General features: G+C 41.1%; 2 protein-coding genes across 3 annotated transcripts; one reads left to right on the top strand and one right to left on the bottom strand.

Moving 5' to 3' along the window:
• Window positions 1-7,251: 7,251 nt before the first annotated feature.
• ano10a (anoctamin 10a) lies at window positions 7,252-39,196 on the bottom strand. Its single transcript, XM_080039447.1, has 14 exons — window positions 39,141-39,196; window positions 32,182-32,337; window positions 31,917-32,108; window positions 29,577-29,711; window positions 27,718-27,837; window positions 18,764-18,948; window positions 18,177-18,561; window positions 16,147-16,202; window positions 15,962-16,036; window positions 15,455-15,640; window positions 15,117-15,308; window positions 14,674-14,802; window positions 10,827-10,943; window positions 7,252-10,537 (listed from the first exon to the last, which is right to left on the bottom strand). The coding sequence occupies exons 2-14, from the start codon at window positions 32,315-32,317 to the stop codon at window positions 10,496-10,498; spliced, it is 1,950 nt and encodes a 649-aa protein (XP_079895573.1). The 5' UTR covers window positions 32,318-32,337; window positions 39,141-39,196; the 3' UTR covers window positions 7,252-10,495.
• Window positions 39,197-39,409: 213 nt separating this feature from the next.
• Window positions 39,410-103,661, top strand: abhd5a (abhydrolase domain containing 5, lysophosphatidic acid acyltransferase a). Of its 2 annotated transcripts, XM_080039489.1 has the most exons (8): window positions 39,410-39,455; window positions 43,167-43,247; window positions 44,047-44,132; window positions 44,622-44,997; window positions 47,703-47,857; window positions 86,228-86,339; window positions 86,523-86,709; window positions 101,834-103,661. In XM_080039489.1, the coding sequence occupies exons 1-8, from the start codon at window positions 39,424-39,426 to the stop codon at window positions 101,921-101,923; spliced, it is 1,119 nt and encodes a 372-aa protein (XP_079895615.1). In that variant the 5' UTR covers window positions 39,410-39,423; the 3' UTR covers window positions 101,924-103,661. The 2 variants fall into 2 exon arrangements, with proteins under 2 accessions (XP_079895615.1, XP_079895616.1); XM_080039490.1 differs by lacking the exon at window positions 43,167-43,247 and having other exon boundaries at window positions 39,418-39,455.
• Window positions 103,662-122,974: the final 19,313 nt, after the last annotated feature.

Genomic DNA, 122,974 nt, shown 5'->3' with positions numbered 1-122,974 from the left:
ATTCTGTGTTGTACTTTGAAGAAGAGGGTTTTAGTGAAGAGCATTCAAAAGGAGAGGAAACGGTACTATAGCAGGCAGCTGATAAGAGGAGAAAGAGCTGCCCATGTTAATACAAACCTCCCTTCTTCACCTCTGAATGCTAGCTAGCTGCTGACTTATAGAATATATAAAGCAGGTGTCTTTGACCACTTCCTTCAATGTTTTCATTTAGACTCCCGTGGAGACTCCATATTGCACTCAGACAATCGTTTTTTTTTGCAGCTTGTTCTCGACACATCGTCCGGGCCGAACTTTCTTCTCGCAGCTTGTCCGAGAACTATTGTGTGATTGGTCAGTCTGAAGTCAATGAGGAAAGCTAAGTGCCCGTTTTCAAGAAATAAGGAAGTTGTTGTGGAAAGTCAGCTGGCGCGAGTCAGTTACCATGGTTACAACAGTGGGCAGGGCCTAAGAGGAGTTCGGCACTTGAGTTCTTGTGAAGTATGAAATGTCAGACCAGAAAGAAGTTCTCTTAGCTCTGTCAGCGAGAAGTTTGTTCTCCTGGAGAATGTAACAGGCTTTATCCTAATGAATTGACAGCAAGAGAAGAACGCCTGGTGGTTTAACAAAGTGTGTGCTCTCCACTTTGGCAGCAAACAGGCCAAACATTATAATAGTATGTATCAATATGTAAGATTCATACTATAGAGAGATAATACTAGTTTGGTAATTACTAGTTTGGTTACTGCTGATAATATAATTGAAATGAGGTCAATCTTATTTTTGTATTCATATCGATGTGTCGTTATATTGCTGATTGAGAACATAAGTTGTTTCAGGCTCTGTGGAAACAAACATACTACCAATGTTCTGGTTTCTTGTAGTCCCACGTCACCCAATGCTTCCTGTACATGTGGTACAGACTAATGTCTGGAGTATGTATATACAGGATCTTGAAGACTAAAGTTTATTTAAAAAAGGAGCGATCTGCTGGTAGGATATGTGGACGGACAGGGGCCCTTAGTAAAGTCTCATTGGTTAGAGTGCTTGTGGGGGCACCAGCTCAATAGTGTAGGGGATTAAGCTCAGCTTTAAAGCAGCTGGCCAACAGATGAACAAATGGAAGATGGGGAGTAGAAATGGGCATATTCTTTAAGGGCATTGGCAATAAACTATACTTTGTGTTGCATCTATCTTGTACAGAAACCGTGTTAGTTTTACTTTTTAAATGTCAAACTTGTTCAGTCTGACAGCGGGGAAATCTGTTTTAATTTTATTTTATTTCTCTTGGGTTGTTTCCTTGTAAAAACCAAATGTATATAGAGTTGTAAATATGGTTCTCATTATCTAGAACAGCAGAGTGAAGACTTTGGTGCATAGCTATACAGTAGTCTAGCATTATGATATGAGTAATAATGTTTGGGTGTCTCAGCTAAAAACAAAGAGGTGAGAAAAAGCCCACCTTTCTATCCATGCTGTTGGTCTCTTGACTGTTGTCTTAATCAGCTGTATCCAGGTGCACGTGTTTCAGCCACAAAAATGTTACTGGACCAAAAAATCTGAAGGAAAAAAAAGTTGGAACTGACACAAATATTAAGCGTCCAATTCTGTAGGTGATACCTGTTGTCATAAGTTACATATATATATATGGTTATATCCCAAAAAATAAAATGTGGAATACCGTCTTGTGTCTTTCTCAAACTTGTGAGACGAATGATCCTCTTATTTACTTATTTGTTTGACAGGGACAATGCACGAGCTGTGCCTTGTTCCTCTTACCAGTACAGTACCAGAGTTGGCTTTAAGCTAAGTATGCCTCCGCGCCAGCGATAGCCAAAGGCCAGAGTAAAAAATCCCCCCAAACAGATGAAAGGATGCATGAATGATCTATTAATAAATAAATCTGGAGGAATTAAAGAGTTGGGCGCTACATTTCTGTATCTTATCTATGAAAAAAAAACTTTGACAATATAGGCCTACAGTCATCTGACACACTGGTGCTGTAGAAATATTGACAATAGCCTAAAACTAGCCTAAATGACAAAGATCCATTTGGCCTTGTGGGTTGGGGACATTAAAGTTGTTAATGCGTAAAGTATAAAGTGGTGATGAACATGACGCTGAGGATGCTCCATGCTTGGAGCAGCCGCAACACTCCAAGTCTTCCAGAAAGCCCCAGAGGAGATGGAACACTCCCACTTTATTCAGACAGTCCTTTTTTATGTTCTGTGAATGTGACCATTTAATTTACTCACACTGCAGAGCTTCAACCACTGACAGTGTCAAGAATGATTCAGTACAACTTCAGATGGGTACATAACGGGATGAAATACCTTGGCATTAAATTGTCTCAGGATATAGGGGAAATAGTAACGTTGAACTTTAACCCTTTACTCCAAAAGATCAAAACTAACTTTCAAAAGTGGGAGAAGATCAGACTCACATTATGGGGAAAAGTCAGTATAATAAAAATGGTGGTAGCCCCGCAGTTTAATTATGTTACTATGATGCTCCCAATTATAATACCATCTACTATATTTAGACAACTAGATGATATAGTAAAACACTTCCTATGGGAAGGGAAAAGGCCACGAATTAAACTGAGAAAATTATGTTCGCATAAAGAAAAATAAAGAGGGCTGGGTCTTCCTGACATGAGATTGTATTATTTATCTTTTGAAATGGCTAAAATTGCAAGATATTGGCATGTTACAGAAAATAATGCAGCTTGGATGGATATTGAAAGGGAGATATGCTCACCCTTCAATCCTATAGAGGTTATACACTCAACAAAAATATAAACGCAACACTTTTGTTTTTGCTCCCATTTTTCATGAGATGGACTTAAAGATCTAAAATTCATTCCAGATACACAATTGTACCATTTCTCTCAAACATTGTTGACAAATCTGTCTAAATGTGTGATAGTGAGCACTTCTGCTTTGCTGAGATAATCCATCCCACCTCACAGGTGTGCCACATCAAGATGCTGATCTGAAATCATGATTAGTGCACAGGTGTGCCTTAGACTGTCCACAATAAAAGGCCACTCTGAAATGTAATTTTTTTTGCTTTATTGGGGGTCTGGGGACTCAGAACCAGTCAGTATCTGGTGTGACCACCATTTGCCTCATGCAGTGCAACACATCTTCTTCGCATAGAGTTTATCAGATTGTCAATTGTGGCCTGTGGAATGTTGGTCCACTCCTCTTCAATGGCTGTGCGAAGTTGCTGGAGACGGCTTATGGTGGACAAATGAACATTCAATGCACGAGCAACAGATCTGGTTGACATTCCTGCTGTCAGCATGCCAATTGCACGCTCCCTCAATGCTTGTGGCATCTGTGGCATTTTGCTGTGAGACAAAACTGCACATTTCAGGGTGGCCTTTTATTGTGGACAGTCTAAGGCACACCTGTGCACTAATCATGATGTCAGATCAGCATCTTGATGTGGCACACCTGTGAGGTGGGATGGATTATCTCAGCAAAGCAGAAGTGCTCACTATCACACATTTAGACAGATTTGTGAACAATGTTTGAGAGAAATGGTACAATTGAGTATCTGGAATGAATTTTAGATCTTTAAGTCCATCTCATGAAAAATGGGAGCAAAAACAAAAGTGTTGCGTTTATATTTTTGTTGAGTGTATCTCAAAAAAGGTCTAATATCACAAACCCCGTACTTTTACATTCAAAGGATGTGTGGATTAAAGTCCATAAAATCTTTAAAGTTAAACATACTGTACAAAAATATTCATCATTATGGCATAACCCTGATGTCCGCATTGGAAAAACATCTGTGTACTGGAAACAGTGGCACTCCAGAGGTGTATGTACTATTAGCGATTTATTTGAGGACGGAGTGCTGTTATCATACAATGAACTTTTAGAGCGATTTAACCTGGTGGGAAAGGATCATTTTTGGAAATACTTGCAGATACGGAGCTGTATTAGTTCCAAGCCATACAGTGTGGCTGATAATAATGTCATGAACTATATGAAACTACCACCAGAAAAATGTAAAGCCTCCCAATTTTACAAGACTGCTAATGCTTCTATGTGTAATGATTCAAATATTATGAGATCGATTTGGCAGAGAGATATTGGTGGAGAAATTAAGTGTGACAACTGGGCAAATATTTTGGCTGATTGTGGTAAATATGTGAGAGAGGCGAGGGGAAAGCTCACACAATACAAGATTTAACATCGATACTATTATACGCCTTCTAAACTCCATATACCCAGGGGGCAAAGTGATTTTATGGACATGGAGCGTTGTAAAAGGTTGTTCACCAAACATGACATCTAGGACCTTCCACGATCACAACCTGGGTGGACAACCTTGTCAACAAGCTGCTGGAAAGCTACAGCGGGCCGACATAGCAAATCAGAACCACTGTTTAAGTGAATGGGGGTGAATGGGGATGGGCTAATGGGGAATTTTTTGAACTTATAGATATCATTATGAAACTTTGCCAGTTGATTGACATTAATACAAAAACTTTTTGTATTACAGTATTTTCCAAAATGTTTAAATAAATATGAAAAATCATCCATATCTTACTAATGATGCCTACATTTGCATATCTGCAAAGCCCCAAAATCTAGATGTTGGAAGAAAACAAAGTCAATTTGTTTTTAAATTTTGAAAACAAAACAAGTGTCCAACTGCCTGAAGCCTTTCCTAATCACAGTTCAAATTTGATCAATAACCCATAGAAAATAATTTTTTTACACAGTTATATTTCATGTGCTTTGGACCAAAAGTGTCCTTTTGGAGTCTCCAGCTGGTATTTTAGGAAACGGCTAGACATTCCCTTGGAAAAAACAGTGTAAAAAATTCATTTTCCATGGGTTATTGATCAAATTTGAACTGTGATTAGGAAAAGCTTCAGGCAGTTGGACACTTGTTTTGTTTTAAAAATTTTAAAACAAATTGACTCAGCTTTTGTCCAACATCTAGATTTTGGGGCTTTGCAGATATGCAAATGTACGCATCATTAGTAAGATATTGATGATTTTTCATATTTATTCAAACTTTTTGGAAAATACTGTAATACAAAAAGTTGTTGTTTTAATGTCAGTAATCAACTTGCAAAGTGTCATAATGATATTTATTTATTATTCTTTCGGACAATTCCACACAATACACAATTTTCTCTTGCAAATATTCATACATCATACTTTGTGTTGTCCGAAGGGAGACGGAAGAAGCCAAAGGCTTATCAGGTCCCGCCCCCATTTTCATCAAATTCGGATTCAGATACACAGATTACTGTTACAGAAAATAAAAATAAAACAAACAAAAAACATTTTTTTTTATATATATATAGCTATATATATATATATATATATATATATATATATATATATATATATATATATATATAAACACACATACACATACATATATATACATATATATATATATACATATATATACATACATACACATACATTTTTTTTTTTAAGAATCTGCAGTCCAATACACAGTCAATTTTAATCTAATTGCTTCAGCTTTTAAGATCAGTTCAGCACAGTTCAGTTTTTCTGTGACAATGCCAAATGTATAAAGTGTGAAGTGGCCTTGTATTTGGCCTGTTCCATTACTAAACTGGTAGTCTAAACAGTTCTGCAAAAGTATTCAAAAACAAGTCTGTCTGCTGGCCTGTATTATTTGTTACAATATTGATTATGAAAGTGACATTGACATTGTGCTCAGGTTATTAGTCTGTAATTTTCAATAATTTTTGAAACATAATTTGCTTTGAAATTGCGCAAACTGCAACTCCCTGTGACAACTTCATCAAGTCCATTCCACAGCTTAATACCATTTACAGAAATCGAAAAGGCTTTAAGTGTGGTCCGTATATTTTTCTCAGTGAATTTACCTTTTCTTCTTAAATCATGCGAAACTTCTCTGTCTTCAAACATTGCTTGTAAACTGTTAGGAAGGCTTTTTTTTTAAACCTTGTAAATAATTTGTACTGTGTGGTAATTTACCACATCACGTAATTTGAGAATTCTGCCTTCAATAAAAAAGTTATTAGTGTGTGCCCTGTAATTGGCTTGGTAAATAATTCGTATTGCTTTCTTTTGAAGAATCTCCAACGGGTGCAATGTACCTTTGTAAGTGTTTCCCCATATTTCAGCACAGTAATGCAGATGTGGGGAAACTAAACTCCAGTATAATACAAGCAAGGCCTTTTGATTGAAACAATGTTGTGCTTTCCAAAGTATAGAAATACTCCTGGCTATTTTGCCCCTGAGATGGCTAACTTGTGGTTTCCAGCTTAATTTATCGTCAATTATTACCCCTAGGACTTTATCTATATCTATAAGTTTAAAAAAATTCCCTATTAGCCCATCCCCATTCACTTAAACAGTGGTTCTGATTTGCTCTATGTCGGCCCCCTGTAGCTTTCCAGCAGCTAGTTGACCAGGTTGTCCACCCAGGTTGGGATCCTGGAAGGTCCTGGATATCATTTCTGGTGAACAACCTTTTACAACGCTCCATGTCTGTTTTTCCAAAAAAAAAGGGGTTTTGCCCCCTAGGTAATAGAATGAAACTAATGAATGATAACCTATGCTGGAAATGTAAAACTGAAATTGGTACTTTTCAGCTTGCCGTGTTATTTTAAGACACTGGAAGATACCAAAAGCCCCACAAGTTGAAGAATGGGCCAATGCAATGACTGAAACTGTATCTTATGAATGCATGTTGAACCGATTAAGTGACAATTGGGGGAAGGGGGTATCCTCTTGGGAAGGGTTTTGGGACCACATAAAGGTGGATAGTGACCCAAATTAATACAGCCATAACTGCAAAGGCAGCTAACATCACCGGTCCCATGGTAACAAATGTATTTAGTTTTTTGTCATTGGCCTGTTTTTGCTTGTGGGGTCTGACCATGGCACATTGAGGGGAGAAGAAAGGAGAATAAATATTGGCTCTTATCTCCACATGGGGGAAGTATCTATCAAAATGTTTCTTATTATTTTACTTTTTTCTTTCTCATTTATTATTATTATTATTATTATCATTATTATTATTATTTTTTTATGTCACCATGAAAACAATAATATGGAAGCCATGAAACATGAAATATGACTTTGTATTATGAATTTGTATTATGAATTTGTATCAGATGTCCCTGTATCTATGTGACCACCTGTGAACATTTAATAAATATGTGAATTACAAAAAAAAAGAATGCTTCAGGCATCCAGTGCTAAAATCTAAACTCACTACAAACATACAGATGGACACAAGTACTTAATATGTTTTATTAAGCAGCAGACAGCCTCTGAGGTTTCAATATATGTTAATGTATGTGAAGAGCATACAAAAACAAATATTCAGAAAGCATGGTATTTCAAGGCACTAGGGGTGTTCATATTTTTTACACTGAATTCACACACTGTTATTTGGTAGGAGATATAGTAAAAGACCCTGATCACGTTACATGCTAAGATAAGACAGGCTACAAACTCTACCCTACCAATCGTAATAAATTATCTGTGGAAGTCATCATTTGAGAGGAAAACAGAGGGATCCAAATGTTCAACATTAAAGTTGGATATTCTCTCAAAAAAATGTAATGTGCTCTGAGAAAAAGCTTAAGAAAAAGTGTATTTTATAGCTGACTTATACATCTCTCAATTTGAAAAGGTTTGCAACATCATGACATCATGAAACTACAGATGTATGCCTGCCACCTTGACATTGGATCACTGGAAATTCCTGATGTGCAAATGTTTCACTCCATCTTGCTGTGGTGTTTTCATCTGAGCCAGTTTATGACAAAGTCTACTGGAGGTAAAGAGTATTTTTATAGTCATTTAGCCAGCATACAGTCCCCTCCATAAGTATCGGAACAGTGAGGCCAATTCCTTTATTTTTGCTGTAGACTGGAAACATTTGGGTTTGACACCAAAAGATGAATATGAGACAATAGCTCAACATTTCAGCTTTCATTTCCAGGTATTCACATCTGGATCTGATACACAACTGAGAAGATATAATTTTTTGAAAAAGAACACAACATTTTTAGGCAAGCAAAAGTATTGGAACAGATAGACTTTAAATAAATTAAAGTGGATAAACCGTAATATTTTGTCGCAAATACTTTGCTTGCAATAACTGCATCAAGCCTGTGACCCATTGACATCACAAAACGTTTGCATTCTTCTTTTGTGGTGCTTTTCCAGGCTTTCACCGCAGCCTCATTCAGTTGCTGTTTGTTTTGGGGGGTTACTCCCTTCGGTCTCCTCTTTAGCAGGTAAAATGCATGCTCTATAGCGTTTAAGTCTGGAGATTGACTTGGCCAGTCTAAAACCTTCCATGTCTTGCCCCTGATTAACTCCTTTGTTGTTTTTGCAGTTTTTTTGGATCCTTATCTTGCTGCATGATGGAGCATCTTCAAATCAGTTTGGTTGCATCTTTCTTTAAATTGTCAGACCGAATGTTTCTGTAGACTTCTAAGTTCATTTTGCTGTTGCCATCATGTGTTACTGTGTTGTTGTCAAGATGAACCTTTACCAAAGTGATGGAAAGGCCAAAGTTTGGAGAAAGGAAGGATCTACTCAAGATCCCAAACATACAGGCTCATCTGTGAAACACGGGGGAGGCAATGTCATGGCTTGGGCTTGCATGGCTTCTTCTGGGACGGGCTCATTATTCTTCATTGATGATGTAACACATGATGGCAACAGCAAAATGAACTCAGAAGTTTACAGAAACATTTTGTCTGACAATTTAAGGAAAGATGCAACCAAACTGATTGGAAGATCCTTCATCATGCAGCAAGATAATGACCCAAAACACAACAAAGGAGTTAATCAGGGGCAAGAAGTGGAAGGTTTTAGACTGGCCAAGTCAATCTCCAGACTTAAACGCTATAGAGCATGCATTTTACCTGCTAAAGAGGAGACTTAAGAGAGTAACCCCCTAACACAAACAGCAACTGAATGAGGCTGCGGTGAAAGCCTGTAAAAGCATCACAAAAGAAGAATGCAAGAGTTTGGTGATGTCAATGGGTCACAGGCTTGATGCAGTTATTGCAAGCAAAGGTTTTGCGACAAAATAGTACGTTTTATTCACTTTAATTTATTTAAAGTCTATCTGTTCCAATACTTCTGCTCGCCTAAAAATGTGGTGTTCCTTTACAAATAATTATATCTTCTCAGTTGTGTATCGGATCCAGATGTGAACACCTGGAAATGAAAGCTGAAATGTTGATTTATTGTCTCATATTCATCTTTTGGTGTCAAACCCAAATGTTTCCAGTCTACAGCAAAAATAAGGGAATTGGCCTCACTGTTCCGATACTTATGGAGGGGACTGTACATAGACAGGCTGTGTCCATTAAGCAGCTAGATCCCAGGGAGCGCTGCGCATATTTTGAGTCAGTCACATTACCGGGTCACACTTGACGAATTAACAGATGAACTTTGGCCATGGAGCACACGTTGCTAAATAACAAGGGTCTGCTGTCCGAGGTAACCGCACAAGTAAAAACATGAAATCGCCCCAATATAACCAAAACAACACACACCAACATACCATCACTAAAACAATAAACTGACTTTAATATTAACAGTCCCACAATCCTTTGTGCTCAGCAGCGCATTTATTGATTGACAGCTCCCTCCGGTTGCTAAGATTTGGTCTAAAATCTGCAGGATTTCCTTATGGCTGAATCCAATGTGAAGTTATATTTTCAATAGGTCATCCATGGCAGGCATACTGCATGTCTGGAGTTTGATGAAGTTGATTAAACCTTTTATTTTTATTTTTTTCCAAAGAATATTTGTCGAAAAAATCCCTTTCCCCCGGCACCTTTTTTTCTCAGAGTTCTAAACCACGAGCGCCACGTTACTGAGCATGTTTAAATCAAAAATCAAAACATTTGTTGTACTGTAATTTACTTCTGTTTTTGGAGGTGTTAGTGAAGTGTGATTCCTGTCTGTACACCACCACCCTACAACTCATTAGTAATCAGAATTGTAGGTGAACACATTTTCAAACCTGCATAATCTCTAACCACAGAAGTGATTGAACCCAACCTAATGGCACCTCAATGGCTTAAGAACAGAACACATAACCTATATAACTACTTTCATCAAGTCAAGGATTTAAAAAAAAATCCATTATGCTACAGTATAGTGTCTTGTTAAAGCATTCTTTTGTGATTTAAATCCCATGTGTACGCCACCCCAAATGAAAACACTCATTGAATTTATTTTCATTAAATGAGCAATACAACAGATCTGGAGCACAACTTTTTCTAAAACAGTGGTCTGCTATTCAACCCCTGGAATAGTAAACACTGTTTTAACTATAAACTCAACTTCAATAAAGACACAGCAGATAAACAGCACACCCCTTTGTCAGTCACACAAACCTTTAAGTGATTATGTTAGTGTGTCTTAATGCATGAATATAAATGTGAGTCAGAGCGTTGGTGTAAACATGTGTGATCTGTTAAAGCTGTGTGAAGGCCCTTCTCTGGTCCTCACTGGATGCTCTTACTGAGCTCCGAAGCTTCAAGCATTTTCTGAAACACACAGACACATTCATATGGATTTGTTTCCACAGAAGGGCAGCACTTAGTACTATTGTTCATACTTATTATGATTATGATACTGATTTATCAAATTCAGTGAATATCTCCTCATAATCTGTTACCTGACCATACTGTGTGTGTGCTGGAAAAAAATCTAGTGTTACTACAGAGCCTAGGCTCTGTAAACTGGTATGTAAACAAAGGGTGATAAACAAAGTGGGCCCACTGTATTCCCTTTGTTTACATACCAAATACAAAGAGTAACTTTGCCAGTTTCTACCTTTTTCTTGAGGGCTTCAAGTGATTCAAACTCCAGACGTGCCAGGCTGATCTGGATGTGTTTGGGAACATCTGGGATGAGGAAAGTCAGGATGAACTTGAAGGCCAGCAGCCCATGCTGAAATCACAGAATAGCAAAGCGTTCACAGAGGGTTAAGTTGCACAAGGACAAGGATATCCTTACATTTTTGCATTCTCTCCCACTTCCCAAACTGAGCTTAACTCAGAAATACACTATGGGTCAGTTTCACAGACATAAATTAAACCTAGTCCAGGACTAAATGGAATTTTGAATGGAGATTGTCCATTGAAAGTACAATTTAGTCGAGGACTAGGCTTAATCCATGTCTGTGAAACCGACCCTATATTGGTTTGGATTATTGCATTAGGTCTTATATTTACGGGGCTGTGTCTTTGTATTTGTTGTATTTTCTGTTGTGGGATATTTCCTGTAGCGTTATTATTAATATACGCGGCATTCAGCGTTTATGCGCCCAATGTCTGGAACAGACTGCCATAGAGTCTGAGGTCCGCTGAGACTCTCAGCTCTTTTAAATCGGGTCTCAAAACGTTCTTGTTTCCCTTTTAACCTGTAATTTTCTTCTTTTTTTTTTTTGGTCAAATGTTTTAATTCTTTTATTTAAATGTTGTATTTTTATCCATGTTTTAAATTTGTTCCTTTTTTGTATTTGTATTCTTTATTTGATTTTAACCCTGTGAAGCACCTTGAGTGGCCCTGTGCCTGAAATGTGCTTTATAAATAAAATTGCCTTGCCTTGCCTTAATATTATTTTGGAAAGCTCGATTTTTCTTTAGTGATGTTTCTGTTTCTATGTACGTTTGGTTGATGTAGATGTATTGTGCTGTTAGATGATGCTAGGATGGCTGGAAGGTTTGGTTTAATGTTAGTTAATGTGTCTGAAGAATTCCATGTGGGATGAGCAGGCCTCCAGGACGAGCGCCTTCTTCAGCAGTCCAGCAGTGCTCAGTGGCCAAGCCTGGTATTGCAGTTGTTTTGGCCGGCTGTGGACGGACGGGTCAGTAAATTCATACGAGCCCAGAAGCAGATATCCCCGTTCACTCCAATACAAGCGGGAAACAGGAATCTGGCGTTTTATTAGGAGTTTTATTTCAATTTATTTATTTATTTTGCAGGACAAGGAGGGGTGGGCAGCTGAATGGAGTTGTAGTGAAACAAATGCTGTTTGGGCCGGGCCTCCGAGAGGGCCTAGTACATGGCTACGTATTTCATAACATTGCTAGTAGGCTTACCATTTCTGTTAACTTCTCGTGTCTGAGGTTATTCCTTTTACTTAACATGAATGTGTAGGGGGTCAAACCTATGGACAACTCTGTGCCGCCACCATGCGGCCAAAACACTGCAGTGCACCCTTACCTCTCCAGGTGGGCGTATCCAAACGCCAGCCTGAAACCCCACCCTGGATGAAAGCCGGGGGCTTTAAAAGGACGCTCGCGCTGCGTATTTCTTTGTCCTCTGGTGTTCGGCTTTTTAGCTGATCCATATAGAGACAACAAGTTTGTACAGATCTACAGGGCCCTCTTCAACCCCTGAACCAACCACCATGTGTTTTCCTAAAGCTTTCGCCTGCGGCCGCGGCGATCTCCTGAACAACAAAGTGAGTTGTAAACTGTTCCGTTGGAACGACCAGAAGAACTAGGACACAGGCGGTTTACCTAGAAACCAGCCTTTTGGACAGCGGACCGTAAGCCGATCGATTTGTCTCCGACCGCCATCCTCCGCACAGAATCAGCTGTGCCCCTTTGCCTCTTTCCTGCGATCTGAAGACCGCAGAGATTGACTCACCAGCTCCCCGACCGCCAAAGGTTCGGAGCCTGGATTTGGATCGCCGTCTTGCGAGCCCCGCCAGCCCCGGAAAAGATTGGCTGGCCTGCCCGCCTCAACGACGACGAGCAGTGGACACTAGGTGTCCCCCCAAGTGAGATTTTGGCTTTATATTACCTGGGCAGATGTTTAGTTATTATTACTTTTTAAAGTGTTGAACAATACTGTTTATTTTCGAATTTGTGTTTGCTATTTTGAACAAGCTGTGTGATTATCTCCGTTTGTCCTCCCCCACGGAGACCAGAACGGGGAAAGTTTGATCATTTCATTCAGCGCAAGTGACTGCAGTTTGGTTTAATTCTGCTGTGTGTTTTAAAACCTCACACTTTTCTTTTCCCCCCTCCCTGCGCTCAAGCGTGGTCTTTCCTCCTCTTCCTCTCCTGCACGCACACACACGTTAGATAACCCTAATTGTAGTCTTGATCAGATAGAATTGGTGTAAAGATCGGCGGTAGAATCCATTTAAAGAGCGAGTGGTTTTCGAAATCCCCCGCCTCCAAAACCCCTTCTTCATGTCCTTTGTTCTGAAGTAGACGCCATTTTGAGTACCCGGGGTAGTTACTTCCCCTATCGGGTGGAGGTAGAATAGCCTAGCCTAGCCTAGCCCGCCACCGTTTTGGGCCTTAATAGCCTAGCCCGCCGCCATTTTGGGCCTTTCGCCCCTCCCTGTACCTTTGGTAAGGGTTATTCTACACGCCCCCTAGTCTCACTGACCGACTCCCTAGCTCCCCCGTGCGGTCTGACTCACCCCTCGAGTCATAAGTCACGTGGGAACTCCCCCGTCCCTTTTCCTACTTCGCTTCGCACGCACGCACGCACGCACGCACGCACGCACGCACGCACGCACGCACGCACGCACGCACGCACGCACGCACGCACGCACGCACGCACGCACGCACGCACGCACGCACGCACGCACGCACGCACGCACGCACGCACGCACGCACGCACGCACGCACGCACGCACGCACGCACGCACACACACACACACACACACACACACACACACACACACACACACACACACACACACACACACACACACACACACACACACACACACGGCTGTACAGACAACAATGTTCTAGACGTTTTCTTTGATTAAGTTTGCTAAGTGTATTTGCTTTATGGACGGATAAAATGAAAACTTAAGGTAACGGATGTTACCTTAAGTTTCATTGTGGTTAAAATAAATGTTCTTATATTGTAACCAGAAGTGTTTGTGATGTATATGTGTGGATATTATTGGAGCGTCAACAATCAACAAGTGAAAGATTCTGTAGCTTCTTTAATTAAATTTATTAAAGTATTATTAATCTTCAGATTAATTTCTAATAGCTAAATTAATCTGAACCCCCTATAACCGCTACAAATGACATTGATGGTTGAAATAAGAAAGTTGCTCACTACCTAGCAGCACAATCTATCAAACAGCGCTAGCCCACTAGTTGGTTCAGTTTACATTAGCTAATAATTGTTGCTTAGATGGCAGGAGTAATCTTCGTTTAGAACTTGTTAACCACTATATTACATTACAACAACAATGTGTTAAGATCACATAAAGAGAATCATCGGGGGGTTAGTAACTTATACTTCCATGGTCGGTAAACAATACGACTTTACTCGCTTAGACCTCTTGCAACGCTTTGAGTACGAGAATATTTCTACATCCGAAACGTCATGAAACGTCGTGGTCTCTCTTAAAGGAACAAAATGGCCGGCACGACGAGGTCGAGGAATGGTTTGATGAGAATGAAAATCATGTGAATTATATGCTATGGCATTTCATTGACAAGTGAAACTAGCAAATCCTTGTTACAAAGTAGCGGAATATTACATTAGAATACCACGGATATACAGTAGCGCAAAATACAGCCCAGATGTTGTGTGACCAAACCACAATCATTCTATCATTCTAAGCAAAGATACACAGTATGAGATCATGCACATAGGACATATTTGTGTATACTCATTTATGAATTACCTCAATAGCCACTGTCCACAGTATGAGCTGTGTCGGTGAGTCGGGGAAGTAAGCCTTGACTTGTGGAGACATACTGATCAGCGCACAGTTGGTCACCACAGCTATGACGCTCATGGCCTCAAAGGCCAGCTGGACACAGAGACGGACAGACACAGTTTAGGCACAGTGCAGAGGAAGTCATCTCTTGTTATTAATCACGCATCATGTTAAAAATGAGACAAATAATATATTGTCCTCTGGGAGATGTAATATTCTAATGGACAGTTAACTAGGATAACGTTTAGATGGAGGTCTTCTATGGTAACAAGAGAGAATATGTGTGTCAGCTATTTCTCTTTTGCTGTTAAATAATATTTGAACCTTTGCTTTGGTCTGCACTTTGCAAAGGAAAATAAATCCATAAAAGATACTTCATACACAAGCTAATAATCTGTATTTCTCACCTGCCAAACTCCTATGTTTGCTGCTGGCTCAGAGAAGGGTCGTTTGAACACACAACACATCTTGAAGGCATCAGAGTAAACCTCTGTGATGTTGTTCAACACCACCAAGACAGCAGCCAGAGGGTAGACACAGGAGAAGAGACTGACGTAACCAAACAGCAGGAACAGCTCCAGGTAGTCATCAAATGTGCCCTGAGAGATGGAGAAGCCCAGACAGACATATGGATCTACACACACACACACACACACAGACTTGATACTCATTTGTCTACTCTATGAAAAACATTCTTTCATAGCAAGTGGTGAAATCAAGGAGGGAAAAGACTGTGTGCACCTACAAGGTACATGCTCATGTCTGCTTCCAGCCGGACCTGCTCAACCACAGGAAAGTCTTTGTCCTGGCTTCTTCTCTTCTGAACTCTGCGGATCAGCTTCTTGTTGCGTCTCCTCTGGAGCCAGTAGGGTAGGAAGGCTTCCATCAGCTGGTTCAAGATCTGACTAGTGATCAACAGAGTGGCTAGACTCTGGAGAACAAAGAGAACACCTTCAACCACAGCACAATAACTGACAAAAGGACAAGAATGAGAAGGAAATCAAAGTGGGGGAACAGGAAAAAATTTAAAGAAAGTGAAGGTAGGAATTAAAGAGAGAAAGACAGGAGGATGGGAGGGTAAATGAAGCACAGAGGGGGTAAATAACAAAGAAAAAGGAGGTATGAAAGAACACAGGGGGAAGCAGAAAAGAAAGCACGGAATAAACAAAAAGAAGAAAAATGGAGGGAATAAGAGAAGGACAGGAGAAAGATAAGGAACCAGACGGTGATACAAATGGAAAGGTAGGCCTACCTGTCTGAGCAACACCATATCCTGCACTACAAAGGCAATGTAGAACAGCGAGGCAAAACAGTTGAAGAAGTTGAACTATGAGAAAAAGTCAAGACAGCGATGATCAGTGGAGTGCTGACAAGAAAATATACACTCTGCTCACTGAAGGTTGTTATGGAAAACATCAATATAAAACTTATACTCACTACTAATACTTTGAGGACCAAGTGATTCTGGTATGAAGACTCCAGCCTGTGATTTTCTTTTTTTTTTTTAATATGGGGTAAACACAAAAATTACAGTGACACAATGAACTGCAAAGACCCTCAGCTCTTTCCATTTCACCAGCATCACATTTCCTCACTCATCCTACAGGAATACATTCAAGCTTGTTTCAGAGTGATGGAAAGGCCACACAGCACACAGGAGTGCAGGGAACTGTTTACAGCAGCCATGCCATGGAGCTCCACTGCAAGCTCCCAATTTGCAGCGCTTCCTTTCAGCATCTGGTCTATTTTTTTCTGCAAGCCAAGATTGAATTTGACATATACCTGATTTACAAAACTGGATTAACAAACCCGTTTTTAAAGGTTTAATATGTTAAATAAAGCAACAGGTAAAGAGCAAGGGCTATCCTCCTGTTTACAACTGGGAAACAGGAAGATAAAATACCTCTATCTAGAATGTCAAACCTAGGCGCCCCTGATGTGTACATGTACAGTTGTTAGGAACACATAACACATTATAAATTGATTAGGTTGTTGCTAACCCATGATAAAGATCAGCTCTAACATAGCAGACTGTCACAGAGAAGTTTGGTATAAACATCCAGGCAACAAGAAATAAAGTTTCCAGAGATCCAGGCGCCTTGATTTAGGTTTCCACTTCCATAAAGTTGTAGTACTTGGAAGAGACAGATGAGTCTCTAGCATTGAATGGAGTTCTAAAAATTGTATAATTTGCTGCTTTGCCCTGTTATACTATCGGAGGGGCTATGTCGTATGAAGGTGAAGACACACTGGGCCGATAATCGGGCGTCTGACATGGTGGGAGAGTCTGTAGGGGGCGGGGACATGAGTCTGTTTGGTGTGTTCGGTGACGTCGGCCGTCGTAGATGTCTTTGGGCTTCTTTTCAGCCGATTCAACATGTTCAATCGGCGTCGGGCAGTCTTTCTGCCGGAACAATCTGATTGGTGGAGGGCTCGCCTGTCTCTGCTCTGCCACGGCAGCGGAGCAGATATTAGTTTCAATTTGGTCAAACATGATTTAGGAAGCTATCGATAGAATCGGAGAATGTTCGGATTTTCATGTAGGCTAAACACAATGAGCACACAGCATTAAATTGTCCGTGCACAACGTTTTCAGAAACAGTCATGGTAGTTTGGGCATGGAGCGGCCACAGGTGTGTGTGTGTGTGTGTGTGTGTGTGTGTGTGTGTGTGTGTGTGTGTGTCTGTCTGTCTGTCTGTGTCCGTGTGTGTGTCTGCAGCATGCATTCTCTCCGTTATAATGACAGCCTACGTTATGATAACAACCTACTTAATGTCATCCCACGCAAGCAGAATGTATGGCCATTTAGTAGTCGGCTCGGTGTGTTCTTAGCACTTTTTTGACTGCGTCGGGCAGACTGGAGCTGAATGAATTGTCCGACTCCATTTTCCATGTTTTGCTTACAGGTAATGGAAAACTCCCTCCCACAGAATCTATCTATCTATCTATCTATCTATCTATCTATCTATCTATCTATCTATCTATCTATCGATTCAAGTTAATTAGAGTTGCCTCGCCCTAACATACAACCTAACAGGACAGTCAAGTGTGAGTCAATCAAGCAGTCTGTACAAACACATTCCTGAGAGAGTTCAAATTAGCCCCCAAAAAAACACCTTACTAAATGTGACCAGGAAAGTTTGTTCAAACAGATGTGTAGTAGTGTCTTTCAAATGAGATGATACTAATCTTATTGTAAGTAACTTTGAATGAAACTGTCTTCTCAATTCATGTAACGTAATGTAATAAAGTTGAAACATCACTTTGAACTATTGCTGCGTTTTTTATTATTATCAATTCATTTGTGGATATTTTTTTAAGTAATGGAATAATCGTTAATATAGAAAACTCCTGCCGCAACAAAAATGCTCATCTCTCCACCTTTGCGCAGATGAATAGGATTTGTTTCAGTTTAAATGTGTGTGTGTGTGGGTAGTGTACTGTACATAAAACACACTAGCACTCACCCCAATCTGTTAGGAATTCAGCAGCATATCTGTAGATGAGGTTCATCACCTCTATAACCACAGCATAAATAATACTGGGGATGAACAACAGTACTCCTGTCCAGAAGGTTGGCTCCTGATCATGGAGTGTCAGCGCCCATCCCTCCATCAGGAAGTAGAGCATCATGACATAGAGAGAGAGGTAGAGGCAGAGCAGGACGAAGGGCAGAGACACCAGATAGACACGCAGCTGCCTCTTGGTGTTGGGATAGACAGGCTCCTCGCGGCCCGTTACAGGGTTAAATCCTAGGACGCCATGGAAACCAGGCCGGGGTTCTTCAAAGGCTTTCTTCCTGCTCAGTGTGCCCCATCGGTAGGCCAGTGAGGCGCTGTAACGCTTCCATAGCTGATGGAGGAAAGATTCACCCAATCACTTTCTCAGCTAAAATGTTCATTCAACTTACTGTAAACTGTAAGATAAAGGAATGCATTATCACTTCAACATTCTTAAATAGTCAAGTTTCTTCTTAAGACTCTTCTTAACTACCCTGGATCATACTTGTATTGGCCCGGTGGCTGTAGTTTGTAAGTGCAATCAATGCCCCTACCTCCAGGATAACAGTGCACCAGACCAAGTTGAAAACAGCATAAACTACATATTTGTCGTAGTCCTCCCAGTCAAATAAATAGTAGGGCACTCCAATGAGAGCCATAGGCACCAAGGCAAACGTAAAGTACTCCAGAAAGCCAAAGTACAGGGCCTGCCCCTCTCCAAAGTAGTTTCTGATTTCATCTGGGGATAAAGTGGAGAAATCATTATAAACTGGATGGAAATCAAAAGAGTAATAAGACATTCTTAAAGGTTGAGCACAACTCTGAGATGGAAGACAATTGAGCAACATGTTAATCCCTGTAAAGACAGAGGTATTTATGGCGCTTTAACACTGCGTGGTATCAGATCAACTCGCCTCGACTCAACTCGCATTTTGTGGCGTTTTCCACCGCAAAATCATGGTACCTGGTACCTGCTTTTTTGGTATCGCCTCACTCTAGGTGAGCTGATCGATGCTAAAAGGTGACGTCGGCAGACTGCCGGCCACTGATTGGCCAGAGACTCCCGGCTTCATTCTGTTGTATATTCTCCCAAACTCTTCGGTACTTTTTGAGTGTATTTTATCTCGCCGCGTGCAGCCTTCTCTGCAGGGCCGGCGGTAGCCAGGGGCCAGGGTGGGCCGTGCCCACCCAATCAAAAAAAATATAGGGGAGAACGGGGGAATCTGAGGCATCGGGTAATGTGAGCCACCCCCTGTATCTAGGCAACGGAAAACATTTTTGGTCATGTGAGATATATGTTTTCAAGCCCCTCTCATTTCCCCATGGCCCTGAAAGAGAGGACCTCATGGTGCTGTGGTAAGCATGTTTTTTTTCACCAAAATAGGTATTTTGCATGTAAAAGTACATTTTCTTGCTGTCAACTTAATCAACTGTTGTGCCAAAGCAAATTTATTAATGTAGAAAAACTTCTATCATACGTGTTGATGAACTACCAACATATGAAACCATGTGATGCTGATAATTGAAGATTGGCCTGGAATGCTAAGAGAGGTAGTTTTTTCTCAAATTGTGGTGGTGGGGGAAAGTGAGCCAAATGCTGTGGGGGAAAGTGAGGCACTGTCTCACTTTCCCCCACCATGAGGCACAAGTTAAGTTTAGTCTTAAACATATTTTAATGTAATATTACATAACATATGTTTTATTTTAATGTCATACACATTGTAGAAAAGCCATCATGCCAAGGAAATACACTAGGAAGACGACCTGGGGCAACCACCCGGAAAGAGCACCTTCTCATCTTTCCCTGTAACCTTCAGGGCTGGAATGTAGAGTATGACAGGCTGATGTTATAATCCAGTTGGGTCTTCTCCTGTGTTCTGAGTCCCAGGCTGTTCTCGCTGGTTCTGATTTTCCTATGCTTTGACCCCCAGACACAAGCTGGCTCTAAGGGTCCTGTGTTCTGACCACCAGACTGTGTTCTAATCTAACTGGTTCTATCTTTCATTTGAATCTTATTAAAACCTTTTGAATTATAATATGTTGTATTTGATTTTGTTCAGAGTTACTTTCAAGTGTTTAGAAAATTTGCTTTGCTTAATTGACCAAACCCCATCATTCTTTTACTAGTCCGACATTAGTTCTGGAATGTGTGGCTAGCTTTCAGGATTCTAACTGTTACAATATATGGAGCGTAGCGTTAGTTCAGGCAGGGTACGGACGTCAAGCCGGCTGTCATCTGGGCTCCTCAGCTGACAGCCAGGTTACGCCCCTAGCACACCATTGACAAGAGGGTAATAAAAAAAAATAAAAAAAGTTGCCTATACGGCCTGGCAAATGCATATCTTGCTAATGAAATATTTGGATGCCATCTTCTGTACATTTTGAAGGATGCTAGGTCCAATCGATAAGTGTCGAGGCCAAAGCCGTTTCAAACAACGTATCCGCATACATCTTTATTGTAAATAAAAAGATGTAATTGATTCCCAGGATATGCAAATACATAATTGTAATGCATGCAGCTTGTGCGGGGACGACCATTCTAAATCTGCTGCCCGAGACAAGCCGCCTTACGGAATGGGAAATTAAATAAATGCATGTATCAAATATACAGTATTCAGGCTATAGCGTAAAAATAAGCCACTGACTCACGTCAATGTTCCTGAACTGGGGATGTGCTTGAAGCATCCCATTTGCTGTTTGGCAGTTTTGCTATTTGATCACAACCTGCCAACCTCACTTATTTTGCATACCTATAACCTGATGGGAATAAGGAGGGAACATCATTTTAACTGCTGAATCTAACTCTGTTTTCTGTCCTCTGTCCTATGAGTCGATATTGGTGAAGCCCACCTCAATCCAGCATCGTGAGCCTCCTCGTTATGGAGGAGAAACCTGTGCCCAGAGCTGGAGCCTGGTTGCCTCCCGCCCTCGCCTCCTCTGCCATACTGTGGGCTCCAGCCTGAGCGCTCCACTCCTCATGCTCTGTGCAGAGCAGCAGCATCGGTAGCTCCTGTGTCAATGCCCAAAGCTTTGGGCTGTGGGTCTTCGTCTGCCTATAAATATCACCTCCGGTCCGGGCCTCAAGTATAATCTACGCTCAAAGCATCCATGGGTGCCGTGTTATTGCTGACTCATTCAAATAATTAGGGCATATATGATTTGTCTTCGTGTGCCTAGATATTAGTCCACCCTGGTATTGGATAACTTATCAGCTTTTTGTATAGATTTAAGTAGCCTCTCTAAGGTATTTTAATCTATCTGGCTTCCGCTGAAGTACGATGGTCTGGTAGGACCATAGCGTTCGAGAGGTTTCCTCAAGCAGGTACTGCGATGGCATTTGATACTCTTATTTACTATCAAACATGTTAGCTAATTAATTATGTATTAAGCATATACATAGATTAAGTAGCATTTTCAAATGTATTTTAATTATCTGGCTTCCTACGATTGCTCAGTCAGTGTCTCGATATTAGTCCCCACCCTGTTATTCAATAACTATCATTTTGTATAGATTTAAATAGCCTCACTAAGGTATTTTATCTATCTAGCTTCCTACTGAGGGCTCAGTCAGCGCCTCCTGTCGCCACTCTTCGTTGTCATGGGGGGCAGGGGGCTGCTGTCCCTGACCCCGGCTCCGGGATGCTCATGTAAGCCGAGGGAACGTGCGTCCCCTCCAGAAGGCTCGGTTGTCCACAGAAGGCTCGTTTGTCCACAGAAGGCTTGCATGCGCACTCCCGGCGGGTCAGGGGAGTCGCACGGTTTAAGCAGGTTTTCAACATATTAACATTTCTCGCTTCCCACTGAGGGCTCAGTCAGCGCCTCCTGTCGCCACTCTACGTTGTCATGACTCATGGGGGGCAGGGGGCTGCTGTCCCTGACCCCGGCTCCGGGATGATCATGCAAGCAGAGGGGGCGTGCGTCCCCTCCAGAAGGCTCGTTGTCCACGGAAGGGCAGAGAGGTGTGCTCTCTCTGCTCTGTCTTGCATGCGCACTCCCGGCGGGTCAGGGGGGTTGCTCCTGTGTCCACGCTCAAGGCTATGGGCCGATGGTCATCATCTGCCTACGAACGCTACCTCCGGCCCGAGGCGCAAGACATCCTGAACGCCCAAAAAGAGTGCCCTAGAAAAATAAATAAATAAATAAATAAATAAATAAATAAATAAATAAATAAATTAATTAATAATTAATTAATTAATTAATTAATTAATTAAATTAATAAATAAATAAATAATAATAATATTAATAATGATAATGCATATATATATATATATATATATATAGATATATATATATATCTATATATATATCTATATTATATATATATAAAACATCATAAATAAATCATAAAAAAAAAAATCTATACACATAGTTGGCTTTAATAAATACATTTTGGCATCGATACTCTATTACTATTTAACATTAGGCATCCTCTGAGGGCTCAGTCAGCGTCTCTTGTCGCACTCTTATAGTACGGGGGCAGGGGGCTGCTGCCCCTGACCCCGGCTCCGGGATGATCATGTAAGCGAAGGAGGTGTGTGCTCCCTCCAGAAGGCTCGGTTGTCCACGGGTGTACTCCCGGAGGGTCAGGGGGTTTGCAGTTTAAACAGGTTTTAGTCTATTCGGCTTCCTCTGAGGGCTCAGTCAGCGCCTCCAGTTGCCACTCTACGTTGTCATGGGGGGCAGGGGGCTGCTGGCCCCGACCCCGGCTCTGGGATGCTCACGTAAGCGGAAGGGGCGTGCGCTCCCTCCAGAAGGCTCGGTTGTCCACAGAAGGCTCGGTTGTCCTCGGAAGGGCAGAGGGGTGTGCTCTCTCTGCTCTGGCTTGCATGCGCACTCTGGCGGGTCAGGGCGGTTGCACTGTTTAAACAGGAATTTTAGTCTATTAGCTTCGGCTTCCACTGAGGGCTCAGTCAGCGCCTTCTGTCGCCACTCTACGTTGTTGGGGGGCAGAGGGCTGCTGTCCCTGACCCCGGCTCCGGGATGCTCACGTAAGCGGAAGGGGCGTGCGCCCCTCCAGAAGGCTCGTTTGTCCACAGAAGGCTCGTCTGTCCACAGAAGGCTCGTTTGTCCACGGAAGGGCAGAGAGGTGCGCGCGCTCTCTCTGCTCTGGCTGCGTGCGCAATCCCGGCGGGTCAGGGTGGTCGCTGTACGGTCGGTTGGGGGGTCCTTGCTGCAGATCTCCTCACCTTTCGGTAATCCATGAAGCTCATGGAGGTCAGAGGGAGGGCTCTCTCTGTCTAAAAGCTTTCCACGCGTGCGCGTGGAGGGGGAGGAGATCTTGGATCAGAACCATACCGCCAAATATAATTACTGCAAAGTATTCTGCTAATTGAAATAAACTTCTACTTTTGACTAAAGTATTCCTGTCTGAAGTGTTGTTATGGTAGTTTCAGAGTGGAAAAAGTAAGTGGATAAGTTTACCCCCAGCTGGTTCACTTTACCCCCTTGATTTTTCTGGTCTGTCTCAGTTTACCCCACAGCTGGGGTAAAGTGAGCCACATGACAACTTTTTTTAAAACAATCATATTTTCACTGCCCTTTGTCTTGAAAAAATTCTGCCAATTTCTAGGAAACATCCTGAATTAATAGGAAATGTGTAAATTTGAGTGATAAATCATTTTAGCTTGCTTAGAGGGGAGCAAATGTAAAAAGTGGCTCAGATTACCCCGTTCTCCCCTATATATATATATTTTTTTTTAGGTGGAAGTCCAGACCCACTATCGGACGGACCAGTTCATTCGCTGTCCAAGAAAATGTCAAATCGAATTCAGACAATTGATTAATACTAAAGAATATACCATTACCATGCATTGCTTCTAATTGTATTATTGGGTGGGCAGGATAGCCTGCCTCCAAGTTACCCACCCGCTTATAGTGGTCACTGGTCAGCAGAGCCGGCCCGAGGCATAAGCGAAATGAGCGGTTGCTTAGGGTCCCGACTGCCAGAGGGGCCCCCCCAATTTTTTTTTAGTTTTTTTTTTAGTTTGTGTGTTTGATATCAACATCATATTATGCAAATGTAAATTATCATACAATAAAAGGAATACAATGTTTTGGTAGATAGTTAATAGCTTAATAATTGAATCAGTTCATCTGGGAGGTAATCCGAGGTTAACTGATCACGTCAAATTCAAGTCCATGGCATGCACAGTGTGTATTGAGTTTATTTAAAAATATTTGAAAATGGGGCTGCCCTCTGTTGCCCATGCACTGTGTATAGTCTATAGCCTATTTCAGCCTCGTCTGTGGAAAAAACTTAACTGGACAACAGAGTTCTTCTGCTTCGTTTCTCTCACTGCATTTAAATGAATTCATTATATTACAGAAAAATATGTCCCGTAAAAGAAAAAGAGCACCAAGCCCAACCCAGAGGACTCTGCCTAATATTTTATTTCAAATTTATATTTCTATGGAAAATCCATGTGTCTTTCTTCAATAGCTTCTAATTCATCCGACCCAGTGTCTCCAAATTATTTGTTCACACAAAATTCCTCAGATTTAGCCTCTTAATTTTCCTCTCAAAGTGCACCAGATTCATGCATTTCACTTTAAAAAGGTAAAAAAAAATCTCCCGGGGGGGCTGGCTACTACTTTCACCCAGCTGGACATCGGAGGCAATAGTGGAAAGACTATATACAGTATTTATATAGTGTGTATAGTATACAGGTGAAACTCGAAAAATTTGAATATCGTGCAAAAGTTCATTTATTTCAGTAATTCAACTTTATAGGTGAAAATAATATCTTATACAGACTCATTACATGCAAAGTGAGATATGTGAAGCCTTTATTTTTTATAATTGTGATTATTATGGCTTACAGTTTATAAAAACCCCAAATTCAAAATCTCAGAAAATTAGAATATTACATAAAATCAATAAAAAAAGGATTTCAAATACAGAAATGTCGGCCCTCTAGAAAGTATAATCATGCATATGTACTAAGTACTTGGTTTGGGCCCCTTTTGCATGAATTATTGCCTAAATGCGGCGTGGCATGGATGCTATCAGCCTGTGTCACTGCTGAGGTGTTATGGAAGCCCAGGTTGCTTTGATGTGGCCTTCAGCTCGTCTGTATTGTTGGGTCTGGTGTGTATCATCTTCCTCTTGACAATAGTCCATAGTTTCTCTATGGAGTTCAGGTCAGGAGAGTTGTCTGGCCATTCATGCACAGTAATACCATGGTCAGTCAACCAGTTACCAGTGGTTTATGGTACTGTGGGCAGGTGCCAAGTCTAGCTGGAAATGGAAATGGTCATCTCCATAAAGCTTGTCAACAGACAGAAGCATGAAGTGCTCTAAAATCTTCTGGTAGATGGCTGTGGTGACTTTGGACTTGATAACACAGTGGACCAACAGCAGCAGATGACACGATACCTCAAATCATCACTGATCCAAATAAAATGTTGCGTTTCATTTGGAAATCAAGGTTCCACAGTCTAGAGGAAGAGTGGAGGGGCACAAAATCCAAGGGGCTTGAAGACCACTGTCAAGTTTCAACAGTCAGTGATGATTTGAGGCACCATGTCATCTGATGGTGTTGGTCCACTGTGTTATCAAGTCCAAAGTCACCACAGCTGTCTACCAGGATATTTTAGAGCACTTCATATTTCCTGTCTGTTGACAAGCTTTATGGAGATGCTGAATTACTTTTTCCAGCAAGACTTGTCCACAGTGCCAAGTGCCACAGTGCCAAAACCAACTGGTTGACTGACCATGGTATTACTGTGTAGATTGGCCAGACAACTCTCCTGAACTGAACCCAATAGAGAAACTATGGACTATTGTCAAGAGGAAGATGATACACACCAGACCCAACAATACAGACGAGCTGAAGGCCACTATCAAAGCAACCTGGGCTTCCATAACACCTCAGCAGTGCCACAGACTGATAGCATCCATGACACACCGCATTTAGGCAATAATTTGTGCAAAAGGGGCCCAAACCAAGTACTTAGTACATATGCATGATTATACTTTCTAGAGGGCCGACATTTCTGTATTTAAAATCCTTTTTTTATTGATTTTATGTAATATTCTAATTTTCTGAGATTTTGAATTTGGGGTTTTCATAAGCTGTAAGCCATAATAATCACAATTATAACAAATAAAGGCTTGACATATCTCACTTTGAATGTAATGAGTCTATATAATATATTAGTTTCACCATTTAGGTTGAATTACTGAAATAAATGAACTTTTGCACGATATTCTAATTTTTCGAGTTTCACCTGTATAGCTCTGGACTACCACCATCCAGGTTGCCCAGTCCCAAAGCTTACTCTTCAATCAGCACAGGCTGCCTACAGCTAATACTGCGATTACAAAAATATATACATTATGTTGTATATAATGTATATTATATGTTATTCATAAACATTTGGGGAAAAAAATGCAAGAATCAAATCTCCCACACAGCAACACTCAAAGTTTATTTGCATATTGTGTTCTACACAATTCACAGTAAATGTGCCAAAAAGCAGACGCAGAGATCTTACAAGGGCAAAAGAATTCTGCTTGCTCGCTCTGCGCGCGCTCGCATCTTCAGTCTCTCTGCCCAGTGTGCCCACCTAAAATTTATACAGGCCCACCCTAATCTAACTGTCTAGAACCGGGCCTGTATGCATTTTAATCGCAAATGCGATTAAAACTGTAATGGCAGCATTTAACAGCTGACGGGAGGAAAAAGAAAAGAAATCATCTGACGAACGTGAGTAAACACTGCAGGGCTTTTGCTTTTCTTTCTGCTGCTCTCACCTTTTTATCTCTCTCCCTCTTTTATTAGCCCACACCTATAGGCCTACACATACGTTAAGTCTCACACATTTTATGTTCAAGTCCAAGTGATGGGCAATTATGGTGCCGACAAGTAAGGCAGCGGACGTTTAACCGACTAATACATCCCTAATAAATTCACGCCATGAACGCTGTCTGTGCGCCTGCTTGTGCGCGTGTCATCTCATTAGCAACTGTACCGTGCTCGGGCACACCTCTCCCAAGTGTTCTGTGGCCAAATAAGTGTTCCGTGTTGGAGTAGGCATGGCGTGCTCACACTAGCCAAACAATCTAGACATAAGGGGCAAACGTGCTCGGGCACGGAACAGATGACCTAGTGTGAGTGCGCCCTGAGTTCCCAATCCTCCCTTTTAATGGCCGGTAGCAATATTCTTTTACTTCTTTAAGCAAACAGATACAAGGGGGGTATATCTTAAACATGTTCCATCCGTAACTTCTGCTTTGCTACTTGGCTACGGAGTCGGCTTTCTGCCCCTTTGTATGACGACCGCGCCCACGTTCAGGAGGTACTATTTGCAGTGGAAAACGACCCATGTTGCTACCAAAACCGAGTTGAGCTGGGTCGAGTTGAGTCGAGTGTGTGGTGGAAAAGCACCATTAAATAGAACATACTGTACATCTTTAAACTTCTCTCTTCTTGTACATCAAAACAATTGTTCATCCTGGATCATGTGTGCCTATCTCACAAGGTTTCCAATAAGGTTTCACACTTACCAAGAGGCTGCAGGGATAACTTCACCTTTCTGTACCAAGAAAAAGACAGTCTCTTAATTTCCTCTTTTTCATGTAGGGGAAAGATTTGGATCAGGATCCCCTTAGACTGCAGTCTGCGAACTCAAATGGAAATAAAAATACAGCATGTTACCAGTGTGTTGGCATTTTTTGCCATCAGTTCACTTAGTTTCTAGCATCGTATCATGCTTATCTGCCACAATAAGGTAATTCATAAGATAAAAAGTTATTACTTTATTACTTATTTTAAGATGTTTTACTGGCTTTTGAGTGGCATGAAAACAGCTATGCTGCATTTTTTTGACCACAGCTTTGTTTGTCTGCACTCTCTTTCCCAAATAAATAAACACAAGGATTCCTTTTTTAAAACAATGCACTGTCTCTATAGCTATAAACTGTGCATTGTTCATTCATGATAGAAGTAATACAAGCTCATGAAAGCTTTATCCCTAAAGCTCTTAATTTAATTCTATTTTCATATCCATTGTTTCCATACTTCAGCCACAGAAGGAGTAAGAGTGACAGAGGCAGTAATGGAGGAGATCTGCTGTGTTAGGTCTGCTCCCAAGGCAAGAGAAAAGAAAAATGAAAACGTGTGACAATAGTTTCTAAAATAGTTTAATTCTGTCATATCCTGAAAATGAAGGAAATTGGTACTCTTGATAGACATCATTACACAGTAGCATTTACTTTGGATTCAGATGCTAAAGAAATGTATTTAGACCAGCAATGAACCATTAGTTTTATTCTCAATGAGTATGTTACTTACCAGTGACCAGGAGCCAGGTTGATGTCTTTAAAGCGGCAACGAGTAACTTTTAAATATCTTTTAAACAGCCTCATGTTTCCTCTCATAATCATAAATTACCTTTAACAGCAAACGAGACCATCAGTGCAAAGAAAGACGTTTTTATATAGTTTTTATTACTGCATTTGATCTGGTCGTACACCCAGTCCGATTTTCGGTTCACGCGTGCATGCTCTATGGTCACATATCCGTATTGGTCACAGATTTCAGTGTGGCGCAGTTACGCGATTTGAGAAGCCTATCCCTCCAGGTGAGGGAAGGGGAGCGGGAGCCTTGTTTGAGACAGTTGTTTGTCGTCATAATGACTGATAACGGGGCTGAACCATAAAAGAAAAAAAAGAAAATGCAATGAAGAAAAGCGAAAAGGGAGAGTGATAGTCGGGCGGGAGGGCGTTGCCAAGCAACGTATACACAATTTCACGCAGCGAACGTAGACTGCAGTGTTTACTCCTAAATGAATGAGCGGTAGCCTACTAAAACAAAGTTTACTTTGCCTCACCAGCATCATCAGATGACCATTATTCATCTGAAATAGTCATTATTTACAACATAAACACATTACCTCATCGTGATCCATTCTAACTAACTGCCATCTCTCGTTCATTCGCTTTGTGTGGGGACACGGACTCGTTCAGCTCCGTGAGAGGTGACAATGCATCAACTCATTGCAATCAGGTGTGTTTAGCACTTACTGGCATTAGTTGATGCTGTGTCACCCATAGACTCACGGAGCCGAAAAGAGTCCGGTGCCCTCACACTTTGCTTTCAACACACGGACACGCACCATATTGCTTCCTGATTATTTGAATCTGAACGCCCTGCACGAGTTAGAAAACAGCTTCACGACAGCTGGCGTCGTAATAATACTACCGCTTTTGTTCAAAGGTGTCGCCAACGTGCCGACTTACTCGTAGTGGCTTTAAATAGTTTGTTTTGTCAAAACAATTGCTGTATTGTTCTAGTATAGTCTGTGAGTTAAATAGCAGATGCATTAATAAAGCTATCAACCTATTTCAAGCTGACAAAAACTCACTGATAGATTTCCCCGGGTAGAGCTTGGCCTGGGTGTGTCCTGGGACATGAGTCTCATCTCTGGCTCGTAATGTGTCCAGCTCATGTTTAATGATGTACTGACACTCAGCCATGCTGAGGAAGCCATCCCCATCGCCTGGAGGGAGGGAGGGAGAGAGAGAGAGAGAGAGAGAGAGAGAGAGAGAGAGAGAGAGAGAGAGAGAGAGAGAGAGAGAGAGAGAGAGAGAGAGAGAGAGAGCACAAACACACAGCATCTGTCACACACAACAAAGGCAGTAACATTTCAACAGCTCAAAGGCTGTGATAGTGGGACCAGAGATTACATTCTGCAATCATCAGTGCATTACTGTGTGTCAGTTTGTCCTAAGGCTACAATTCAGTTTTCTTGCCCTTACTTGATTTTGATAGTGTGGAGTTGATTAGAAACATGCCACATGCTGAGCAGTGGTTAGAATGCAGCAGTTATCTGCCTAGGTAATATTAAACAGAAATGTGCTTAAAATATAAATTAACATTAATATTCATTTATATATTTGGAAATATAGCTATTATCATAAAAGCCTTGCAGTTGAAGCCTTTTTAAAAGCTCTATTAAAACCTTTTTAAGATATCTCTACTCTTTCTTTGAAGAGAAATGTGCTGACTAAGACCCCGTTTCCACCTGGCATTAACATGTGGTTTTTGTGATCCGATCACATGAATACAGCTCTAACTACAGGTGAGAACACTCTCAAGATGCATTGAGATCGGATCACAAAAACCACATTCGGAGGTGGTTTACGTCGCTTGTGTTGCTTGTATCCACATTCATTTTGTAGTGGAAACACCTATGTGGTTTTTGATCACATTAGGGACCGCCTACTCAACTGCTGCCCCCTGCCTGAGCGGAAACACGTTGAAAATGCATCACTGGCGTTCATGCAGCTTTTATAGAAGCCTCATGAACGTTAGTTGCATCCGCCAGTATTGTAAATGACAAGCTTTCTGTCTTCTGTTTTCATTTCACTGCGTAAATCTGAAAACACGGAAATCGCTGCTATTGACTGGAGAGCTGCAAGGCAACGACTTCCTGTTCTTATCTGCTTAAGAATAAAAGTCAACTCGCGTTTGGCTAGTAACAGGCTTTTAATGTGAAGGCGCACAGGAAATATTCTGTTCGCATACAGTATCTTAACTTCATACAGAAAGCCGCCCGTGTAGCCTACTGGTGCTGGTGACAAGAGTGTAGCAGACGTTAGAAAAGCCGCCCCGCAAACACACATCTTTCACCAGCCAAAGAGGCGTAATAACTTACTTGCCTAAGAGTTTTTACTTTTATATACTATCTATGATATTTCCCGCATTTGGCGAGAGCCCTCTAAGCAGTGTTGTGCATCGCGCCTCCTTGTCTAAATGAGACTGTAGCATATCTCGTCAACCTAGACTGGTAATTATCTTCGCATGTAATGCATTTTAATAGCAAATGCGATTAAAACTGTGGCACTGTACAGCCCTGTATGTTTACTTGTTTGAACCCCACCGGTTAAAAATGCATTATGCAAATGCAAACGGAAATGATGAACGTGTTGATTTAAATACAGCGCGGGTAAATGGAATCCGATCACAAGTAGACAGAGAAGTCACATTTGAAAATACAAGTGGGAACACACGGACTGAGAGCTGTCCACTTGTAACCAGATTGAAAAAGTCAGATGTTAATGCCAGGTGGAAACAGGGTCTAAAACCGTTACTGAAGTGTGTCAGCACGGGTATGAGGAAGGATCTCTTTTTTACAGTCTATGAGCTAGATACTACTGGCACAGCAGCTGCACACATGCACACACGTTCTGTTTCCCGTCCTGAGCGGAGCATTAAACGGTACAGAATTTGTTTAAATCTAAGATAACGGCTGTGGTGAAAAATGCTAAAGTTTACAAGCTGTTCTCTATCATATTGTAATGATAGGGCTAGCTTGGGCCGTTTGCATGTTGAGAAAAAGTAGGACATACATATAAAAGTAAGTATATAAATGAAACAATAATAGTTATAGTGATCCCTTTCACTTTGTCTTTAGTTTTGTTTTTACAGTTATTATAGAAATAGTGTGACCTGGGGGCGCCTTTAACTCAGTCGGTAAGGCGTCCCCCTCCCGGGCCGGGCCCAGCAGCAGACCCGGGTTCGATTCCCGCCCGCGGTCGTTCTCTCGCATGTCACTCCCCTCTCTGCCCCATTTCACCTCTGTCTCTCTGCACTATCAATAAAGCATGAAAATGCCCAAAAAATATCTTAAAAAAAAAAAAAAAAAAAAATAGTGTGACCTTATCTTAAATGAGAAATACACTTAAGACTGACTCTACATTACCTCTAAAGTCTTTGAAGTTTGCTTTGTTTGCACAGGTAAAGCCTCTCATGGTTCCATCATTAAACTCTTTGAAGAGGCCCCCCTCCTCAGCCCCAGAAAGCAGCCGCTGCAATGTAGCCCCCACCAGAAACATGTTGCAGTTTTCCTTTTCCTGGGCTCCAGGGCCCAGCTGCTCAACCAACAGCTCAGCACCTGGGAGAAATGACAGTATGAGTCACCCTTCATTTAAAGGCAAAGAGGAATATTCACTAATCTACAACCACACCTCCATGTTGTTGTTTGTCTCTTATTCTGCTCAGTAGCCATGCAATGGCTTCCTCCTTGGTATCTGAGGATAGCTCCAAAACCACCAGAGGGCTGAACCTGGAGCCAAGTTGATCTACTGTGTGCCCCTGCTGCATCTTCCCCTGTAACAGGGCACCTGCACCACACATGAGAGAGAAATGCATGCAAAGGGGGTTAAGTCCTGTGGTGCTACACTCCTACACTCCACAATGAATGGATTTTATATTTATATGATAATAAAATATGATTTGTTTGTCTCGTTTTTGATAATAAATCCAAAGTATAAAATAAAAATCATTCACAAGCTTGAAACACAAACTTTTCAAATTTCCTTCCCCTGGGAATGGAATCAGGATCCAGCTCATACAAGTCATTGGTGTTACCCACTGAGCTGACTGGAGGAAGGAAGTGCTCCATATTTTTCGGATCTTTTTTTTTCAGTGCCAGAGCTTCAAAACTAATCAACGTCAGAACACTCCCAATAATCATACGACCTGCAAGCCTGCAGATGTGTGTTCAATTCCCTGAAAAGTCAGTGCTGTAAACTCAGTTCTGAAATAAATACATCGCAATAGTGTGAACGCAGTATTCACTCAAAATGTTTTTCTCAACATATGTAGCTAGTGACACCTGTTTTTTCAGATCCCCATTTAGGGTGTTTTAAATTGTTTTTAATGCCTGGCAGGCTCTGTGGCGTCGGTGTTTCGCTGCCCATGCATTGGCTGTGTATTCTTTATTCTCTATTCCCTATTCTCTATCTATGGCCCCGGACCTCCTCGGGACTGGTGCTGCGCTGGGGCGTGCTCTCTGGGGGCGGGGTGCTGGGGGGCAGGCTCTGGGTCTTGGGGTCTGGCGCCGATTGAGTGTCGGCGGAGAATGGAAGAGTGTAACTCAATGTTAATTGTGTTCATACTGTTTAACAGTGTTTATAGCGTTATTAGTAATAGCCTGAGGGCCTGCCTCGGTCTCGGTTTGTCTGGGCCCGAGTACCACTGTCATGCCACTGCAAAATTGTCCTGCAGATGCAAAACGCATAACTGATAACTGTTTATAGAATATCTATTCATACTTTTCCCTAACATTTGTGCTCTTTTGTCTATCTTTCACGATTGGCTGAGCGATGCCCCGAGTGATCTCTCCCTCTGTCTACCAAGCACTCTCCATGCTACTTGACTGACTGAGTTCTGTGAGGAATCAGCCGTCCTAGGAATGGACGCTCCCCGGCTGCTATTGCCTCACATCAGCACTGATTCACCGTCCATCAGGATAGTACTCTTTCTACTCAAATGCCTGTTCAACCTTTAAGTTCATTTTTGCTTCGCTCATTGGTTGTCTGTTTGTCCTCTTCCAGTTTTCCCTGGTGGAGACGAGACGGTGTGGATCCGGTCCCCCCCTGGCAGCATATGCAGTCTTCCTGCATCCACACTATTCACACTTTACTTTAGTACTACTAGGGGTGTAACGGTACACGTATTTGTACCGTACCGTGACGGTACAGGCACGTATTTGGTGTTACAGAGGTGGACCGCGGTCCGTTCGTGGCGTACATAGCGTTATGGCGAATGTACAGGCTTGTTTTGCGGTGTGGAACTTAAAACTTGTGGTCGGAGTTCCCCCCGGACCATTTAGCCTGCGGCTCAGCTCGCACGTGCGCAGTAGCAGCCAGCGATAATGAGAGTCTCTTATCTCCATGGTGAGCATGAGGGTCAGGCAGTGTTAGCAACTTAGCCGCTATATTCAGCGACTTTTCAGACCGCTCTGGCGACTCTTTTTTTAAGAAAGCCACCAGCGACCAATCTAGCTACTTTTTCTGGTGTTATTGGTGTCTTTTGGAGACCCTGTGCTGTCGCTAAAGCATGTATCGCTCTTAACACTTCTAAACGAGCAGCGGCCAGCGGGTGCTCAACGGCCACTCCCCCCGGTCCCACAGCACTGACAGGCGGCCGAGTCCTCACGCAGCAGTCCCTCCCAGCTGCGGTCAGAGCAGGAGATACACACCTCTCCGCTCTAGTGTTCCGTTTGCATCACTATTAGCAGTAGCAGCGTCCCCCCCCCCCCCCCTCTTTTACTGTCTATGAGTAGTGCAAGTCAAAATGATACAGTGCTTTCGAACAGAGAGCGAACTGCATGGCTAAAGACAACAGGAAACCGGAGCGCGCAGGCGCCCCCCTGTCATTCAAATCCCGTTTGAGGGATAATTTCGGATTCCAGGTGAATTATGAAAACAGTGATAGACGTGTGGAACAATGTCGGCACACAGGTTATTGTTTCACCGCGATCGCTTATGTAGGAGGCAACACGTCGAACATGCATACGCATTTGAAAAGGCACCATCAGGTGTTTGGCTACTCTCACCATTACTGTGAAGAAAGACGAGCTGGGCAAAACCCAGACATTATTTTCTTTTTTATACTGAATACAAACAAGCTGTCATTTAATTAATGCTGCAGTAGCACTTTTATTTGATAATTTTTATATTTATAAGATCACTTTAGAGTTTAAGAGAGCTGCAGCAATATTTTATTTTTTTCAAAGAGACCCTTAAAGAAGACATACCCTTTGTTTACACCAGCTTACAGAGCCTGCTGAGCATTAACACTATATTTTTTCATTGCAATTTTAGTTTATGCTGCACCTACACTGGTATTTAATAAGTATTTTATTTATTGGAGAATTGCAGCAGTATTTTTATATTTGTTATGCATTTTATTTATATCAATCAATCAAACTTTATTTATATAGCACTTTTCATAGAATCAAATGTAACACAAAGTGCTTAATACAACTCCCCCCCCCTCCCCCCCACATCCCCCACCCAGAGATATGCATACATGCAAAAACATTCCCCCTCCCACCCATCCATACCCCAAAATAAGAAATTCATTAAAAACAGGAAGGAAACTGCGCTGAGGAAACGCCATCATCAGAGAGAAAACACTAGAGACTGTAAAACTAAAACAATTCAAAATAAATATATGTTACTGTCAGCTAGTTACTGACAGCTAAAGATGTTCATTCTCCGTTAACTATGAACCGTACCGTACTGTACCGTACCGTGACTTCAAAACCGAGGTACGTACCGAACCGTGACTTTAGTGTACCGTTACACCCCTAAGTACTACCATGTAAGAATCTGGTCAATGATCAAATTCCTTCGTGATTTTTCTATACTTATGACATCTATTGCAGCATGTCCGTCCTGGGAGAGGGATCCCTTACTCTCGACTCTCCCTGAGATTTCTAAAAAAAAAAAATCCCGGTAAAGGTTTTTTTTACTGGGAGTTTTTTCTCAGCCGAGCTAAGGGTGTAAGGGCAGGGTGTCATATTGTATCATATTGTATGGAATGTAAAGCCCACTGAGGCAAATGTCTATTTGTGATATTGGGCTATACAAATAAAACTGATTTGATTTGATTTACAAGGATTCAAAACCGGGAAACAAAATAATACACTAGAGAATAAAGCCAGATTTGAAACTTTGAAAATGTGTTGTTTGAATTTTGTTTTGTTTTAATTTGAAGAAGGAAAAATAAAATACAAAATCATGTTTGCAGAGATTTTAAATAAAACCAGGCTATACAATAACAAAATATTAGCTTTCAAACAGAGTTTCAAGCCTTTCAAACTTATTTTCTGTTTATGATTTGTCGTGTTCTGTGATTTGTAGTTGTGCCTTAAAAATAAGAAAAGCATTTTAGTGACTTAACACTTTGAGTACGAGTACGGTCATCTGTTACCACTGACAACTCAACGCGCAACTCAAGGCTCATTTATGCTCTACTTTACATACTAGGGGTGTAACGGTACACGTATTTGTACCGTACCGTGACGGTACAGGCACGTATTTGGTGTTACAGAGGTGGACCGCGGTCCGTTCGTGGCGTACATAGCGTTATGGCGAATGTACAGGCTTGTTTTGCGGTGTGGAACTTAAAACTTGTGGTCGGAGTTCCCCCCGGACCATTTAGCCTGCGGCTCAGCTCGCACGTGCGCAGTAGCAGCCAGCGATAATGAGAGTCTCTTATCTCCATGGTGAGCATGAGGGTCAGGCAGTGTTAGCAACTTAGCCGCTATATTCAGCGACTTTTCAGACCGCTCTGGCGACTCTTTTTTTAAGAAAGCCACCAGCGACCAATCTAGCTACTTTTTCTGGTGTTATTGGTGTCTTTTGGAGACCCTGTGCTGTCGCTAAAGCATGTATCGCTCTTAACACTTCTAAACGAGCAGCGGCCAGCGGGTGCTCAACGGCCACTCCCCCCGGTCCCACAGCACTGACAGGCGGCCGAGTCCTCACGCAGCAGTCCCTCCCAGCTGCGGTCAGAGCAGGAGATACACACCTCTCCGCTCTAGTGTTCCGTTTGCATCACTATTAGCAGTAGCAGCGTCCCCCCCCCCCCCCCTCTTTTACTGTCTATGAGTAGTGCAAGTCAAAATGATACAGTGCTTTCGAACAGAGAGCGAACTGCATGGCTAAAGACAACAGGAAACCGGAGCGCGCAGGCGCCCCCCTGTCATTCAAATCCCGTTTGAGGGATAATTTCGGATTCCAGGTGAATTATGAAAACAGTGATAGACGTGTGGAACAATGTCGGCACACAGGTTATTGTTTCACCGCGATCGCTTATGTAGGAGGCAACACGTCGAACATGCATACGCATTTGAAAAGGCACCATCAGGTGTTTGGCTACTCTCACCATTACTGTGAAGAAAGACGAGCTGGGCAAAACCCAGACATTATTTTCTTTTTTATACTGAATACAAACAAGCTGTCATTTAATTAATGCTGCAGTAGCACTTTTATTTGATAATTTTTATATTTATAAGATCACTTTAGAGTTTAAGAGAGCTGCAGCAATATTTTATTTTTTTCAAAGAGACCCTTAAAGAAGACATACCCTTTGTTTACACCAGCTTACAGAGCCTGCTGAGCATTAACACTATATTTTTTCATTGCAATTTTAGTTTATGCTGCACCTACACTGGTATTTAATAAGTATTTTATTTATTGGAGAATTGCAGCAGTATTTTTATATTTGTTATGCATTTTATTTATATCAATCAATCAAACTTTATTTATATAGCACTTTTCATAGAATCAAATGTAACACAAAGTGCTTAATACAACTCCCCCCCCCTCCCCCCCACATCCCCCACCCAGAGATATGCATACATGCAAAAACATTCCCCCTCCCACCCATCCATACCCCAAAATAAGAAATTCATTAAAAACAGGAAGGAAACTGCGCTGAGGAAACGCCATCATCAGAGAGAAAACACTAGAGACTGTAAAACTAAAACAATTCAAAATAAATATATGTTACTGTCAGCTAGTTACTGACAGCTAAAGATGTTCATTCTCCGTTAACTATGAACCGTACCGTACTGTACCGTACCGTGACTTCAAAACCGAGGTACGTACCGAACCGTGACTTTAGTGTACCGTTACACCCCTATTACATACGCATACGGATACGGACGGAGCGTTCTGTCCGTACTCTGCGTACATTACGTCCGTATTTCTGCACGTATCCTGCAAGCTTGCGGATGCGTACCAAACGGACAGAACGGAGCATTACTACCGGAGATCACGGGGGGCGCATAGCCAACAGTTCACTTTCACTTACTTGTTTACAAACATAAACGAAAGACATAATTCTTTAGAAAATGTCTTAACTTTTGAGGAGAGGTTTTTATGCGTTGGTACGAAATTACATACACATTTATCTATCTATGAAGTTACACGGCCGGAGCACAGAGACATACAACTACAACAGAGCAGCATGAGCGGGGATCGCACGGGGAAGAATGTCAGCTAGACGGCAGGATGACGGCAGCAATAGAGAAGTGCCGGAGGTCCGTGCGAGACTAGTTTGTTGACATGTCCTCACAGACCCCCGCTGTCTATAATACAGCCTCTAGTTTAGCCTCTTCCATCGCTACGGTAAAGCTGTTTCTTCCATGGATCTATTATTAAATATTTATTCCAGTTAATTCACTGTTAGACTCTTCTTCTACCTATTTGAGTAACTTTTTACTCTGAGTGGCGCTGCTGCCCACTAATGGTTGATTTGCTTAATGTCGATTCCAACATAATGGGCGCATGGAAGTATGAGGGCAGTGACGGATATAACGTTGTAAACGTACGTCTCTTTTTACGCGCGGAATTGGAGCATAAATGAGCCTTTAGTTGAATTCTCGTCCGTACATTTACTTTACTTACTTACTTTTACTGTAGGCCTATGTAAAGTGGACGTAACTTCATAAGGACTTCTAAAGTTAAAGGTGCAATATGCAGTTTCAGGTGATGGGAATTTGTTTACATTCACAGAGCCTGCAGTTACTTAGTTTACAAAACGTATTTTCTTTACATGCAATTCATCATAAATCAAAATTTAATTATTTTCAGGAACCTGGAACCAAACTAAGCCTAGAGTATTTGTGTAAACCATCTGTGGGCCCTGCTGCTGTAAACAACAACAACAGTGAAACAGTAACTGTTCAGGAAGCTTTTTAACTTCAAACAGTGTTCCAGGGATCACATTTTCCTGTGAGGAAAGTCTGTTTATTCAGTTATGTGAATATACCTTAGAAAATGTTCACTTCTCTGACACACACAAGGTTAATGCACCTTTAAATGTAATTTGATATGCATTCCCAAAGCTATATGTTGTATCATTCAAAGAACTGCATTACTGCATTGCTATGAATGAACATTAGTCCATTATCGGAGCATGCATGTCGAGTTTAAACCTAAACCAAGTATTTAAAGCAGTGAATTTTTGACATTTATGATGAATGCATGCCCCAAAACGGAATACAGCGGTTTGGTTCACATGTAACATTTAAGTGTGTACCAAAAACTGTCAACGCAAAGAAAATAACATTGTGTTAGGTTAAGTATTTGCGAAAGAGCCTGTTAATATTTATTTAGCAACTCACCAAAGCTATCTCCCCTGCTGAGTAGCTATGTTTAGATAGTTGACTGAGAAGGTACTTCCGCAATGCCTCACAGCTACGATCACTTCTTTTGTTACACATAAGAAAATTAGCGCTGCGATGGGCGGGGACAGAAGTGTAATGAGGGTCAACCTTTAAAGACTCCGCTCGGTGGAGTTGTCTTTGAAAACAAATCAAACGTCTTCGATCGTATTGACTCTACGTCAGAGTCTCTTTTTTAGGCCATGTGATTGCGAGTAGTATGAGGGAGGTAGGCCTATTCAGTATGGCCGAGCAAGCAGCGATATCGAACAGAGGGTGAGCGTTTCTTCTATCTGTTACGGCCCTGTTGGTGAACACTTGTACGGTAGCATAATGTAGGCCGTATTCAATATTGATTATCTGTTTAAACGATACTGTGATATTCCGTTTCCATCCGGAAATACCTGCATGTTACTGTTATACATTTCAATAACAAGCTGTCAAGTCAGAAACTAAGTTACCCCGAAGTTCAGGTAGACACTGAATGTTTTTTTACACAGCAACTGTGTCACATTATAAAACAGATTTGTGCCTATCCTGTGTGTCAAAGCGATATCGAAGGTATTTTGCCGAAGGAGGCTACATGTGCCATTTTAAACATTTAATTTTGTTAAAAGGGTATGACATCATTTGAATGTCGTGCGCATCACTGCAACAATGTGGTTACAAGCTACAAGGAGGTTACAAGCTATGTGCTGCTAATGTTAAATAGGGTGATATCAGCTATATTGGGCCATCAGGTAAAATGGTCAAGTTAAGGTTTGAGCCTCTCAGCTCTTTAAAAGGTAACAGCCAATGACTGCAAATGATTTTAAATTGTTGCCAAGACTGTACTGGACATGTAACAATTGATTTGATTGGTCTTTGGTTGCTGTTGTGGGCAGGGCAATGCCTCATATCGAGACTAGACTGCGGTCACGCCATCAATACTTCAGAGAAGCACTGTCACACCAAAACGATTGGGCGTCTACAATGCTTTTTACGGTAAAGCGCCGACACTGGCTTCATGGTGCATTCATGTGCACCTCGTAAACTAATAAATTTACTCAAATGGCCTCAACACTTGTTTGAGACTAGAAAGATAAGCCTGTGTTTTGATTTAAATTTTTTCCTGAAAATGATCAACAGACTGTGATCAGACTAAACTCAAAGCAGTCCTTTTAGTTTAGCCCAGTGGCAGATATAGAACATCATGGTTGGGCCTGGGATTATCTGGATGGGCCAGATGTTTTTAGTTTTTATAAAGTTTATTTTACACATAGGCCTGTATGATTAGGAGAGATAACTAGCGGATCGATAGTGCATATTAATCTGCCTCCTATCAGAATATAGGCTGCCACCCTGTCGGATGTATTACTCCGAACATAAAATAAGAAATATAATACTATGAAAATAAATCTCACATTTCTTAACTCCCCTACAACATGGGTTGTGGCGATTTGGGGATCACGCTAATTTGCCACGTCAAACATTGCATCGCACCGACAACTGAGGAACAAGCATATTGTTAACACCCCTGATCAGCTGATGACCCGCACAAAACCGCTGCAGGTGTTGTGTTTCTGTTGGTGAGATGTGTGAGTAAGCTCCCGGGTATAGACGGGGTCAGTCAGAAGAAGTTAGTCAGCCTAAATAAAGTCTGTGACCATCTCAAAGTTGAAAAGCAAGACTATTAATGAAAGTCCTCTCTCTCTCTCTCTCTCTCTCTCTCTCTCTCTCTCTCTCTCTCTCTCTCTCTCTCTCTCTTCACTACACTGCTGGCAATCAGACGTGGGTCTCTCTGAAATGTCCAAGGGAACTTCACCTTTCTTTTTTGCCTGTTAGGACCACAAGTGTCTCAAACGCTACTTTCACCAACAAAAAAGGGAACCATTTTAGTCTCTGCAGCTGCCTGCAACAGGAGACAGCTGTTAGTAAATATTGCCTAAATAAGTATGGTCACTAAAAAACACAGAAGGCCTAGCTATATGTTGAGTGACTTGCATAAGGCTACAGAAGGCTACAGGCTCAGGGTTCGACATAACGTATAGCCCGATGGCCCGGGGCCAGTAAAATCATATGCAGGGAAAGTTGATTGGCCAGTCACTGTCCCGCCCGGGCCAGTGACTGGCCAATCACAGTTCAGTATCTTTTTGTAGACTACATCATGGTTCATTGAAATGCGCGTTGAGAGTCGTAATGAAAGCAGTGTTTATTTAAGACTCAATATAATAAACCTAATATAAAATATATTTTTTAATGAAAGGCCAGTGGACAACCGATGCGTGGGCGTTTTGTCAGGCGGAGCAACAAGCGGGTGCACTCTCGCTCCGTTGGCAGAGCTGCCTACTGTCCGCCTGCGAGTCGACAAATCAATCGACTTGCTTTGCCCCCTTTCTTTCTTCCCACAGCAGAGGTTGAGGTGCAGAAAATGATAACTGCGCTTTTCCTTTATCTGCCGCCGTAATGTTACAGTATTTGCATCCAAGCCCCAATGGTAATACAAATGAGAGGCGTTATTTAAACGCTGTGAATGCGTCTCCGGTGATTGTGTCGGTTGTAGACAGAAACGAACGGAGAGACTCCGCTCACTGTACAGTTCCTATAGTCGCGCAGTTTGGCACTGTGTTTTCAGGCTTGAGACATTCAATCAGATCGCGGAAGTCTTTCCCATTGAAATCGCTAACGGGGAGAATATCCCCGGTTATTATTTTAGCCACAAACCACAGTTCATCTGCGCGGCGGCTCACTCGCTGGACTTCTGCAGGTGAACTATTCATTAAACTGCCCAAATTCAAGAATAAAAACAACCATCAAACTACTGGACTTTAAAATACTGGCCGACTCTTTCAACATACTTTCAGTTGTAGGCTTCTAATTCAATGTTTGCCTGGTTTTATATTATGTGTATGAGCAATATCAACATTTCATATAATTAACTAAAAGAAAAATAACCAAATCTAAAGGGAATATCTATTCTGTTACAGTATAGATATTCCCTTTAGATCTGGTTATCTTTATTTATTTTTCTAATACAGGTATTATAATTATTGACACTAAATTATGAAGAAAAAAAAAGTGTGTGCAGGGCCAGTGAAAATATACAAGGGGCCAGTAAAACTCGGATCCACTGGCCCAGCGGGCCAGTGGGAAAAAAAGTTATGTTGAACCCTGAGGCTGCTACATCATCAAACAGGGGGCCAGCATACAAAACACAGTCTTACCAGAGCTGCTCAGGCAAGTCTCCAGGGCTTTGAGTTGAAAAAAAAGTGCCAATATCCTCTTCCAAGAGACAAAAGTTGCTCAAAGATAGCTGTTTAGCCATAGTTCCATGTGGCTGATAGTTAATGTGCACGAAACTGCCAGACCAGAGCTAACCGTGATGTTGTGTAGCCTACTCCTAATGTTTGTGGACTGAGTAGCTGATGTGATAGGATGTAGAAGAGGTTGTAAATATTATACAATATTAGTAACTAGACATATTAGATTTAAATTTTCACCAAGAAAAAGACAATTCAATATTAAAATATATATTTTTTAAAATTTTTCTTGAATCTGATTGGGTGGGCCACCTGTGATCCTGGGTGGGCCTGTACTAGCCTGGCCTACCCATAGATCCGCCCCTGGCTTAAAACAAAAACACAAATGTATCTACTTTCTAAATATAGCTTTACTAAGATCATTAAATGCTCACAGTTATCAAGGTACCTTTCAGAAAGCTTACTATCAAATGATTGTCTGTGATTTACTCTTAGTGACTTGGGTGTTCTCGAGGACTTCTAGCTTTTCATAGATTTAGGAGCTTTTAGCGCTAAAATGTTTTGTGAATTACACTTATCTTAAAAAGTTAGGAGTGAAACTCCCCTTAATTTTAAGAGTTAATCCTGAATCAGCAAGTTAGGAGCTACGCTTAGCCTTAAGATGTTTTGTGAATACGGCCCCTGAACTGTATCAACTCTGTTATGGGTCAGTGTTCTTTGCACTCATCCACTTTCTTTTTGTCTTAAGGTTGGTGCAGAGAGCGCTCTCTGTTGTCGGTGTTGACAGTCTGGTTGGCAGTGTGTGGGGCTACATGGACACCACGATAAGGTCAGTCTGCTCTTTGACTGAAGTAGGCCCGTGGTGTAGCCCTTAAATCAGAATAAAATGCATCATTGTTTTAGATAAACAACCTTAAATGGTAAATGGTAAATGGACTTGACTTATATAGCGCTTTTCTAGCCGATTTTCTCAGCCCCAAAGCGCTTTACATATCTTACCACATTCACCCATTCATACACACACTCATACACCGATGGCAGTAGCTGCCATGCAAGGCGCTCTCTGAACCATCGGGAGCAATTTGGGGTTCAGTGTCTTGCCCAGGGACACTTCGACATGTGGCGGGTAGGCGGGGAATCGAACCTCCTTAAATTGCCCCTCAGAAATATGTTCAGCGTCTTTTTCCTTTACTTGGATGTTGGACTGTGCTGAATGATAAATGTATGTAGAAGTTTGACACTAGAAGGCTGGATTCAGCTTCATATTTATGCATCATAACAAAGGATAGTTTGGTTCAAATGTGTGCATTTGAACCAAACTGCCACATTGCTTAGTGATGGTACAGGTGCGAAGGTTTGATGATGCATCTGAAAATAAGCTTTGACCAGCGATGCGCACACACGCACAGTGGAAGTGTTGCCCCCTTTGTCAACCACGTGGAGCAAGCTAATCAGACAAAAGGAATGATCCGGTGTCATCTCCTCTTTTTGACATAATTTGAACTTGCACCATGTGCAGTATGTTTCTGTTTGACACTGCAGTAACACTGTAGTCCTATGTGGAGCTCAGAAGGATGCTGCTCCCAGGCCTGATGTGTGTGTGTGTGTGTGTGTGTGTGTGTGTGTAGGTGGTGCTGGGTCCCTAGCTGGCTGCCAGCATGGTGTCCCTCCTCTCAGAGCCAGCTACAGACTGCAGAGAACATGATGCTGCGATGTAAGGATCAGCTTCTTTAACTGTTTCTAACAACATGTGAGTTTTAAAAATGAACAGATTTCTTTATCCAGTGTGAACCAGTAGTTCCACCGTGGCCATGCACTCGCCTTTAGTCACTCCCTCTTCATAGTGGGCTGGTTTGTTACGCAGCTGACAGTTTTGGCATAGAGGAACACATTGTCACACCTAGCAGTTGATTTTTTTTTTTTTTTACAAAATAGACATTTTCTACAATAAAATATCGAGAGATACTCTAAATCCTAATCTTGACTCAATGAAAAATGTTCTTTGTATGTTCACTCATTCCCAATACTCTGGTAATAACTGAACATGCAAAAAACTAAGCATCACACAAGAGTGAGGTTGTGACATCGTTCTTTGACTACCTTTATTCATCCATTTTAGTTCAAATAATTAAACACACATTCTTGAGAACTTTGTTTCCTCCATCTTCATCTCTTTTTTCCTGGCTCTTCCTTTTCTTTTCAGGTGTAGAAAGCCCTTTCTCCAAACAGTATGTCCACATCTCTGACTGCAACAGGCTGTGGACCCTGAGCTCTAGTAGTGAGCGTGTCAAAGACAGAACCCCTGTGGTTCTGCTCCATGGCTTTGGAGGTGGAGTGGGTCTCTGGGCTCAGAACCTGGACGCGTTCTCCCAGCATCGGCCCGTCTTCACCCTGGACATGCTGGGCTTTGGACAGAGCAGCAGACCTGTGTTCTCCACAGACAGCCAGCAGGCGGAGGAGCAGTTTGTAGACTCTATAGAGCAGTGGAGGGCTAAAGTGGGTCTGGACTCCATGATACTGCTGGGACACAACCTGGGAGGATACCTGGCTGTGTCATACTCTATCAAGCACCCAGGCAGGTGGGTGTTGCTTCATGCTGAAGTGTCATGGTGTTATTCATTTCAAAGGCCTCTTTTATCCTTTGCTAATCATCTTCTTGATATGAGAAGCAATTGATGTGATGAATGTAATACTAAAGGCAAAGCTAAAGTCCCAAATGTGAAAGTAGTTCTATCCGAAACATTTGGAAAATGGGTGTTTCTGACTGACACCAATAACAGTATGAAATGATTTATTTTATATATTTTAAAAACATAATCAGCACATGAGCTTGAGTTTATTTTTAATTTGTTTTATTTAATGAATGTTATTGGTGAATGTGTTATGCATTTATAGGAACTAATCATTTCACATTTTTATTGTTCATTGTTATTACTAGTGCAGTGCCCGTATGGGTTATGTGTATTTGCCAGCTAGTTTAAAAGGTAAGACGTTGGACAGCTTTCGTTAACATGTCAATAGCAGTCAGCTGTGTGTGTGTGTGTGTGTGTGTGTGTGTGTGTGTGTGTGTGTGTGTGTGTGTGTGTGTGTGTGTGTGTGTGTGTGTGTGTGTGTGTGTGTGTGTGTGTGTGTGTGTGTGTGTGTGTGTGTGTGTGTGTGTGTGTGTGTGTGTGTGTGTGTGTGTGTGTGTGTGTGTGTGTGTGTGTGTGTGTGTGTGTGTGTGTGTGTGTGTGTGTGTGTGTGTGTGTGTGTGTGTGTGTGTGTGTGTGTGTGTGTGTGTGTGTGTGTGTGTGTGTGTGTGTGTGTGTGAGACACGCTAAATGAAAATACGATCTTTAACACTAAAGCGGACATGTTTGAGGTGTTGGGGATGTATGTTGAAAGGTTTAAGAATGTTTTGTTTGAGAAGTTATCCCGGCAGTCACTCAGTGCGTTTACATGCAGACTCATAATCGGGTAAATAAACTAATAAGACTTCAACAGGACTTGTAAAATGCATGTAAACCCCTTTATCCGATCTACTATGCACACAAATCGGCACATTAACAGACAAGCGAAGTCGGATAAGAACACCTAGATAACTCGTTCATAGTCGGCATTCTATCTGCACGTATACAGGATCTCATATCGGAGTTCTTGTTCTGCGCTTGCTCGAGAATCCCTGCTGAGGATTTCAGAAGGAAGTGGAAGGAAACAACGTAATAAATAGTAGTGTTGGTGCCGTAAAGGAACCGGACGTGGCTCTATAACCACTTGTTGAAAGGGCTACAGCACCACCTAGCATAGCGGAGTCAGCTATGCTCCAGGCCATTTAGCGAATATATGAAAGGCCATGTATGTATATACAGACAAGTGACGAGGTCCGTTCGAGTGGCGAATTCTATGTCTTAATCCAATCTAGTTGTCCCATGGAAACGCACTGACTGTAGAGCGAGCATGGAATGAGAAATTAAGAAAAGTCTGTGGCTGCCGCAGCCAATCGAATCAGAAGGTTTTACCCGGGGCTTACTTCATGCCCGACTGTTTATGCGCACGCCAGCATGATATAAATATGACAACATCTACATATTTGGTCCAAAAAACTTAAAAATCAAGGATGCACACTCTTGTGCCGTGCGCAAGTCACATGCAGAAGCTCAGGCCGATCTGGCAAACAGTCAGAGAGATATGCGAGCCACAGACAGACGGATAGATAGATAGATAATCCTTTAACAGAGATGGTTAGAAGACAAAAGAACAAATAGACCCCAACCAGAAGAGAAAACTTACTCTGAAATTAATTTGAATACTAATTTGGCCCTTCAGTGTTAACATGACTTTAACAAAACATGCCCACATGTGTAGAGTTGCAGCAGTGTGCTTGTACTGTAGATATTGGCAGCCTATGATAAGAGCAGTGTCTCTCCTGTCTGTGTCTCTAGCAGGCACTGGCTCACCACAAGACACCTGTGATAAAATGTCCTCAACCCTTATCACCCTACTTCATAACTAATGCTAGAAAAAATCTATTAATTGTATACATACAACAACAACATATTGTTATCTCTGTGTCCCAAATAGTCTTTATGTTATAACATGATATGCACTTAGTCAGGGCACACAGTAGGTCCTTCTTTAAGCTGAACTGTGCTCATTATTCAAGTTAGGGCCTGAATCGAATGTTAATAATACAACATAATAGATAACAAGTTTAGGGCTTAAAATACTATTTACTGTGTTAAATGTTAGACCATTTGAGGCAGTTAGCCATTGCAATTGGTATATTGAAATTAATTGTTTGTGGTTCATGGGCAGAGTCTCTATTATATTGTTTTCCCCTTACTATCATCAAGTTTAGCATTTCTTGGTATTCACTCTCAGAGTAGATTGTTTTATTCTGACCTATTTTCATAGCTATGGCCAACTTATTTATTTATTATTGTATTATAAGATGGAGGAGTATAGTGACATCACTGCAGCAAAGTCGGACAGGGCAAGAAACAGAAATATACCATCACAAATGTGTAAAGAAAAATGCAAAAAAAATTGGGCTTCAAAGTTGAACCAGGAAGTCAGTCTTTATGACTTTACCCACAACCATCAGTTTGGGTACAAACCATTCCACCTTTAAGAGGTGTTGGTAGAGCTAAGCTAGTTGTTGAGCTAGCTGAATGCAAATAAGAGAATATCCCAAAATGTTAAATATTTATTTAGATATTTTTAGGATGTATTTGTGGGTCTGTTTAATCCATGTGATTTAACAAAACATTCAAAAAATGTATTTCTTTTTGTCTCTGTCCTACAGAGTAAAGCACATAGTGCTAGTGGAGCCCTGGGGTTTCCCTGAGCGTCCCGACACAGTAGAAGCAGAGCATCCCATCCCAGTGTGGATCAAAGCCTTAGGGGCCATGTTCAGTCCCTTCAACCCCCTGGCTGGCCTCAGGCTGGTCGGACCGCTGGGTAAGCCTGGAGCAATACGCTGCTTTAAAAGTGTACACCATCAAAGCAAAGACTTCTAACTTGTCTTTTATTAATTTAATTAGATGAAAACCTTAATAATTCCTGAGGGGAAACTGAGTAGTGGCTGCCACACAACAGAATACAGTGTGTAGAAATGGGGCTGTAAGAGTTGAGAAGATAAACGATCATCCAACATAAAGACCAGAGGCCGTATTCACAAAACCTTTTCTTAGCGCTAAGGGGTTGATCTACTAATCGTTTGCATGTATAAACATGTGCAAACAGGATTTCACCTGCAAAAAAACGTTCGCTGGTCACAAAAAAAAAGTGATTGTCTACAATAGCTCAGAAGAGACTTACATCTCCATTCCACTTAAAGACACGACTAATGAGAGTTTAGATGGCCAGAAAGATGTTGATGGTGACTTTGTCATTGTGAGCTTTGCAGGTAAAACCACCTACTGTGGCTCAGGTGGTTAAGCGGGTTGGCCAATGATCCTAGGGTTGGCGGTTCGATCCCCGCCCGGCCACTTGTGTCATGGTCGTTGTGTCCCTGGGCAAGACACTTCACCCACCATGCCTCGTGTGAATGTGTATGACTGCTGTATGTTTGAGGTGGTGGTCGGAGGGGCCGATGGCGCTGAATGGCAGCCTCGCTTCTGTCAGTCTGCCCCAGGGCAACTGTGGCTACTATCGTAGTTTACCACCACCGGTATGACTGTGTGTGAACGTATTGAACCTGGAACCCTGTAAAGCGCTTTGAGTACCAAAGAAAAGCGCTATATAAATCCAAGTTTAATAATAATAATAATAATAGATCTGCTAGGCCTGGGGGCGCCTTTAGCTCAGTTGGTAAGGCGTCAGACCCGGGTTCGATTCCCGCCCGCGGTCATTCTCTGCATGTCACTCCCCTCTCTGCCCCATTTCACCTCTGTCTCTCTGCACTATCAATAAAGCATAAAAATGCCCAAAAAATATCTTTTAAAAAAAAAAAAAAAAAAAAAAAAGATCTGCTAGGCCTTGTTTAAGAAAATTAACTTTCAATCTTTGTAAAATACAAAATAAATTACTTTATTTTCTTTAAATAAACCTTAAATGAGTAATTGTCTAATGGATTTGTCTTGCATTACAGTTTATGAGATATATATCAATGGCACAATTTACCGATTGGTATTCTCTCTTGTGGCACAACTCACCCGACACCGGGGGTAAGTTGTGCCTCAAGACAACTTTTTTTCCGAAAGCTATATTTCTTAAGCAGTTTATTTCAGATTCAAAGTTATTGTTGCCAGGGATGCACCACATCCTAAAATATACATTAATATATTAATTGGAGACATTACTGTCAACGCCTCATTTTAAAGTCACTTAGAGTAAAAAGTGGCACAGCTCCCCCCACTCTCCCCTAAATACAATAAAAGGCATTATTTAACACTTTCGGCCATTTAATTATAGCATAAACAAAGATGCGTGACCTATATAACTTTACCGAAACATTTATAGTTAAGCTAAACATACTCGGTAATAGTCAAGGAGCTAGAGATGGCTAATAGTTTTATTAGTAAGACCGCCATCTTGTCTCATTGTTTAGGGTTGAACAATGTTCATTGGTTCATTTTATCGGGGCTACTTTACACCTTCGCCGTAGGCACGTTTATCATTAAATGATTTTCCATCAACTGAAGATAAGGGGTCAGTTAAAAAATAAATAAATGTAACATCCTACAAAACAGGCAGGCTACATCGTCCTGATGCAGGTTCAACCGCAGAGACACCAAGTGATGCCATGTTATTACGAGTCCCAGGAAAGTGGTTTGCTGTCCAACCAACAAATGGTTGAAAGTTGTGAAACTCCATCTGAATGCAGAATGTCAAGCGCTAAAACTCCCCCCAGTTTGGAGCCTACTAAATAATAAGCTACAAATTACTGACACTTGCTAAGTGTTTTTAGAGGTAGGCCTACACTAGAGATGGGAATCGAAACACGGTTCCTCTTCAGAACCGGTGCCGAGTCAACCAATTCCTTGGAATCGTTAACATGGCTGCTTAACGATTCCGCTTATCGGTTCTGCTCGTTGCAAATGCGTCATGACTTGACACTCACGCTGCGTTGTTTTGGTTCAGAACGCAGCAAACATGGCGTTGAGACAGAATCTCTCTAAATGTTGGTTGTATTTCACTTGAAAAGACGACAATACGGCCACTTGCAACAATAGGTAAGTTTCCATTTCGTGAAATGACACGCGCACAAGCACGAGCGCAAGCGAGCAGATGGCGATCCTGACGGTTAAACGTTTTAATGTCCGCTGCCTGTCTAGTCGACACCAGAATTGCCCATTGGACTTGTACATAAAATGTGTGAGAATGAACGTGTTTGTAGGCATATCTGTGGGCTAATAAAAGAGGGAGAGAGATAAAAAGGTGAGAGCAGCGTAAAGTAAAGCAAAAAGGTTTTCTTGCCTTAAGCCCCACAGTGTTTACTCACGTTCGTCAGCTGGTTTGTTTCTTTTTCCTCCCGTCAGCTGTTATAATGCTGCCTTTACACAACATACAGCGGGACACGGCGGTCCGGTGATAAGGAAACAATAGTCTACATTTAAGTTTAACAATAAACTTCATAAAGACACACTTAAAATAACGATCTCTGCCCATACAAAAAGCACTGACTTGGATAACTTGATGGAGCGATCGATGTGCAAAAAACATCCGGCACATGTGTCTGATGACGGGCCGTTATATTAATAATAAACAGCGGGCGGGCTTATAAAAAAGGAAGAGAGATAAAAAGGCGAGAGCCTTTTTCTTTTTCCTGCCATCAGCTGTTCTAATGCGCCCTTTAAGCACGGTGATTGAGACAAACCCAAAACAACACCCTGCGGAACACGGCGTTCCTGTGATAAGGAAACAGTAGCCTACACTAAAGTTAAACAAGAAACTTTGTAACTACACACTTAAAATAACGATCTCTGCCCATACAAAAAAAGACTTGGGTAACTTGAGGAGCGACCGATGTGTCTGATGACGGGCCGACATATTAATAATAAACAGCGCGCTGCACATTAGAACAGCATGTACATAAAATATCTCGTATCTCTCCTGAGAGGGCATACATGATGCTTTTTCTGCAAACAAATGCTTAATTTGCCAAAGTTGATAGTTGGTCTTATCTTTACAGAAGACTTCTTTGTATTTTTTATGTCAGTTGAATTGTGTTTCAAGTTGAATGCAAAAGGCACAAGGGAACTTAATGGCATTTGGGCTTAAAAAGGCAAACTTTTTTTTTTGTATGGACCAATTAATGCGAAAATTGACAATTTCCTAATCCTAAAGTACTCTTGATAATCTTTGCACACACTAGACACACTTCTGATCAGATATTTAAGCAGGTTAATACTTGATAAACAAATTTGTACTTATTTTCTCACACAATGAGAATCGATAAGATAATCGAAAAGGAATCGGATCGATAAGCAGAATCAGAATCGTTAAATTGTTATCAATTCCCATCCCTAGCCTGCACATTGTAACTTTTGTCATGATAAAGATAGATAAGGGTAACACTTTATTATAATGTTCATTTATAAGCAGTGTTGGGAACGTTACTTTAAAAAAGTAATTAGTTATACAGGTCCTTCTCATATAATTAGCATATTGTGATAAAGTTGATTATTTTCCATAATGTAATGATAATAATTGAACTTTCATATATTTTAGATTCATTGCACACCAACTGAAATATTTCAGGTCTTTTGTTGTTTTAATACTGATGATTTTGGCATACAACTCATGAAAACCCCAAATTCCTATCTCAAAAAATTAGCATATCATGAAAAGGTACTCTAAACAAGCTCTTAACCTAATCATCTGAATCAACTAATTAACTCTAAACACCTGCAAAAGATTCCTGAGGCTTTTAAAAACTCCCAGCCTGTTTCATTACTCAAAACCGCAATCATGGGTAAGACTGCCGACCTGACTGCTGTCCAGAAGGCCATCATTGACACCCTCAAGCAAGAGGGTAAGACACACAAAGAAATTTCTGAGCGAATAGGCTGTTCCAAGAGTGCAGTTTCAAGGCACCTCAGTCGGAAGTCTGTAGGAAGGAAAAAGTGTGGCAGAAAACGCTGCACAACCAGAAGAGGTGACCGTACCCTGAGGAGGATTGTGGAGAAGGGCCGATTCCAGACCTTGGGGGACCTGCGGAAGCAGTGGACTGAGTCTGGAGTAGAAACATCCAGAGCCACCGTGCACAGGCGTGTGCAGGAAATGGGCTACAGGTGCCGCATTCCCCAGGTCAAGCCACTTTTGAACCAGAAACAGCGGCAGAAGCGCCTGACCTGGGCTACAGAGAAGCAGCACTGGACTGTTGCTCAGTGGTCCAAAGTACTTTTTTCGGATGAAAGCAAATTTTGCATGTCATTCGGAAATCAAGGTGCCAGAGTCTGGAGGAAGACTGGGGAGAAGGAAATGCCAAAATGCCTGAAGTCCAGTGTCAAGTACCCACAGTCAGTGATGGTCTGGGGTGCCATGTCAGCTGCTGGTGTTGGTCCACTGTGTTTTATCAAAGGCAGGGTCAATGCAGCTAGCTATCAGGAGATTTTGGAGCACTTCATGCTTCCATCTGCTGAAAAGCTTTATGAAGATGAAGATTTAATTTTTCAACAAGACCTGGCACCTGCTCACAGTGCCAAAACCACTGGTAAATGGTTTACTGACCATGGTATTACTGTGCTCAATTGGCCTGCCAACTCTCCTGACCTGAACCCCATAGAGAATCTGTGGGATATTGTGAAGAGGAAGTTGAGAGACACCAGACCCAACACTGTGGATGAGCTTAAGGCCGCTATCGAAGCATCCTGGGCCTCCATAACACCTCAGCAGTGCCACAGGCTGATTGCCTCCATGCCACGCCGCATTGAAGCAGTCATTTCTGCGAAAGGATTCCCGACCAAGTATTGAGTGCATAACTGAACATAATTATTTGAAGGTTGACTTTTTTGTATTAAAAACACTTTTCTTTTATTGGTTGGATGAAATATGCTAATTTTTTGAGATAGGGATTTTTGGTTTTTCTTTACTTTTTTGCCAAAATCATCAATATTAAAACAATAAAAGGCTTGAACTACTTCAGTTGTGTGTAATGAATCTAAAATATATGAAAGTCTAATGTTTATCAGTACATTACAGAAAATATTGAACTTTATCACAATATGAACTTTATCACAATATGCTAATTATATGAGAAGGACCTGTAGTTACTCACTACTTGTTCCAAAAAGTAACTGAGTTAGTAACTGAATTACTTTATAATAGAAGTAACTAGTTACCAGGGAAAGTAACTATTTGCGTTAGCCTACTGTAAAAAAAAAAGTTGCTAGCCTATATGTCAACAAATTTGGATTTTTCTGAGCAGTTTTCACAAGTCAGTTGAAATGAGTAGAACAGACAGGTAGGCCTACTTGTAGGCTACATAACCTTCAATATTTATTGCACATCAACAGACGGCAAGAGGTTTATCCTACACTTCAAGTATTTTGTTCTCAACAAAAGTAGTAGAGGAAACTGTTGGAATGTACTGTGCTAATCTGCTATATCACTGGATTCACTTCAGGGGTGTCGGCTAAAACACCTACTTTCTTTCAAAGGTTTTTTTATTCAACAAAAGATTTGCGAAGCAATTACAGTACAATGATTACGTTTTTTCCCCTTTTTTCTTCCCCCGAACACACCCCGCCCATATCCCACCCCCACACCCAACCACAAACAATCCTGCATCAAAAAATCAGCACAAAAAACAATACACAATGTTAAAAATGACATAACGAAATACACGCTACAAGAAACACAAATAAACAATCAATATGAAAAAAAACAAAAAAAACATAAAGAAATAAAATTAAATCAAATAAAAGAGGGGAGGAGGTAGCTACTCTTCTATTGTTGTTGTTGGTTTTTTTAAATAATTTAGGAAGGGGCGCCAAATTCTGTCAAATTTATTCTCGAATCCCTGGGTAGTATAACGTATTTTCTCTAAATTCATACATGACATAATGTCTCTAATCCAATGTGAGTGGGAAGGAGGAGCAGGATCTTTCCACTTGAGTAAGATAACCCTACGAGCAAGTAATGAGGTGAAGGCCAGTACCTTCAGCTTCACTTTAGGCAAGCCCGGATTTGGAGCAATGCCAAAAATTGCAGTGAAAGGGTTCGGCTCAATTTGATGCTGAAGTACTTCAGAAATTGTTTGAAAAACTGATGTCCAGAACTCAGTCAAGGTGGGACACAACCAGTACATGTGAAAGAGTGATGCCGGTGCGCTCTTACAGCTATCACAGGTCGGGTCTACATCGGGGAACATACGAGCTAATTTAGTTTTAGATATGTGGATACGATGTACTACTTTAAATTGCACAAGAGCATGTCGGGCGCACATGGAGGTAGAGTGTATCCGATCCAGGACTGAATCCCACATGTGATCTGTGAAGGCAGAACCTAGGTCCTGCTCCCACAGGGTTCTTATAGCTGCTAATGAGGGGCTATGCAACTTCGAAAATAAATTTTAATGTGGGGTTTACAGAAAGAAACAAATCGACATGATTGGCTGGCGGTTTATAAGGGAATTGGGGAATTAACTTCTGCGTAAAATGCCTGATTTGCAGAAATCGAAAAAAATGAGTCTTTTCGATACCAAAATGTTTCGTCAATTGAGAAAAACTAGCAAATAGATCATTAATAAATAAATCACCGATGCATTTTAAGCCTTTTTATGCCAGATCTTGAATGCACCATCCACCGTCGAGGGAGTAAACAAATGATTAGCTGCAATTGGGCTGAAAAGTGAAAAATTCTGCATTCCAAAATTCTTCCCAAATTGGGTCCAAATTCGAAGGGAGTGCTTAATCACGGGACTACTGTTGGGAATAGCCGAAGAGAGTGGAAGTGCGGCGCTTAAAGGCCAGGACACACCAGTCCGACTACCCGAAAATGGTAGGGATGTTCAGGGAGCTCCAGTCTTCCCGTCGCGGCCGAAAAAGTGCAAAGAACACACCAAACCGACTGTTGCCTTTCCGTACGCTCTGCGCTTGCGCGGGACGTAATGTCTCCATAACAGCAGGCGGCGCTAATCTGTATTGTGGCCCGAAAAAATACGGAAGCCGGAAATGATGGGACGGCTCTCTAGAACATAAACATAGATAGAAATACGTATTTATTTTGGAAATTAGGGAGGGCCATTCCACCTGTTTGTTTGGGTCTTTGAAGAAAAGCTTTCCGTAACTGAGGGTGTTTACCATTCCAAATATAATTTATCATTAAAGAGTCAAGGGCCTGAAAAAAGGATTTGGGGAGAAAGATGGGGAGACATTGGAATAGATAAAGGAACTTTGGGAGTAATGTCATTTTAATTGAATTTATTCTACCTATGAGAGAGAAAGCCAGAGGAGACCACTTCGATAATATTTGCTTCGCCTGATCCAATAATTTGAGGAAGTTCGATTTAAATAGGTTTTTAAAATTTCTGGTAAAACATACCCCAAGGTAACTCAGATGATCTGTCACCACTTTGAGTGGGAGAGCTGTATAATCAAGTTTAAGAGCTTCTTTATTAATCGGAAAGAGTTCGCTCTTACTCAAGTTAAGTTTATAGCCAGAAAACTGACTAAAGACCTCCAACACAGAAAGTGCCTCCGGTAAAGAGGTGGCTGGCTTGGCGACAAACAAAAGTAAGTCATCGGCGTATAATGATACCTTATGTTCAATTCCTCCTCTCCATATCCCCTGAATCTGTTTGTTACCGCGAATGGCAATCGCAAGTGGTTCGATTGCAATAGCAAAAAGGAGCGGGCTCAAAGGACAACCCTGCCGGGTCCCACGGTGCAGATCAAAACTACTTGAGTAACGGCTGTTTGTTAATACTGAGGCAGAAGGGCATGCATATAATAATTTAACCCAAGAAGTGAAAACGGGACCCAAACCGAATTTTTCAAGGGTGAAAAACAAATAATTCCAGTCTACTCTATCAAATGCTTTTTCAGCATCCATAGAAGCGAGGCATTCTGATTCAATATTTCTGGGGGAATATAAAATGTTCATTAGCCGGCGGATATTATAAAATGATTGCTGTCCCTTTATAAACCCAGTTTGGTCGGGGGATATGATAGAGGGGAGAACATCCTCCAATCTGTGGGCGAGAATTTTAGCAAGTATCTTCACATCTGTATTTAATAGTGAAATTGGTCGGTATGATGCACAATCTAGAGGATCTTTATCCTTTTTTAACAACAAGGAAATACAGGCCTGATAGAACGAAGGAGGGAGTTTACCCTGAGTCAAATGAGTCTGAGAATACTGAACATAAAAAAGACATGAAAACACATGAAAATGTCTTTAAAAAGTCAGATGGAAGTCCGTCTGGACCAGGAGATTTGCCTGATTGCATAGATGTTATTGCTGCAATAATTTCCTTCTGAGTAATAGGTGCCTCAAGGCTATGTCTCAGGTCTTGAGAAAGGGAAGGCATGTTTAGGTTACTGAAAAAGGTTTCCATCACCGTTACGTCTACTGTACAATCAGAACTATACAAATTTGAATAGAATGTTTTGAACTTTTCGTTTATCAATTTCTGATCTGATGTTGTACACCCACTGTCTGTCCGTATTCCAGGGATGAGTTGCTTCGCTCTAAATCCGAGAGTTCATGTGGTCTTTGTGGTGATGACATATGGCACAATAGTCAAAATGGAAGCCAGGAGTTTACCAATCTTGTCACCATGCTCGTATAAAGTACTTCTGCTCCTAAGCAACTGGTCAGCAACTTGACGAGAGGAAAGAAGGTTGAATTCTGTCTGAAGTTTTAAACACTCTTTGTAAAGTTCAGATGAAGGTGAATTAGCATATTGTCTGTCTATGTTAAGAATCTGATCAGCAATTTCAGTTTGTTTCTGTTTTGTACACTTATTTTTGTATGCTGCAAATGATATAATTTCACCTCTCAAATTGGCTTTCAGGGCTTCCCAAATTGTTGCATTGGACACATCTGGTGTTTTATTTATACTCAAAAAAGTTTTAATATGTGTAGAGATGTGTGAAAGAAAACTCTCATCTGTGAGCAACAATGGATCCAGTCTCCACTGCCTTCTTGTATACTCAACGTCAGAGAAAGCCAGTTGAAGGAGCAGAGGAGCGTGATCTGAGATCACAATACTTTCATAACTGCATGACTTTAGGTCTGACATCAATGAATTATCAACAAAAAAATTATCAATTCGGGTGTAAGTATGGTGGTCATGTGAAAAGAATGAATATTCTCTTCCTGTGGGGTATAAAAACCTGTATGGATCAGAGAGGCTATAATCGGCAAGAAATGATGTGATATAACCTGCAGATCTGCTAAGAGTGGCAGGTTTGGGGGAAGAGCGATCTAAGACTGGATCTAGATAACAATTAAAATCCTCACCAAGATTAAGAGAATGAGAATTGAGATCAGGGAGTTGAGAAAAAAATCTCTTAAAGAATTCTACATCATCGACGTTAGGCGCGTAGACGTTGGCCAAGATGACTGACTTATTGTGAAGTTTGCCTGAGACAATAATAAAACGTCCATTTTTATCTGATATAATGTTTGAGGACTCAAAAGGAATATTACTATCAATAAGGATAGCTGTGCCCCTAGCCTTACCCCTGAAATTAGAATGAAAAAATTGTCCACGCCAGCATTTACTTAATCGCCCATGGTCAGAGTCATGTAAGTTGGTTTCTTGAAGGAAAACTATTCCAGCCCTGAGCCGTTTTAGGTGAGTTAAGACCTTACCCCTTTTCACTTGGTGATTTAGCCCCTTGACATTCCAACTAATTAAATTAAGATTGCCCTTCATCTAGCTCAGTTATAGTGAGAATAAAAAGAGTTGCTCCGATAAGAAAAAGAGTAGCAAAATACAGAGTGAAAGAAAAACACACAAAAAAAAGGAAAACACAAATAACTGAAAACACAGCAGGTGATGGCTTATCAGCTAAACCCTCAGTTAACACCAACCCATCCCACCCCGAACCCACCCCATATATTGCTCTAAACAGCAAACCCCAAAAGACCCTTACTAGTCTCACAACAAACATTCCAAGCCTTAACTTCCTGACCTGAACTAGCTTCCCACATAGGTCTTGTACATTTCACCCCATAACAGCCTAGTAACACTATGAACAATCCAGCAAACTGTCAAAATGACAACACACTAAACAAAAATACCATGCTCGCCCAGCAGATTCAAAATACAAAAAAAAAAAAAAAAAAAAAGAACAAGGCGTGAGTTAGACAAGCTGTCCAAATGGCAAAAAAAGCGAAAAAAGAAAAAAAAAGAAAGAACAGACACGCTAATCCAGCCGTTTTAAAATAGAGATACAAATAAAATAAAAAGCGAGTGAGCTAGACAATACGTCAAAATGACAAGCAACAAAAATGTCACGCTCACCCAGCTGATATACTCATTTTTAAGAAAGGGAGAAAAAATGCTTGTAGTACCATCAGTCTGAGAGTTTGGCTGGGGATATGAAAAGAGCATTTGTCCAAATTTGTATACTCACAGCAGGCAATCGTATTTACTACGGACTCACACCCAATGTAGATATGTAGTTAGATAATTCAGAGACGGACCGCAACCACCTTCTCTCGCCGCTCTGGAGAGTAATGCGAAGCTTCGCAGGGAATAGGAGAGAGGGACGGAGACCGCGCTGATAAAGCTCAGCCATGGCCCCCCTGTATTCAGCCCGCTGCTTCACGACCTCCGCGCTGTAATCCTCGTAGAACCGGAGCTTGTGGCCGTGGTATTCCAGCTCGCCCTGTTTACGTGCCTCTCTCATGATCAAGTCTTTAATCTGGTATTGGTGGAGGCGGATGATGACGGGTCGCGGTCTCTCACGCGGGCCCGGTTTGGGTTCCAGAGTGCGGTGAGCTCTGTCCAGTTCCGGGGGAGAAGGGAGAACTTGATCACCAAAAACCTCGACGAGGAGCTCGGAGAAAAAGGCGGTGGGGCGTGCACCCTCAAGTGACTCTGGTAAGCCCACAAAACGAACGTTCTGTCTCCTGCTTCTCCCTTCCAAATCCGATAGTTTAGATTTCAGCGACTTGTTGTCTTCCTGCAGTGAAGAGCACGTAGCCTCAAGTTGCTCCAGGCGTCCGCAAACAGTTTCTGCATTCTCCTCGAGATCGGTTATACGTTTCCCATGGCCTGAGACCACGGCCTGGATGTTGTCTAGCTTAGTGACCATTCTGTCGAACGATAACTTGAACTCCGCGGCTATGGCTACTCTATGCTGCTCAAGCAGGTCCGGAATGGAAGCCATTGAGCTAGCACCAACGTCAGTGCTAACCACACTGTCTGAGGACATATCTGACTCTGCTGAATCTCTTTTTGCTCCTTTCTTTCCTCTGGGCATTTTTCCAAATCAGTGCTAGTGATACCGGCAATACAAGCACAAAAAAAATCGATGAAAATAGGGTTTAATCAGTTAAGTCCGAAATAGTCAGTGGGAGCTAGAGAGCGAACGCACCTACTCCATGCTCTGCAACCCGGAAGTCTCCTTGTAGGCCTACTTTGATAAAATATAGTGAAAAAATTCTAAATGTCTAGTCTGCAAAGAAACAGCCCGGGTGGGACGCGAACGCGGGTCTACTGTTTCGTAAACGATCTCCCTACCGGCTGAGCTAAGCGAGCACTGGTCTAGTAATGTCACCCTCTGCACTGTCAATAAAGCATAAAAATGCCAAAAAAATATCTTTAAAAAAAAAAAAGAGAGATCGGTAAACTCCATGCACTTACTCACAAGGGCGATGCAAACAAACTCATGGAGAGCCCGTTTCAACCGTGGATTGATAGGTGGTTACTGCGGCAATGTGCACGCTCACACAACAGAGAGAGAAAGAAAAAGAAACTTCACTAAACTGGCGCTCCGGCTGACTGACGTGACGGCGCTAACTGACAGTTATAATGTCATCCACACTGAATAAAACGCAACTTAAAACACACCGGTCTCCTCACTAGCAGTTTGTGTAGTATGGAGCCAGGGGTGCGTTTGAATTACACAGTTTATTCAATCAATTCATAGTAACGCACCGCATTTAACGTTCAGTAACGATAACGGCGTTGTAACAACGGAAAAAGTAATTGGTAAGATTACCCCGTTACTGAAAAAAGAACGGCGTTATTCCCAACACTGTTTATAAGTGATTCATAAGTCATAAATGATTAGATAATGATGAAACAATAATTTACAAAACAGTAAAATATATTTATAAATGATTAGTAAGTGTTATGTTAACATATCAAATGTGTTATAAGTCATCTATAAAGCTTTAAGTAAATCATGACATGACCTAATTAAGTGTAAACCATTCATCAGGTACTAATGTGTAGTAGGGGTGACCTCAACTAAAAATGTACATAGTCAAATCTTATTGGTCGAATCTTGCCTATAGTCGACTAATTGTCAAATCAAGCAATTTTTTTTACTGCTTATTGATCCATATTCTCATTTTCCATATTGGCACATTTTTCCCTAAACCATACAAAGGGGCTAAAAGAACCAACTCTTTTTGAGTTGGCAAAATAATGTATGTCTACCATAGTCATTGACTCACACTAAGGAGATTGATTAAAGGAGTTGGATTCATGTTTTTATTAACAGTATATAAGGCTGATATTTATACCACAATAGGTGATGTTTCATTATTAATTGGGAGCAATTCCATTTAAGATCAGACATTCAGCACCTCCATATAGCCGGAATAGAATAATCTTTGTTTCACATTTTACAACTATTAAACTGTGAGATTGGCAATTAAATCAGGCCCCTTCGATCGAAGTGCGAATAGTTGCCTATTCGGGGTCAACCTTAATGTGTAGCATAGGATTTCTGCTGTTACTCACCTGTTAAAAAGGAAATTTAAAAGTATCATGTGCAAACCATTACGTTTCAAAACTATCCAAAGTTAAAATTATGAAGCCTTTTTTGAAGGCACGGTTTGTGATCAATTCTTTAACAGTGTCAAAATATGACTGCAGAAGGTCTAAAAGTTACAGCAGCGGGAGATCAAATGTCATTAGTGTCAGGGGGACAGACAAGCAAGGTGCAGGTTGTCTGTTTACTTGAGAGTTCATGTGGTCTTTGTGGTGATGACATATGGCACAATAGTCAAAATGGAAGCCAATGTCGCAAATGAGAATATGGATCAAGGAGCTGGAAAAAAATTGCATGACTCAATGGTTAGTCGACTGGCTGGTATAACTAGGAATGGCTCGGTCTGCTTATTTTGGCTTTTCATTTGCCAAAAGTTGGGTAGGGTCCGGAAATAATCGAGCCCAACCACTCTAAGGGTGTATTCACAAATGCCGTGTTTAGTACGGATGAAACGAACTCGGATGCACTTCAGCCTTTGGTGTCCATCTTTCAGGCATGTGTGAATACAGCAATCACACTCGGGGGCGGACTAAACAAGCGCTCCGAGACCTAGCTGAAAAGTGGTCTCGGTGCGCTTCCATACGCACTCTGCTGCAGTTCGTTTGTGGTGTGAATTTGTCCGGACTCGATCCGACCCAAATGCAGAAGGCACTGTGCCTTTTCTTTCTTTTCTTTTCTAATAAATTGCCGTCAGCTCCACATTATGGGAAAGTGTTGTTGTCGCCATTGTTAGGAAGATTAGTTGTGGATTGACCGGGAGCCCAGAACAATATATTACATTTGATCGAGAGGACGCGTAAAAATGCTGAATGTGTTCAGCGATCAGATGAAGGAGAGGGGAGCGTCTCCCGCACAGTGCCAACAGGTTCACGCTGCGCATGAAGTGTGTGTTTTTATTTTGCTTCCCATGTACGTGACCGTCAATACTATCCCTGTGTCAGTTTGGAGCTGAACTGCGCCGAACTGACACCCAGCTGATACACAGCTTAATCAGCTGAGTGTCAGTTTGAGCATATTCTTCTCGTGAGCCTAGCGTCCAGCAGCAAAAATAGCGTAAAAATTATGTTTCACATCGTAGGCTACAAGCCACATAATGTGGCATTGTCATAGGGCTACATATTTTAACCATATGAAACAACAATAATTTTATGTTTTTCTTCTTTATTTATTGCAAAAGTATTCATACCCCTTGGAATTTTGCACATTTTGTCACATTAAAACCACACGCGTACATTAATTTTATTGGGATTTCATGTGATAGACCAACACACAGTGGTGCATCATTGTGAAGTGGAATGAAAATGAAGTATGGTTTAAAAAACTTTTTGGAAATAAAAAAACTGAAAAGCGTGGCGTGCATAAGTATTCAGCCTCCCTGAGTCAATACGTTGTAGAACCACCTATCTCTGCAATAACAGCTGCAAGTCTATTGGGGTATGTCTCCGCCAGCTTTGCCCATCTAGAGACTGATATTTTTGCCCATTCTTCTTTGCAAAATAGCTCAAGCTTCAGATTCAGCATCAGATTGGATGGAGAGCATCTGTCAACAGCAATTTTCAAGTCTTTCCAGATATTCTCAATTGTATTTAGGTCTGGACTTTGACTGGGCCATTCTAACACATGACTATGCTTTGATTTGAACCATTCCATAGTAGATCTGGCTGTATGTTTAGGGTATTTAACCTTCTGGAAGGTGAACCTCCACCCCAGTCTCAAGTCTTTTGCAGACTCTAACAGGTTTTCTGTCCTGTATTTGGCTCGATCCTTCTTTCCATCAACTCTGACCAGCTTCCCTGTCCCTGCTGAAGAACAGGACCCCAACAGCATGATGCTGCCACCACCATGTTTCACGCTGGGGATGGTGTGTTCAGGGTGATGTGCAGTGTTAGTTTTCTGCCACACATTGCACTTTGCTTTAAGGCCAAAAACTTAAATTTTGGTCTCATCTGACCAGAGCACCTTCCTCCAACCCTTGCCACAAGCCATGCGGGGGACACAGCATAGGTGGCGAAAAACAAATCTAAATGTTCACTATAACATCTTCAAAGAGAAACTACGCACGTTTAATCTAGAACTAAGAAATGCAAGACAGTCTTTCTTCTCTGACATCATCACCAAAAACAGCAACAATGCACATGCCCTGTTTGCTGCTGTTGACAGGCTAACAAACCCTCCTGTGTCAGTAGCGTCTGAGCATCTTTCCACGAGGGCCTGCAATGAATTTGCCTCCTTCTTTACTGAGAAAATTCATAAAATAAGACAAGCTGTCACTGCATCAATACCAGGTTCAAGATATGTTTTATCTCTGTACCCATTTAAAACAAATTCAGATGCCATGACAGAGTTTTTTCTGATAAACAAGAAAAACCTGGATGACATTATACAACACCTGAACTCCTCCTCCTGTTGCCTTGACATTCTGCCCACAGGCTTCTTTAAAACTGTTTTTAGCTGTATGGCCTCAGATGTCCTAGAAATTGTCAATATGTCCCTTCGCACTGGTGTATTCCCACAGGCCCTGAAAACAGCTGTCATCAAGCCACTCCTAAAAAAGAAAAATCTAGATACATCACTCATGAACAATTATAGGCCGATATCCAACCTACCATTTTTAAGCAAGATCATTGAAAAAGCTGTTCATCATCAGCTAAATAACTACTTAGCAATGAATAACTGCTTTGATGTCTTTCAGTCAGGTTTTCGACAACACCACAGCACTGAGACTGCTCTGGTTAAGGTCCTCAATGACATCCACTTAAACACAGACAGTGGCAAAAGCTCTGTATTAGTTTTATTGGATCTCAGTGCTGCGTTCGACACAGTTGACCACAGCATATTGCTAGATCGACTTGCAAACTGGGTTGGACTTTCTGGAACTGTGCTAAACTGGTTTGAATCATACTTAAAGGAAAGAGACTACTATGTGTCAATAGGCAATTTCACATCCGAGCGAACAAATATTACATGCGGGGTCCCCCAAGGTTCCATTCTTGGGCCTCTTCTGTTTAACATATACATGCTACCGCTAGCTCAGATTATGAACAAAAACAAATTATGCTACCATAATTATGCAGACGACACACAAATTTACATAACCATATCACCAGGAGACTATGGTCCGATTCAAGCACTAAGTAAATGCATTGAACAAATCAATGACTGGATGTGCCAAAACTTTCTTCAATTAAACAGCGACAAAACTGAAGTAATTGTCTTTGGTGCCAGGGATGAACAATCAAAAGTCAGCGCACAGCTTAAATCTGTTATGTTAGAAAGCACACACCAAGCTAGAAATCTTGGAGTAGTGATAGATTCCGACTTGAATTTCAAAAAACACATTAAATCAATTACTAAGTCAGCCTACTACCACCTTAAAAATATATCGAGAATTAAAGGGCTAATATCTCAGCAGGACTTAGAAAAACTTGTCCATGCATTTATTTTTAGTAGACTTGACTGTAATAGTGTCTTTGCAGGCCTTCCTAAAAAATCAATCAGACAGCTTCAGCTAATTCAGAACGCTGCTGCTCGAGTCCTCACTAGGACCAAAAAAGTAGATCACATTACCCCAGTTCTTAGGTCTTTACACTGGCTTCCTGTCACTCAAAGAATTGATTTTAAAATATCGATGATGGTCTACAAAGCCTTAAATGGTTTAGGGCCAAAATACATTACTGATCTGCTGATACGTTATGAGCCGCCCAGAGCCCTTAGGTCGTCTGGGACAGGTCTTTTAAAAGTCCCCAGAGCTAGGACTAAACAGGGAGAGGCGGCATTCAGCGTTTATGCGCCCAATGTCTGGAACGGACTACCAGAGAGTCTGAGGTCCGCTGAGACTCTCAGCTCTTTTAAATCGGGTCTCAAAACGTTCTTGTTTCCCTTTTAACCTGTAATTTTTTTTTTTTTTTTTTTTTTTTTTTTTTTGGTAAAATGTTTTAATTCTTTTATTTAAATGTTGTATTTTTATCCATGTTTTAAATTTGTTCCTTTTTTTTTTTTTTTTTTTGTATTTGTATTCTTTATTTGATTTTAACCCTGTGAAGCACCTTGAGTGGCCCTGTGCCTGAAATGTGCTCTATAAATAAAATTGCCTTGCCTTGCCTAAATCAAAGCATAGTCATGTGTTAGAATGGCCCAGTCAAAGTCCAGACCTCAATACAATTGAGAATCTCTGGAAAGACTTGGAAATTGCTGTTCACAGACGCATTCCACTTCACAATTATGCACCACTTTGTGTTGGTCTCTCACATAAAATCCCAATAAAATAAATGTATGTGTTTGGTTATAACTTGACTAAATGTCGAAAATATCAAGGGGTATGAATACTTTTGCAAGGCACTGTATCTCGCAGTTTTAACTTTGTGTTTCCTGCTTCTATCCACCCCAGAATGTCTGTCCAATGAATGAATGAATGACCTCAGTTCACGTGTGGTTTTGATTCGTAATGCTGGTTCATTTGCAAAAGGGGCAATATGAAAGTGGACCACACCAAAAAAAACACCAAAAATCTAAACTCTATTTGGTCTGGACCAAAGCAAGGCAAGGCAAGGCAAGGCAAGTTTATTTATATAGCACAATTCAGACACAAGGCCACTCAAAGTGCTTTACAGGGGCAAGATTAGAATACATAAAACACATTATAAAACATTTAAAAGCGAATAAAAGAAGCAAATAAAATTAGAATTGCAGGTTAAAATGGAAACAAAAAAGTCTTCAGACTCGATTTAAAAGAACTGAGAGTTGCAGCAGACCTCAAGTTTTCTGGGAGTTTGTTCCAGATTTTTGGTGCATAATAACTAAAAGCTGCTTCTCCTTGTCCTAACTCTAGGGACTGTAAGTAGACCTGTCCCGTCGACCCAAGGGCTCTGGACGGTTCATAACGTATCAGCATATCAGTAATGTATTTTGGCCCTAAACCATTTAGTGCTTTATAAACCAACATCAGTATTTTAAAATCAATTCTTTGAGTGACTGGAAGCCAGTGTAAAGACCTCAGAACTGGGGTAATGTGATCCACTTTTTTGGTCCTAGTGAGGACTCGAGCAGCAGCGTTCTGAATTAGCTGAAGCTGTCTGATAGATTTTTTTGGAAGGCCAGCAAGGACACTGTTACAGTAGTCAAGTCTACTAAAGATAAATGCATGGATAAGTTTTTCTAAATCTTGCTGAGACATAAACCCTTTAATTCTTGATATGTTTTTTAGGTGGTAGTAGGCTGATTTATTAATTAGGGGGCCAAGCCCGAGTAGGGCTGGGACCGCGTTTTGCAGAGCAACGCGGTTCCCAAGCCCTGCGGGGCAGGGAACCCTATTGTTCTTGTAGGGATTATTAGGGGGCCAAGCCCGAGTAGGGCCTGGGACCGCGTTTTGCAGAGCAACGCGGTTCCATAGCCCTGCTGGGCAGGGAACCCTATTGTTTTTGCTGGGACTTTTATTATTATTCTTCCATGTTTAAAAGTGGTGCTGCAGCCCAAACCGTAAAGGGTTGGGACATGCCACTTGCATGACTAGTTCAGACCCCCGCACTCTCAGCATACAAAAAAATTCAGACATGCCAGCCACTAGGTGGCGCTACAACAAAGGAAAAGGCGTTTTGGGCTATAACTTCCGCACCGAAAGTCCGACAGTCAAAAACCTTATATCCACAGATGCCCACAAGTCAGCTGCATCTTTTGAGATAGGCCACGCCCATTTGCGTATATATAAATGTTTTGCTATATCGCAAAAACTGTGTCAGTCACCAAAACATACTCCTCCTACAGTTTTCGCCCGATTTGGACGAAACCAAAAGCATTATGCTCTACCGACTCCCACGAGCAAAAGTTGGTCAAATAATTTTTCTACGACCATCGGAAGACCAAACGGTAGCGCTTTAAAGATTTGCGAAAATCCCTTAAAAAAAAAAAAAAAAAAGAGGGATTTTCTTGAAACTCAAGGGAGACTATCATGGGGCATACCTGAGTCTATGGCAAAAATATGGGAAAGAAATTTTTATGTGGGCCGGACTTATTAGAAAAAAGAGTTTTTCAATTTTTTTGCCTGTTTTCACCATTTTCTAAGTCTTTAGGCGGGAAAATGTGAAAATTCAAAAAAGTGTCTTTACAATGGAGAGGTTGACAATTTGATTTAGCTATAACTCCCTAGTCTCGCAAAGCCAGACCAAACTACAGCAAGTAGTATGGTCTGGAAGCACTCCGTTTAGAGCCGTCTATTCGGGGGGAAACTGGGCTGGCCTGTTTTTATTTCTTTAAACCAATCACAATCATCTACGGCGGGGCTAACCCCGGGAAGCAGCCAATGGAGGCGTAGCGTTGTTTGCCGACGCCAGCGCTTAATAGACGCTGGCGCAAGTGGTCAAGCCAGACTAATAACTCCCCAACCGAACATCGCACATTCAAAAACTTGACATCCACTTGTTTGGTACATTGAGCTGCATCTTTCTATCTAACGTAGTTTTGCGAATGTCATCCATAGGGGGCGCCAAAACCACAAAAAGCAAAGAAAACGCGTTTGGGGCTATAACTCATACACCGAAAGTCTGACAGTCAAAAACTTTATATCCACAGATGCCCACAAGTCAGCTGCATGTTTTGAGATAGGCCACGCCCATTTGCGTATGGGATTTATTTCCGCTAGATCGCAAAAACTGTGTCAGTCACCAAAACACATTCCTCCTACAGTTTTTGCCCGATTTGGACGAAACCAAAAGCATTATGCTCTACCGACTCCCACGAGCAAAAGTTGTGTAAATAATTTTTCTACGACCGCCGGAAGACCAAACGGTAGCGCTTTAAAGATTTGCACATTAGCTACCTTGTACCAAACTGCTCCTAAATCCAAAACGATTCATCCTATTAACACCAAACTTCACACATGTGTTTGTCCTATGGTTCTCAGGTTGGTTCTACTTTTTCCTTAATTTGCTCCAAAAGGGGGCGCCAAAAACACACTTGAGCATCTTTCTCTGCCATTTTTTTGCCTTTTGGTCTATAACTCCCAAACCGAACATCCCACATTCAAAAACTTTACGTCCCCGGATTCCGTGAAGCGAGGGGCCGGCGCCACGGACGACGACGCCCGATCCCGAGTCGCGTGGGACGGCTTGGCCCCCGTTCACAACTGCTTGCAGTTCTAGTTCTTCTTCTTATTCCTTACGTAAAAGTGGTGCTGCAGCCCAAACCGTAAAGGGTTGGGACATGCCACTTGCATGGCTGATCCAGGTCCGTGCCTGGTACGCAGACGAAAAAATTCAGACATCCCGGCCACTAGGTGGCGCTACAACAAAGGAAAAGGCGTTTTGGGCTATAACTTCCGCACTGAAAGTCCGACAGTCAAAAACTTTATATCCACAGATGCCCACAAGTCAGCCACGCCCATTTGCGATAGGATAAATTTTTTGCTACGTCGCAAAAACTGTGTCAGTCACCAAAACATACTCCTCCTAGAGTTTTCGCCCGATTTGGACGAAACCAAAAGCATTATGCTCTACCGACTCCCACGAGCAAAAGTTGGTCAAATAATTTTTCTACGACCATCGGAAGACCAAACTGTAGCGCTTTAAAAATTTGCGAAAATCTGTAAAAAAAAAAAAAAAAGAGGGATTTTCTTGAAACTCAAGGGAGACTATCATGGGGCATATTTGAGCCTATCGAAATAATATGGGCAAGAAATTCCTTTGTGGGCCGGACTTATTAAAAAAAAGAGTTTTTCAATTTTTTTGCCTGTTTTCGTCATTTCCTAAGTCTTTCGGCAGGAAAATGGGAAAATTCAAAAAAGTGTCTTTACAATTGGAGAGGTTGAGAATTTCATTTTGCTATAACTCCCCAACCGAACATCCCACATTCAAAAAATTTACATCCACTTGTTCGGTACATTGAGCTGCATCTTTCCATCTAACATAGTTTTGCGAATGTCATCCATAGGGGGCACCAAAACCACAAAAAGCAAAGAAAACGCGTTTGGGGCTATAACTCCCACACCGAACATCGCACATTCAAAAACTTTACATCTCCGGATTCCGTGAAGCGAGGGGCCGGCGCCGCGGACGACGACGCCCGATCCCGAGTCGCGTGGGAGGCTTGGCCCCCGTTCACAACTGCTTGCAGTTCTAGTTGATTTTAATGTGTTTCTTGAAATTCAAGTCGGAGTCTACGACAACACCAAGATTTCTGGCTTGGGGTGTGGTTTCTAACATAACGGATGTAAGCTGTGCGCTGACTTTTAATTGTTCATCTTTGGCACCAAAGACAATTACTTCAGTTTTGTCGTTGTTTAATTGAATGAAATTTTGGCACATCCAATCATTGATTTGTTCAATGCACTTACTCAGGGCCTGTATCGGACTGTAGTCTCCTGGAGATATGGTTATGTAAATTTGTGTGTCGTTGCATAATTATGGTAGCATAATTTGTTCTTATTCATAATCTGAGCTAGTGGGAGCATGTAGATGTTAAACAGAAGAGGCCCAAGAATGGAACCTTGGGGGACTCCGCATTCAATATTTGTCCGCTCAGATGTGAAATTGCCTATTGACACATAGTAGTCTTTATCCTTTAAGTAGGATTCAAACCAGCTTAGTGCAGTTCCAGAAAGTCCAAACCAGTTTGCTTGTCGATCTAGTAATATGCTGTGGTCAACTGTGTCAAAAGCGGCACTGAGATCCAGTAAAACTAAGACAGAACTTTTGCCACTGTCTGTGTTTAAGGCGAGACACGGCAGGCAAAAACATCGTTTTTTTAAGCACTGGTCAATTTTGAGATTTGTGTCTATTTAGCTTCCATAACATCTCTTCTTTCATACTAGTATGGATAAAAGGTCCAAAATATACGTTTTAGGTGTTTATTTTACTAAACTTTGACTGCTTGCGTCTGTATTTTGCTCCTAAATTCGTCAAAAGTGAGCATTCTAACGTAACATACAGCACCGCGACCGCTGTATGAATCATAATAACCAAGGTACTGTTGGAAAGCTCTGAATCTCAAGAACAACGTTATCTGATCCAAATATGGTCATTTCCTTTGTATCAGTAACCAATCGTGAAAGTGTGAGGAGGGATTCAATGCTAGGAACGCGACCTCATTGGCTAATGCACATTTCTGACGATGTGATTCGCTAAAAGGCATCACGTGATGCTAACCGCGGTAGCTCGAAAATCACAAAATAAAATGGGAAAAACGTCGAAAATATGCCAAACCAACACAAAATAAATACTTAATCAATTGGCTACGGACACTACATGATCGCCATTTGAAGGGGAGAAGTGTTAAAGACATGTAAATCACGTCGGAGAGACACAGACTGTCAGAGGATCAGAGGGGACATGGTGGGGAGAGAGAGCGTCTGTGCCGACTCCGGAGCAGGTTGACAGACAGTGGCTAATAATAAATGAATCACGTTTAAATTAGCATGTGGATGTAAATGTTACTATGCTATGGTTGATATGTTAAGCAGTGGTAGGCCTATATGGCATTGAAGGGTGTAGGGCCTAATTCAATAAATTACTCTAGCTATCATCAGTGATTATCAGCAGAATTCACGTTTTTATCTTTAACGGCCGTTTTCTCAAAATGATCTTTTTCCAATACTCTGCGAAAGATATCTCAACTTCTAGACCACTGACATCAACCAAACTTTCTATAATCATTCATAGCACTATTTTAAAGGTTTTTACAGAAGGATTTGTTAATATATTGTTAATTGTCTGATTTATGATACATTTTCCTCCTAAAAACATGCCTAAAATGCATTTCAAAGACATGTACATAGTATTTTTTGATTTATTAAATGAAAAAAGGCTGTATCCAAAATCTGTTGTGTAAAAACTTTAGAAACTAATATATGCTTAAAATAAAATAGAGATTTTAACTCTGGCTTTATCCAACATCTCAAATTTTTTCTCGAAAAATGACCCAAATTTACGCATAATTGGTTAAATATTGCCATATTTGCATATTTAATATAATACTAAAGAAAAACATGTAATACAAAAAATAATTGTGTTAGTGTCAGTAATCAACTGGCAAAGTTTCGTGATGATATCTACAAGGTAAAAAAAAATCCCTATTCACCTGGGGTGTCTCGCCTTAAATGGATGTCATTAAGGACCTTAACCAGAGCAGTCTCAGTGCTGTGGTGTTGTCGAAATCCTGACTGGAAAACATCAAAGCAGTTGTTCTTTGCTAAGTAGTTATTTAGCTGTTGAAAAACAGCTTTTTACATGATTTTACTTCAAAATGGTAGGTTAGATATGGGCCTATAATTTTTCATGAGTGATGTATCTAGATTGTTCTTTTTTAGGAGTGGCTTGATGACTGCTGTTTTCAGGGCCTGTGGGAATACACCTGTCTGAAGGGACATGTTGACAATTTGTAGAACATCTGAGGCCATACAGCTAAAAACAGTTTTAAAGAAACCTGTGGGCAGAATGTCAAGGCAGCAGGATGAGGAGTTCAGGTGTTGTATAATGTCCTCCAGGTTTTTGTGGTTTATAAGATAAAATCTGTCATTGCATTTGAATTGATTTTAAGAGGGAACACATATGTTGAACTTGGTATTGATGCAGTGACAGCTTGTCTAATTTTGTGAATTTTCTCAGTAAAGAATGAGGCAAATTCATTGCAGGCTCTCGTGGAGAGATGTTCAGACGTTACTGACACAGGAGGGTTTGTTAATCTGTCGACAGTAGCTAATAGGGCACTTGCATTGTTGTTGTTTTTGGTGATGATGTCAGAAAAGAAAGACTGCCTTGCATTTCTCAGTTCTGAGTTAAACGTGCACAGTTTCTCTTTGAAGATGTCATAATGAACCTGGAGATTTGTTTTTCGCCACCTGCGTTCTGCTTTACGGCACTCTCTTCTTTCTATTCTGACCTGCGGGGCATTTCTCCAAGGAGATCTTTTCTTACCAGAGACAACCTTCATCTTAGTGGGCGCAATAGCATCTATAATACTTGTAAGTTTGCCGTTAAAGTTGTCTAAGAGCTCCTTAACTGAGTTACAGGGGAGGGGTGGTATTGAAGAAAATGCTTGAATGAATGTTTCACTGGTATTTTCTGTAATATACCGTTTTTGATTACTTTTGATTGATCAATTGTGTGCACAGACATTTTACTCTCAAAAAATAAACAGGAATGGTCTGAGAGGGGACCCATATCTGCCACTGTTACGTCTGAAATGTTCATTCCTCTGGAAATGATGAGGTCCAGCGTGTGCCCTTTGTTATGAGTTGGTTTGTCAACATGCTGATTTAGTCCAAAGTTGTCAAGGACACAGCACAGTTCTTTCGCACATCTGTCCTCTGGTTTGTCAGTATGAATATTGAAATCTCCGACGATTAATACACAGTCAAACTCAGTACAGATTACAGACAGTAGTTCAGCAAGGTCATCAAAAAAGCTTGTATTGTATTGTGGTGGCCGGTAGATATTGATGAAAATAGCTCTAGAGGCTGAATTTAACTGGAGAGCCACATACTCAAATGAATCAAAATTTCCATAAGACATCTTTTTGCATTGTAGAGATTCTTTAAACAGAATAGCAACCCCCCCTCCTTTTTTATGCACTCTGGATTCACTCACAAAATTGTAATTTGGGGGGGTGGACTCTATGAGAACAGCTGAGCTGTTATCTTGGTCTAACCAAGTTTCAGTTAAAAACATAAAATTAAGATTGTGCCTAGTAATAAGATCATTAATTAAAAATGTTTTACCTGCCAACAATCTGATGTTTAATAATGCTAAATTTAGTGTGTTCGAAGCATTGTCAGCCCGATTTATTTCAGCACACTGTGGCTGAAGAGGAATGCTTATCAGATTTGTTACATTTACAGGATTTAAGAGTTTCCTGTTACTTGAGATACACTTTGAGAAACAGGGCCCCGGCTTATCCTGTGAGTCGAAGGCGATAACTGTGTAGCCGCGGCCCGGCACATATCAACAAGTGCTGACATCATCAGTCTCCCAAGCCTGATGATGATGATGACGTCGCGGTGTGATCGGAGGGGGGGGTGTGCTTGGAGGGGTGAAGAGCCGGGGCGCTGTGGCTTAGATTGGCGAGTTGAGGGGGACGTTGACTGCTGGGGGTACATATGATTTTCTTGAATCCCAGATCAGGAGAGAATGGAGAAAGGGTGGTTGTAGGAGAGGTTGAATGAGAAAGAGGTGGGCTTGTTATGGGTGGGGCCCCCTCCTCTCTGCCCTGATATCGCTCATGGTCTGAGCTGTCATCTGGGGCCGGCAGTTGTCCTTCGGTGCTGCTGCTACGCTGTGTTATCTTCTCCTCCTGGGCCTTGTCCTTGGCACGAACAGATGGGTGACGTAGGACGTAAATCACGTTGGATGTGAATAGTTTGACTCCAGCCTTATTTAGGCAGAGTCCATCTGTCTTAAAAAGCTGCCTGCGGTTCCAGAAAATGTTAAAATTGACAATAAAATGCACTGAATGGTCAGGGCACGCAGTTGAAAGCCAGGTGTTCAGTGCCAACAATCTAGTGAATCTCTCAGGTCCTCTTCTGATTGGTGGCAGAGGACCACTGATAAACACCTCAGCATTCAGTGAGCTGACCGTGTTCAAGAGATCTTTAAAGTCCTGTTTCAACATTTCAGACTCCTGCTTTACAACATCATTTGACCCGATGTGCAGAATGATGTTCTTTACAGTTGTGTGTGAAGCAGCAAGGTCCAGGATTCTTTTTTCTAAGTCAGATACCATATCATTTGGATAGCAGAGTACTTTGGTATCAACACCACACATGCTTTTCATATCTCTAACAGAAAAGTCTCCAACAATCAGATTTTCAGGCCCGGTTGTTAGCTTGGTTAGCCCGGTTGTTAGCTCTCTCTGTGGCTCTTGGCTTTCGGGCCTTATCTTGCGGTGTGAAGCTGCTGTGTTATCCAGGTCATCAGCGGGAAATCCAGGGACTTGTAACAGTGGGGTGAACCTATTTGACACTAGCACACTTGTTCTCTGGGGAAGTTTGTTTTTACGTCTCCCTTTAGCAGCAATCCATTGCTGCAGCCTCCGGGGCACGGGGGTTGAGGAGGCATTGTGCCTAGGTGATAACGCAGGCCAGCCGTCCAGATCAGTCATCTCTTGGCGCTCGGCCCTGACGGTTATCCGTCCTCCTTTTTCCAATCTCTTTGGCTTTGCACCAAGACGATTCCAGGGAGGGTTATCACTGCCTTGAACACAGTCCTTCTGTTTCTTCGAAGCCTTGCCGGTGCTAGTTAGCTGTGCGTTAGCTCGATCTTGTCCACTGTTTCGAGTCACTGATAGAGTGGTGTCGTTCCCACATAGTCCATTCACTTCCACGTTCACTTCTATTCGATTCACTTTTGTTTCCAGTGCTGTAATCCTCTGTAGGAGTATTTGGTACTCCTCGTTTGATAAGGGAGGCATCTTGCTGCTAATTAGCTTTAGCTCAGCGCCTCACTTCCAGTCACCACAGGCTTGTCCTGCTGGTAGGCCTCTTCACGTTCTGTTGAGGAGGTCGTAAAAGTTTCTAAAAATGCCGGTAGTATCTATTAAAAAATAAAATAAATTACAGTCCCATTGATTTGTATGTATCCAGGAGCTGCTGCTAAATTTATATTGACGAAAAAGAAGAATATAAGCAAAAAGTGCAAGAGGAGGAGAGAGCAAGCAGAAAAGCGTCTGCACAGTAGGAAAAGCACACACAGTAGGAAAGCACACACACAAAAGCAAGTGAACTAGCCGACTTTTCCCAGGGTGAATACATCCTAAGCCGCTCCTATTTTCGGTACTCCTCTGTTGGGGTACCAGCCGTCTGAAAGGGTGCCGAAAAGGTGGAGCTACACACTGTCGTCTGTGGATTGGTCGGAAAGAATAATTTCCGCATTAAATCGCTGTGTAGTCACCTCGGCAAGAGTGAAAAGAGTCTTGTTGTGTTTAGCGAAAAATGTTGGCGCAGCACCAGCTGTTTATTGTGTGTTTTTCCTCTTCATTAAATTAATCAGTGGGCTACACTAACGTACCTATAAAGGCTACACTGTGTCCCACTGCTACGATGTCACCATAGTTAGCTTGAAGCTGCCGCGGCCAGCACTGTTCGCTCACTGTCTCTGTGCATTTTCCCCCTGTACACAATACAGGGGGAATAAATATATAAGCGGCCGGTTTGTCCAAGCAAAAACGAGGGTTCGCTGGCTTGACCACAGTTGTTCCACAGCTCGATACTTTGACCCATATTCTGGCGGCGGCTATCGCAGTCCAGCCTAAACCCCGCCCTACCAGTAAGAGTAGGGTCGGCGGTGGAAACACCACCTAGATTTTTAAAAGCAAGTTGCCCCACTCTGAGCCGCTCCGACCCGACCCGCTCTACTCGGTGGAAAGGAGGCATTAGTGTGAGCCATTGACTAAGGTAGAAATACATTATTACGCCAACTCAAGAAGACAAATTATAATTGGGACTTTAATCCCCTTTGTGTGGTTTGGGAAGAAATGTGCCAGTGTGGCAAATGAGAATATGGATCATTAAGCAGGAAAAAGTTAGCATGATTCTACAAGACACTTTAGATTAGGGGGATGCAGAAAGGTTTGTAAATTACTTATTAATAATTAACCAATGATCTGTTAATGAGAATGTCATGATTTACTAAAAGCTTTATAGATGACTTACAACACATTTAAGATATGTTAACATAGCACTTACTAATCATCTACAAATATAGACTCACCGGCCACTTTATTAGGTACTCCTGTTCAATTGCTTTTAAAAACAAAAAGCTTATCTTCCAATCACATGGCCGCAACTCAATGCATTTAGGCATGTAGACGTGGTCAAGACAACAAGTGGTTATTTGAGTTACAGTTGCCTTTCTATCATCTTGAACCAGTATGCCCATCCTCCTCTGACTTCTGACATCAACAAGGCATTTTCATCCACACAAATGCCGCTCATTGGGTATTTTTTCTTTTTCGGGCCATTCTCTGTAAACCCTAAAGATGGTTGTGCGTGAAAATCCCAGTAGATAAGCAGTTTCTGAAATACTCAGACCAGCCCTTCTGGCACCATCAACATTGCCATGTTCAAAGTCCCTTTCTTCCCCGTTCTGATGCTCGGTTTTAACTTCAATAAGTTGTCCTGTCCAGGTCTACATGCCTAAATGCATTGGTTCCTCATCCTCCTTGACCTGAGTGCAGCCTTCGATACTGTAAACCACACCATCCTGCTCACCAGACTCGGCAACCTCGGTATCGAAGGTACTGCACTCAGCTGGCTTCACTCATACCTCTCTGACAGATCTCACTTCATCTCCCTCCACAACCACACATCTGCCACAGTCACCGTCACACGGGCAGTGTCATTAGCAGGTGTAGTGAATATAGACATGTATTTCATTCATTAAGACCAGGGGTGTCAAACTCATTTTGGTTTCTGATCTCAAGTGGGCCGGACCAGTAAAATAATGGCAAAATAACGTACATAGGCCTATGTCAACTCCAAATCTTTAGCTTTGTTTTTCAGTAATATGCTTTATCACTAAGCCTACATTCGTAACCTACATTATCACGGATCACAAGGGATCTCTGTACCCCCCAGGAAATTTCTTAGTAAAGGTTGCTGCTGGCCATGAGAATAGTAGGTGCGTCGCAAAGCGCCGCAGCAAAAATGTTGGGGGTATTTTGCTCAAAGATGCCAATATGCACTAATGAAATAAACAACTGTTTATTTGAATACACAAATACAACAGGCACTGACCTTACAGTTGTCCAATTTTGTTTACTATATGTACAGGGACACATTTTGTGCAAACATGCAGACAGTACGAAATACAATTAAATAAAAGTGCAACTGTTTTGATTTATTTTTAAATACAGAGGTTATTGGTTGTTTTGGAATACGTTTTTCCCAATTTAAAAGATAAAAATAAAGCAGCATGGAAAATTAGGAAATAAATCTTGTAGGCCTACACTAGCATGCTCCTGCTCGTTTCGCGCACGCAGACACACCGCGCTTGCTAGTACATTAATTGTTCAGCACTAAGAATAAAATAGTTCAATTTTTTTTTGGTTTTTACTTTGCCATAAAGCACTGGAGGAAACATTAATAGCGGTGAAGCAAGATTGTCATTTACCATTTCCCACGTTGCTAAAATGTGCTTTTTTATTTTGGCTGCCCCCTAGCGGCTGGAGTGAGCATTTTGGTTATTTCTTTAAAAATTCAAAACTCCTCACAGGAATGGGCTAGAGACTTACTTTCTTTTTTTAAATGCCCAGAAATGTGTGCTCTACTAGTCGCGGGCCAGATTAGGCCGTATGTTTGACACCACTGATTAAGACTTTTAACTCTAAAGTGAATTACTTGACTACAGCAGAATGTTGGTGTCAAAACCCCCCAAACATTCCTCTGCCTTGAGCCGTGGCATTGTCTGTGTTTCACACCTTTCTCTGCCTGAAGCCAGGCCATTGTCTTGGGTTCGCACCTAGCCAGCCCAGCCAGGATGTGCCCCCCCTTTTTTTCCGTCATTGGTCAAGAAGTCTTATGCTGTTTTTGATAATAGCTATTGAGCTGGCTACATGCTCGCACTCTCTTGTCCTCGCCTCCACCAAGAGAGGTTGGAGGACTCTCTTCTCCACGCACCACCCAACGGACTGGGGGCGCCAGTTGCTCTCTTCTCTTCAAGCACCATCCGAGGTGCTCCTCTGTGCTGAACCCACCCCGAGGTGGAGGTACAGCTCCCTCTTCTCTACCCACCACCAAACAGTGTGGAGGTACAGCTCTCTTCTTCCCCAACTTCCAGACTGGGAGGGGGAATCCACCAAGTTCTCTGGAGCCGGCAATCAGCCTCTCCACAGTGAAAGACCTGTTGCTACTCTCAAACTCCTGGACCCGGGAAAGGCCTGTTGTTCTCTGCTCTCCCTGATCCAAGCCCTACAGCACGGCCTGTCCAAACAGCCGTGAAGGCCCTCTCAACCAAAGAGGACAAGGATCCAACCTGCTGCTCCAAGCAACCAAAGAGGAACCAGAAGAACCAGGGAACAGACCAAGCTCCCACCAAGGCCAGACCCTTAAGAAGAAGAAGAACTACCAAGTTAAGAGCTACAACCGTAGCCCAGAGACAACAACGCCAGTTTGTACGCTGCTACTGAAGAACCAGAAAGCAACAGTTCATCCGAACTGCATCCACGACAGGACCAGACCTCTCACACTGCAGCAAACGCCGTGTAGGCCTACAATTCTGGTATCGTATGAACTACTGGGCAGTTAGCTTAGCTTAGCAAGAACACATGGCTGAAAAGACTGTTAACTTGGAAATGTATATTTACTGATTTTGAACTGTTCATTGTTGTTTTGTAATTGGGTTTACATACTTTGATACTGAAACCTTAGGGGAACACACAGAAGCCTCAAGCTCCCCCCCCCCCCCCCCCCCCCCGGGGAACAAAGGTTTTGCACATCTCCACACTCACACACACACACTCAATTTGCATCCACATACATGCACCCACCGACACACACACAATGTGTCCTTAGTTTTTAGTGATTTTAGATGTGTTGATTTTATTTACTTTTTGTTAATAAATTACATGCATTTTCTTTTTGTAACTGGAAGTTTCTGTCATTCATTTGTGTGAATATTTTGTGGTATGTCAACCTCTGCACATCAATAATTCATGAACCTTCAGTAATGTGGATATACAGTGCCTTGCATGTGTTAAAATGGCCCAAAGTCAAAGTCAAGACCTAAAAACAATTGAGAATATCTGGAAATACTTGAAAATTGCTGTTCACAGACTCTCTCCATCCAATCTGACGCTGAATCTGAAGCTCAAGCTATTTTTCAAAGAAGAATGGGCAAAAATGTCAGTCTGTAGATGTACAAAGCTGGTAGAGACATACCCTAATAGACTTGGAGCTGTAATTGCAGCAATAGGTGGTTCTATAACGTATTGACTCAGGGGGGCTGAATACTTATGCACGCGACATTTTTCAGTTTTTTATTTTTAAAAACGATTTAAAACCATGTTTCATTCCACTTCACAATTATGCACCACTTTGTGTTGGTCTATAACAGTGGCGGCTCCTGACAATAATCTCAGGGGGGGCAATTGTTGCCATGATGGGAAATATGACCCAAAATTAACCTAAATCAGATAGCATATGACAATGTCATATTGCATTTAATTGTTTGTTTTTCCTGTTCATCTGGCATAACCACTCTGGCAACATTAGACAAGCATTGCACTGTACAGTATTTTTGGAAATTAAGTTAGTTAATTTCTTGAATAAAATTATTTTAGCTCTAAAATGATTTAATTATCCGGCTGTGGCCATCACAGATAACTTGTCATCTACCAGTGTGCTCCTCAAATAGGCTTCCTTTAAAAGTTAGGAGACAAAAATGGATGCTGGCATAGCATGTGCAACATTAACAGTGCTAATCATCACATTGGTTTGGGTTACTACTGTCTACAGCACTTGGTAGGCGGGTTTATGTCGGACGGTGAAAGCAGCTGTCAGCTAAACAACGATCAACAGCTGATCGCCGTTCAATAGCCGATCAGCTGTTGAACGGCGCTGGCTCGTATATGCAGATTGATGTTTAATGTTTGTTTTACCTTTTCTGAGAGATGATGCATAGGGGTGACACCCAAAGTTATCCATGCGGTCTCTGTGCTGCCATCAGGATGGATAAAAAGCCAGTATACAGTCCATATCATCATGCAGCGGCAGCAGGACAGAGCGTTAGCGCATTAGCATCCTGCTAGCCTCGTTAGCCGTTCAAACGAGCCCCGTGAAAATCCGCGTTTATAAGATCCCCCAATCCATCTTGGTAGATACTTGCTTGATGGTTACATTTTGTCTGGGAAAGACCTAGTCCGAGTCCGATCAAGTAAGTAGCTTGCCAGCCTAGCCTGAGTTGATATAAAGTTGTGTTGGTCTTGAATATGACCGCTCTGGGCTGCATACTGGACATGTGACTGTATCAGTCACTGTAATTGGTTTATTGTTTACTGTACGTATAACGACAACACGTTAGGGCGAGCACCCCCGGAACCCATAGAGATTGCATTGCGAGGCTTGCAGTTTGAAAAAAAAAAGTTTTACATTGATGTCTATGAGAGCGCTGGGGGCGATTTTCAACCAGCCCGACATCGCCCCAGAGTGACGGTACAGAGCACAGACGCTGATTGTACAATGATATTCAGACTTGGATGCAGGTAAAAACTGTATTGAAATCATAAATTATGATTATTAATAAAAAAAAACAAAAAAAAAACATCATTATTATTCATTATTATATTTTCGTTTTTTGCTGATATGGCTCAAGGAGGGCGGCGCCCTATCGCCCTCTATGGGCGAGCCGCCACTGGTCTATAACATGAAATCCCAATAAAATAAATGTACGTGTGTGGTTGTAACGTGACAAAATGTGGAAAAGGATAATTGATTTATTATTAGATTTTATAGAGTCATAATTAAACTAGGTTTTATTAATATTGATTTATTTTAACTGATCACTAGACTTAATCAACATTAATTTTAAACCATTGATAAAATGAGAATGTTTTGCTATTTTGCACTCCTAAGTGGAGAGCTGGTGCCCATTGAACTTTAATAAATTATTAAGGTATTATTAATCTTCAGATCATTTCTAATAGCCAAATTAATCTGAACCACTTGTGACCGCTACATAAATGTTGCTTCCCTTGTGAGGAATTACTAAACAGGCATGGGTTATCATACCACTGCTATGCCGATGACACACTTCTCTACATCAGGACAACCCCCACTTCTTCTGCCCCTCTGCCAACATCCACACTGACCACCTGCCTAGAGGAGATAGGCTTCTTACAACTCAACAGCCATAAAACGGAAGTCATCCTTGTTGGCACGCCACATCAGCTCTGCTCCCCCATCATCACCAATATCACCTTCTCTGGCCAAAACATCCCCCTTTCTACATCTGTCACCAACCTCGGTGTTAAAATGGACCCTTAACAAAATTGACACCCACATCAAACACCTCTGTAAGACAGCATTTTACCACCTCAGGAACATCGCCAAACTCCGTCCAACACTCACCCTGGCAGATGCAGAGAAGCTCATCCATGCCTTTGTCTCATCCAGGTTGGACTACTGCAATGCATTCCTCATCGGGATCCCTGGCAAGAGCATCCAGAGGCTCCAGTACATTCAGAACAGCGCTGCCAGGATCCTGATGAGGGTGTGCAAACACGATCACATCACCCCCATCCTGAAATCACTGCACTGGCTCCCTGTCTCACTCAGAATTGAGTACAAGGTCTCCCTCCTCACCCACCAGTGCCTTCACGGACATACCCCCCTTTACCTTCAGGAACTCCTTACCCCCCCGACAACCTCACGTACACTCCGTTCAGGATCCACTCACACCCTCCAAACCCGACATACGAAGCTGCACACCATGGGTGATCGGGCCTTTTCTGCTGCTGCGCCAAGACTGTGGAACGCCCTCCCTGACCACCTGAGGGCTCCACAGACTACAGCTCTTTTTAAACGGAACCTCAAAACGCATCTCTTTAAAAGAGCATTTAGCTAAACTTCCTTTGAGGTTCCCCTTTTTAATAGTTTTTTTTTCTCTGAAGCACTTTGAGATTCTTGAATATAAAGTGCATTATAAATAAAATGTATTATTATTATTATCTCTTCTCCTCTGCCTACCCCTAGATCACCCACCAACCCAAGCCCCATCAACTCTACATGTTCTTTTGTTTGTTTATTGTTGTGTTTTGTAAAGCGCTCTGAGTGAGAGAAAAGCGCTATATAAATATGTATTATTATTGGGTTGCTACTATGTGATTAGCTGATACATTATATGTGTTAACAAGAAAATAAACCGCTGTACCTAATAAAGTGGCCGGTGAGTATATACCGTATCTCATAAAAATGAGAACACCCCTCACATTTCTTCAAATATTTCATTATATCTTTTCACAGGACAACACTGAAGAAATGACACTTTGATACAATGTAAAGTTTACTGTTCCCTCAAAATAACTCAACACACAGCCATTAATGTCTAAAGTGCTGGCAACAAAAGTGAGTACACCCCTGATTGAAAATGTCCAAATTGGGCCCAAAGTGCCAATATTTTGTATGGCCACCATTATTTTCCAGCACTGCCTTCCACCCTCTTGGGCATGGAGTTCGCCAGAGCTTCACAGGTTGCCACTGGAATCCACTTCCACTCATTCATGACAACATCACGGAGCTGGTGAATATTAGAGACCTTACGCTCCTCCACCTTCCGTTTGAGGATGCCCCACAGATGCTCAATAGGGTTTAGGTCAGTGGTGTCAAACATACGGCCCGCGGGCCGGATTTAATCTGGCCCGAGACTTGTAGAGCACACATTTATGAGCATTTCAAAAAAAAAAGTAAGTCTCTAGCCCATTCCTGTGAGGAGATATGAATTTTTAAAGAAATAACCAAAATGCTCACTCCAGCCGCTAGGGGGCAGCCAAAATTTTAAAAAGCACATTTCAGCAACATGGGAAATGGTAAATGGCAATCTTGCTTCACCGCTATTAATGTTTCCTCCAGTGCTTTATGGCAAAGTAAAACCCAAAAAAATATATATATATATTTTTAGTGCTGAACAATTAATGTACTAGCAAGCGCGATGTGTCCGCGGCTCTGCACGCGCGAAACGAGCAGGAGCATGCTAGTGTAGGCCTACAAGATTTATTTCCTAATTTTCCATGCTGCTTTATTTTTATGTTTTAAATTGGGAAAAACGAATTCCAAAACAACCAATAACCTCTGTATTTAAAAATAATTGCACAAAATGTGTCCCTGTACATATAGTAAACAAAATTGGACAACTGTAAGGTCAGTGCCTGTTGTATTTGTGTATTCAAATAAACAGTTGTTTATTTCATTAGTGCATATTGGCATCTTTGAGCAAAATACCCCCAACATTTTTGCTGCGGCGCTTTGCGACGCACCTACTATTCTCATGGCCAGCAGCAACCTTTACTAAGAAATTTCCTGGGGGGTACAGAGATCCCTTGTGATCCGTGATAATATAGGTTACGAATGTAGGCTTAGTGATAAAGCATATTACTGAAAAACAAAGCTAAAGATTTGGAGTTGACATAGGCCTATGTACGTTATTTTGCCATTATTTTACTGGTCCGGCCCACTTGAGATCAGAGAGGCTGTATGTGGCCCTCGAACCAAAATGAGTTTGACACCCCTGGTTTAGGTCTAGAGACATGCTTGGCCAGTCCATCACCTTTACCCTCAGCTTCTTTAGCATGGCAGTGGTCTTGGAGGTGTGTTTGGGGTCGTTATCATGTTGGAACCCTGCCCTGCAGCCCAGTTTACGAAGGTTGATTGCCCGTGCTCAGCGTCATATCCAAAGGTTATGGACTGGCCAAGCATGTCTCCAGACCTTAACCCTTTTGAGCATCTGCGGGGCATCCTCAAATGGAAGGTGGAGTAGTGCAAGGTCTCTAATATCCACCAGCTCCGCGATGTCGTCATGAATGAGTGGAAGAGGATTCCAGTGGCAACCTGTGAATCTCTGGTGAACTCCATGCCCAAGAGGGTTAAGGCAGTGCTGGAAAATAATGGTGGCCACACAAAATATTGACACTTAGGGCCCAATTTGGACATTTTCACTTAGGGGTGTACTCACTTTTGTTGCCAGCACTTTAGACATTAATGGCTGTGTGTTGAGTTATTTTGAGGGGACAGTAAATCTACACTGTTATATAAGCTGTACACTGACTACTTTACATTGTATCAAAGTGTCATTTCTTCAGTGTTGTCCCATGAAAATATATAATGAAATATTTGAAGAAATGTGAGGGGTGTACTCACTTTTGTATTACTGTTTTTTTTTTTTTTACTTTTATTTTGGTGATTTTCTTGCATTTTTTTTTACATACAAACATAAAACAAACAAAAACAAAAGACAGACTAAATAAACACACACAGTTAGAGCTGCAACGATTAGTGTTTTGGTCCGTAAAGTGTCAGAAAATGTTGAAAAAATGTTGATCAATTTTTCAAAGCCCATGTTGACGTCCTCAAATGTATTGTAATGTCCAACACACATGGATATTTCAGTTTACTGTTCTAATAGGATTAAAGAAACCAGAAAATATTCACATTTGAGAAGTTGAAATCAGAGAATTTGGACATTTTCTACTAAAAACAAAAAGAAATCAAAACGAACAATCGATTATCAAAATGGTTGGCGACCATTTCAATGATCAACCAATAATCGATTAATCGAGAAAACAATCGACAAATCACTCGATTATCAAAATAATCGTTAGTTGCAGTCTTACATACAATACATACACACCCCCCACACCCCTCCCTCACATAAACAGAAGTGAAATAAATAAATAAGACAAAATTAGTAAGAAAATAAACTGTAAAAAAAAACAAAAAAAAACAAAAACAAAGCTAAAACAAAAACAAAACTGGGGCAAACCTCTCACAGTCTATTTTCCTAAGTGCAGGAGCACTGGGCCCCATACTGCGGAGAATCTGTACCTCAGTTTTTCAATCTGTAAAATGCCCACAAGTTCCCTCAGCCAATCCTCAAACCGAGGGGCCAGTTCAGATTTCCAAAGCTTTAATATACATTTTTTGGCTGTTACCATGCCGTAAATTATGATTACACGTGATTCATAGTCCAGTCTTTCCAGGGCTGTGGAATGGCAAAACAGGGCAGTTTCCGGGTCAGGGGTCAGGGGAACATCCAGAACATCAGAGTACCATTTAAATACCAGACACCAAAAGTTATGGAGGTTTGGACATTCCCAAAAATGGTGAGCAAGTGTACCCTCTGCAATCTTGCACCTATTGCATAAAGGTGAACGACTTGGGAAAAAGCCATGCAGTTTAACCTTAGAATAGTGCAATCTAAGTGTGACCTTGAATTGAATCAACTGAAGCCTCGAGTTTATAGAGCAGGATTTTATGCTTTTTAACGCTCCTTCCCAGACATCGTCAGTTATTCCAATGTTTAAGTCTTTTTCCCAGGCTTGCTTTATTTTTAAAGTGGATTTGTCCTGCTGGTCTAAAAATATTCCGACAAAGGATGAAATCAGGTTTTTAGCTTCTGGTGAGCCTAGCAAGGTTTTGGACAGTGGATCCGCTGCGGGCAGGGACTCAAAGGATGGTATATTCTGTCTGACATAGTTCCTCACCTGTAGATACCTAAAAAATTGAGCTTTCGACAGTGAGAACTTTGATACTAACTGATCAAATGAAGCAAAGTGGCCATTTATATAAAGATCCTCTACCGTTACTATTCCCTTTCGGCTCCAATCTCTGAATGTTAAATCTGTGAACGATGGGGGGAAGACATGGTTATGCCACTTTTGTATTACTGTTTAATAAATGATTGGTTCATCATTATCTAATGACTTATATATTACTTATGAATTACTTGCGAATCACTTATAAAAAAAACATTATTATAAAGTGTTACCCAGATAAGAAAAAAAGTAAAATTAGGAGATACTTTTAAAATGTAGATAAGGTGTCAGAATGCACTAAGAAAGCATCAAAATATAGTTTGTTTCTTGAAATATTCCCAGTGGGGAATCCCCCAGGATCTCTCTACAGGGGGCTGGGCTAAGCCTCCAATGTCTGATACAGAAGACTCGATTTACTAATAGGTTTCTTGTTTGGGGATATTTTGGGAGATTAGGTGGTACGTGAATTTTTTTCAACATGTGAAAACGTTGTCCACGGACAATCTAATGCTGTGTGCTGATAGTGTTTAGCCTACATTCTATCAATAGCTTTCTAAATCGTGTTTGACGAAAGTGAAACTAATATCTGCTTTGCTGCCGTGGCAGACCAGAGACGGGTTAGCCCTCCACCAATCAGATTGCTCAGGCTGAAAGACTGGCCGCCGACGTCACTGAACACACCAAACAGACTCATGTCCCCGCCCCCTCCAGACTCTCCCACCATATCCGACGCCCGATTTCCGGCCCGGTGTGTCTTCGCCTTAAGGCCCTGGCCACCCATCCTTCGGACACCTCTGGTAAAATGATTGGCAATCGTGCCATCTATAGCTGATGGACGATTCCATCGCACCATCGGCACAACCCTACGCAGGATGTGTGTCCCGGGCTTTAGCCTTAAGATGTTTTGTGAATATGACCCCTTACAAATGAACAGAAATTTAAATGGGAATTATGAACATAAAATGGGAGGAATATGAATGCAGGGTATGTAAAGTGTAGCTGAGCATTTAGAGCAAATGAAGAGAAAATGGAGGAGAAATATGTATGATAATGTTGACTATATGCAGCGGGGCTAGGATGCGCTAGGTTCTGGTTTTTGCTTCAAAATGAAAGTCAAAATTAACTTGACGTTTAGCCGTTTTGCCAGTTAAATGATTTGCTTGATATTGACACTTTGGCGTCTCCACTGTGGCCCTTGCAGGTCCAACGCTGCTCAAAACTCTGAGACCCGACTTCAAGAAGAAGTTCTCCTCAATGTTCAATGACAACACTGTGTCAGAGTACATCTACCACCTGAACGTGCAAACCCCAAGGTCTGTCTTTCTGTCTCCATTTACCTTTCAAGACTCATTATTGCTGCTTATCTTAAGAACTGCAAAGAAAGCCATTTATTTAGCTGTGTTGCATTCATTTGAGAGATTTACTAACTAACTGTTTGCTGTGTGATAAAAATGTACATCATGGGCTGAGGTAATTGTTCTTCTGTATTATCACAGTGGGGAAACAGCTTTTAAGAACATGACCATTCCTTACGGCTGGGCTAAGAGGCCCATGCTGCAGAGGGTGGCCCAGCTTCAGCCTGAGATCCCCATCACAATCATCTACGGATCCCGCTCCAGCATAGACTGCAACTCAGGCAGCACCATCAAGGAGATGAGACCACAGTCTCATGTGGAGATCATAGTAAGTGTGTGGTGTCCTGGATGAGCAAGAGGCACTACAGTTACGTTGCAGTTACAGCGCCACGACCAGTGTTGGGAACGTTACTTTAAAAAAGTAATTAGTTATAGTTACTCACTACTTGTTCCGAAAAGTAACTGAGTTACTAACTGAATTACTTTATAATAGAAGTAACTAGTTACCAGGGAAAGTAACTATTTGCGTTAGCCTACTGTAAAAAAAAAAGTTGCTATATGTCAAAATTTTGATTTTTCTGAGCAGTTTTCACAAGTCAGTTGAAATGAGTAGAACAGACAGGTAGGCCTACTTGTAAGCTACATCACCTTCAATATGTATTGCACATCAACAGACAGCAAGAGGTTTATCCTGCACCTGCAGTATTTTGTTCTCAACAAAAGTAGTAGAGGAAACTGCTGAATGTACCGTGCTGATCTGCTATATCACTGGATTCACTTCAGGGGTGTCAGCTAAAACACCACTTCAGGCCAAAAATGTCAGACTATGAAGCATGAGACGATGAGAGGAGGAGTAAGGATGTATCCGCTGTTTATTTCCTTCTTTAACAAGCACAGCAGCATACAGATCCCAGGAAAAGAACAATAGCAATATTCGGCTCGTGATGACACGCTAAACAGCTGTTGCAACCGGCGAATCACGTCCGTTTAATAGCGTGCATAAATTATAATTTATAGAGATCGGGAAACTCAATGCATTTACTCACAAGGGCGATGCAAACAAACTCAGGGAGAGCACGTTTCAATCGTGGATTGATAGGTGGTTACTGCGCCAACGTGCACGCTCGTAGCTCACACAACAGAGAGAGAAAGAAAAAGAAACTTCACTAAACAGGCGCTGACGTGACGGCGCTAACTGACAGTTCTAATGTCATCCACACACCGGTCTCCTCACTAGCAGTTTGTGTAGTATGGAGCCAGGGGTGCGTTCGGATTACACCGTTTATTCAATCAATTCAAAGTAACGCACCGCATTTAACGTTCAGTAACGATAACGGCGGTGTAACGGCGGAAAAAGTAATTAGTTAGATTACCCCGTTACTGAAAAAAGAATGGCGTTACGTAACGCCGTTCTTTTAAACGGCGTTATTCCCAACACTGGCCACGACACACGGAGCACTGCAGCAGAGTTCTTGTTTGCAAGACAGCTACACTCAATTCGGTAGAATAAGCCTTACCTGTTTAGCAGTAGCTGTTTGGCTCCTGTGCGCCATCACGTAACAGAAAACAAGACAACTCCGGCTCACGTGGCGGAGCAACTGCTTTAAACGGTCAAGGAAACTGGCTGCTGTATGCAGCGTGCTGTTGCTGTGACGCGAAGTTGGCTTGTTTAAAGCAGTTTAGCTAGCTGGCTAACACTAATGTTATATAAGCATCTATTCAGTGCTTCACCCCAAGCTGTTAATGGTAGAGACAGTCAGCAAAGCTGGCTTAATGCACCTGTTAGAAACATGTCAAACTTAAAAATATTATTTTTGTTGGGGAATTTTGGAGGGAAGAGGATATTCCAATTAAAACTTAGAAACAGAACTTCGGTAGATTCCCCCTAATTCAAGCGTTTTGTTAATTCAAATTGATACAGAAATAGACCAAAAATACAAGATAGGCCTACCGTGTGTAAGAGCCAATCTTAGCTTATAGGCTATTCAATTTGTTAAAAGTGTGTTATTTTTATGGCTAATGAAACATTTTGATTAATATTTTTTTTTAATAGTTTTGCATTTAGTCAGTCTATCAGGCTATCTATTCATGTCATTTTATGATGCATTTAATTAATGTTCAGTTTCAACAGTATCAGTGTATCTGATTGTTGGCCTATATCAGGGGTGTCAAACTCATTTTCACAAAGGGTTACTCTACGACATGATAATCGAGGGCCAGACATGTCGTTTACTGACATGCCTTCTTTTTAATCCAAAAAGAAAACAACATATCTAATGCCCCCTGTACTTACGCAGGTTATGTACAGGGGGCATTAGATATGTTGTTTGATTTTTGGATTAAAAAGAAGGCCTGTCAGTAAACGACATGTCTGGCCCTGAGTTTGACACCCCTGATATAGGCCAACAATCAGATACACTGATACTGTTGAAACTCAACATTAATTAAATGCATCATAAAATGACATGAATAGATAGCCTGATAGACTGACTAAATGTAAAACTATTAAAAAAAATTATATTAATCAAAATGGACTAGTTTTTGTTTAAAAAGTTTGGGGGACAAATTATAGGTGGGGGTAAGGGCGTAGGAACCGGGGGGGACGTGTCCCCTCCAAAATTGGAGACAGATGCATTTCCAAAAATCAGAGGTGGAAAGAGTACAAAAATATTCTACTCAAGTAAAAGTATGATTACGTGGATGAAATTTTACTTAAGTAAAAGTAAAAGTACTAGTCTAAAAATCTACTGAAGTAAAAGTGAAAAAGTAGCTGATTTAAAATGTACTTAAAGTACAAGTTACTAGTTACTTTTTAACAGCAGGGGTCTCTTCTGTGTAGGGCATTATATATATAGACAAGGGGATATAAATCTCAAACTAGTTTTGTTTAATTAATGCAACACTTTTACAAATTAAAGTGCACAAATTAAACAAATCATGTCACCACACATTTATGGATGTATACTGTGTCATTATACTTTAGATAAGCAAATATGAAGCAAATAGTCTGTTAATGGGGGAATGGGAATGTAACCGGTCAACAGACCTAAACAGACTGTAGCTGTAGTTCTAATAATGTAATTGTGTACAATTGATCTAAACCATGGAAATTGCAAGGTTAGGCTGCTCGATTTTGACAAAAATCTTAATCATGATGATTTTGATTGACATTGTGTAATCACAATTATTACACAATTATTCATTGATTTAAGAACTGCAACGTGCACTTATTTCACATTTGAAACCATGACTTTTGACTTTAAACATATCCTAATTGAACTGAAAACAAGGAAAATGCAAATAGCCAAAGTAAAACATATTTTTTCTAATTAAATTAAATAAGTGTCAAAATCAAAATAAACCGTTGCAAATTGATAGTGCACTTCTTTTGCTAGCAGGAATGTGAGGGCATATTTTATTGATATCTCATGGAGCTGGCTGGATAAGCAAGTTGCATTGTAGGCTACAGTGTTCTTAATTGATGACTGTTGTGGTGGCAAGAGTCAAGGAGCTTTAAACTTCCTGTGTTTTTTATTCCTTTATTGCTTGGTCATATACCACTTGTATTCGACTTAAAGTGAGTGAGTAAACTAATTGGTCATGATGTTTTGAGGTGCAGCTGGTTCGTCGCATTTGACTTTTTTTCTCTCTCTCTCACGGTCGCGCATGTCATCTGACTCGCGTGTAACATATCTTGCACATTGTTTTAGTCTATTACTTTTACCTTTCTTCTCGAGCAATGGTTGACTTTCTGCCGTCTTCTGGAAGTTTTTCAAAGCTCCCGGCAACACGCACCGTCTACATCCTACTCTGCACTGTTCAATTGAAAGCTAAACTATCAGGTGAGGGAGGGGCCGATCGCACGGCTGGATGAAAGGTTTGCTGCATTTAAAAGATCACGTCTTCACATGCGGTACAATGATAGTTTAACTAGGATTGATAGAGGGAAGCAATGTTTGTTGTTATCATTTAGTCGCAATGATCCTGTTGATCATTCTCTGTGTTAGTTTCCGGTATTGTGCCGTAAAAATAAAAGCCCCCCGCGATATTTCTTTTCTTTTCTCTCCTTTCCCTATCTATTTTTTTACTCAGTAACGCAGGTGATATAAAATGTAGCGAAGTACAATACTTCAAAATAAACATACTCAAAGTAAAAGTAAAAGTATAGGTTTTAAAAATCACTTAAAAAATTACAAGTACACGAAAAAACTACTCAATTACAGGAACGCGAGTAAATGTAATTCGCTACTTTACACCCCTGCCAAAAATGAAACCGTGAGGAGAAAAATATTTGATTTTGAAAATGCTTTTATTTTGAAAGCGCAACACACCTTCTTGTCACCAGCCCCCTGAATGTTTTTTTGTGTGCCCCGAACCGGCGCAGGGTTGGGGGTTAGGCATTCATTGCCCATTGAAGTGCCTTAACGCAGGGCTGACTAGAAGGCTGCGTTGGGGGCACAAAACACCATCGAGCAACCGGCTCAGACTGTTTGGGAAGTCTCTCCTTTGCAAAGGCAGTTAGAATGCTACTCGGTGACTTTTTTCACACGTATTTATGACACTTGGTAATTTAATGCCAAGCCAACTTTGGAAACGAAAAGGATGGGCTATCAGCAGCTAGCTAATGTTGGCTAGTGAGCTATATTGTAACCTAAGGCAAAAGTTAGAAACCAGATAATGTTAGCATTCATCCTTAGACACTTGACATAATCAATCATCAATATTAGCATGCTATTTAGCCACATAGATTGGCCTTTTTACAGCCCTCAGAAAACTGACATATTTTCTTAGATCAGATATTGATCTGTTCATCAATTTATGGCTTAAAATCCTGAGCTGTGGAACTTTCAGCAGACATTCCTAGCAATAAGCTACGCGACTGTCCCAACGGTTGGGAGCGTGTACGACGTGCGGATATGGCACAGGCTCCATGACGGAAAATATATATACAGGTCCTTCTCATATAATTAGCATATTGTGATAAAGTTCAATATTTTCTGTAATGTACTGATAAACATTAGACTTTCATATATTTTAGATTCATTACACACAACTGAAGTAGTTCAAGCCTTTTATTGTTTTAATATTGATGATTTTGGCAAAAAAGTAAAGAAAAACCAAAAATCCCTATCTCAAAAAATTAGCATATTTCATCCGACCAATAAAAGAAAAGTGTTTTTAATACAAAAAAGTCAACCTTCAAATAATTATGTTCAGTTATGCATTCAATACTTGGTCGGGAATCCTTTCGCAGAAATGACTGCTTCAATGCAGCGTGGCATGGAGGCAATCAGCCTGTGGCACTGCTGAGGTGTTATGGAGGCCCAGGATGCTTCGATAGCGGCCTTAAGCTCATCCACAGTGTTGGGTCTGGTGTCTCTCAACTTCCTCTTCACAATATCCCACAGATTCTCTATGGGGTTCAGGTCAGGAGAGTTGGCAGGCCAATTGAGCACAGTAATACCATGGTCAGTAAACCATTTACCAGTGGTTTTGGCACTGTGAGCAGGTGCCAGGTCTTGTTGAAAAATTAAATCTTCATCTCCATAAAGCTTTTCAGCAGATGGAAGCATGAAGTGCTCCAAAATCTCCTGATAGCTAGCTGCATTGACCCTGCCTTTGATAAAACACAGTGGACCAACACCAGCAGCTGACATGGCACCCCAGACCATCACTGACTGTGGGTACTTGACACTGGACTTCAGGCATTTTGGCATTTCCTTCTCCCCAGTCTTCCTCCAGACTCTGGCACCTTGATTTCCGAATGACATGCAAAATTTGCTTTCATCCGAAAAAAGTACTTTGGACCACTGAGCAACAGTCCAGTGCTGCTTCTCTGTAGCCCAGGTCAGGCGCTTCTGCCGCTGTTTCTGGTTCAAAAGTGGCTTGACCTGGGGAATGCGGCACCTGTAGCCCATTTCCTGCACACGCCTGTGCACGGTGGCTCTGGATGTTTCTACTCCAGACTCAGTCCACTGCTTCCGCAGGTCCCCCAAGGTCTGGAATCGGCCCTTCTCCACAATCCTCCTCAGGGTCCAGTCACCTCTTCTGGTTGTGCAGCGTTTTCTGCCACACTTTTTCCTTCCCACAGACTTCCCACTGAGGTGCCTTGATACAGCACTCTGGGAACAGCCTATTCGCTCAGAAATTTCTTTCTGTGTCTTACCCTCTTGCTTGAGGGTGTCAATGATGTGCCTTCTGGACAGCAGTCAGGTCGGCAGTCTTACCCATGATTGCGGTTTTGAGTAATGAACCAGGCTGGGAGTTTTTAAAAGCCTCAGGAATCTTTTACAGGTGTTTAGAGTTAATTAGTTGATTCAGATGATTAGGTTAAGAGCTCGTTTAGAGTACCTTTTCATGATATGCTAATTTTTTGAGATAGGAATTTGGGGTTTTGATGAGCTGTATGCCAAAATCATCAGTATTAAAACATCAAAAGACCTGAAATATTTCAGTTGGTGTGCAATGAATCTAAAATATATGAAAGTTCAATTATTATCATTACATTATGGAAAATAATCAACTTTATCACAATATGCTAATTATATGAGAAGGACCTATATATATATATATTATTTTCTGATTGGTGGGTCGAATTGAATGGAATTGCCTAATTGATTCGCAGAACGGATCAACAATTAACACAGGCAGGATTTGGCCCGCGGGCCTTGAGTTTGACACATGTGGCCTATATCATCAGGCACTGATTTTATTTGTGCATAAAGGCCTAAAAACTATAGCGAATGTAACCGTATGATGACAGTGGGCCTCATTTATCAACCGTGCATAGACCAGAAAAGTGGGTATACGCACATTTTCACGCAAACCTCTGCATTTATTAATTTGGACGTGAGTGTAGGGTACACTCAAATCCCTCGCCAGCTCTCACATCGTGTACGCAAGTTTGAAAACAGCACGGACTTGCAGTGCTGGCTGTGCCGGGTAGCCGGTGACTTTGTCGGACAATTGTTAGTTGATAATACTAATGCAGTGTTTGCTCAGACCGAGATAGCAGCATGGTGTGCAACTGAGTAGGAGCGCTGATTCAATAGTGCGCACACGGGTCACTCTGGAGCGCTGCATGGGACTGCGTAAGGGCAGTTGTCTCCGAGTTGGAGCAGCTGGGGGGACTCTGCAGCACGGGGGCTGCATTCATTCATCTCTGCTAAAATGTTAGCCACAGTATTAAATATGTAGGCTTTGCAAGTAGTACGCTGCTCTTTATGATAAAAATACACGGCACAACATTCAGTTTAACATTTTATTTATTTGACGCACTTTTGAGATTTTAGCGAGCGATTTATTTCCACCATTAACCGGCACGTTTTGGCTTGTTTTTCCAATCCCGGACCTCGGCAGTAATGGTCTAGTATCGGTGGTGGAGCAGGACGGTGGGCGCTCTCACAGCTGGTGGTTGCCTGGCTCTGTGGAGGTTAATATGGGCCGGTTTGTGCAGCTGACGGCTGACCACTCGTGCCAAGCGCATCTGTCATAGGCTACAGTAAGCCTTGAGGTCTTTGAGTGACCTCCAAAAAAGCGCTATATAAAACCTATCAATTATTATTATTAAATCGCGAAATGTGTTATTTTTAGTTTTTAAAACCCTTGAGTAGTGCTATCTGAAAGGGCAAAAACAATCTAATCATTCAAACCTCTGCATACGAGTATTTACTTCATGGGGGAAAAACAAGACAGGCGTTAAAGCTACCCTTACCTATGTTGCATTTTTACACTTTTTTTGGATTAGGTTAAAATGGTATTAATAAGGTAATGACACTCTAAGATGCATACACCAGGAGTAAAAACAAACAATGATTTCAATCTCATAATATTTTGTGAAGACTTCAACCAATGATATTATTCGGACCGAACGATTTGATTGGCCGACAGACCTGTCTGTTTGCCGTCTGCTTCTGTATTGCGCATTCTCAACTAGAGGGTTTGTTTTGATTCCACAGCAGACAGTAGCGAGTAGCGACCATTGTAGAAAAGGACCCAAAGTGCATAAGTTACAGTGTTGTTATTTCTTACAGTGTGTTAAGATGTGTTTTGTTCAGTGTGGATAGCAGTCAGTTAGGGCCGTGACGTCAGTCGGCTGGAGAGTCTGTTTAGTAAGTTTCCGTTCTCTTCTCCCTCGGTCAGATGTGTGAGCATGCAAGTTGCCGCAGAAAACGATCATTCCACATGGAAACGTGTTTATCTGAGTTTAAATGTGAATCACCCGTGTGTGAGCATGTACATGCAGTCCCGATCGCTGTTATAATATAGTTTGCATGTTATTAACGGCTGCGATTCGCAACAGCTGTTCTAATGATCTCCTCACGAGCTGAGTTTAAGCCTTTGTTCTTTTCCCGCGATCTATATGCGGCTGTGCCTGTGAAAGAAGGAAAATAAAGAGCGGATAAAACCCTACTCCTCCTCTCCTAGTCTCATGCTTATAATCTGACGCCTTTGGCCATAAGTGGTGTTCTGGCCGACACCTCTGAAGTGAAACCAGTGATACAAGCAGCTCAGCGCGGTACCGGTACAACCACCAGTTTCCTCCGCTACAATATAACTCACGTGCGTGCGAGGCAGTAGGTTGTAAGTCTGCTAGTGTAAATAAAGTTTCTTCAACAAAAAAAATAAAACACCGGGGATGGGAATGAGGGGGTGGGGCATTGGAGGGAGGCGGGATGGTAAAGATAGTGCTGTAATTCTCAATTGCAGGATCGGTAAGAGTCCCTTTAAAGGTTTAATATATAGCCAATAGGCTACATTATTGGACAGTTGGTGCGTCTGTTTCTCTTCTGGTGTACGCTGAGATTGGCGAGGTACGGCATTTTGATAAATCCCACGCGATACTTGGCGTAGAATGATATTTGCACCAGGATCTGCACCAGTTTCCACGTAAGTTTGATAAATGAGGCCCAATATGAGGGTCGACAGATCGCACAATGAAGGCTGCTGGACGGATCATCGTTGTCCTACTCCCCTCCCTCCTGGACATCTAAGGAACCTGCCTCATCCGTAAAGCAACCAGCATTGTGGGTGACCCTAGCCACCCCTCACACAGCCTCTTCAGCCTCCTGCCATATGGGAAAGGGAACTGGAGCCTGCGGGCCGGCTCCACCAGACTGTTAAGGAGCTTTTTCCTCCAGGCTATCAGAAGGCTCAACTCTCTCCCCTCTCTCCTTTCCCTCCCGTCTTCCCCCACAAACTCTGGACATTAAAACCCCTTCCCCCACACCCCCAAGAACTCTGGACTTTGTAACTATTAATACTGCACTGCACATTGAAATGCCCTTAGAATGTACACTTTCAATTTCTTCAGTTAACTTCATATTGCACATTGTAAATAATGTACCTCATATTGCACATTTCAATGTATTTACTTTTTTTATACTGTTCTGTTTTGCCTTACCTTTGCACTATTTAGAAGTTTGTTAGTGTATATATTACTTATTTCATCTTATCTAATTTTATCCTTTTTTACTTATTGGGTCGGAGAGAAACATCGGAGAGAAACATCATTTCAATTCCTCTCTATGTCTGGCACAAAGGCTATTGCAGAAATTGACAATAAAACTGACTTTGTCTTATTTCTCTATCGATTTTAGTGGAGAGACGTGCGCGCATGTGGTGGGAGAAAGAAAAAAAAACTCGTGAGCTGAATAGTAGCGAGTCATATATGCGTGTCGCTGCTCTGGGGCCGGTTTCCCAAAGCCTTCGTAGAGCCTTCTTAACGCTACGTCATTCGTAACCCCTACGTAGAGTTCCTACTTAACATTTCGCCTGTTTCCCGAAACGTTCTTTGCTACGAATCTCTTTCGTACGTCCTACGTTGGTAAGGTTGGTCTGGAACGCCCGCAGAGCCTTCTTAGCTCTACCGTAGGGATGTTTCAGCTCTCATTTGTGTCATTTAACTAATAAATCTGACTGTATTTCATATCAAACGGACACAGCGATGACTGTATTAAATAACAAACTGTTAAAAACGGTAACTGTATATAGCGTACATATCACATTTAAAGTAAGCTATATATGTTAGCAGAATACCATTCACTCTGATTCACAAAGTGTTCAAACTATAAGTAGTTAGTCATCTAACTGACTCGACAATCAGCATTAACTGATTGGATGCGATGTCCGTCAATATGAAAATAGGCTACTTTATACGTGATACACTACAGCCTACAGTCGGATAGTTTTTATCAGTTTGATATTTAATACAGTCATCGCTGTGTCCCTTTGATATGAAATACAGTCAGATTTATAAGTTTAATGACAAGTGAAGTCCCTGCGATCGCTGTGGCATCGCCAGAGATAGGCTTGGCTACTACAGACCCCCACATTTCCTTCCGTAAGCACCATGCGTAAAACGGACACGAGTGACATCCCTGTTGCGCATGGAACTGACACAAGTCATTCATGAAGAAAATAATTGCTGGAAACAATCTTAATCTCCTCCGCTGTTTCTATAGCCTAGGCTACCTTTTTTAAATCAGTAGGCCTATAGGCTATGGTAATACGTTCGACCAAGGTTAACACTAGAACCATCGCATTGTGTTCCACACACTGCGGAGCTGTCAGCTGAGCCGGCTCAGCTGACAGCTCCGCAGTGTGCGTCGGATTCTCCGCCTCAAAACATGTAAACGTGTGAAAAAATTAATGAATAATCAATTAAAGCTTACCTTAAAATAAGTGTGCCATGTTACTGTTTATTGTATTTTGGATTTTAGCTCATTTGGACGCTGTTTGGGCCGTCTGTTTTTATTGATATAGGCCATTGGCGATATTCTACTTTCAGTTTCCTTACTGACCCACCACGAAACGTGATTATTGTTCTTAAAGATACTTAGATTATAAAGCAAGAGGTGTTAAATAAATGTTTCGGCTTAGAAGGATTTCTAGTAATCTTTTATTCGCAAAGACTTGTCATGCAGCTTCGCATGAAATAAGCAGGAAATGGAAAATCGAACTCTGAGCCATCGATTTCAGCACTGGACAGCGCCCTGTACGAGCCACGTAGGGACTGTTTCTTAAGAAGACTCCTAAGAGACCGTTCGGGAACCACGACTACAGAGGTAAACAACTTTGGTAAGTCATAACGTAGGAGTCTTCGTAGCGCGCTAAGAGATGACGTTATCGGGAAACCGGCCCCTGGTCTGTTAACCGGGGCAACGGACAAATTACTTAGATGTATATTTAAGAAGCGGACTGCGGCCTGGCCAATATACTAAATAAATAAAAGGTAAGACTCCAGAGGCCTATTTCACTAAAGTGGAATTCAGATATCCCGGATGATTGATAAAGCCAGCCTTGACAAATTCTAGTCTGGGCACCTTGGATTAGTCAGTTGCACAAACACCAATCCAGGATGATAAGGGGCTGCTTTGTGAAGCCAGGTGTAAGTAATTCTGTTATGTGCCAGCCCACAGTTTTCAGAAGTAGGCTCAGAGATCGAACACAGATTTATTGATGCAGAAATGGAAAAGACGGCCCATTTTCCCACAATGCCTTGCTAGTTTAAACAATAAGGCTGTGTTTGGAAAGCCATACTAACGTCCTACTCATACTCATTTTGACTTCAATTTGAGTACGTGACGGTTTGGGTATGCGAGTTTGGGTATGCGAGAATTGCACGGAAGATTTTGGGTATGGATCGGCAGGTTACTTTTCCTACTCAACCGCCCCACAATGCACTGGGTCAATTCTACCCGCACAGGAAAATTAAATATTTGCGAACAAGTTGCTAGGCAATGGCATTGTTTGGGGTCCGCGATCTGACAACTGTACGTGCAGTCATTCATAAACTCTTACAGATACGAGATGAAGATAAATACCTAACAACATTAGAGTTACTAAGTGAAATGAGTTATGCCAGTCTGATAGTGGAGAGAGATTAGAACTGAATGCTGTGTTCCACACACCGCGGCTCGTCCAGCTCATCAGACAGCTGAGTGCTGTCTGATGAGCCGGACAGAGAGCGTCGGAGGGATCCTCCGCCTCAAAACATGTCAACATGTGAAAAAATTAATGAATAATCAATAAGAGCTTACCTAAAAATAAGTGTGCCATTTTACTGTTTATTGTATTTAGGATTTTAGCTCATTTGTACACTGTTTTGACCGTCTGTTTTCATTTATTGGTGATAGATATACTTTCATTTTCATTAGAGTCATCACGAAACATAATTAGTGTTCTTAAAGATACTTAGATTATAAAACAAGAGGTCTAAAACACAGATGATGATTAAACAAACTAATTTATTACTTTATATTACACTAGAAATGCACGGGTAGATTTGACCCGCGTGACGGTTAAAGGTATAGCCTATAGAGAGAACGCTGGCGTTTCTAGTGTTAAACTATTTATTTACAATTCTGCATATCCTGCACAAGACAGGACTGTATGTAAAAATCTAGTTCAATATCTAACCTGTGAAGGGCGGTAATACGCTAAACAGTGTCTAAACTGCCGGAATCTTATGAGAAGAAGAAATTCTTTATTGCTTGAGTATACTCCAGTGTTAACGTTTCGATTCACCTCGCATACACTTTGAGTAGTATGTAGTATATAGATTTTGAGTATGTAGGTGGGAGGACGTCCTACTCATACTCATTTGTGTACACGGTTGTGTATGCGAGTTTGGGTAGGCGAGAAACGCCCGGATGAGTACTAACTTCTGGGAAGATTTTGGGTATGGATCAATTGGATATTTTTCCTACTCAACCGCCCCACATGCTGCATTGCGTCTTTTCAAACGACAAGAAAGTTTTTAATTTATTCTTTATTTACAATTCTGCATTTCCTGCACAACACAGGACTGCATGTAAAAATCTAGTTTAATATCTAATCTGTCGCTAAACAGCGTCTAAAAGGCCGGAATCTTATAAGAAGAATAAGAAATTCTTTATCGCTTGAGTATACTTCAGTGTGAATGTTTCGACGCACCTCGCATACACAATAGATCTTTAAGTAGACAGTATGTAGTATATAGATGTTGAGTATGTAGGAGGGAGGACGTTAGTATGGCTTTCCGAACACAGCCTCTGTGTCATTCCCGCTAAGAGCTTTCTCTCCCTTCTCAACATGTACAGTGCTGCTTGAAAGTATGTGAACCCCTTGAGCATTTTGGAATTTTATTCAGTTTAACCATTATTAATACATTTTTATCAATATTAGTATTTTTTAAATGAAATAACAGATGTTTGTTTATCAATTCAACATATTTATTTTCCGGAAATCAACTGTTAAAACAGATAAAACAAATGATTTGCCAACTTTTGCATGCGCAAAAGTTTGTGAACCCTGAGCTGCATTGCTTAAATCGAGCAGGTAAACACAATCAGGGTGGCCAAATAATGAGAGATCTTTAGGGAAGAAATTGTGCAGCACTAGATAAAACATAGATCAAACCAGGTCGGTTTAGGCTCACCAAAGTTAACCTATACAGGTCAGATATGCCAAAAGGGAAAGAAAATATCAGAGGATCTCAGGAATAGAGTTGTGATGTTGCACATTTGTCTGGGGACAGCTATAAATTAATTTAAAAAAAGTTTGAGCTCCATCGGTCCACCGTGAGGCAAATCATCTACAAATGGAGAGCTTTAAGAGTGACTGAACATCTGCCTAGAAGTGGACCACGAGCGCCACAAGAAAAGTGATTTTTCTGGTAAAGGCCAACCCAAACATTACATCTTGTGATTTGAACCGGCTAAAAAAATTACACAGAAGATCATGGGATAACTGTTAAACAAAAAGATTCTCGATCAGAGTGACAGCTGACTGAGCCAATACGGCAACAGAATAAGTTTATCTCCATGGTAACTTATGTCCCTCCGCTTTTGTGCACCAGATCATGGCTAAAGCAAGCCATGATAACGGAAATATCCTAGGTTTATCCCTTATCTTGGTTTTGTGTAATAGGCCTCTGGGGCCTATTTCAGAAAGAGGGTTTAGAGCAGGGCTATTCAATAGGCGGCCCGCGGGCCAGATCCGGCCCGAGAAGGACTATGTACTGGCCCCCGCCTTGACTACCGACCGACCCAAAAAAAAATATATATATATTATTTTTTTTTTTTTTTAAGTGGTGCACAATTAATGTACTAGCACGGGATGTGTGCTTTTGCATGGTCATAACTGCGCGAAAGGCCGCGATCTGCAGTAAATAAATATGCACATGTGTCTCCAAGCGTTTCTCTATCAGCTGCTCTGTGTATGAGGCTTTGCGCGCGCGATTGTACAGCAGTGTAAGTGCATGGTCCATTATTTGTATTTAGTGTGTCTGCATAATATTGCACCAGTAGAACTTTGCATGGTATTGTCTGCATGTTTGCACAACATTTGTACCTTCACATAGCAAACAAAATTGCACAACTGTAAAGTCAGTGTCTATAGTTTTTTTGTATTCAAATAAGCAGTTGTTTATTTCTGTACTGTGCATTGGAAACTTTGAGCAAAATACAGCCCAAATATTCGCCGCGGCGCGCTGCGCCACGTCTCCCATGACCCTGGACAGTGACCCCTTGACAAACACATTGGGGGGGGGGGGGGGGCACTGTTGAAGAGTTAACCTATTGTGTTTTCCTGAACTGATAAGATTGTTAAACACTTAAACAACAGGCAGCCTATGTTAATCAAATAGGGATTTTTTTTGATAAGCTGGTGAACTCTATTTGATCAAATAAAGACAATATATGCACTCCTATGTCGTTGTAGTGTTTTACAGTATATGTAGCTATTGATGTGATGCTCATCAATTTTAGGCATTTTTTTCTGGCCCCTCATTTCGGATCATTTCCACCAACCGGCCCCCATTCAAAACTAATTGAATAGCCCTGGTTTAGAGCATAGATTGTATATAAGATGGATGTAGCTTTCGGGCTGACCTCAGTTATTCCAACTGCATTCAATCGTCCTGCTGCCATCCAGACAACGTCTATTTCAGGGATGTCCCTTCTTATTTATCAAGACAATACCGAGCCGCATTCTGCACAGCTCTGCAGGTACTAGACTGGCCTGTCTACAGTCCATACCTGTCTCCCATTGAAAATGTTTGGTGCATTATGAAGCAAAAATATCACAATGGAGACCCCGGAATGTTGAGCATCTGAAGTTGTATTTCAAGCAAGAATGGGAAATAATTTTGCTTTCAAAATGTCAACAGTCAAAGGGTGATGTAAAACAGTGGTAAACATGCCCCTGTCCCAACTTTTTTGGAACGTGTTGCAGGCAACAAATTTAAAATGTGTGTATGTTTACAAAAAAACAATAAAGATTATCAGTTTAAACAAATACGTATGATGTGTTTGTACTGTTTTATTTCGAATACATGTCGAAAAGTACTAGGAAATTATCACATTTTATTCACATTTTACATAATGTCCCAACTTTTTCAAAATAGTTGTATATTGCCCTCTCATTTAATCAGCCGCTTCCCTTCCTAATCTGGATTTTTTTTTCTGCAGACAATCCGTGGAGCTGGACACTATGTATACGCTGACCAGCCAGAGGACTTTAACCACAGAGTGCTGCAAGTGTGTGATGAAGTGGACTGAAGCAGAGACCAGACCTTGGAACTGAGAACTTGGGAACATCAATAACAGACATGACTCAAATCAACTGCTGTGGAAACCCAGGATCCCACTTCCTCTAAATTGGAAGGAGGATTGTTAGGACATAGAACATATTTCAACGGAGCAGTGATCTGACATTGACTTGTAAATCATGACATGCTGAAGTTCATATCTCATCTGACCTGATTCAGCGATATTCTTAGAGACTTAGTCAATACAGGCACTGAGGTGGCATCACTGATGTGTCCCCTGTTTAAATATACTTACCAGCAATAATACTGTTATCAAATTATGGCCATGGGACTGGATCACATGCTCTTTACATTACATTGTGCAGCACTCACAAATCATTAGTTATGCTACATTTCCTCAGAATTGCCTGAAATGAGTGAAGAAAGGTTGCGAAAGGATTCAGAAACACCCTGCTGAGAGAAATATAAAACGACTGTAATAAATGCACATTACAGTAGTGGATGAAGTGTAAGGATGAGACTCTTTTGGCCTAAAACCCTGGCCTGTGCTATGTCACACTGACAACACATGTGGAAGGTAAAATGGTAAAAAAATATCCAAATTTAAAAGCAGCATTCTAATTATTTAATCTCAGTCTATTATTTCTCATCATACATTATGTTGATCTTGCCAGCCAGCTTGGGTAAAATGCCGTTGTGTGCCTTATCCAACCCTGTATAGGCTCCACAGACACATTGCCACAGGTTTTGGTATATACTCTAGAGCACAATATTGAGAAACATTCCTGTAATGACTAGAGATTGAAGTTGTGCCGTGTGGTTAGGAACCCAAGGTTAGAGGGTGTTATGATTTCAATTAGCTGCAGATAGGGGGTGGTGGCCTTGCCTGTTGAAAACACTTGTTTGAGAGCACAGTGACCCATGATGTTCTTCTCTTTAAGGTTGAACCTTGCCCCGTCAGAGATGTACTAATGTGGTCAGCCATGGCATTCACCTCAAAGATTCTCTAAAAAAGTAAAAACTAAAAATATTTGATTAGAAATACAGTCAAGTAGTGTACTCCTGTACTGGAATAAAAGATTGTGTACTGCAGTTACTGTCTGTTTAAAGATGGTAATAAACAGTACTGTCTTTAAATGTTGGACAGATGGGCTACAGTATTTCATTTGTAACATTTCCGAACAGTATAGTAAGTAGCTGCACATATTGGAAGCCCTTAACTCTGTTTGAATTCCTTTCAAAAGGCACACAATACTTTGACCTTATGTGGTCCTCCTGAAGGATCTGTCGGATGCTATCACCAGAATCATATAGGAAAGTCTGCACTTACCTACAATAGATGGCAGATCTGCAAAAATAAAAAAAATTATGAATAACGACCTATAGTCATCCATTAAGGGGTGACCCTCGTTTAAAATATGATTACATGTCACATTGTGTATTTAGACACTTCTTAAAGTACAGACAATTGATTGATTTGTGCAATGGTTTAGGTGGGATGAACTAGCTATCCAACATATCTCCAGTGTGACATGCACATGCACATGAGGAACCAGGGTGGCACAGATTGGATCTGATATTACTCATACTGATTATTTTTGGTGTTTTAGAACTTTGAGTTTGTTAGGATTAATTGTTCCTAAGCACATGCCTTTTGGTCATTTTTATTGAGCCTGCAATTGTGATTGGTTTGTTAACCATTAGAGGCTCAAGTATTTTCATATTGACTTGTGTCTATTTTAATTATTTCTTTGTGTGTGTGTGTGTGGGGGGGGGGGGGGGGGGTTACTCTGTCACTGTTTTAAAAAGTGCTATACAAATAAAGATTTGTTCAAACCTGCTTCACTTCGCTATCGTTGCCTTGCTGTATGGATTAATTTTTGGAAATCTGCGTGGATTATTGCTCTGCTTTGCCTCGCTGGCGTTCTCCACCTGCAGCCAGCGCTCACCTGCTGCTCCTCCTCCCTCCCTGCCTGCCTGCCTGTCTACCTGCTATCTCTCCTAGCCTGGGTCAGCCAGTTTGAGAAATTCCTCAGCAAGGAACTCCGGAGTGTCCTGCCATCACAAACGGAGACTGAGTTCATCACCAATCACCGGCCCAGTCTCTGGGCCGTGGCGGTAAGTCTCCCTCTGCCTTCGGTTGCTGTTTTGCTACTCTGCTGCTGTTTTACTGTTTCGCCTTTACACCGCTGTGGGCTTCTGGATGAAGCCTTGGCGAGTAAGTGTCTAGACCGGCACCTTTTTCTCCTCCGCTGCCTCCCCCGGCACGTAGCTCCCTGTCCTTCTCTTTTGGTTGTCCGCTGGCTGCTGTTCTCCTCCCTCTGTTTCAGTGCTCCCGCTCGCTGCCCGAGTATGCCTCCACTCGCCCCGGTGGACCATGAGTTGTCCTGTCTGAAGTCTGAGCTCCGCTCCATTGCGACCCTCCTGGATGATGTCCTCCTGCGTCAATCCTCGCTCCTCGCCCGGGTGGAAGCGCTACAGCAGGATGATTCCAGCTCGGCCAATGCTGTCCACCGCACATCGGATATCCCTCTTCCCCCCTGGACAAGCGTTGCTAAGAAGGGGAGGCGGGTCTCTCTCCCCTTGTTTTCCCCTGGCATGGATGAATGTGATGACGATCCCATCCCGTTGTCAAACTTCTTCTCTCCCCTGGAGAAGCTAGCTGAGCTACCGGCTACTTCCTCAAGCACCGCTTCGGAGCAGCCAATCCCTCCAAACTCCCGACGCAGAAAGCGTCGCACCCCTCCATCCAGCCCGCTGATGTCCTAGGACAAACGTCAAAGGTGCTCATCCCCTTCATCTGCATCCTTCTCAGAAAACTTTCCTCCTCTCCCAGCCCCTCAGCGACCTTTCCCGCTTGGTGCGCTCCCCCCGACGCTCAATGATGACGTCATCTCCGCAGGTGACGTTAATCCCTCTTCTACTGCTCTGCATAACTCTGGTCCCTCCCATGTCTCCCTGCATTCTAAACTGTCATTCTATGACAATGGCTGTAAGAATCAGACTCCTGAAATTCTATTATTTGGTGACTCTATCATCAGAAATGTACATCTCCCTGGCGCCATCACTTACTGTCTCTCCGGTGGGATCACTACTGACTTTATAGAGCTGATACCTGTCTTCATTGATCTCTATCCGTCTGTTCACACTGTTTTGTTGCACATGGGCACAAATGATGTCATGGCCAGGCGCTCCCTCAAACTCTACCATGATCTTGAGTCATTGATTCTCACTGTTGAAAGCCTTGGTAAAAGATGTGTTCTCTCTGGCCCTATTCCTACCCTTTTCAAGAGCTCAGAGCGCTTTAGCCGTCTTTTTGGTTTGCACACATGGATGCAAAACTTCACCACTGCAACAGGCCTTGGTTTTATTAGCAATTTCGACTACTTTTGGACTGAGCATGACCTCTTTAAAGCTGATGGTCTGCATTTGAACAGGAAGGGGTCCGAAAGATTAACAAAGAATTTCATTAATTTCATTGCGTTTAGCCTGAAATTATGTTTTCCCCAGAATGACCCTGACCCTGCCCTGCTCATGTTGTCTTCCTGTCACAACATTGTCTTAGACAGTGCGGGTCCTGCTGTCATCTCTAGTATGGGCGCTGTCCCTGCACTCGGCCCCCTTACTCCACCTTGTTCTCCTGTGGCTATATTACCCATAGCTCATCCCCTGACCCATTTCCCTATGTTAATTTCTGCCCCTATTCGCCTCCATATTCCTATTAGAGTTACTGATAGGCATAATGCTGTACTGCTTGACCCTATGTCCATAGAATCAACATCTTGTGTCAACTACTCTTCTCTTCGATGCAGAAAAGGATTGAAGCTGATTCATTGGAATATTAGGAGTATACTCCAATCTGAGAAATTGGATCACTTGAAAATATTAGCCCTGCAAACTGATCCCGATATTTTGATCATTACTGAGTCATGGTTAAAAAAACATCAAAATGACAGTGATGTGGCCTTGCCTAACTTCAACATTTTTAGATCGGACAGGCCTCAAAGAGGTGGTGGTGTGGCCATTTATGTTAAGTCCTGTCTTTCTGTTTCTGTTTTACTCTCAATCTCTATACCCAAATGTTTTGAATTTCTGGCTCTCAAAATTGATTGTGGTTTTAGTAATTCTCTCATTGTTGTTGGAGTATATAGACCTCCATCAGCTGACGCTGGGTCTATTGATCGTTTGGCTGACCTACTTTCCCACTATTCTAATTCTGAAGTTTTAGTTATGGGTGATTTTAATCTGGATTGGTTGACAAATGCCTCTGATCATTTAAAGGAAATATCTTCTAACCTAAATTTGTCACAGTTAATCACAAATCCAACCAGGCCAAACATGAAAGAACCCTCAAGATCAACACTTATAGACCTAATCTTCTCTAATAAGAGTGATAAAATATCTTTATCTGGAGTATTTGAATTAGGTATAAGTGACCATTGTCCCATTGTATGTGTCCGTGATACACATAAAAAAAAATCCTCAGCCAGGGTTTTAATTAAGAGAAACCTAAACATTTTTAATAAGCAAGCCTTTCTTCATGACCTTTATAATAGTGATATTCACAACACCCTGGCTATTCCTGATGTCGAACTAGCTTTAGACTTTTTCATTTCCACCTTTCTATCTATTTTAAATACACATGCCCCCTTTAAGAAGTATAGAGTTAAGGATAGATCCAGTCCTTGGGTTAGTCCAGAACTTACATCTCTTCTCCGAACTAGAAACAAAGCCTGGTCTCTTGCTAGACGTACTAATAACGCCTCACATTGGACTGCATTCAGAGCCTTAAGAAATAAATGTACATCCTTAGTGAGGAAGAATGTATCTGACTACTATTTAAAATTGATCACAGACACCTATTCTAATCCAGCAAAATTCTGGAAGGTGGTTAAAACCAACAAAAATAGCTCTGCTACATCAGCTTCTATTCCAATTCAGGTTAAATTTGATGATAGTTTTATTACCGATCAAACCGAGATCTGCGCTGGTTTTAATAGACATTTTAATGTTGCTGGCCATATCTTCAAAGAGGACAACTCTAGATCTTCTCTAGCAGACAACCAGCTACCCCTTGAACAGGTTCATATGCCTACCACCAATGATGTTCCTCAGTTTTCTATTATTCCTGTGTCCTCCAGTATGGTTCTTGATGCTCTCTTAAGCATTGACCCCAAGAAATCCACTGGAGAAGACAACCTAGACCCATTCTTTCTCCAACTCTCAGCCCCTGTAATTGCAGAGTGTATTACCCACATTTTTAACCTTTCTATATCTTCCTGCGTTATTCCAAGGATCTGGAAATCAGCTTGTGTCCTTCCTTTGTATAAAGCGGGAGAAAAAACTGACCCTAATAACTATAGGCCAATATCCAGACTGTCATGTCTGTCAAAAACGCTGGAATCCCTTATTAATTACCAATTGAAAACATTTCTCTCAAGTCACACTATTTTATCTGTTCACCAATCTGGTTTTAGAACTAACCATAGCACTATCTCTGCCATCACTCTGGTTACTAACAATATTGTCTCTGCCTTAGATAATAGTAATCACTGTGCTGCCCTCTTTATTGATCTCAGTAAAGCCTTTGATACAGTAGACCATTCTTTACTATTAGATAAATTGGCTAACATTGGTATTAGTGAAAATGCGTGTAGCTGGTTCAGTAATTACCTTTCTGACCGATCTCAATGTGTGAAGCTAGGTAATATCCAATCTGGTTTCTTACCCATAACCAAAGGTGTTCCACAAGGTTCAATTTTAGGTCCGGTACTATTCACCATCTACATCAATGATATTGTGTCTCTTGTCAGTGGTTGTCAAATCCATTTATATGCTGATGACACCATCTTGTATTGTGTTGCTGACTCTGCAAAGTCAGCTATTGAGAACCTGCAACTGTCCTTTAATGCTCTTCAGAATGCTCTTATTTCACTTAAACTTGTCCTTAACCAGACTAAAACTAAATTCATGTTGTTCTCTAGGGCTAGAGATTTAGACAATAGTGCATGCATCTATGCTGTAAACGGTTCTTTGATCGAAAAAGTCTCTGAATATAAGTACCTTGGTATCTGGCTAGATGAAAAACTCTCTTTTACATTTCACATAAAAAATCTTGTCTGTCGTCTGCGACAAAAGATTGGATATTTTTATAGGAATAAAGCTACCTTCCCGTTGTTTAGTAGGAAAAGGATTATTGAGGCAGTTTTTATGTCTGTCCTTGATTACGGTGATGTGGTTTATCGGCATGCATCTCGTTCATGCCTTAAACTCCTTGACTCTGTATTTCACTCTGCTTTGAGATTCATTACAGGAGATGCTTATGATACACACCATTGTGTTTTATATGAAAAGGTTGGGTGGTCCTCCCTTAAGGAGAGACGTGATGCACATTGGCATATTTTTATATATAAAGCTCTGACTGGAAAGCTACCACTCTATCTGACAGAAATGCTGCTTATTTCAGATGGGCTTTATCAAACCCGCTCAACTGACATGATCATGTTATATGTCCCCTATGCCCGGTCTGAGCTTGGTAAAACCGCTTTTAGCTATAGTGCCCCTGACTCCTGGAACAGCCTACAACATACAATTAAAATAAATACACTCATATCTGTTAACCAATTTAAAAGTATTATTTTGAATCAACCCCTCCACACTTGTAACTGTTTTAATTAGGCTATTATTTATTTCATTCAATTGATCTGAATGTTTTAAATTGTTGTTGTCTGTGTGTGTGTGTGTGTGTGTGTGTGTGTGTGTGTGTGTGTAAACTTGTTATGTATTCTCATTGTATATTGTGTATCTGTACTCGACGTCATTGTAAAAGAGGGTCACCCCTCAATTGATCTTTCGAGGTTAAATAAAGGTTACAAACAAACAAACAAACATGCAACTAGACTAATTAAAAAGCGTATTTTAATGATCTTGTGAAAATACTCCGAGTATGAATAATGAATAGATACCCGTTGATAACTGAAAGGCTAATGTCATCTTTTCATCTTTGTTACGCGTTTGAGTCCAAAATCTAAGATATGGCAATAATGTTGTGTTCCATGCTTATTCTTTTTTGGGTAACACTTTATAATAATGTTCATTTATAAGTGATTTAGAAGTTATAGATTACATTAGATAATAATGAACTAATTTACAAACAGTAATATTTATTTTTATGATTAATAAGTACCATGTTAACATATCACAAATGTGTTGTAAGTCATCTATAAAGCTTTTAGTAAATCATGAAATTCCCATTAACAATCCATTGGTAAATTATTAATTAGTCATTTACAAACCTTTCTGCATCCCCCTAATCTAAAGTGTAAACCATTAATCAGGTACCAATGTGTAGTTGGGGTGAGCTCAACTAAAAATGTACATAGTCAAATTTTATTGGTCAAATCTTGTCAAATCAAGCTATTTCTTTCCTGCTTACTGATCCATATTCTCATTTGCCATATTGTTAATTTTTTTCCCAAACCACACAAAGGGGATTAAAGACCCAATTGTAACGGCTGGACAGGGAGAACACAGGCGCAGAGACAGTACCAGTTTAAGAGGGTTTATTTAGAAGGAATCTGGGGTTTTGGGCCAGGCTCTGGAGTGGCTGACAGGCATGGGAGTCCAGGAGGAAGTGCCAAGGGGAGAATCCGGGGAGACGAGCAGAGGCAGGCAAGAGCAGGCAGGGAGGGAGAGCTGGCTGACAAGGGCTGACAAGGGCTGGAGCTGGTGGCTGGAGTCAGGCTGGGAGACTGTGGCAAAAAGAACATAATTTAGCAACAAGCTAAATGCAGGCGGAACTACAAAAGGTCTTGGTGGCTGGAGAGTTACTGACTGGGTAACAGAGTTTACAATCTGGCAGTGTCTGGAAGGTAGGGCCGGGTATATGAAGAGCAGTTGATTGTTGATTGATGGCAGCTGTGAATGCTGATAACTGACTCCAGCACACCTGACTCCAACCCTGCAATTACACCAGAACACAGACAAGGGTAAAGGGGAAAAACAACACAAGGGCCTGAGGCCCAAGCAGGATCATGACACCAATTATAGTTTGTCTTCTTGAGTTGGCATAATAATGTTTGTCTACCTTAGTCATTGACTTACACTAAGGAGATTGATTAAAAGCTTGAGCTGATATTCTCATTTACGACATTGGTTTCCTTATGTCTTCTTGTAGTCACCCCAAATACCACATGAACTATCAATGAAACAGACAACCTGCTCCTTGCTCGTCTGTCCCCCTGTCACTACTGACATTGTATCTTCCCTGGTGTCACTTTTATAATAATAATAAAATTTTATTTGACAGGGACAATACATACAACATTGCCACAAAAAAATGGGAAAATGTGATGCATATAAGACGTCTAGCTTCAGCTAATTTGCAGTCTTTGTCCCTGGGTCAGGCTTTAAAATACAATCAAAGATACTAAATACAATAAATGCAGTGATAGAGATACAGTGAATAATACAATTAATAGGTACCATGAGTCAATACACACAGCTGTAGTTATACATTTCAGATTAAAACATAATTAAATTTAGCATTAAACATTAGTAAAGTGCTCTATTAAAATAACTTGAGAGACGTTAATGTTCACATTTCTGCTGCTGCTTGAGCCACTGTTTAACTTTCACACTAAAACTCTTTAGTTCTGTTTGGGATTTAATCTCTGATGGTAGAGAATTCCATAGGTGTGTACCTTGCACTGAGAGAGATAATTGGCCAAATGTTGTCCTGCATCTTCGAACTATACAGTTTTGTTTGGTTATACTCCTTGTCATTGTCCGGCAGTTGTCAGTCTTTTTAAAGATCTGAGACATTGCTTGTGGGGCCAGTCCATTTAGGCACTTAAAAACAACTTTCAAGGAACAGAATTTTATAAAGTTGGAAAAAGTCAACAAATTGTATTTCTCAATAATTTTACAATGGTGCCATTTCTGTGGCTTCTGGTCTAACATTTTTAAAGCTTGTTTATAGAGTGAGAATAGGGGTCTAGTAGCTGACTCAGTGGCCTGGCCCCAGGCAGTGATGCAATAGGATAGATGTGAAAAAACCATGGCATGCAGATACAAATGAGATGCCTTAAAGGAGAGGCATGACCTGATAAGTCTAAAGCAGTTCAGACTAGTTTTTACAGTTTTAGATAGCTTCTTTATATGTGAGTCAAACTTAAGTTGAGGATCTAGAGTTATACCTAGATATTTAAACTCATTTACCACCTCAATTGCTTTACTATCTATAGTGATGTCAAATTTCTCTAGGACTTTCTTTCTTATTGAGAAGCACATTGATACTGTTTTTGTGTGATTAAGTGTTAAGTGATTCCTTTGTAGCCATTCTGAAACAGTAATCATCTGTCTGCTTAAGATCTCTGAAGCTTGACAGGGATTCTTTGCTGAAACATAAAACACTGTATCATCAGCATACATCTCACTTTCGGTGTCTGTGCAAATGTCAGGTAAATCATTTATGTATAAGCAAAAAAGAATAGGACCTAAAACTGATCCCTGTGGCAGACCAGTCTTACTGTTCAGAGGAGATGTTTTCACATTCTGTAAGCAAACGCACTGTTGTCGATAATTCAAATATGAGCTTAGCCAACTGACAGTAAGAGCAGAAAAATTAAATTTATGTCTTAGTTTACTGACAAGTATGTCATGACTTACAGTGTCAAAGGCTTTCTTCAAGTCCAAAAACACTGCTCCAACCACATTTCCATTGTCAAGGGAACATTTTATTCTGTCAATGAAGTGGCACAGTGCCATCTCAGTTGAATATTTTTTGCGAAATCCGAATTGCTTAGAATGATAAAACTGACTGTTTTCAAGGTAGGTCTTTAGTTGATTAGCAATAACCTTTTCAAGTACTTTTGACATTGCTGGGAGAATTGATATCGGTCTATAATTACTGGCATCAGTTAATGCACCAGATTTATAAATTGGGGTAATAATAGACATTTTAAAACTTTGTGGAAATTTCCCTTCTTTAATGGACTGATTTATTAGATGAAGTAATGGGCTGATCAAAATGGCACTATATTTTTTCAAAAATAAAACATCAATTCCAAATGTATCTTTTGCCTTTGAGTTGTTTAAATTCATTATGATCTTTAGAATTGTTGTATGGTCAGTTGGTTTGATGTTAAAATAAGAAGTCTTATCATTAGTTATGTTATTTAAGTTTTGTAATCGTTGAGAATCTAAGTTGGGTTCATCTGTGGTAAGAGTTTTTTGGAAGTTTGATGTAAGTTCATCTACCGATTGTATGAAGTATGTGTTTAATTCATTAGCTATGTCCTTGATATTAGTGGAAATTATTCCTTTAATACTAAGTTCCTTTTAGACATTCTTTAGTCATATTTTGACACTGTTAAAGAATAGATGACAAACCCAGCTATCGAAAATGGTTGCAACTTATGGTCTTCCCAAATATTTTCACATTATCAGGAGGAGTTCAATTTATACCATTATATTTCCTTTTTAGCATATTTTCAACATTAGGGTTGACCTCGAATAGTCAACTTTTCACACTTTGATCGAAGGGGCCTGATTTGATTGCCAATCTCAGTCGAATAGTTGTAAAATGTGAAACAAAGATTATTCTATTCCGGCTATATGGAGGTGCTGAATGTCTGATATGATATGGAATTGCTTATATTCTCCCAATTAATAATGATACGTCACCTATTGTGGTATAAATATCAGCCTATTATACTGTTAATAAAAACATGAATCCAACTCCTTTAATCAATCTCCTTAGTGTAAGTCAACGACTATGGTACACATACATTCTTATGCCAACTCAAGAACAGTTGGTTCTTTGTAGGGTTTGGAAAAAATTTGCCAATATTGCAAATGAGAATATGGATCAATAACCAGGGAAAAAATAACATGATTTGACGATTACTCAAGAGATGTAAATTTTTTGTTTGTTGAGGTCACCCCTGCTACACATTGGTACCTGATGAATGGTTTACACTTTAGATTAGAGGGATGCAAAGAGGTTTGTAAATTACTCATTAATAATTTACCAATGATTTGTTAATGGGAATTTCATGATTTACTAAAAACTTTATAGATGACTTACAACACATTTGTGAAATGTTAACATAGCACTTATTAATAATCTACAGATAAATATAATTTTTTTTAAATCAATAGTTCATCATTATCTAATGACTTATAGGGGAGAGTGGGGTGAGCCACTTTTTACTCAAAGTGACTTTAAAGTGAGGCCTTGACAGTTATGTCTCCAACTCCAATATGTACATATATATTTCAGGGTGGTGTGCATCCCCGGCAACAATAACTTTGGATCTGAAATAAACTGTTTAAGAAATATAGCTTTCGGAAAAAAAGTTGTCTTGTGGCACAACTTGCCCCCAGTGTGGTGTAAGTTGTGCCTTTGGAGATAATACCATGGGGTAAATTGTGCCATTGATATATATCTCATAAACTGTAATGCAAGACAAATCCATTAGAAAATCACTTATATTATTATTTAAAGTAATTAAAGTAAATATTTTACAAAGATTGAAGGACAATTTTCTTAAACAAGGCCTAGCAGATCTAATGGGTTTAACTGCAAAGCTCACAATGACAAAGTCACCATCATCATCTTTCTGGCCATCTGAACTCTCATCAGTTAAGTGGAATGGAGATGTAAGTCTCTTCTGATCTACTGTATCACTTACTTTTGGTGACGTATACAGCCATGCCAATGGCACAACTCTCAGAAGTTTACTTTGCACTAGCTGCTCCGCCCTTGTAGAACCAACTGCCACCTGGCATATGCGATTCCCCCTCTATTTCTGCCTTTAAATCAAGGCTCAAAACCCATCTGTACACCCTGGTATTTCCTATCTTACCTCTGCACTACTATCTTTGTTTGTATGTGGATGTCTGGGCTTTATGTCTTTAATTTTTGTTATTGTTATTTTACCTTAATTTTTACCTTCAGAATGCACTATGTTCAGCACTTAGGACAGTGCAAAATGTGCTTTTATAAATACATTTTACTTACTTACTTACTTATGTAGCGGGAGCAGGTATGTTCAGATTAATTTTGCTATGAGGAATTAACTGAAGCTTAATAATACTACTTTAATAATTTATTAAAGTTCAAAGGGGCACCATCGATCCTTTTAGGACAGAAAAATTGCAAGTTGTCTCGTTTTTATCAATGATTTATTCTCAAATGTTGATTAGTTTAATGTTCAGTTAAAATAAATCAATATTAATAAATCCTAGTCTCAATGATCATTTCCAGAAAATAAAGTAATCAAATAATTACTATTATAAATTTGGTAATATGACCTTAAACACTGAAGGCTACAGAATCTTTCACTTGTTGATTGTTGACCCTCCAATAATATCCACACAAATAAATCACAAACACTTCTGGTTACAATATAAGAACATTTATTTTAACCACCATGAAATTTAAGATAACATCCGTTTTATACACGCATAAAGCAAATACACTTAGCAAACTCAATCAAAGAAAACGTCTAGAACATTGTTGTCTGTACAGCCATGTACCAGTATGTGTGGGTGTGTGTGTGTGTGTGTGTGTCTGTGTATATGTGTGTGGGTGTGGATCATAGATAGTATAATAAATGGATAGAGCAGCATGGCCGACCTCAGTTCACCGAGGAGTATCCCTTCTCTCTGGCGTGTGCGCGCGCCGCCATTTTGCCTAAGTTTGACTCCGCCTCACTTCCTCGTACCAAGAAAGGGCATGTAGTGACGTCGGGGGGGAGGGAGATAGTCCCATCTAGCCGAAGTACTGTGACGTACACCGAGTTAGCAACATTAGCACGAGCCAGGAGCTAAGCTAACAGCACTCGCTCTACTAGTTAGCCTACCGGTAGACGAGCTCAGCCTCAGTCACGTAATTCCCTGCCTGCAGTTTGGTCCAACAACCCCAACAGAGCTGAACATATTCTTAATATCACCTCTGGGCACCTGAGAGAGGGCATTAAAAAGCTCATAGCTTAAACCAGTGTTGGGAATAACGCTGTTTAAAATAACGGCGTAATCTAACTAATTACTTTTTCCGTCGTTACAACGCCGTTATCGTTACTGAACGTATGCGTTACTATGAATTGATTGAATAAACTGTGTAATCCGAAAGCACCCCTGGCTCCATACTACACAAACTGCTAGTAAGGAGAGCGGTGGGCAGGGCCGGATTAACGCATAGGCTAACTAGGCTACAGCCTAGGGCCCGACGTGTGGAGGGGCCCTTTGATTGGTCAGACTTTTTTTTTTTTTTTTTTTTTTTGTGATGCGGTACATGACAAAACAGTGCGAGACATGACAAAAACACCATTGTTTGTGGGACAAGACTACATGAACACGTTTGGAACACGACAAGCTGTTGGAGACAAGACGACAAGCTGTTGGAGATAAGACAACAACAAACAACAACAAAAAGTAATACAAATAAATAAATAATAATATATATTATATATATATACGATAAACAAATAGGAAAAAAAAATAATAAAATTATATATATATACATATAAATACAGAAATAGACAGAAATATTAGTAGCTCATGGCATATTGAAATAGTGGATGTGAGTGTGTTTGTGTGGGTGTTTGTTGGGAGGGAAAAATACTGAGGCTAACTTCTGTGAGTGGTTGTACAGGTAGAGTTTGGCAGAGTAATTGAGAATAAAATCAGAAATTAAAGTAAATAACTGGATAGTAATAATATAGCAATATATAGTAATAGTAATAGTAATTTATATAGCGCTTTTCAAGGCACTCAAAGCGCTTTACAGGGTTCCAGGTTCAATTCGTTCACACACAGTCATACCGGTGTTGGTAAACTACGATAGTAGCCACAGTTGCCCTGGGGCAGACTGACAGAAGCGAGGCTGCCATTCCGCGCCATCGGCCCCTCCGACCACCACCTCAAACATACAGCAGTCATACACATTCACACCAGGCAAGGTGGGTGAAGTGTCTTTCCCAAGGACATAACGACCATGACACAAGTGGCCAGGCGGGGATCGAACCGCCAACCCTAGGATCGTTGGCCAACCAGCTTAACCACCTGAGCCACAGTCGCCCGAATAGTGCGTCTCTTCCTCCCCTGATTCGCTTCCTCTCCCCATGAAGTCAGTCCCCTATCTTTTATTTTATTTTTTATTAAATTAAAACTTTAATTCTTAATGAGGCAGGAGGGGCTCATCTTCCAGTCGCCGCTGGACCCTAGGGAAGGCTGATGGATTGAATTTATATAGCGCTTCTCTCGCACTGAAAGCGCTTTTACAGGGCTCCAGCTATCACTCATTCACACACAGTCATAATGGAGGTGGTGAGCCATTCAGCGCCTGTGGCCCCTCCGACCACCACCTCAGACACACCGCATATTTTTATTTTTTAATGTAAATATAATTCAATCAAAATTTACATAAACCTCTATAGGTCCGTGAAGTTAGACAACAGGGATGTGCGCGAGTAGGCCACCTCGATTGGTAAAAAGGCAAACTCGAGTTTGTTTGTTTTTTTTCTTTTTTTTTCGGTCTGCATTCCGCGATGCGCAGCGCAGTTAGACCGGGTGGCAGTAAAGACGTTAAACTCAACGGAGAACGATCATTGTCTTAACAACACACTAACACTAACAAGCATCATCAGCCCTTAAGTGTAGTAGCCTATTCCTTGTTTAGCCTAAAGAGCGAGAGAGAAAAAAACACCGTCAAAAGAGCCACAGACAAACCTACAGCCTGTAGGCTACCTGGCCGTGACACACACACACACACACACACACACACACACACACACACACACACACACACACACACACACACACACACACACACACACACACACACACACACACACACACACACACACACACACACAAAACAAAGAAGCACCCGATTGAGCAAAATATGATCACCACGGTCCAATCAGTCAAGATGCCACGCTCAACATTCTGTTTACTTTCGTCACATGTAACCGTTGAGGCTGCTAAAGCAAAAGCTACACAATGTCTAGCGGTGCACAAAAGAGGAGAGTCAAACGACAAAAAGAGACGAGGACCTGCTCAAAAGTATCCCTAAGCTGACCCGGTACTTCAAGAAAACAACTGAAAATTACCCTCAGGAGGAGGAGGTGCCGTTATTGGCCGTGGCGGACAATAGCATCGATGGGGCTGCAGCTAGCTGTCCAGGAGCCGATGAGGCTGAGTGTGCACGTGCACCTGTTGCTGAGAGGACCGAGGGGGCACAAGAGGAAGTGAATAGAATATAATATAATACCTTTATTGTCATTGGCTTCATTCTTTGTGTGAATTCAGAATGGTGATGGCTTTGGGAAAGAAACTGTTCTCGTTCTTGAATCTGTTCAGGTTTACAAATACACTTCATCATCATCATCATCATCATCATTATTATTATTATTATTGGACGCCAAAGCGTCACAAAGGGGGGCCCCACAGAAGGAATAGCCTAGGGGCCCATGACTACCTTAATCCGGCCCTGCCGGTGGGTTAACAACAAGATAAGTGATTGTTATTTCTTATACTGTTTTAAGATGTGTTTTATTCAGTGTGGATGACATTATAACTGTCAGTTAGCGCCGTCACGTCAGTCAGCCGGAGCGCCTGTTTAGTGAAGTTTCTTTTTCTTTCTCTCTCTGTTGTGTGAGCGTGTGCGTTGCCGCAGTAACCACCTATCAATCCACGGTTGAAACGTGCTCTCCCTGAGTTTGTTTGCATCGCCCTTGTGAGTAAGTGCATGGAGTTTCCCGATCTCTATAAATTATAATTTATGCACGTTATTAAACAGCCGCGATTCGCCGCGATTCGCCGGTTGCAACAGCTGTTTAGCGTTGAGCCGAATATTGCTACTGTTATTTTCCTGGGATCTGTATGCTGCTGTGCATGTTAAAGAAGGAAATAAACATAGGATAAATCCTTACTCCTCCTCTCATCGTCTCATGCTTCATAGTCTGACGTTTTTGGCCTTAAGTGGTGTTTTTGCCGACACCCCTGAAGTGAATCCAGTGATAGCAGATCAGCACGGTACATTCAGCTACTACTTTTGTTGAGAACAAAATAGGCTAGGCCTACTTGAAATGCAGGATAAACCTCTTGCTGTCTGTTGATGTGCAATACATATTGAAGGTTATGTAGCCTACAAGTAGGCTTACCTGTCTGTTCTACTAATTTCAACTGACTTGTGAAAACTGCTCAGAAAAATCCAAATTTGTTGACATACTGCAACTTTTTTTTTTTTACAGTAGGCTAACGCAAATAGTTACTTTCCCTGGTAACTAGTTACTTCTATTATAAAATAATTCAGTTACTAACTCAGTTACTTTTTGGAACAAGTAGTGAGTAACTATAACTAATTACTTTTTTAAAGTAACGTTCCCAACACTGGCTGAAACAAATGTCTCCCAGTGTTGACTAAGGGCTGAACAAGCTGATATCAAAGTATTTGTAATAATATTAATTTTATTTTGGTCTTCAGACTGAAAATGTTATTAACAGTAATACATGACAAGGGAGGACATATTCAATCTATAAACAGATGAAAACACTAATTTAATAGCCTATAATTTTGAATATAAACACATATATTATATAAGATATTTAGAGCAGTTTTTTATGTTAAGGTACAACAATTGAATAAAATGATTAAATACACTTTGTGGCTGCAGTAATGTTTTGGGTGGAAGAGGGGACCACAGTAGCTCATGATAGTACCGTTTTTACCATGTCCATGATTGTTTGTTGTAACTGCTCGAATACAAAAAAAATATCAGTTTTTTATAGTCCAATATCACAAATAACCATTTGCTACAGTGGGCTTTAGCCCATCGGTGGTCTAAAGAGTAGCTGAAAACCATATATGAAAAAGCGTAGATTCCATATCACACATTAAAAAAATCCCAGCAAAGACTTGCTCAAGAAGTTCTGAGTAAGGTCCCATCTTCTGCTCCGCTTCTGCCATCGTTGAAAGCATCCTCACCTCATCCTGATTTGCCAGTCTTGACTCACTCTCCCGGAAGAAATTACAGCGCATCAACAGAGCATCCAAAATTATTGGCACCCCCCCTACCATCCCTTGAATTACTATTCCGCAAACTGTTACACACTACACAGAGCCCGCAAGATCATCTCTGATCCCACTCACCCTGCACACTATGCCTTCCAGCTACTTCTGTGAGGTGTTAGAGGACAATTGCCTCCAAAACAACTCGGTTCAAAAACAGTTTCAGTCCCACTGCAGTAACATTCTAAAATCTGAACGCTGAGGATTAAGCATGGCCCATTTGTATTATGTAATGTGCCTGTCTGTATCTATGTCTAATGTTCAATGTAAAGTTGGAACCTGTACCAAGGAGCTGTACTGAAAACAAATTCCACCAGCCTGGCTGTGTGGTCATTAAAAGTATCTTTATCATCATCATCATCATCATCATCATCATCATCATAATATCAGAGAATTGACTCTTTCAGTCACCAATTTAAATATCACTTGAGTAAAAGTAGAAAATGATATTAAGAGTACAAATACCAAACAGTAAAGATATTCTGTTACAAGTAAAAGTTTTGCATTCAAATTTTAATAGGAGAGCTGGAAGTATGAAACATTTTTGGCATATTTTCATTAAAAATTACACTAAAATAATCTAAACATAATACATTTGGGTCTATTAAGTTATCAATTAATACAATCATGGTTTCTATATAATTAGGACTATGTAATGTTGTAAAACACTTTACTTAAGTTAGGAAAAAATCCCACAAAGAAAACGTTGAAAGATGAAGAGCTACAGAGCAGGAATACTTCTCCCAGGATGGACAGTGCAGAACAAAATATATCACAAAAGATCACAATCAATGACAATTATCACAAGCAGATAAGATGAGGTTAGTGTGAATGTAGGTGGACTTCAGTTGCTGCCAGATGAAGGGCCACACCGTTGCTCTTTCACCGTGGAGATCAGGGAGAACAGAGGCACACATTCATTCCTCCATGTTAACCTGGAAGAGGACAAAGAGCCAACCACTGAGTCAAACAATACAGAAAGAGTCAGATAAAAGTAATGCACTAGACAATCAACTCATCTTGATGAATGGGACCAGCAGCAGGAGGGAACCTGGTTCGAGGTTGAATGAACAGCACGCATGATCTAAATGTGAAGAAAGGACAGAGAGGACCGAGAGGAAACTAGGAAGACAGACAGAGAGAGAGATAGCTCAGCAGTTTCAGAAAGATAAACACTCAAGTGCACTGAAGAAAAGATGACAGGTTACAGCAGGTATGATAAAGATTCAGAATGGCCAGTCTTGGTCAAAAGCCCACTCACCACGACAAGGTGCAGACCAGGAGTGGGAACATATAAGATGAGACAAACAGTCAAAAAAATTAAAGGCACAAGACAGAAGAGGAAAAAAAGGGAAAATAGGACAGACAGAACACTAGGGAACCTGCAATGAAACTGAAATATAAATTAGTGCAAGCAACTACTATATCACTATATCTTTGAATGCTTAAAGAACTTTGATGAGCATGCAGACAGTGGTTATTAACAGCAACTGTCTCATCAACAATAATGTTATGAAATACTGTTTTTAAAAGGTTACATATTTTTTTTTAAATAAAAAATTCTAAAATTATGTACTGAACTTTTAACATTTTCCCATGTCATTATGTAAACAATCAAAATTACAACCTAGCTTTTTAATCCTTGAACATAAACTTTTCCACATTTTGTCACGTTACAACCACACACGTACATTTATTTCATTGGTATTTCATGTGATAGACCAACACAAAGTGGTGCATCATTGTGAAGTGGAATGGAAATGAAATATGATTTACAATTTTTATAAATAAAAGACTGAAAAGTGTAGCGTGCAAAAGTATTCATCCCCCTGAGTCAATACGTTGTGGAACCACCTGTTGATGCAATTACAGTTGAAAGTCTATTGGGGTATGTCTCTACCAGCTTAGCACATCTAGAGACTGACATTTTTGCCTATTGTTCTTTGCAAAATAGCTTGAGCTTCAGATGCAGCGTCAGATTGCATGGAAAGTGTCTGTGAACAGCAAGTTTCAAGTCTTTGCAAATATTCTCAATTATATTTAGGTCTGGAAAATTGAAAACCACATTTCATTTTCATTCCACTTCACAATTATGCGCCACTTTGTGTTGGTCTGTCACATAAAATACCAATAGAATAAATGTTGTAATGTGACAAAATGTGGAAAAGTTCAGCGGGTATGAATACTTTGAATACTTTTTCAAGGCACTGTACGTATACATGAACATTAACCAAGGAGGTTGCATATATATTTTAACTAATACAAGGTTAACATAACAAAATCAGCTCAGGCCCCGTTTATGCAGGCTCTAAGAGAAATTGAATGCTGTCTCATTTACTAGTTAAAAAGGTTTATGGAGGGAGGTATCATAACTATTTTAACTAATAAGGTAACATAACAAAATCAATTCTATCTATTCTATCCTACTACATGGCTATCACAGCCCAAAACAGCAACGCCACCACAGACCCAGGCTCCGTTTATGCAAGCTCCAGGTAGTGACAATGCCCATACTACCTATCCTATCTCCCCACATCGGACAAGATAACAATTTTTTGACAACACTAATGTGGCCAAAAACCCTTCTATTCTCCATAAAAATGGATTAATTGTGTGAGTTTTTTCCGCACCATTTTACCTTCCTTAATTTTTTCTGTCTCACGCCTGGCAATATATTTTTTTTTTATAATTAATATTTTTATTATTTTTTTAAACAAAACAATCACAGACAACATATACATACACCACAAGACAAACAACTCACAGGACAATACAAAATACAACACAGGGGGGGGGGGGGGGGGGGGGGGGCGGGGTGCAGATCCATACTTTTAAATAAATTCATTTAAATGTCCAGTTTCTTAAGTTCATGCTTATAAAGTTCCAGGGACCTTCTTTACCACAGTCATGGTCATTGAGAGCTGATGCTGCTCGCTCCATTGACAGGAGGTCTAAAAAGTCCGTCAGCCAATTTTCAATGCTAAAGCAATTGGGTTTACGTATCTTCCAATTGATCAAAATAATTTGCTTCGCTGACAGGAAAGCCAAGGCTATGATGCATTGGGTGACTGTTGATTCAATGTTTTCGACTCTACTGCCTAGAAGGCAAGTTAATGGGCAGAGTGGTATTCTCACATTCAAGAAAGAAGACAAATTATAAATAATACCTTTCCAAAAACTCTGTACTGCGGAGCATTGCCACAATTGATGTATCAATGTTCCTGCCTCACCACAACCATGCCAACACAAATGAGAGAGGGAATTGTCCATTTTCTTTAATCGGCTTGGTGTTATATAAGCCCTGTGCAAAATTTTTAATTGAAGAATTTTATATCTTACACATTTGGATAGGGTTGTAGTGTTTTTTGTTACAGTATCCCACTGTGCATTACTCAAGGATATGCCCAAGTCCTGCTCCCATTTGTGTTGAATAGAGGATAAGTTATCAACGGATGCAGTGGTCAACAACTCATACAACCTTGACACTGTTCTCTTTCCTGATGCAATCTCCCTCAGTTTTATATCCAACTCTTTATCCTGGATCTCTACTGTGGGTTCTTTTGATATAAGTAACCCCAAAATAGATTTTAATTGTAAATACGCAAAAAAGTCGACATCTTTTAAATCATATTGTGTTTTTAAGACAATAAAGGGTACCATATACCCATCCTTCACTATCTGACCCACTTGGTTTATACCTCTTTGTTGCCACGATTTGTTTGTTAATGTTTTACCACCAGCTTTTAATACAGGGTTACTCCATATAGGGCATGATGGTAAGTATGCTCCATTGAAGGGGAGACGTTTCTGGATAATTTTCACAACCTCACAGGAAAATTTTATTAGAGGATTGCCTATTTTCAAGTTGGTTTTAGGGTAATACCATAAAGCAGTTAGGGAGAGGGATTTGTCTTGGTTGGCTAAAATTTTTTCGTCTACCCAATTCCAACTCCCTAACTCACTCTGTCCTGTATAGGCCCA

The sequence above is a fragment of the Ammodytes marinus genome (assembly GCF_949987685.1).
Source record: "Ammodytes marinus genome assembly, chromosome: 13".
In the NCBI taxonomy this organism is placed as follows: Eukaryota; Metazoa; Chordata; class Actinopteri; order Uranoscopiformes; family Ammodytidae; genus Ammodytes; species Ammodytes marinus.
This window is presented reverse-complemented; position numbering and strand designations above follow the sequence as displayed.

Excerpts from the sequence above, each read along its gene's own strand:
- ano10a (XM_080039447.1), bottom strand. The coding sequence starts at position 32,317 with ATGCAGCAGGGGCACACAGTAGATCAACTTGGCTCCAGGTTCAGCCCT. Across the intron at positions 18,562-18,763 it reads GGTGCACTGTTATCCTGGAG|CTATGGAAGCGTTACAGCGC; the intron begins GTAGGGGCATTG and ends TTCCTCCATCAG. Across the intron at positions 10,538-10,826 it reads TTGAAGCCCTCAAGAAAAAG|AAAATGCTTGAAGCTTCGGA; the intron begins GTAGAAACTGGC and ends TGTGTGTTTCAG.
- abhd5a (XM_080039489.1), top strand. The coding sequence starts at position 39,424 with ATGGCCGAGCAAGCAGCGATATCGAACAGAGG. Across the intron at positions 39,456-43,166 it reads GCAGCGATATCGAACAGAGG|GTTGGTGCAGAGAGCGCTCT; the intron begins GTGAGCGTTTCT and ends TTTTGTCTTAAG. Across the intron at positions 44,998-47,702 it reads TCTATCAAGCACCCAGGCAG|AGTAAAGCACATAGTGCTAG; the intron begins GTGGGTGTTGCT and ends TCTGTCCTACAG.